At 36.9% G+C, this 109,067-nt stretch overlaps 2 protein-coding genes across 12 annotated transcripts; one reads left to right on the plus strand and one right to left on the minus strand.

Annotated features, from left to right (window-relative positions):
* Window positions 1-23,799: 23,799 nt before the first annotated feature.
* Window positions 23,800-88,660, minus strand: SGCE (sarcoglycan epsilon). Of its 11 annotated transcripts, XM_036894504.2 has the most exons (14): window positions 88,461-88,659; window positions 72,681-72,788; window positions 62,698-62,820; window positions 60,669-60,826; window positions 55,145-55,217; window positions 50,800-50,998; window positions 40,788-40,950; window positions 38,230-38,441; window positions 37,288-37,314; window positions 36,917-36,988; window positions 36,367-36,555; window positions 26,875-26,918; window positions 25,967-26,001; window positions 23,800-24,086 (listed from the first exon to the last, which is right to left on the minus strand). In XM_036894504.2, the coding sequence occupies exons 1-14, from the start codon at window positions 88,567-88,569 to the stop codon at window positions 24,036-24,038; spliced, it is 1,563 nt and encodes a 520-aa protein (XP_036750399.1). In that variant the 5' UTR covers window positions 88,570-88,659; the 3' UTR covers window positions 23,800-24,035. The 11 variants fall into 11 exon arrangements, with proteins under 11 accessions (XP_036750399.1, XP_057360508.1, XP_036750404.1 ...); XM_057504525.1 differs by lacking the exon at window positions 72,681-72,788; XM_036894509.2 differs by lacking the exon at window positions 36,917-36,988.
* A 161-nt stretch (window positions 88,661-88,821) lies between these two features.
* PEG10 (paternally expressed 10) lies at window positions 88,822-101,086 on the plus strand. Its single transcript, XM_036894527.2, is given in 3 exon segments — window positions 88,822-89,072; window positions 94,643-95,865; window positions 95,868-101,086. Coding segments are annotated over 3 exon segments (2,400 nt in total). The 5' UTR covers window positions 88,822-89,067; the 3' UTR covers window positions 97,040-101,086.
* Window positions 101,087-109,067: the final 7,981 nt, after the last annotated feature.

Raw genomic sequence — 109,067 nt, forward strand, 5'->3', positions numbered from 1 at the left:
TCACAGTAATAGCATTTATGTTTGGTATATATTCTAACATGTTTTCTACATTGACTAGGTACTGACTAGTTGCTTTACCTCAATTATACCATCCTTCAGAAAAAGATGTTTAACAAAATACTTAAATATGCTAAAATTAAGATAAAACCCCAGAGGTTCTCTAGTCTGATTTTCTGTAATACAAAACATTGAGAAACTTGTCATCTGGCCCCAAAAGCTACTTGCTTGACACAAATCTACCTCAATCCTTCCGTTTCCTTTGCCAAACCTTCTCATTTTAATGGGCAGCCAACATAGCATTAAAAATTCAAAGCCTTCATCTAAAACCATCCACGATACCTATGAGCTAAATCCTATTATTTGCTTTAGGTGTGGTATAAAATAGCATTTACACCCTACCATTCCATTGTAAGAAAAGTGGGCCAGTTGAAATTTTGAGGATGGTTGAATTTTTTTCTCTACAAATGTTTTATTATTTCAAATGTTAGCATAAGAACTTCTTTTAAGCTTGGTAAAATTAATGGCATGCATATCTATCTGTATGTGTTTATATTTAATTTTTTTTTACTAGATTATAAACCATTAAAGCTAAATAAATAAACCACAGGGCTAGGGCAGAACTTCATATAATAGACACTCAATAAAAGCCAGTTTGTCAAAGAATGTGCAATTCCTAGAAGAATATTGTTCTACCTTTAGATTGTCCCACCCCCTTTAGATATGGACTTACCAATCTTGTAAAACTTGGGAGAGCCAAGATGGAATTTTTATTTTGAACAGTAGTAAAATGCTAAGAGGTTATCATTTTTGACTTACAAAAACAGCAGTTTCACATGGATTAACCTAACAGCTTCCCTTGTTGGGAAAAAAAGTAACTTTGATAGTTACCTGCAAAATTGATCTTGACAACTATTTCAAAAATTCTAAATATTAAGTTTGGTTTTTTTGGGGGGAGGATTTTGAGGGTTAGTAAAAACTTGGGATATTCATATTTGAAAAGTACCTTTAAATCCATACTTGTCTTTTAATGAAATCCCTTCTAGTGTCTTGTATGATATTAATTAGAAATGTTATAAAGCTTCCTCAAATGTTAGATCTATAAAGAGGTGTAAATAAGAGACTGCATTCTAAAAGTAGAGTTGAGAATATTATGAACTATAAAATATCTAATAGATTAATTAGAAAAACATTTAAATCCTATTTGTTTTTTATAAAAATACTTTTTAAAACACTATTCTAGAGCATAAAATGGGATGTGTCATCATTTTGAAAGGAAATTTGTGGTTTCTTAGAAGTGTTTCTTGTGTAGGGCAAAATCTTCATGTTTAAAAGTAATTATTATAATATTTTCAAATTCACTAGTTGTATTAGCTTTTACTTCACTAATACCTAGTTCTTATTTCAAAGACAGAATTTTCTAATAATGAAAATCACTAAAAAGAATCACAAAACAACCAACAAGAGTTCACTTTTTTATTCTAGAGCTACCACAGATCAATTATTTAACTCTCTTAATACCCATTACCAAAATAATAAAGCCAGAACTCAGCTAACAGTAAAAACTCTCCACCTTTATCATTCATCTCCTCTTAATATGAATTCCATCCAGGCTAATAATGTTACTATTCCCCGAATATCATACTATTCTTTTCCTTTATACCCCCTCTTCTCATCAACCTAAATCCAACTTATTTTTCAAAGTAATATTTAAATTCACTTTCTCTATGAAACCAATACATTAATTATCTTCTTTTAAACTATTCTAACATTAATTACTTGGTCCCATTATTTTGTCATTTCTTCCATTCCTTCAGTAAGATTGCAGCCCCAGGATGAAAATGGTGTTTTGTATGGCTATTATGGTGCTATGCACAAAGTAGATATACAAAGGCTTGACCATCAGCTAAGAGATTCTGGCTTTATTTCTCCCATCTTAAAAACAAAATTCTTTATCTCTTCTGTTCCCAAAGCTACAGCCTCATTTATCTTCTCCCACAGACCTGAAATGCTCTTGTCAGGACCAGTGAGAACCTCTATATTGCTAAATCCAGTGATCAATTCTCAGTCTTCACCCTACTTGACCTATAAGCAGCATTTGACACAGTTGATTTACTGCCTCCCTTTTTAGCCATCTTTGCTACACTTCCAGGGCATCACCATTTCCTATTTTTTCCCTACCTCAGGAGTCATTTCTTCATTGTCTTGTTTCCTGGATCCTCTTCATACCCCCACCTCCAAAGTGCAGTTCCCCAAAACTCAGTCCTCAGACCTTTACCTACATTCTTCTTAAGTGCTAACATGTAGTCACATGAATTTAAATACTATCTATATTCTGATAACTACCAAATTTATATCTCTAGTCTAAATCTCATGCCAAAATTCATTCTTAGATACCCACCTGCCTCTTAACATCTCCATCTGAATAGCCAAAAGATATCTCAAACTTAACTAGTCTGTAGTAAAACTAAGCTTCCCCAGTACTGGCTACAAATGAACAAATTAAAACATCCACAGTCTCTCTTCTTAGTAAATGGCAACTACACATCCTTCAAGTGGCTCAGGTAAAATATTTTGACTCCTTTTTTCATACACCTTCATTTTTCTCCATTGTTCTGACATGCTTACACATTTTACTCTTCTATTTTTTTTCCATCTCCATTAGAATTTAGTCTGTCTGAGGACAGGAATATATTTCTATTTTATTCACTACAGTATCACCAACTCCTAGAATGAAACTTCTCTTGATGATTTGCCGAATGAGTTAATTTACTAATGCTGCAAAAATGGCATCAAGTACTAATCCCATTCAAAGCAGGTGGGCAGCCCTGCACATGGTAAGACATTTGGGAAAATTCTTTTTCCTTGGTAATTTGGACAAGAGGCTAAACAAATAAACACCTTATTTGGTTTTTAGGGTGTTGATTTGCATAAGGTTATAGAAAATATATAACCCACTTAGGCAGCCAAGTAAATAGTGACTCTGCAACAGGTTGAGGGGCTTTCTGTCCTGAATGCAGAGCTTTCGCTCACCGTGGGACCTACCATTCATTTTTCTTGCTTTATCCTGGGACCAAGTATCAATCACCATTTGTTATTGCACTTATACTTGTATTTCTATTATAGTACAGAGCTATTTCTTTGGTCTCATCTCTCTATCAAAAGAAGGAAAATAAACCAAGACAGCCAAGTATTTTAAAAAGAGAGGAGAACTTGGTGAAGGGGGGAACCTAGTAAACATAATGTTCTTTCTATAATTGTAGATTAATGATACCAAAATAAAAAAAATAAAAAAACAAAAGAAAAAGAAAAAAAAAAGAGAGGAGAGATTGTGCTTTTTGTGGAAGCCAAAAATATTTCTCAATTGAACAGGCAAAATGTGACGATGGCAAAGAATACTACTTTAAAAGCCATTATGAATAAATGGTACTAAAAGCCATTGCCAGTACCTGTGTATGTGTGTTTGAGTGCTGGTGTAAGTAAAATCAGATTAATACACTAAACAAAAGCCTGAAATTTCAACAGGAATTGATTTTAAATGATAATGCTGTGAAGTTCAGATACACACTAAGTGAAAAAAATTACATCAAAACATTTAACAGTAAGTTGTAAAAGTATTTCCATTGACTGTAGCAGAAATTACATGCTAAAAAGAAATACACTTCTGATAATAAAAAGGCTCTCTGAGAAAACTCTATGTCCTTCAGTATATTGAGATGTGGCTGACCACTTACAGAAAAAGTTTATGAAAATTGTAATTTGTGATGTTTTCTACTGCAGTTGAGAGCCCAGATATCAACACTACCACCCAGGTAATTACATTTATTTGTGCTTTCAGTGAAAATTCTAATGTAACCAAATGACTCAGAAACATACCTACGTCAAGTTCATTATAAGGAAATGGTTCAGAGATTGACTCGTTTGAGAAAATCTGAAAGTTTGATATAGGCTAGTATTAATAGTTAATAATTAGTAAGTATGATAACAGAAAATGCAACTGTGATGGTCTGTGGACTTACAGAAAGAAACTGAAATTAGTGATTTTTGCAAGGACATGGAACTTAATCCAATATTTCATTCCCTGGGAATGACTTTATGCTAAAAACTTAAAACTAGAATGCATTCTGGAGACAGTAAACTGGCTTTGTGGCTTACATTACAGACAGGTTGGTGTTTTGCTTGATAAATTGGATGTGCCACATGAGGGCCTGCTGTATGATAGGAGGTTAGATGGCAATGTACCTAGAAATTTTTGGAACTATTGAAAGAGGTTGAATTTTTCACATCATTCAAGAGAAAATGAATCTGTTAGCTTAATTGCAGACTGAAATAAAGATGGCCAATTTTGATTGGCAATTCAACCCATTTTACCAGTTTGAATATTTCTCTGCAAAGACATTCAAAAATGATTGCATACATAAAAAACTTAATTTGTTCATTCTTAGTATAATTGTGATTTGGGGAAACTTTTTTAGCAAGGTACATTCTAGTTCATTTTCTTAAGCTAGGTGTGATTTCCAGAGAGGTGTTAGTGGCAACTACATTCTCAAAAGTGTGAGGTTGAAGACTGAATTCTAGAAAAGTTTTTTCTGGGTTTTAATCTTACAAAAATTTTGTAACGATTTCTTTTACCTTTTTTGTATTAGTAGTGATAATAAAAATGAGGAGACACGTGGGAGTTATATAACTGCCATTCAGTTTGGCAAAAGAGCCTAAACACGACAAAGTTGGATTACCTAAATTCTACATATACATTAGGAATAGTTGCCTTAAAATACAAAAACTATTATGCAGGTATTTTTATCCATGTTCAAAATTAATAATTATGAAGAATTTGGGGGACTATGAAACTGAATCAAATCAAATTCCTGTTGTCTTTAAAGAATTCAAAGACAAAATTGTGCTGAACATCAGAGTGAAAAATCTGATGTTTTCTATCTTAGTGGGGAAAAAAAAGTGGTATCAAGATTCTTATTCAAAAATCAAGATAAACCAGGAATGAAAATTCACATTTTATTTTCTTTTTTAAATCAAATTTAAAATATCTCCAATATTATAAATGTGTATATAACTTTAAAGGCGTATGCCATCATACAGTAAAAATAAAGTTTCTATGTGTGACAGTTTGTTTTTTTATTTAATTCTTAGCTCTCTTCATTCTACTTTCTATCTAGTCACACTAAGTACTTACTTTTCACTATAACATTTTTAGAACTAGGTCACTATGTCTTTTTGTTTTGTGTGACAAATCATAGGGTCAAAATCCTACTAATTAAAGGAATAGACTCTGACTAGACTGGGTAGGTTGTGAAAGATAATGTTTGGGAGTGGCAAGGTGTGCTTTTCTAGATAATTCAGGAGACAAATAGCCATTTCTGGTATAGAGAGAGCAAACTAGAACTAAGCACTCACCGTTTCCTTGCCTTGCCTCTTTCCACCTCATCCTGACCCTCAGGAAACTCTCGCGGGGAAGAAAAAATGATGCAAGAGCATTTAGTTGGAAGTCTGAGGGGGTCCAGCACTTTGAAAACACAAACACACAAGGGACACAGAAATGGAACACTTTTTCAGAAGCTACAAAATTAGAAATGGAAATTATAAAGAAATAATGCGTGGGCAATAACATCCAAGAAAAACATTCTAATAGAGTAATTAGGGGTAAGACTTGTACAATTGGGTGTTTAACATTATTAAGTTACAGTTACATCAGTGTGGAATAAAAGATGCAAGAATATATAGATTAATGAAGAGAGTAAGGAGCAAAGGAACGTTTTCCTTGAGAAGATATTAGAATAAGGTAATAGTTTGATTTTACATTATCAGGGAAAGGTAGAAATATTCTTTAGATAGTTCCAAGACAATTGCTTAATTATCCCACTTCTAACTCTGTATACCAGTAGACATTTAAGATGATTAATGGGCTTAAAGATATATAAAATAAGAAATAGGAAATGTAGATGAATAACTCAAAATGAGAAAAGACATTAAGGGTAAAGCAAAAGGTAAAACCAGAACTGCTACATTGCATTACATAAAAATTTAAAACCAATTTGCCCAAAAGGCATAAATAGAGAAAATAAAAGCTGGAAAATTTTAGAACATGACTATTTGACAAAAACTATAAAGTTCTTAAAGTTTAGAAAAACCAAGGTATTTTCCACCTTTCAGTTGGTTCCTGAGTAATTCTATACAGAAGGTCACTTCATTCAGATACCTTCATATACATCACACAAATAACTTCACTTAGAAGAACATCAGGAAATCATAGTAATAAAGCTGGACTTTCTATGGATGCTTTCTGGGAGGTGGTGGCGGGCAGCAGGGGAGATATTTTAACAGCCACTATGTTTAGTTATGCTTTCCTACACATTTCCTGACTAATATTCATTAAACCTAGGTGATATTCAGCAGAAAATTGGAACCTAAATGGCCCATTTGTCTGTGTGAGAGTGCATATTCAGTTGTTTTTTTTTTTCCTAAAGAGAACCTTGGCCAAATATAGAGTACTCCCTCATAAACTACTGATTATTAGACTTAAATTTCCCCAAGAGAGGTCACTCCTATGCTAGCTCTATGTCCTATTAAGACTACTTTTTTTCTAGATCCTTAGAAGAGCTGAACTCCATGTATAGCACTAAACTCCCAGCTACCTAATATCTGTCAGCTAGGGGTTTGGCTGTAGCAAGCAGTATTTACAAAGAAACATTAAGGATTTGGTTTTTATCACTTCTGCAGATCCTTTAAATATCCGCTGGAGTTAAGTCAGGCAAGCACCTAGCAAGGACCACCTGTACGATACCTTCCAATGTACCCTTAAAATTTTTCTTTGGTCCCAAGCCTTTGGTCAGCATGGAAGGACACTAAAAAACCGTTACATGAAATTCATCCTGTCAACTGTAAGAATGCTGTTGATTTAGTTACACAATGCTCTCTTTATGTGGACTCTCCAGAGTTACTTCATTTTGGCCTTAGTATTGGAATATTTGTGTTTCTCCTGAATAGTTCACTTGCTACTATTTTATGGACACTGTGAACTGGCTTTACACATTTGCTGATAAAAAACTAAAGCTAAGTCTGTGCTCCATCCCAGAGAACAGAGCATTTTGGTCTTTGTTATTTCTATTAGCCTCCTTCTTGGCCCCTTTTTCTCTCTCATCTACTTCAAATGATGCTACCTGGCTCTGTTTTTCCTGTAAGCCATTTCACGTCCTGCTTTGCAGCAGGGCAGCGGGGCGGTCCTACGTGTTCCTGCAGACACCACCAGCCAGGGTGTGCCCTAGAGGCACACCTGAGACCCTCACACAACGCCCGGATAAATGGTCACAGTTCTCTGCAGCTCTTCATGAAGACAGGGCTGAGAGCTCTCCTCTGATTGGTCCCTCCATGTTGCTTCTTCCTTCTCAGCCGGTGCTGTTTCCTCTTTTTTAAAAAGTTTACCAAAACTTTTAGTGACACCTGTGCTAGTTCCCTCCCTAAGTGCCAATTCTGTTTCCCTTTTGGAGGTTACTGCTCTGAGGACCAGATGCCAGGCTACAGCCTCAGAATATTAGGACACATTTGCACTCAGGACAGGGCAGTGGCTTGTTCTGTGGATACTTGCTTTTTACTGCCACACTATCATGCTGCTGCTCTGCGGGCACCTGGCCCTGGCAAGTGGCTTCATTTCAGACCGTGAGTCAGATGCTCTCTTCCCTCTACAATATAGTCTCCAGTGCCCCCTTTTTCCTGTATGCCAGAAGATGGAGGATTCAGGAAAATTCTTCCGTTTCAGGCTTCAGTTTTCCTGGCCCTTCAGAAAAATTTGAGATGCTGTAACAACTTGATATGGTGGTGCTTAGAAAGAGAGTAAGGTCAATCCCCACTCTACTCATGGAGGCGTTGGGAGAAACAGTGGTATTACCACCGGGGACAAAGGTAATTAGCCCATGAATTCCCAAGTCTGTATTCTACAGCCAAGCGAGCAGTGACCCTTGGCAGAGAAGGGAGTGGAACGTAGCAGAGGTGTTGAGGAGACCACTCAAGATAGAGGTTATTGTACTTCCCTTCTCACTCCCTTGTCCACCGATCCTAAAGGAAGCCATGCTAAAGTGGCCTCCTCCATGCAAAGGTCAGACGGCATCTTGCTGAGGAGACAATATTTAAGCTCTGAAAACTCTCATACACAGCTAAGGGCAATGATGAAGAAATTTTTTGGTGGTTGGGCCAGGAGGTGAATCAAGTCATAATTTGTTATTTTCAGGCTTCAGTTTTGTTAATAAAATGCCTATTCATTTCCTATATTCATATTTAATTTACAGGCTCATCTTTTGCTTGGTAATCTGTAAGCATTATTGGTATCACAAGGATGACAACCCTCTGTCTATTTTAGCAAATACTTTCCCAGTTGCCACTTGTCTTCTATTTTGACTGATAATTTTTCACATAAAAATGGTCAAGCTTAAAATTTATTAGTCATTTTGATTACTCTCTTTCCCTCAAACCAGGATGCATTTGTCTCACCTGTGAAAGGAGAGAGGCAACGGATGGAAATTTGAGCTGCAGCATGCATGAAATGCTAAGGAAGTCTCAGCCAGGCTGTTGAGGGGCCCCAGAGCAAAGACTGCTCATTCAGAGGAGTCCAGCATCAGAGAGCAATCGCTTGGTGAACAGCCCCCCAGCACGCTCAACTGCTGGCTGGGAGCAGCCCAGGGAGGCTGAGACGTCGGCCTGAACAATGTGGCAGATGCAAAGCTGCAGTATCTGCAGACTGCCCTTCATACTGAGTTTTCAGGGAGTTCTCCAGAAGGGAACTGGGCACCTCCATGGGCCCCTTTTTCTGAAGAAAAATTTGGAAGAGAGAGATTAACAGGACAAACTATAGTTTCTGCCTCCACAGTTAGCCTTCGGGCCACAGCTGATGCCCAGATGTCCCTCCTCCACTATCAGTTCCACATCCCCTTTACCCTCAGCTATGCAGCTCCTAGTGGCTTACCTGGAGTTGTGATCCACACTCTGCTTTGGGAGGCATCTGAGCTCTTGGTAATTGCTCTTACTAGGCAGAGGTTGATGCACCTGTTCATCCACAGTTACCGTAGGACAGGGGAGTACCCAGGAGAACCCAGGAGGGGTGCGCTCGGCACACATTCGTGCCAGCTGCCATCCAGTAAAAGCAGCCCACTCCTGTCGCTGAGCAGGCTCATTTGCCCCTGTTCTCCCACGCTGGTCCTCACAGTGGGTTTTTGAAGGGAGATCTGGGCAGCATACTTCCTGCCACCACAAAAAAGAATGAGGGAAGTATTTGCCCTCGATAATAATAAAGAAACCCAAAAATATACAATTAAATTGATGTGCTACACCAAAGAGCCAGAAGAAAAAACTGGGAACAGTTTGTAAGAATTGATAATGCAGTGAACATAGGATTTTAAATAAGCAAGGAAAAGAGAGAAAAATACAATTTAACTTTTATCTCACCTCTGTTACAGAAAGAATAGCTTAGACATATAAACAAAAGAAGAATGCAAAATGCATATGGCTTTAAAACTTAGGAAAAAGGATTTCTCTTGGTCAAAAGAAATGTCATAAATGAACAGCAAATTGAAAACATATTTTAGAAACTAATAACCTACTATTATTACCCTTATATAAGGAACTCCTAAATTTTTTTTGTTTTTTAAACAAGGTTTTCTCCAATGGCTGGCTGCCTTATAGTTTACGATTCCCTAGAGGACATCGCTTACATTACATGATTTAGGGCTACATTACTTAAGAGTTTAACTTGGGGCCTGCATCAGGAGGCAACGCTGCTGGAAGCTGATCATTCTATGGGAGCTTTATTGAGCTTTTCCTTTTTTCTTTTTTTTTAATGTGCCGCCATGCACTTTTGATTACACCTTCCTTAAACATTTTACAGAATAAAATTATTGAGTCTGTGCTATATGGAGAAGAAATTTGGGTCATCCATGGCCCATTTGTCTGTGATTGAGAGCAAATTCCAAGTTATTTCCTGAGGAGCACCTTGGCCAGGTTTTTCCCACTCCCACAGTGCATCACGGTGTGGCAGCGATGGTTCTACTGGTTTTCAATATGCAGAGAAAATGTCTCTCTTAACCCTAAGCCCCCCGTCAGTTAATGTTGAAGTTCACACTCTTACTCAACCACACAGAATAGCCATATTCTATATAGTGCAGGCGTGAGGGGAGGAATTACGCTGTCATATTTATTCTGCTAACTTGATTTTTCATCTTAATCCTTCCATCTTATTTTACATTATTTTGATTATTACTCCTTATTGTTGTGATTTACTTTTCTCTTTCATCTCTATTGTAATTCTCCAGTTTTTGTTTCTTTTCTGCTGACTCGAGCCTTTTATAACCAGATTCTACCATGCAGTGGCTATCTTTATTCTTTACTCTAAGTTCTAATTTATCTGAGCAAGGACATACAAAAAGAAACAGCCATATTATTGGAACAAAAATTAAAATTGCCCATTGCTTCCCGCCTGAAGCATGCATACACTTCAATTTTGGCAAGATGCAAGCCTTGAAAATAGCCAGAGTGACCAGGGGGAGATCAGAAAGAAGACACCATATGGCGGCGAGCCTCTCTCAGCATTCTAGTCATCTCTGAAATACCAGGGGCGATACCAGATGAAGATAACAGCAACAAGAATGTATACTGGTGCCAGCCCATGTCCTCCAGCTTCCTCTGTCAAGGTCAACTTCCTCCATTATTTCTTTTTGTGTACTTATTTTTGAGTAGGGAATATATTTAGATGATTCAAAAATCAAAAAAATATTCAAGAGAGTGAAAAGTTCTGTTTTTCCTCCACAGTCCCTCATCTGTCTAATTCTCATGACTCCTAGTCCTCCAGTACATGTAGCCGGTTTTACTAGCTTTTACATATTCTTACAAAGTTCCTTCATGAATCATTCATCCTCACTTAACATAAAATATACCACATTTTATAGGCTTCTGTACTTTTTTTGTTCACTTAGCGATATTCTTTGGTGATCCTTCTCTGCAATGTATAGTTGCCCCATTTTTTGTTACTTTCATGGTATTCTGTGGCACAAGTGTTACATTATCCATCCACCATTCCCTCACTGATTCTATGCTGATCCATTTCCCTTATCAGTAAGAAAATCCATCATTGCCTCAATTATCAGTTCCAAACAATTGCTATTACAAATAATACTACAGTGAATAGCCTTATTTGTCATTTTCCATAAATATGAGCATATACTGTGTATGGTAAGTGTACTGTGTAAGCATATATGTGTAAAATAAGTTCCCAAATGTAGAATTGCTGGGTTATAGGGCATAGGCATTTTTAGTATTAGTGTTTACAGCAAGATTGCCCTCCTTAGGGACCCTAGCAATTTATACTCCCAACTAACAATGCATTAGTATTTGATTTAGTAGATCAGTTTAGCTGATTTCAGTTGTTAAGAATACAGACCCACACATGTAACAGTGTGTTATCAACATGCATCTTTTATTTAAAAAGCAATTAATATTTCTAATATTTCCTATTCTGTGAACAGTTTGCTTATAGCATTTGCCCACTTATCTGTTGTTGGTCCTTTTCTTATCAACCCCAAGAAATTCTTTAAATGTTTGGGAGATTACCTTTGTGTATGTGATATAAGATACAAATATGTTTCTCAGCCTGTCTTTTGCTTTGTTTAATGGTGTTTTGCTTTACAGAAGTATATCTGTATATACATATACACACATATATATATAAAACTATACATATGTAGAATTTACATAAATATATAAGTACATATATAAGATTTTGCCAATCTTTTCTTTTATGACTTCTAGATTTTGAATAGTTTTTGAATAGAGACTTCACCACTCCAAAGTGATAAATTTAATTTTTTTCTATACCTTATGATGTGAAGAAGGGATCCAACTTAACTTTGATTTAAATGACTACCTACTTGCCAATACTACTTATTAAAGGTCCATCTTTTCCATTATTGACTTTAGATGTGACCTATAACACATATTAAATTTATTCATGTGTATGGGACAATGTACGTACTTTTTACTCTGTGTCACTGGCTATTCATGCCACAGCCCACATAACCATGTTATATTATGTTATAATATGTTATAAAATAATATGGTTTCATGTCTAGCAAAGGTAACCCCTTTGCCATTTTTTCAATCAATGATTTCCTGGCTATTCTTGTTTCTCCAAAAGAAATTGAGAATCAGCTTGTCTATTTCCAAAACCTATTAATATCTGTATTGGAATCACATTAATTTAGGATAAATAATAGCCATTGGTTATATCCTTTGATTATCATGTTAGTCCAAAACTATGATCTCTCTCCATTTGCCCAAGGTGACATGTTAAAGTTTCTATTCACAAAAGACTTGGCACTCTTCCAGTTAAGTTCATTCTTCAATGTTTTCTTTTTCTGGTTGCTATTTTATGTGGGGTCCTTTGTATCACTATAGCTGCTAAGTAGTAATTGTATATGGAGACATTTCTGTATTAAATTTACACCCCTGTCTATCTTATGGAATTTTGTAAATCTCATTTGTATTAATTCAGTTGATTCTCTGTGGTTTCAGATATATAATCATATCTTCAAATATTGATAGTTTAACCTTCTCCTTTATTATTTTCTGACTAACACTATAACATAATTTATCATCTTATCATGACATTTTTTGTTGTCTTTATGTTTTCTTGTCATGGTGTTTCAAGTAAAATATTCCCAATTTCATCAAAATTCCTCTAGGTTCCCCACAGCTAACTGGTATGTCATATGAAGGAAGCAGCCATCTAATGTCCATTTTAGAGTGTTTGTTTTGGTCAAAATTGGAGTTGAAAATTTTGTTGAATGACTTTTCAGCTTCTTTGGAGATGATCATTTCATTTTTCTCCTTATATAAATTAAGATATTGACATAAAAATTATTAAGTACTTTATAATATTAAAGATGCATTTGCGTCTTTTTGTGTGCTTACTGGCCATTTGTGTATCTTTGGAGAAAGATCTGTTCAAGACCTTTGCCCACATTGAACTGTGTTGTTTGTTTTTGTGTTGTAAAGTTGTAGGAGTTCTTTACAAGTTCTGGGTATTAGTCCTTTATCACATATAATTTGCTATATTGTATCGCATTCTGTGGGTTGTCTTTCCATTCTCTAGATAGTGTCCTTTGATGCACAGTTATTTATTTTTGGTGTAGTCCAACTTATCTGTATTTCTAAAAGTTCATAATTTTAGATTTTATTTCATGTCTTTGATCCATTTTTAATTAACTTTTGTATATGTACAAATGAAGAGTTCAACTTCCTTCTTTTGCATGTGGACATCTAGTTTTCCCATCACTTTGTTGGGAAGACTGTCCTTTGCCCCACTGAATGATCTTAGCACCCTTGTTGAAAATCAGTTGATCGCATTCAACTTATTTGTGTCTTAAAATCTAAAATAAGTCTCTTGTAGACAGCATACAGCTGAATAATATTTTATTCATTCTGCCAATCTTTGACTTTTGACTGGAGACTTTAATCCGTCTAACATAGTTATTGATAAGAAAGAATTTATTTGCCCTTTTGTCCATTGTGTTAGGCATGTTGTACACTCCAGTCCTTTTTTCCCCTCTTCCCTCCATTACTGCCTTCCTTAGTGTTCAGTTGGTTTTTCATAGTAGTAAAACATTTTGATTCCCTTCTCATTTCCTTTGTATACATTCTGTCGATCTTTTCTTTGTGATTACCATGGGGCTCACATTTAACATCATAAATTTAAACTGATACCAACTTAACTGCATAGCATCTAAAAACTCTGCTTCTACACAGCTCTGTCCCCTTTTACTTTATTGATGTCATGAACTACATTTTCATATATTATGTGCCAAATAACAGATTTATAATTTGTTTTTATGCATTTGTTTTTAGATCATGTAGAAAATAAAAAGTGGAGTTATAAACCAAAATTATGGTAATACTTGCTTTTAAATTTGTCCATAAACTTATTTTTACTGGAGATCTTTATTTCTTTATATGGCTTTGAGTTACTGTTAAGAGTTCTTTCATTTCAACCTGAAGGACCCCCTTAAGTATTTTTATAGGGCATGTCTAATGGTGAAAAATCCCTCACCTTTTGTTTACCTGGGAATATCTTAATTACTCCCTCATTTTTAAAGAATAGGTTTACCAGATACAGAATTCTGTTGACAGGCTGGAAGAATTAGGATGAATATGTCAGAAAAAGTCTAAATTGCCTTGAACCGATTTTAGTAGAAATTTGGATTTTAAGGATGCTGCCAGTGAGGGCTCAAAAGAAAGTCAGGAGTAGGTTATTTGACATTGTAGGAAGAGAGAGTCTTGTTATGTAGTGGCAGAAAGCTTAGAGAAATTGTGTCCTACAGTAATGTGGAAAACAGAATTCACAAATAATGAATTTGCTGGTATATTTAGAGCTAAGGAGATTTCCAAACAACATGTTGAAGATATTCCCGGTTTGCTTACAGTTAAATATGAGAAGAAAGAGACAGAGGGAAGTACTATTAAACAAAAAGGAGTCAACACAGGATGACTTCTTAAATTCTAGCCTCTTTAGGTGGCAAGATAATCCTAGCATCAGAAATACTCAGAGTGTGACATAAAGAAAAGGCTGAGCGTATGACTCTACTGCCTTTTGCTAAAACCTTGAAACAATCTGAAGTCTCTGTCAATTGGCAACTCCTCTTACCCCCTTAGATGAAAAACTGAGCCAGTACTAATGACTCATCAGGGACTGAGCCTGGATTTGAACCCAGGGAACCAGGTTCTGGGGCCCACTGAAGGTGGTCATGCTGCCCATTTTACAGACCCACAGCCTGCCTCACAGAAGCTCACACAGCAGGGGAGGGGAGCAGGAATAAAAGTCAAAGTCACATATTAACTTTCAAGTCTCGTATACTTCTAACCATTATAACACTTCCCTTTGCTATTTTAAAAAGAAAAAGAAAAAAGTAAGTGTTTATTCATTTCACATAAATGGCCCTTGCAAGAGATTAAGCTGTGCCTCACAGATTTTCCCCATCAAACCAGAGGGCCTCTAGGAAGGATAAAGGTGCTGTCCCTCAGCCATCGTAAAAGAAGGCCAAGAAAGAGAAAGGATTATCTTTCAAAAATCTAGGGATATGGCTTTTGTCTACTGAAGCTGATCTTCATGAAATCCATGGAAGGCCCGTAAAGTTCTTGAGAAAATTATTCTAGCAGAAAACACTGCCAGCTTAAACTAAAAGAGACAGTAGGAGTACAAATTAAAGGCAACTTCAACATCTCTCCCCCCGCCCTAGAGTTCACTGTCAGGGAGCAGGTTGACAAAACTACTTTGGTGTAAATACATATTACCTTTCATAAAAAAGAAAGAATGACTCAGAGGACAGAATCAAGAGTCCCAAAGGATTATTCCCAGACCTTGAAATCTAATCTAGGAGGAAGCATTTGCCCAACTGTTTTTATCTATCACTTTCTCCTTTTGAATGAGAATGTTTATAAGTGTTATCTTATGCTTTTATGCTTCTCTCACCATTGTGTGTAGGGTGTGTTGAGGGCAAATAACTTGGCTCTTTAGTTTAGTTTCACGGGTTGAGAGGAATCATACTTCAAGAACTGCACTTAATAGATTACATCCAAGACCCTCATCTGCATCTGATTTAAATAATGTGGATAATGAGATTTTGGACTTTGAGCTGATAAGATGATGAAATTTAGATTTAGATGATGAGTTTTTTGTTTTTCTTTTTTACTTTGAGCAGGTGTCGTATTAGAATGAGACTCTTAGGAACACTGGGAAAAGGACAAATGTTTGGGATGGAAATGAATCTTTGGGGACCACCATGGGGATTGCGATAGGCAGAATTCTAAGATAACTCCCATTATTCACATTATGGTTCAATTATATCCTGCATAATCCCCATCATTGATTATAGAAGGGACTAATAAATATTGTGCAATTAAGTTACTAATTAGTTGACTTTGAGTTAATTAAAAAAGAGATTATCCTGCATGAGCCTGACCTAATCAAGTGAGTCCTTAAAAGAGCAACTGAGCCCTTCTTAAAGGGAGAGTTTCAAAGGAAAAGATTCTCCTGCTGACTTTGAAGCAGGAAATAACACATGGTAAACACCCATGTAGGCAAACTGCATAGCCAGGAACTGAGGACGACCTCTTGCACCTGAGAATGGTCCCCAGCCTACAGCCACCAGGACAGCAAGGACTTCAGTAATATTTTCTAGAATGTCTCTCAGTTTGGTATTGTCAGACATTTCTTCTTGTTTAGATTTCGTATATAAATTTTTGGCAGCATTTCACAGAAATGGTGGTTCTTTTTGGTGCATATAGGGAAGCACATGGTGTCAACTTGTCCCATTATTGGTGACGGTGACATTGATCATTTGATTAAAATAGTGTTTTCCAGGTTTCTTCACAGTAAAGTTGCTGTTTTTCCCTAAGCAATTCTAAGACAGGTTGATCAAAGCAGGATATCAAAGAAAGATTTACACATCCGTGTTCACTGCCCCATTATTTACAATAGCTAAGAGGTGGAAGCAACCCAAATATCCATTAACAGATGAGTGCATAAAGAAAGTGTGCCAAGACAAACATGAAATATTATGCCACCTTAAAAAAGGAAATCCTACAAAATGGATGAACCTCAAGGACATCATGCTAAGTGAAATGCAGTTATAAAAGGACAGATACTGTGTGATTTCCCTCATGTGAAAAAGCTAAAGTAGTCAAAATCAGAAACAGAAAGTAGAAAGGTAGTTGCCCAGGGCTGGGGAAAGTGGGGAGGAGGAACTGGTGTTTAATGGGTATACAGTTTCAATTTTGCAAGATGAAAAATTTCTAGAGATCCATTGCACAACAATGTGAATATACTTAACATTACTGAACTATATGCCTAAGAATAATTAAGATGGTAAATTTAATGTTTTGTGTGTGTTTTACCATAATACAAAGAAAAAGGAAAAAGAAGAGGCCAGAACACTATGAAAAACTGTTCATCCTCAGTGGTAATCAAAGAAATATTAATTAGAACCAGTGCCAGCAATGATTATCATTTTTGTCATTTTTTCCCATCCTATCTTTGCATAGATTAGGGTGTAAATTGGAATTACCTATGTGAAAGCATTTTAGCAATAAATACATTAAACGTGGGAGGTAAAAAGATATGTTGAAGTCCTAACTCCCAGGAACCTCAGAATGTGAACTTATTTGGAAATAGAGTTGTTGTAGATGTAGTTAAGAAGACATCATATGGGAATAGGATCAGCCCTTCATCCAATTTGACTGGTGTCCTTATAAAAAGAGGAGAAGACAGACACTGAAATGTAAGGGGAGAATGCAGTGTGATGACAGAGGCAGAGACTGAGGGCTGCCCCTGCAAGCCAAGGAGTGCCAAAGATGGCCAGCAAACCACCAGAAACTAGGAAGAGGCAGGTAAGGATGTGCCCCTAAGATTTTAGAGAGAGCATGGCTCTGCTGACAAGTTGATTTCAGACGGTTAGCATCCAGAACTGAGACAATAGATTCTGTTGTTATAAGCCATCCAAATTATGGTATTTTTTTTACAACCCTAGGAAACGAATACAGTTAAGTAATCATTACATTATAGAGAGATATTCTGAGGCTATGTAAATATCCTAAGTTATGTAATAACTTAATCACAAGTGGTAGAGGTTAGAACTAACATATAACTGGAATATACTGTTTTGACTATTTGCTTTAGTGTAAAAACAAAGAGCCATAAACAAATATTGTACTCTCAAAAATATTTGGTTTTTTACTGTGGTGTGAGTTCACAACTATAGAGATATAGAGGTTATGTGTGTAAATACATGCATCTCTATATTTTCTTAATCTGTCCATTGGGAGGACTTAGAAGTAATGACATCCTAGAATATTTACTTCCCAGATCTTGGTTTCCCATGTAATTATCTACTTATGATTCTGGTGTGAAAATTATTTTTGTGTTGGTTGCAAAATGGTGATTTTCTAATTCTACCCTATCTTCTCCATTGTTTGGCATTCTACTATAAGGAAGCATTTTCCATTCTCATTCATTCATTCATTCATTCATTTACTCATTTATATAAGTATAGACCCAGGGGCTCTTATATGATCTATATAGTTTGTAATCCATTACTATGTTAGTTTTGTTAACCAAATTGCCCCATATTTACCCAGCATAAGCCCCTTCTCACTGCCTCCTGAATTACTTTGATTAATCTCCATTATTCTTTGAGTGTTTTCCTATTTTCTGGCACAAGAAGATGTTCTCCACTCATCTAGTACTTTCCCTTCCCCAGTCCTGAGATCAGCCATTTCCTCAAGGAGACTTAGCTACTAGAAACCAAGATTTGGGTGCTATGTGTTATGGGGTATGATTGCTCTTAGAACCTCTCAGTGGATAGAACTAGAAAATATATTGACATATGGATGTACACACACATCTGTCCCTCTGTGTATTAAAAGCTATGGGCTCATACAGATACTTTTGATTCCATCGCAATACCAGAGTTCATTTTAGCCCTTCCCATTTCCAGTTTGAAACTCCGTTCTCCAAAGGGGAGAAACAGAGCTCCTGTTACCCACAAAAATCTTTACTTATTTACACAATCCTAGAAGATAAAATAGCTTTCATAATTGTGAACTCACACCACAGTAAAAAACCAAATATTTTTGAGAGTACGATATTTGTTTATGGTTCTTTGTTTTTACGCTAAAGTAAATAGTCAAAACAGTATATTCCAGTTATATGTTAGTTCTAACCCCTACCACTTGAGTGTGATTAAGTCATTCATTTTACAAACAGATCTATTTGTTTTTACTTTGGTCTTCCCACTATTGGGATAGTTGTTTGTTTGTTTTGAGTATGTGAAACCCAATATGGTTTTAAAAGTCAGAGCCATACTAACAAATATCCATAAAAGAGCCACTCTACCCCCACCCCTCCCTCACCCCGACTGTTAGCCGCCACTGCAGGCATCTAGGAAGTTCGTGAATTGCCTCTAATTGTTTCCACCAAATGCCCCAGAGAAAAGTTTTTTTCCTTATTGGGTGAGCTCTGAGTCTGGTCAAATAATGACAGCCTTGCATATGGCCATCAAGGGACCACCGGATAGGGAGCATAATGATGACAATTCTCCTGGAATGAGGTTTTAGAACTCCAACCTCATTTCTTTCTTCCGTGGTGACTCCCAGACTGCTGGTTTTCACCATGATTGAGGGCTATTTTCAAAGCTATCATGGAGCTGGAGAGGGGTGGATGAGAATAGGGAGGTTAAAATGCCATGAAGTTTGCTATTCTTACCTAGTTTCAACTGTTTTCTTGAATAAACCCTCCCCAATTGCAAGAAGCATTTGGTTAAGTCTCAGAGTTTTGAAAAAGTTAACTTTGACATTTTTGCCAGTTGTCTCATTTATGGAGGAGAGAATTATCAGCAGTCTTCACTTCATCATTATCGCTGACCCAGAGTGATTTTTAAATGTAAATTGGAGTATATTATTTTTATTTCCAACACTTAATTTCCAATGCTTTTAGAATTAAATCCAAACTATGATAAAATTCTGTAAGACTAACAGGATTCTGTTTACATCTCCAGAATCATCTTTCAAGTTTTTAAGCAATTTCTTTTGCATTTTCAATACTATTTTTTATTTTTATTGAAATATAATTACATATAATATTGTCTAAGTTTGAGGTGTAAACCATGCCAGATTCCATTCGTCTCTCTCAGCAGACTTGATAAAACTGAATTATATCTCACAGGCTCTACTGGGCCAGAGGTCTGAACCCTGTCCAGAGGGAGTCAGTGTTGATTTGCCAGACGTGGGTATGGAGTCAATTCAAGAGGAAGCACCTGTGTTGAAAGTCTGGCAGGGAATGATTGCCTAGAGAAAAAATACAGAAATTTTCTGGAAGAAAGGTAAATGGATGTTGGGCAGAAACTACCACCACTGTGCTCCATTCCATTGCCTTTGGGTTCAAATTCATGCTGTTTCATCTGATAAGATTGTTTAGCACAATTGCCACGTGACCATTCCAATTTTATCTTAAATGTTTTCTCTTTAGACCGATTTGATCATTTCACAAGGAGCTGCCTTCCCCATTCTCTGTAAGAACATTCCTTTAACCTTTATAGCCTTTACTCACTGACATTAGATTAATTCTCTCAACAAATACTTGGTTAGTACCAACAAGTGCCAGACTGTGTACTAGACTTTCTTTTTTGTCTTTCATAACACACTACATCTGTTTTATTTCCCAGGCATAATTCAGTATGTAGGACTTAATAGGTTTTAAGTAAATACACAATGAGTGAATGAATACAATGAGCCTGATACTCAGTCCAATAAGATATTCTGAGATGTTTTGGGGGGAAAAAAGGAACAGGGGAGTAGTATTCTGTTGCAGCAGTTTATCTCAATCTTTCCTCATTGTTTTTCCACTTAATTCATGTTATCCACACACATGGATCCCAAACTTTAGAAAAATCATACATAAATTAAAGATAATAGTTAAAAAATAATAGTCATTAAATACATATTACTGGAAACTGTTGGAACCAGGTCTATTTTAGTATTCCATTGTTTACAGATTTTATATGTAATGTAGTTGATATAAGGTACATTGCTCATTTTATGTAACATATTCCACAGGGGAAGGGCAATGCCCTGTAATAAAACATTATTTTCGTAGCAAAACATCACCAAGTAGGACTAAGAAACACAAAATAAGCATCCTCATTTTTGTTCCAGTCAGGTTCTACCATTAAATGGATTTGCTATGAATGTATTTAAAAAACTGAGATCTTTGGAATTGGGAATTGCAGGAAGGGCTTGTGAATTTATAATCATATATTTTTTTCTACAAGAATTCAAAGAAGCAGTATTTCTCTAGAATTTATCTAGCTCAATTATTATATCTGGGCAGTTTCTTTGTTGGTTTTCTTTCCACTGAATTAAAAGTTTTAACTCACAATTTAGGTCATTGGGGATGACAGAACTACTTATTCACATGATTTTGTCCTTCATTTTTATATACAACTAATTAGTCCATAATCACTGAATATATGTTTTGTCCAGTCCATATTTATGGCAAAGACAATGCTCATGTTTTCCACACCATCTCTTCTTGAGAACCCAGGAAGACTACATTTCCCAGTGTTCATAGCAGTTACATTTGGGTAACATGACATTACCAGCCAATAGAGTGTAGATGAAAGTGACAGAAGCTATTTCAAAACCTAGCTCCTAAAAACATCTCACATGACCCTTTGGCTCTCATTTCCTTTTCCACAGAAATGCTGGATACCATGTGTTACAGATTATATAGCAAACAAGATAGAGGAAGCCTGACCTAATTGCATTGGACTATGATATGAGTGAGCAGTAAATTTTTATCATATTAAGCCACTTTAATTTCAGGGTTCTATGTATCATATCAACACAGCTCAAAAAATAATTTTTCCCTGAATGGAAGAAAATCAGTCCTCTCATGGCATGTTTTTTCAGTGCAGCAGAGTGAAAAACTCATCAAATTCTCCTTTATATATAAATGTTATGTATATCACAATTATATGCTAGGTACCAGTGATTTCATCTAACTACAAATTGATAGTCAACTAGCAAGTTCAAGTGACAGTAATTGCCTTTTCTCCTTGTATGTCAATAACATGATGCAAAATTCAGCAGTGTCCCTTGATCAAGACATTTTGCTAACTCTTGATCAGTTTCTTTCTGAACTTCTTGCAAGTGTCCATGGCATCTCCCAGCTTCTCTGTCCCAGGGTTTTCTCTAGAGCACTAGGATCTTGCTCAGCCTACTCCCAGCCAAAGTCCAGAAGAGTAGGGAGCTAATGCCTCATGGAATGACTTTCCACTGTAGGATAGTGAGTCAGTGAATCAAAGTCTAAATCTGTTACTTGGAGGGAAAATTCTGCAGTGTAGTCTACACACTTCATTAGGGCATCCCCACTAGGGCTGAGTTCTGCTTTCCAGAACAATAGCCAGATCAGTGACATGCCTTTGTTGGCTTTCCTTCAAAGTCTCGTCCCCTCCTCACTCTTTCTGCTTCCACATGCTGACTCCCTGGACCACCTGTGTGAGGGGAACCAAGTGAATTCAATACTTCTGTTGTATTACTGCTTTTTGTGAATGTATAAGAACAATTTCATTCTCAACTGGCACATGAGAAAGGAATTGCATATTATTTGAAAATGGTGCAAAACAGACAAGAGATTAGTTACTGAGGTTGTACTAATGAACAGATTTCTGGCCTAATTGAATCTACTTCTAAGATCAGCACTTTTCTGTTTTAGCTTCTCATATGTAAAATCCTCACACAGCGTCATGCATTCTATTACATGGAAACTTATATTCTGGATTTGTGATCTAGCTCTAATGTTTCCCTATTACTATTCTGAATTACAGTAGGCATAGTCCCCACACCCTGCACAAAATAACCAATGCATAATCAGAATTTGCCCCTTTCTCTTCCATAACACCATTTCCAAAGTATTAATTTACCAGCTCCTAAATAGCTCGAATCTGTCCATTTCAATCTCTCTTCCTCCACTATCTTAATCAAAGTTACTATTTCTCCAATCATGTCTACAGAAGCCTCCTAACTAATCTATTCGTACCTATTCTACCCACCTACCCTGTTATAGCTGGATTGACTCTATAAAAATGTTAAATATGACCACATCTTTCATTCTTAAAATCCTTCAGACTTTACTTTTCTGCCTTTACAGTCATGCATGGTTTGGGCCTATCTATCTCTTGAGTCTCAACTTCCTCCATGCTTTCCAACATCCTTTCCCTATGCTCCATACTCTGGCTGTACTGGACTTCTTTCTGACAGAATTCTACAACCTCAAGATGTAATAGTCCTGAATAACAGCAAGTGGCAATGCCCTTGCTGTCTTGGAAAGAAATAGGTTACAAGATAAATCTTCAAAAAAATCAAAGAACATACATCTTGTTTAGTCCCAGAAAGGAGTAAGGAAGGAAAGGGTTTCCAGTGTCAGGAACATGATAGAATATTCTCCCTAAGTGGAAGACAAGTTGTTGCACACTATACTCACAGGGAATTTTCTAGATTTTGGAATAGATTTGAGTAGCACTGATGTGTCCTCTGACCAAACAACAGGTAACACAGAAATCTGCCTAGAGCAGAGTAAGAGAAAGTTTTCTAGCTGGTCTCGTCTTCAGCAAAAGCAGCCCTTCTAGCTGGCATGATGGTGACAATGACCCAAGAGTGTCCATAATGTGTGAAGTGGACCAACATGCTATGAGGAAACTCTGCTAACCCTCGAAAGTAGTGTTGTCCCAGGGGTGCCTGTGGTTCTGGGCTAATGCACGTCACTGTGCACAGGTAACTCTTCTCTTTTTGAATAGTGACTCCTGGCTTACTCCTAAAACCAAGTATCTGACTATGGAGTCAGGTAATTATGCGGCAGCTTAGGCTGCCCTTCATGGTGGGCATCACCAGATCCATATCCATAAAACTAGGTTCACCCTGAAACACTCCATGAGGTGGTAAGTAAAAGAACAGACTGTATAGGCCACAGAGACAAAAATCCCATTTAAATAGGTTGCTCACTTGGTACACAGAACATTTTATGTATTTATATAAATAAATATAAACAAATAAATATGTATTTATAGGAATAGGAAGTGCTTAATAAAGTCCTGTCAAATGAAGAATGAACACATGAACCTGTTCATAGCAACAAAAGACTCCAACTATATAGAAGGCAATCAAACACTTTTGTGAAGTAAATTTCACCAGACATTAGGCTTCATTAATAATTTTTTATTTTAAAGATCACTTTTTATTGTAACAAATATAAAGTCATCAATGTTTTACAAATTGTCAAAAATGCTTTAAGTACAAAAAAAATACCTTAGTAAAATTAAAGTTATACGTATTATTTGGTATATACTAAATACTGTTGACATGCACACCATATCCCAGAAAAGCTCATGCATTATTGGAAGAGGGAAGAAGTAAGATATAACTGCTGTGTTGCCTGATTACAAGTTCATTGCTTCAGTAAGTTTCCTTTCTTCAGGAATACCATTTACCTGCAATGCATAAGAACAAATATGGGCATGGGTTAGTCAGTACAGGGACACTTGTAGATTTTGAGTAAAACCTGACAAAGAGTACATTTCTATCTTCTTAACATAATTTAAAGTGATTAGGTTGCATTATTTCTCTGCATTTGGTTTTTAAAAAAGAAAAAAAAGGAAAAATTCTAAATTAGCTCTCACCCTCTTGAGCCAAAGCTACGTTTTGTATTTCTCAAAAGATATGGTCTAAAAATTCCTTCCATAATAAGCAAAAATGAGGTTGACTGCGGGATGTATGACTGTACATTTCAATCGTGGCTTTTTAGAAAATATCATATGGGTTGGAAGGGCAAAGGAAATGAGGAAATCCTGAAGGGGCACCAAACCCACTAGCTTGGGCCCACTGCAAAGGCAGTGCTATTGTCATCTTTTAAATGCCCTATTATCCCAGCTAGTGCTCAAGTCCAGGCTTACAACACCAGCAGCCAGTTTGATTATTTCAAAGAAAACAACTAACTAAATAAAACCAACTTCAACATTCACTCTCCCCTGACAAATTTCATATAAATGGCTACAAATAGAATTCTTTGGTATTCAAGAGACAAACTCTGTGCTTAAATTACCTTCATAAAAACAACTGTGACACTAGCATAATGCTCTGAGGTACTTGGAAAAAGCAAATTGTTATTTTATGATAGTCATGCACTAATGTTGTTGCCTCTTTGTGGTACGAGGATAACCAGGAACAGAAAAGCTGTTGTACCCATGAAAGTACATAAACACCCCTGAATCCACGCAAGTGCAGACAAAACAGTAACTTAGAAATGGAGAAACAGATTTCATTTATTCATTCAAATGAATAGAATGGGAATAAAGAATGCAGCCTGCCCGTTTAGCTCTTCTCTCCAGGAGACATAACCCTATTTGTTTTTACATTTACCAGAGGCAGAAACACAACAATCTATCATCATTATAAAAAAATGCTAGGGTGGCCTTTCTCCCTTTAGCACTTAGATACTTTGGGGACTCACTGAAAATGACAAGAAAAAGAAAACAACCAAGAGGTGATAGTGCACTTCAGGCAACAATATGCTCCCAATTACAGAAAAATGTAAGAACACCAGAAGGTAACAGGGAACAGTGTTATCTAAAAAGATCAAAGCTTTCTTGACTCAAGCATAATGCTTGCTCCCCAAAACCTGTTTTAGGAAAACAACTTAGGAAATCAGGTTGAATGTAAAATCTAGGCCCTTAGGGAAATTCTTCAGCTCTTATCACACTTGCTCAAGCATAAATTGTCCTTGTATTTGGAAATGCTGCCTATTACTAAAATGTAGCACACTAACAAGTCTACTTACTAAAAATCTATACAACTATCCAGTAAATCTCCCATCATCTACTTAGGTTTCCTTATTTCTCCTCATAAAGGGAATAAGTAAAATCTGGATTTTTAAAACATGCAAGAGAACCATTTACTATTTTGCTGACCTTGTGTCCCTTTGACTCTCCTTGCCTGAAACAATTAAGAATCAGAGGGAAGAGTTCTCAGGAGAGATGGATGTCAATGAGGTTAACGAAGAAAAAAGTTCTAGCATTTCCACTGTGCAGATATTCTTTAAAGAGTTTTCCTCTTTAAATAAAAAAGCCACGATATCAGTGGTAGCAGGGATTCATTTGTTTCTTTGCTCTTCAGGTACCACATATTTATAACAAAGTTTGTTCCTTCATCCATCTCCTGGGTACTTACAGGAGCACCACCACATCCATATATCGAACAGTCTTGTTGAAACATGTTAGCACTTAATTAAAACAAGTCATCAAAACTGTGGGGAAAAATTCTGGTAAACGTTATCTTATAATTAAAATCTGACGAACAAGTTCATTATACTTGCCTCAAATCTTTGAAAAGTTGTCAAACGGAAATCTCCTTAAATTCCCGAAAGCAGTAATAGAGAAGATAATTTTTGAATGAAGACATCCAGTAAATTTCTATATGTGCCTCAAGTTTTTAAGAAACTTACTTAATAGCTTCCCTACCACTATACCACTATTCATACTCAGAACTCCACAACCAACTTACAGTTTTAAAGACTTTTCTTGGCTTTCCAAGAGCTACAAAGGCATTACTGGTTGCCTGGCAATTAGGACTAGGAATCAACCACTAATTAGAAGACAATCATGAATAAGTTATCTACTCAGTACCGAGATGAATGAAGTAATTAGCTGTGGAAATTTTTTAGAGGCACTTGAAAGAAATAAACTTAAAGAAAGCAAGTCTGAGGGAAATAGAATAGTCCAGGTGGAATTGTCCACCATCTTGTTGTCTCTGGTCATGTTATAACAGCTTTTTAAAGTGGCATTAAAGCCAGGCCAACCATTTCTCATTTATCTCCCTGGAGCCTCAGTGATTAGTCACAATGGTTTCCTTTTGTAAGAGTCAGTTTCAAGCTGCTCACTTACTGAGACAAATCCTGGATGCATCCAAGCTAAGAATCTTCCATTCCAAGGGGAAGAATAGGGAGCTTGGCTAAAGGAAGGGGATTTTATTCAGTCTTCCTTAATTAGACAGGACCTCCATGGATGCTTTTGCTCTAAGATCATTTTACCTTGTGTTTATCACTCTGAAGCCAATCTATGCAATAATCTAAGCTATTGTTCTGAGGTTCTAACTGATTAAGGAATGACAACTGTTTTGCCTTCCTAGGTAAAACTAAATCTTCATAAATTTTACAGTACTATAATTATCTTTTAATCTATTAGCTTCACCCACGAACAGCAATTTAATATTTTAGGTACTCACCTGTAGTCTGCTGTTGGGGAATCTGAGTCTGATGTGGCAAGTTCCTAGAAATGATTAACATTTCTGAGTAAAACGGTGTTTGTTTACACACATGGAAACAGTGAGCAGACATATTAGAATGAATAACTTTATAGCTAAAAAGAACCCCAGAAATAATCTAATCCAGCATTATGCCTCCCCATCCTTCATGAATCTATGTATGAGAAAGGAAGATAAATAATAGCAATATTTGACAACATTCATGAAGTTCCTACTACATACTATACGTTGTAACAACCCTAGGATGTAAGTATTGTTTTTCCCAATTTATAGAAGAGGAAATAGGCTTAGAGGTCAGAAGTGCACAGTTAGGACGTGGTGGATAAAGACGTGAACATAGGGATTCCAGGGCTTGTGTTTGTAACCTGTGTACTTTCCAGGTCTGGAATACGTATATACACTCATATATTCTCATAGAACATTTGTAGCCATCTTCATTCACTATGCCAAACCTGTGCTCCTCTATCCCCTCCCCAGGAATGACAAGACCATCTACCCATCTTCATTTGTCAAAATGTAGCAGTGATCACTGACCCTCCCTCTTCTTCAGTCTCCATATCCAATCACTTGGAAACTCAACGATTCTCCTCAATCTCCTCTGACAGGGTCCCCATCTTTACCCCGTCTCCATTCCTAACTTGGCTGAAGTTATCATCATTTCCCACTTGGATCTTTGCAACTGATCTGAATTACTTCCTCATTCCCCTTCTTGTTCCCTTTTAATCCACTGTGCATATGGCTGTCAGATGATCTAAGACACAAATCTGATCAACACATACTTCATTATTTCCTTATATCTACCTGCAAATCCAGTTTCAAGTTTCTTGGTGTGGCCTAGAAGGCCATCAGTATCTCTGGTCCCTCCATGGAGCCCACCCTGTGAGGACTGCTTGGAACAGAACCAACGTAACCATGGCCTCTACCATCTCTCGCACCCAAACAGTTCCCATTTGTCCTTGCAAACTCAGCTTGCGAAAATGCCTACAGTAGACACGTATTACTCTTATATTTAAAATACCCCATGGGAATGTTCAGTAAAAATTTTAACTTATTCTTTTTAAGTAAAAAAAAACGTATCTCAAGTACCACTTGTTCTAGGCCTCCCCACTCTCTCAGTGCCCTCCCCCACCATTAGGCTACTGCTGAGTATGCTTTCCTGCACATGCTGATCTTCATTGCATTTCTCCTCACGTAATGTTTATTTACCCCACAGCGTCTTAACAGTCAAGAGCCAACCTATTTTGTGTAGTGTCCCCGGCAGTAAGCATGCAATAATTTTTGAATGAATACATGCAAAAATGAAGATACAAAGATTCACATATACACATGTTTATTGACATTCACATGTAGCCATTTCATTTCAAATCTTGGTATTAAAATTAGTTTACAAAAATGTATAATTTAGATTCTCTCTGGAAGAAATTCTAGGAGTCAACACCTTGATGTAGAGGAGGGCTTGATCCAAGCCAGGGATTCTCAAAGTCTTTTTTGTTTCTCTTTAGTAGTGGAATAACTTTTAATTGAAATCCTAAGCAGAACTCTTGATGTACAAAAGCAATAAATGTGAGGTTGCCTGGGTTGAAGAGGGGAGCCAGGAATCCCGCCTGCTTTGTTTCCTTTGCCCCACATGCCGGCCCCTAAGGCATTTCTAAGAAACTTCCAAGAAACAGTTTGAAAACCATTGATCTGAATCATTTCAGCCAGGCAAATATTATGTTCCAAATACAACAATCTAAAGCAGAAAACAGTATGTGCTTGCCAAATACTGTTTAAACTCTTAATTTAATCTATAGGAATGTGAATGACTTGCAGTGTTTTAGTAAAAAATTTCAGTTCCATTTTAAGTATATTGTTAAGGAAACAACAAAATCAATTCTAATTTAATTTAAGGAAGTTACTTAATAATTTATCCCAATAATTTCATTCCCTTTTGCTATTACCTTTCAGTCCTACTTATTTATCCTTGTGTGGTCTCAGGAACTTTTTTTTTTTTTGGGTTTGTTTACTCATTCAGCATTTCACACAGTGTTTTTATAGTGGTTTTGATCATAAAAGTAAAAGATTAATTTATAAACCACAAAGAGGAAATAAGTTCTAGATTTAAAGATGAGAAAAAAGAACATCTTCACTACATAAGTCAAAATACAAATTTGTGGGCATTTTGGATGGGGATTTGAGTTTTAATTTCTCAGGTACAACTAATTTGGGTCTATTTCACATTAGAGATCAATACACCACACCTTACACACACACACACACACACACACACACACACACGCATGCATGTACTTCATTTCCTATCATCGCTACCCAGCCTATAAACGTATTAAATAAATGCATTTTGACAAAACAACACCAAAGAGGATGAAGAAAGCCCTTCAAAAGCCTAAGATCAAAGATGCCCAAATACAAATCAGTATTTGGATGAAGTAGCTGGAAGCTTCTCTCCTGTTAGCCAGCCCAGCTTACCCTTCCGACTGGAACACAGCTAAAAAACCACTGATCAAAGTCAATCTACTCCCTGTAATTTCTTCTCTAACCTCTTTTATTGCCTCTTCTGCTACACTGCTAAACTTTCCAATAGCAATGGGCTTGGCTATGGTTGAAGGGAAATGGCTGGTTGAGTAAAGGCCACACACAAACTAGCAAGAAATATGATGATGTCTAAGAGAGCAGTTGTGTCTGTAACCCACATTGGTTTAGGGGTTTAGTATCTGATGCTTGCCCCAACTGATCCAGTTCGAATGATGCACATGCCTTCCTTGCATCTTCTACTGAAACTTGTACGAGTTATACGAAAGTGCTTATGTGGGCAAAAGGGTGATCAACAAAGCATACATGGAGACTCATCTTCCCCAGAGTCTTCCAGGTGTGCACACATAGGTCTGTCTGGGGGTTGCCCAAACTTGTGACTATGTGTGAGCCTTTGTTAGAGTGTTAATGTATCTATGATGAGTGTATTTGAAGGGTGTATTCCATTCAAGAGTTGAACGGAGGTATCTTATAAGAACACTGCTTCAGGCATACTGGAAAAATGCCTACAACTAACTTGGCTATATTTAAGCAGAGAATGCAATATAAAAATGGAAGCATTTTCCTCTATGCTAAAGGTAATTATACAGGAGAGTGGGGGTTGACTTCAAATAGAAGTCCTTTAAATCCTTCAAAGAAAGGTCCTTTATAAACCATAAAATTATTTAGAATAATTAAATTAATGGACTAACGGAAAGATTATTATGTATAAACTATATTAGGTAGAACAAACATTTAAGAAAACTGTAATTTTCTAAATTATTAGCATTAATTATTTTCTAATTTTACTACCGTTAATCACATGCATTTAAATAGAAAATTATGTAAATTAGCCATTGCACAAACTTCATTCTTTAAAAAAGCAAAGGTAATAACTAGCAAATTAATAAATAAGTGATTCGGGGGGAGTGCACAATTATTTATTATGTGTATAATCAGTTTAAGGTAATTTGGCATTCTTGGATATCCTGTAGAGTAATTCTGTGAGTAAGGTTGGTGATTATCAACCCGGTATATTCTTGCCTGCTTGAAGACTCAAAAGCAAAGAAACGTTAAGTGACCTGCGTAAAGCCACAGAATCTGTGCCAGAGTTGAAAATAAACGACATCAGCTATGTAGAATATCCAACAGTTCTTCTGAATTAGTATGGGGTCATTTAACAATAAGAAATAGTAATGTATTTTTGGAATTTCCCAGTTAATTTCAGCAAAATTGGTATTGCCAAACCTTGAATTTTCTACAAAATTTTTTCTTTAAAAAAAAAAAAGCTGATTTGAATCCTTATAAGTACTTTACTATGGAAGCAGGACATTATTTGGATTAAGGGAGGAAGGAGGGACACAAAAATATTGAAAACATAATTTTTAGTTTCAAAACCTAATTTTAATTAAAATCTATGTAGCACATACATGGAATATAAAGCAGAAAGGAGACATCTGTTTATGTCTTATTTTTCTCCCTGTTTGTGTTAAAACCAAAAGCAAGCCTACCAAGTTTTAAACAGCACAAACCTACAGAACCAAAATCATCAAAGAGCTATTTCACCTGTCGTTTTTAAGGTGTACTTGGTAAATTAAAAAAAAAAAAAAGTCAATGGCTCTGAAATACCCTTGCCTGCTTGACACTTCTTAGCAACAGGAAATCATTCTCTTGTTCCCCTGAAACATCTCTTCAACTGGTATTAACCTTCATTGAAATCTAATTTTTTATTTATGGAATTTTACCATGAAGTTAGTTCTCATAATCAAAGGGAAAACAGATGGAAAAATACTTTACATAAAAGCTAAAATGGTTAGTTATTACATATCTTTAATTAGACTTAATTCTTCTTTTATACTTATTAATTTGCAAAAGAGTTTAATAAGCACATCCTACCTCCTGTTTTGAGGGACTCCCCATTACCCTGGATTAGGCATTATATTTAGTATAATGGAGAAGGAAAATTTTTGGACAGACAGTTAAAATCTTCCTTGAAAATGTTTGGGCACTTTCCCCTATTATGAATTACATAAAATCCTTTAGGACAATGCCTTCTACTAAGGAAAAATTGATTGATATTGATGTTGGTGCAAGAAGAGAATAATGGGGAGGCAGATCTACCACTAAAAGACCACATAATACATTACAAATTTAAGAATAAATTATTTTTTAGAAAATTTGAACATTTGGCAATCTCAGATCAATGGCTCCCATAAAATTACAAAATGAGTATAATTTCCCAGTGGTCTTTAGCTTTTCAAGGTTCAGCATTTCTCTGTCCCATTCACACATTGTTTTCTAATCAGCATTCATCTCTCACTTGGCCACACCATTCCTCTGGCATCTTCAGGAGGTGTGAAAAGTCTAGAGGTTGATAAGTATAAACCCACAACAGCCAAAAAACCCTCCAGCTAATGCCTAGAGACTGCCGCTTTCACACTGCTCTTTTGCACATACCCCTTTGGGGGAGTTAGGAGAAACTGTTCCCTTTTTAAAGACTACAAGGAGCAGTGTGAATAACAACCACTTCCTCACCTCCATCCCCAACAGATACCGGAAATACCAATCTGGCTTTTTCCAAATCCTGAAGCCTAGGTCCTTTAAGTATTTAAGTCAGCGTTTCTCAACCTTTTTTTCCCTGCTCCTCCAAAACACACATATCCTCAAGATTTCTAATCCCCAGAAGAAAGCGCTGGGATCTGTATTGTGAAAGCTCCACAGCCGAGTTTGACTTGCAACTTGGTTTGGGAACAACCAGGCCAGACTCTCTCTCAACATTCCTTTTAGGACCTACAATTCTGTGACTTGGAATTCGGTTTTCTTAATTTAAATCATTACAAAGGTTTATCCTGGAAGTACACCAGTAATATCTGTAATATATTTCTGACGTTAAGTCTTTGGTCAAAAACACAACCCCAAATTACAGTTTTTGGGCAAAGCAAAGTTACCTTTAAGGATTCCTTTATAATGTGATTTCCAGCAATGAACTGAAATGAGTAAGGGGACTGCCTATAGAGGAAAAAATTCTTCTTGATATTTATGGTAACATTTATTCACTGGGCTACAAAGAAAACTGATTAAGTATATATATAGAAACCTGACTATTAGAGGTAGGGAACATTCTACAGAATACATGGCTAGCGCTTCTCAAGACTGTTAAGGTCAGGGAAACACAGAAGGTTTAAAAGATTGCTCAGACCAGAGGAGACTAAAGGGACAGGCCAATTCTTGTGTCCTAGACAGAATCCTGGAACAGAAAAGGAGCCTTAGAGGAAAAACTAGTGAAATTCAGGAGGAAAAACAAAGTCTGAAGTCTGGTTAATGTCAAAGCACCGATGCTGGTTTCTTAGCTGTGACAAACATACTATGGCACTGTGAGATGTTAAAAATGGGAGAAACCGGGTAAGGGATATCTGGGAACACCAGGTATTAACTTTGCAACTTTTCTGTACCTCAAAAATCATTCCAAAATAAAAAGGTTATTATATTAAATAATAAATATATTAGCAAAGATCAAATTAAATTTACCTTACATTTCTATACTATGTGATCACTAACAGCCTGTTTATATTATATTGTCTCTGTAATCTCACATGTGGAAGGAACACTGGACCTAATGAAATCCTCTTTTCTGAGCATGTGTTCCATCTCCTGGTCCCACTCCAGTTCCTCTATCCACTATCTGTTCAATCATCTTACTTGTAACCTGGATCCAAGATCCTTCTGAGGTCAATGACCACATTATCTATCCCTAACTTAATAATGATATAGGTAAATAATCTAATCTCAGTTTTGACCTAATTTAGCTTTGTCTCTTATTCATGTCTCATTTTTATCATCTGGAAATGATTAAACAATTTTTTTACTGTCTAATTTATGATACCAGTCTGCAATCCTGTGAAGCATTCTACCAAAAATAAAATATTACTGTGTAATTGACAAATAACTGTGGCAGTTTTTTATCCTAAAACTGCTATGAGTTTTCCTACTTCACACCTCACACTATTATGAGGTTCTCTAGGCCTCACGGATTCACTTATTTTAAAAAACCAAACAGGTTTCTATGGACCTTTTCAGGAAAGCTTTGAATGTTCTTGAGTCTTGCTTAGAAGTCAACAGACTTCCAGTCATATCTTTATGCCTAATACTTCCGGTGTTGAGTCCAAAGAATAAACACAAAAGCCTGTAGCTAGCCAAATTAGTGATGAATGATAAGATCAGCATAGCTAGTATGAAGATGTAAAGATGAAACACATGCCCTTCTAGGAAAGGTTAATTAACAAATACCAGGCAGCATTATCCAAGCATATACCTGGTTGTCAAGTAGCGTAACACCTTATCAAATGCCTCATTTTAATGTTGAGAATTCAGTTTGATCCAAATGATGACAATATTTATATATGTGTGTACTTGATGCTGAAATACAACTTTAAAAACAGGGCCATGCTTTTAAGGTAAGGGGTAAGAGATGAATTTGCATAAAGGACAGCTGTGACAAACCTGATACAATAAATTCCCTATTAACTGGCATGGTTGGAAAATGAGGTTAATCACATATTCTGGCTTATAGGGAGTTACCATAGAGACCATGCACATATTATCCATTTCCAGGAATAAAAAAAAAAGATAATATACACTCAACACTGAAACTACACCAAATGTAATTTAATTTTCCTCTGATGAGTCAGACGCACTTGATGATCTCGCAGTGCCTCAGAATAATCATTGTGAGCATCATCAATTACCTATGTACCCTATTTATATAGAAGTGCTAGTTAATGGAGTTTTTCCATTAGCAGAAATCTGAATAATATGAAGGTTTTCTGGACTTAAAAATACATATATGGTCAAATTGTTGCAAGTTCAATAAAGCAACCTATTGCATTTGCAAACAGATATGATCAACATAATGACCATCTTAATGGGGTTATGAAAGGAGGATGCATTTGGTTGTAAACTAGATAGAAAATTTTATTTTGCCTGTATATTAGCAGCAACATTGCGAAATCCTAGCCACGGGGAAACAAAATAATTTTTAAGGGGCTATTCTTATTCTCAATGTATGGTCAGAAAGAGTATCTAAAAAATGACACAGTCTTTTTCCTCCCTTAAACTTCACCAGCAACAAATTTTACTGATATGCAAATGTATTCAAGTTCCCCTACTCATTATATTGAATATTTCTTCATTCTAAAATTGATAGCATTGTTATTTTGTCGCCAGAAGTATTTCTCTGTGTTCCTTAAAGTTACCGTTTCTGACACTTTCTCATGGTTTCACAAAGCTTACCAATGCACTCCCTGAAGGCTCTGAGAACTCTTGTTTAAAAACAAAAACCTGTTTTTCAAGTGTATTTTGACCATTTCATTTTGAGAATACATATCAGCATTTGAAGAATATATATCAATGTTTCACCAGCACTCTTGGGTACATAATATAAGAAATGGTAGTCTTAAAGAATTCGTTAATTCTTTTCATCTTGAAAAAAATTCACTTTGACAAGGCTGTTCATAATTTTCATCTAAAAAAGGTAGGAGAGCTACTACAATATTCTTGAAACTTTACTAATTTTTCTCATCAGTACCTAACCAGGGAAGTGTGGATTTAGATGATGACTCACTGACCATCAGAGAACATAGAAATCCATCCCTTCCATTCAGTAGAACTAAATTTTGTATTTATAACCCTGATAGAATATTGTTTCCAAAACTCAAAACTTAAAATGTATGCAATTTTCTCCTCTGTTAATAGGACTTGAATCAGTTACTCATACATAATACACACATACACACATACATAAATACATTCCTTGTTCTGTTCAACATGAAATGATGTTAGAGAAGTTCAGGAAAATACTCTTAACACTTTTATATTTCCAAAATATGTTAGATAAATTTACTGAGTCTGACTCTCTATAGTCTCATATTAATTACTTTTTAGTCTTCAAATTAGCACATGCATTTTACATGGTTATAAAATAAGCAACCCTAATGGGCAAATGTTTGCACTCAGTATGGTTCCCAGATAAATCTTTAATCAGAAAGAAGTTACTTTTATATCATATCCTAAAGTTTATGTGTATGTTGTGGAGGGGGACAGATTTTCCTGTATGTTCATTCTATTTACAAAAATAAAGTGAAAAAGAGGAGGATCTCAAAAGCAAACTTTTGGCTTCCTTGGGGAAATTGAATTTAACCCACTTCAACATATGGTTAAAAAAGGGGAAAAAGCCTTGTTCTTAAAAATAAATGATAGTTTTACCTACAGTTCCCTTAATTCAAAATTGAGCTTCTAGGCATGTAACATAGGTTTCTCAAAGAGCAACTGGGCAATTTCCTTAACCTCCCTCTCCCATACCTACCTCTTACGGAGGCCTCTTGCAGGCTTTCTGACCACGGTTCTGGCACTACACTGAAGGTCTGCACTAATAGTGTTTAAAGCCAGAATTAGAACTACTCATTCTGATATACAAGCAGATCACAAAAAGCAACCTAAAAACCTTTTATCTGAGGCAAAAAATTTAGATTAAATAAATCTGTGGTAGTAACATTAAAAAAAAAAAGTTAACACAATCAAATAATTCTAACAATCACTCTAAAAAATAATCAGTTTGTCATGTTTTAGGATATACTTCTCTTTTACAGTGAACTCATCTTTGCGCAAACACAGGTTCATTTATTAGCACTGTCAGTTTCCTAAATATTAAGGTGAATGTCATCTTGTCTGGATTAGTGAAGGAAAAAAGAGCATTTCCCGAAAGTAATCTTATTTATTTGGGTCAGCACGCTGGGGATGGGCTCTACACTATCAATGTCCTTCTGGTATTTTCTCTTCTAATTATAAAAAAGCAAAAGCAACAATACGGAAAAGGTCTGCTCTTTATAGACATTAAGTAGATATATTCATGCATATTAGTAATTATAGTTCCAAGTGGATACTTACTGCTGCGTTTGCATCAATGGCATACTAGTGCTCTCATAATTGTCTGCATGTAGGGGAGGCATGATTTCCCCAGTTACAGGGTGAAACACAGGAAGCGTTGACAGGGGCCAGGCTATCTCTCTATTCTTGGACATGTCACGAAGTTCTTTGGTAGATTTTTGAATAGCACTATGATGGACCAGTTGGATACTAGGTCAAAAAGAAACAAAACAACATATATTTTAAAAATGCATACTAGCCTGATAGGTCATTAACTAGTAAGTTAGGAAATATTGTTTTTCTGTTTAAAATAAGACATTATTGCACTTTAGGCATTTTATAAGTTACCTCAGAAAGAGATACAGTTCATTTACTTTTGACATAGCAAAATTGAAAATTAAAAATTAATTTTTAAATAAATGTGTCTTTCATTAAACTAAGCTACAAAGCATTGTGTTAATATTAGAGCCCTAAGTAACAAACTAGCATTCTATTTAATGTCTATGATTAAAATAAAACTACCATAGCTTTTATATTGTTGCTTCTGATGGGGCATTTAATAAATACTCACAGAAGTTTCATTTTATGGTAGGTTATTACTGTAGATTCAGGAAAACGTGTATGAAAGTTCTTTTCATCTGTTCTGTGGTTTATAGAAATGTAGATCAGGAAATCACATAATATGAATGGCAAGTTAATATTCTGAATCTGAAATATTTTAGATTTAATTTTTAACTATATATTCTTAGTTTTCAAACCCTTTTTATTTTTAGTTCCTACCCCTCCTAAATATCTCTATTTAGAAAGCAGCTTTCACATTTATGAAATCAACTATGAAGATGACAAATGAAAAAAAAGCATGGCACACATGTATGGAGCATGGTGAGCAACTGAGAAGTGAAAACAAATGATAAAGAAAATAACAGGAAAGAAGACACTTACTCTGGTGTTTGCATGTTTCTCTTTTCCCTAGAAACAAAACAAAATTTATGAATTAAATAATAGCATTGATATTTGGAACATTAAGACTATATGCTCATGGGATCTTGCATGAGGTGGACATGGCTGACATTGTTACTATTAAATGCAACCAGGAAGCATTTGCCACCAGGTTTATGACATTACTTGGATGAGTACACATACAGAGATGGAATACTGATGAGAAACAGAGAGAAAGGAAAAAGGATGGAGATCAAGATTCAAGCTCTTGGAAATAAATTCTATGACATAATGAAATCAGGCTACATGTTAAAATGGAAGAATTTGTTACTTGCTGCTTTATTAATTTTTATCCTTTGCTTTGTTACCCTGACTTCCAGGATAATCTTGGGAAATCATTTTAATTGACACAGATGTCCTGAAAGTACTATTCATGAAGACTCATTATTTAAATTATACTTATTTTCATTAATTTGCTCCTAAGTTTTTATATTCATACATTTTTTTAAGCATTTAGATTGTGTCACCTGTTTGACAGCAGAACAATTGCAAGAATTCTGACCATCACTTCTGATCAAACTAAGATAATTTATTGATTTAAAGTGCAATTACCATGTCAATAGATTCTGTGATCTCTGCTTACAGAAGATGGCTCGGGTAACTGAAACTAGCCTCAATTATTCTTGGGACTGTTTTGCCAGGATGCATTTATATCTAGCCTAAATAATTTTTGAGTAAAGTAATTATATCCCCTCATTTGATTTATTAGACTCAAAACTATTTTAATTCATTTTAAAGGAATAAAGTATTGTATTAGACTTGAACACAATTTCAACTCATTTATAAAAGTGTTTTATGAACTAAATGAAACTTGGTTTTTAATGGAATCTCACATGTTATCTTAGTCGGCTCTATAATTTTTTATTAGTGTTTTAAAGTACTCACACTCCTTCCCGTCGGCAGCACATGATATAAGCAAGTATTAGAAAAAGAACCAATGCTACTGCCGAGGGCACAGCCAGTGTAATTAGGAAATCCGTGTAATAGTCTCTGCTTTTCAAAGAATCGGAAGGGGGTTTGTATTCTCCACCATCAGGTAAAATCCCCTCTCCACGAATCACTTCCTGATAGGTGGACACTTGCTTTGTTTTATCAACCTGATACAGAAGAAGACAATTACACATCAAATTAATAGCTACAAACATTATGAGAGCTTAAGATCTAAATATATCAAAACATGCTTTGACAAATTTCTAAAAAAGCAATCTTTCCCAATTACTTAATCAACTTGAATTTGCAATTATTTATGGGCAGTAGGAAAATATATGTGCATGCACATGTGTGCATCTGTGTGTGCGTGTGTGTGTGTGTGTGTGTGTGTGGTTCCTGTTCTTTCCCAGTTTCCTTTCTCTAAAGCACAAGTCTTTTACACTACTATGTGAATTTCTTGTTTCCTAGTGACAAACCTTTAGTGTAGATGTTAACAACCCACTAAGTGCTGAAAACCAGGTACAAGACTACGGTTTCAAAGGTTAGTCAAAGAGAAAAGAAAAAAAATGAGAAACAATTCCAAAATGATCACAACTTTAATCTTTCCACCATCCAGCTGACAGAGGTAGTTTGTAGGAAAGATAGTCTAAGGGATATGTAACCCATTCAATGCTACAGTTTTACCAAATTCTATCCCAGGATCAAAAAATGCACATTTGCACTATATTACCTCCACATTAATTGAACTGCTTTCCTTAAGTTGCATTTACTTATGCTAAGAGCTTTTTTTTTGAAGGACACTACAAAAATAGCCATGCAAAATTTGTCAGTTACATTTGCATTCCCACCAGACGCCCCCAAAAAAGTTGGGGAGAATTATTGTTGCATTTCTCAGTATCCTCCCCCAAAAAACTCCACTTGAAGGATTTTGTTAACAGAAGAGTGCAAGTGAAACTTCATTTTCTGCCAAAGAATTGATGTTCTGCCTTCTTTAAGAATGAGAACTAATAACTGATGAATTTCCTCTTAATCCTGGGCATTGGGAGGCTTGTTATCAAACTTGACTTCAGGTTTATTTTTTTGTAAAGTTTAGGTCCTGATTTTCCATTTCTTTTCTATTCTATTTATTGTGTTCATAGTTTGACTCTTTCATTTAAGCTTCCCTATAGTAAGATGTGACCTCTCAATAAATACATGTAAAATAAAAATGAAAATCTCAACCTTTCCATTTATGAAGTCTTAACACAGAAACTAAAATCTTCAAAGCTTAAGTCATTTTAAACCTTCAAAAATTAGATAGTATTTCTAAGCGTAAACATGTCACACACGAGCACAAGACAAATGGCATCGTTAGGGCCTGCCATCTACTGACTGACTGGTCATAATGAAATCAGTCATCTGATTTCATCATTTCATAAAGAGATGAAATAAAGGCATCTCTTTTAAGTTAGGATTGCCGCAACTCGATCTTTCCCCACTTGTATAATTAACACCATGACTGAAATACTGAGTTTGCAAATTCAGTATTTACCTATAATCCATATAAACCACAGCATCTTAATAATTTTACTTGATTTAAAAAGGCAAAGAAATATTTATTTATTTATTTTCTGAAAAGACACAGCAACATGAAAAGAGCAGTCCAGGGCCAAGGGCCACAGGGTGCTGAGTGTTACAACGTGAATAATATGTTCTCCCACACTGGAGCCAGGAAAGGTGCCTGCAGTTGGTTCTCCTAGACACCAAGTGACAGTTGTGTTTATGTGTCAATAACTTTGTTCAAATGTCAACTTTAAACTTAGATCTAATTCATTTACCACCCAAAAAGAGTTGACAGAAGTTAAATCTAAAATCCACTTAAGAAATAAAATAACTTTCTTTTCTTCCAGAAAGCAGGACCAACAAACATAAATTATATATATCTTACATATAGATGAAACCTTATCTACATTTTCTTAAGTCTTTGAGCATGCTAAATACAAGGTGGTTCAGAAAGAAAAATTTAATATACGGACTACAGGTAACATTCTAACTTTCCTCACTTGGAATTATTTCTTATACCTTGAACTTTTCCTACAGTTTGAGTTTCTAGGACACTGAAACATAGCACTAGCTTGCTTTATTTCAAATCTGTGATTGTACTCCCATCTCTCCTTTCAAAATGGGGTAGTGGCAGCATATTTGAGACTATCTGGATGTTACAATGACTTCACAATTTAACCTGATTTAGCAGCAACTTGGATGTTAAGGGGGATCAACTGGACCACCTGCCAAGCTAATCCAGTCCCAGCAACTAATCAAGGGTAGATTGAGTACAAGAGTGGAGATACTCTTTCCCAAATGGATGCACTGTCAATGAGCTTGCCAAATCCTTGAAGTCAAGAAGTCCACTGCAGTTCACAAAGTAAACCCAGGATTTGTTCCTAAAAGCAATTCAGGTTTTGGTCAAATGTTATCTCCTGCCACATCACTTTTAATTACATTTATAAAAACAAAATAAAATAAAAACTCACCAAAGAAATTTTGCACCAGTCTATGTAGAATTGAGTACGAAACTTTTTGTCACATGTTATTACAGGCTCCATCTCTTGGCTGCATCTCAATTGATTCTGTGGATTTTCAACCTCTCGTAAACAAGAAGAAAACGGGACATCGGCACCAACCATGACATAAACACTGCAAAAATGTGAAGCTCTCAGATTATTCTTTAAGAAAATTGGAAACACTGAAAAACAATCTACCCTGAAAGCAGGATTTATCCTTTTGAATTGAAGGATTATCTAGAATCATCCCCAAAGTAGGGTCCTAGGCTTTAAAAGCAGTGATTCATATAGAAGCTTCCTTTCATTTTTTTTTACTCAACAAATATTTACAGAGTGCTGTGGTGCACAAAAACTCTCTGTTCTGGTAATTTCTAAACATGTTTTTCATCCTATTTATTTTAATTCAAAATAAGTAATTCTCATTACTGCTTGGTAGATTACTTACACTTAAAAAGTTTTCTTAAAACAGACTGTCTAGAAAATAACACTACTGCTAAAGTAATAAATAATTATTAGTAATAAATCATCACTTGATTTCAGTTTATAGGATTGTGAAATTATACCCCTGGAGGTTTGGTGCTTTAGGCTGACTGAGCTATTCTACCCGAGTTCTGTCAGTATTTCTTCTCTACAAACCCCTGCTGTTAGGTTTCTCATTCCAAGGTCTTGCAATCTTTTATCTAAGAAGCTAATATTAGAGCAAAACTATTGTTTGGTAAACACAAAGTAGGCAAACAAAATTAATTTTCTTGGAGTGTATCTTGGCACTTAGGGGGAAAGAATTCTACTTAATTGGCCAATGAGTTTCACAATAAAAAGTGAATACAGCACAGTGATAACAGCATACAATCTTGGAGCAGGTTGAGAATAAGGCAATCTCATTGGTCTTCCAAAAGAAAAGAAATAAAAACAGGAAATTACTCTAAATAAATATTATTTCTTTGCTTAATGACAATGCTATGACTACATATAAAGTGATCTAAACCTATCTAAATTCCAGCTGTTTTCTTTGCAGAAACTGATCAGCGGTCCTAAAATTTGTATGGAAATACAATGGAAAAAGAAAAACAAAGTTGGGAGACTCACAACTACAAATTTCAAAACTTACTGCAAAGCAATAGTGATCAGAATAATGTGGTACTAGCATAAAGACACGTAGATCAATGAAATAGATTTCAGAGTTTATTCAGAAATAAACTCTTACATTTAGTAAATTGATTTTTGTCACAGATGCCAAGACAATTAATTCACTGGGGAAAGAAGTGTCTTTTCAACAAATGGTACCAGGATAACTGGATATCCACACGCAAAATAATGAAGTTGTACTCCTACTCACACCACATAAAAAATGAACTCAAAATAAATCAAAGACTTAAATGTAAGAGGTAAAACTATTAAAACTGAGGAGAAAATGAATAAGTTGTTGTGACCTTGGATTAGGCAATGATTTATTAGGTATGACTCCAAAAGTTCTGACAGTAACAGAAAAAAAGTAGAAAAACTGGATTTTAACAAAATTTAAAAATCTGTGCTTCGAGGGCCAACATCAAGAAAGTGAAAGGCAGCCCATGGAATGGGAGAAAATATTTGCGAATCATACACCTAAGGGACTTGTATCTACAATACAGAAAGGACACAACTCAGTAACAAAAAGACAAGTAATACAGCTTAAAAATGGTAACAGATGGCAGAGGATCTAAAAAGACATTTTTCCAAAGAATATAGATGGTAAAAAGGCACATGAAAAGATGTTCAAGATCACTAGTTTTCAGGGAAATGCAAATAAAAACCACAAAGAAGTATTACCTTACAGCTGTCAGAATAGCTATTATCAAAAAGACAAGAAATAACAAGTGTTGGATAGCGTGGAGAAAAAGGAGTCCTGTGTACTGTTGGTGGGAATGCAAAATGGTGAAGCCAATATATAAAATAATATTGAGTTTCCTCAAAAATTTAAAAATAGAAATACCATATGATACAGCTATTCTTATATGTATTTATCCAAAGAAAGTGAAAACATTAATTTGAAAAAATACATGCATCCCTTTGTTCACTGCAGCATTGTTTGCAATAGCCAATATATGGAAACAGCCTAAGTGTCCATCAACGTATGAAGGAATAAAGATGACATATACAATAGAATGCTACTTGGCTGCACAAACAAGGAATCTTGCCATTTGTGATAACATGGTTGGACCTTGAGGGTATTATGCTAAGTGAAATAATTCAGACAAAGACAAATATTATATGATTTCACTTATGTGTGTGGAATCTAAAAAACAAAACAAATTAACAAACAAACTCAATAGAGAACAGCTTGGTGGTTATCAGAGGGGAAGGAATTTGGGGAGTGGGCAAAAATGGTGAAGGGAGCCAATTGTGTAGAAATGGATGGTAACTAGACTTATTGTGGTGATCACTTTGTATTACATGCATATTGAATTATTATGTTGTTCATCTGAAACTAATAAACTGTTATATACTACTTTTACCTCTATTAAAAAAACAAAGAAACTTGCCAAAAAAAAAAATGGTAACAGATCTAAACACAGTTCTTGGGAGGAGATACATAAATGTCTGATAAGCACATGAAAAAATGCTCAACATCATTAGTGGCAAAAGAGAAAAACCACAACATGATACTACTTCATATCCACTGGAATAGTTATAGTTAAAAAGGCAGATAACGGGAAGCGCTGGCAATGGTGTGGAGAAATTAGAACTCTCCTGCTCTGCTGGTGGGAATGTAAAATGGTGCAGCTTCTTTGGAAAATAGTCTGGCAGTTCCTCAAAAGATTAAATACAGAGTTATCACCTGATCCAGCGATTTTACTCCTAAGTATATAACCTAAGAGAAATGAATATGTATGTCTTCCCTACAAAAACTTGTACATGAATGTTCATAGTAACATTATTCATAGTAGTCATAAAGTGGGAACAATCCAAATGCTTATCAACTGATGAATGGATAAAAGGTAGAAAATCTATATGATAGTCAGTCATAAAAAAGGAACATGGATGAACCTTGAAAGTAATTATGCTACATGAAAGAAGTCACTCACAAAAGATCACATATTGTATGATTCTATTCATATGAAATGTCCAGAAAAGGCAAATGATTTATGGAGACAGTAAGTAAAAGTGGTTGCTTGCCCAAAGCTGGAGGTGGTGGTAGGAAGCGATGGCTAATGGTACGGGGATGGGTGGGATGATAAAAAATGTTCTAAAATGATTGTGCAATGATTGTACAACTTGCATCAAGTAAAACCCATTGAGTTTATACTTTAAAATAAGTGAATTGTATGTTAGGTGAATATCTCAATAAAGCAGTTATTTATTAAAATGAAATAAAAATGTGGCACAAAAATTCAAAGCTATGTCAATGTAAGCATGAAGTCACACCCTGAGTGGAAAAATGTGTCCCAGAGTACAATTACACACTCATTGGGTTGCTTTGTGTCAAATGTATATTTGGACTCAAGATTCATTTGAAAGAACATTAAAAAAAAAGAGAAAACTATGGTGCCTTTGGGGGACAGATGGTATATAATGTATTGAAAATAAAGATAAAATTAAAAACTAGAAATTCAGAACAAAAGTGGATATAAAAAGCTTTTAGATGATCAGTGTATACACATATTTTATTTAAAACAAGTTGTTACCTTTAAGCTTCACATAAAGCCAATTTCTATCCCTTTATTAACTGTCTAGCTATTTTTCTTTGATAACTTTTAAACGTATTTGTACATATAGAAATAAAGTATTTCTTATGACTGCTAACAATCCTCTTGCTTTAGCATGACATAGATTTGCATTTATAATTAGTAAGATTTCAATTCATTCACTTCAAGGTAATGTAAATAGACATAAACATAAGAGTTTTTTGGTGCTTGGAAATATCTTTTTTTCTCAAATTATAAAAGCAACATGAAAACATTTCATAAAACTTGGGATATGAAAACAGAATTAATTTATATGACCAATATAACTATTTTCATTGTCCAATGTACCTTATATTTTTCAAATACATACATTTTAACCTAATTGCAGTCATCTGTAAAACACTTTTTTGTATTTTTTTACTTAATGTGTCATAAGCATTTTCCATATTGTACAGTCTTCATAATTATAGATTTATGGAAATATAATTTTTAAGTGTACATGATTTATTCAGTAATTATTTCAGAGCTGCTTCCAATTTTTTGATGTTATAAATAATATTGCAGAGACTATCTCTGTGTGTATTCTTTAATGTTGCTATCTTAAAAGAGATGCCTAGAGTGGAAACATTTTTATGGCAGTTGACACATACTGCCAAATTACTTTCATCTCTGCTTGGATGATCCATAAGCTTCACAAACTTACCCTGTTCCTAACTGAGCTCATCACCCCACCCCACCTCCACCTGTTCCCGTTCTATCTTCTTCTCTCTCAGTGATCGGCATGGCCAGATGCTCAAGCACCATCAACTCTGACTCCTATCCATCTCCCCACATACTCAATCCATCATCAGTCTCTCACATTTACCCTGACAGAACTTCAATACACACCTGTCCACTTTGTCTCATCTCACTACAACCCTACTTCTAGTCACCATCACTTTTCCCAGGAGGTGGCGCAACAAGCCTCTTAGAGGTTCTCCTTGAACCCAGTACTCCTCTGTCCTCAGGGAGCCTATCTGCAGAATGAATGAGTGAAGAGCATGTATACCCATTCAAAAACAGAACCAACTGTGTATGTGAAAGCTGCTGAGGGTAGATCTTAAAAGACCTCATAACAAGAAAAAAAATTGTAACTGGGAGGTAATGGATGTTAAATTTACCGTGGTGATCAATTTACAATATACACATACATCAAATAATTATGTTGTACCTTAAACTTATACAATATTATGTGTCAATTATATCAATAAAACTGGGAAAATAAAAATGTGTATATATATATATATTTTAAGTTAAAACATACTGGCTTTTTAAAAAAAATAATTTTGCATGAGGCAATGTATAATAATAATACCTCTATGCTATTCATTCTAAAATTACATTTTTCGTGACCTGTTGTTTTTCTTTAGCTAGCTTTTTGATATGCAGAAATTTGAATGTTTTATGAAGTGAAATGAAGATGAGCTTTACCTTTATGACCTTAGCCACATATTTTCAAACTTTCAAATGCATGTAAACAGATGAAATAGGAGCCTATTGCCAAGTACAATGTTCTCAAGCAATCTTAAAACATAGTACTTCAAAATCTTAGGATTTGGTGTACACTAGATAGAATTTGTTCCTCATGAAGGATCTTTTTTTTCAATTTGAACAACGCAGTTTCTTTCAATTTGGACAACTCAATTGAGGCAAAACACATTCACTGTGGCCTTTGTACATACATTGTGGAGAACCAAGTAACAGGTAAAAAATTTAAGTCAAAACCGACTTCTTCAGCAATAGCCAGGTAAATGGATCCAATGACTGTATTTTTCACCTAATTGTCTAAGCAATGAATTAATTTTATTCTTTATTTTGTATATAGGGGGTAAAAGACAGCTTAGAGAAGAATTTGTCCACACATGTTACATGTTGCCTGGGAACTCTTGAGCTCTTAAAAGACAATATACCATGATTCTTGCCTCTGTCCCCACTCCACTTTGTTCTGTGCATATCTGCAATCAGGTAATCAAGCAATCAGTCAAAAAACAGGATGAGAAAATAAAAGAATGAAGAACAAATAAAACTAAACAAAGGATCTAATACAGAATAAAAATCAAGAATAAAGGACACCTCTAGTCTCTAGGTCTATTGTTTGCTTACTCCTCCTCAGTTGGAGAAGGAATCGTCTTACCGGAGGAGGGGAAGAGGGAACTGAAACACAAGGCTCAGACCCTTTTTGTTTGTTATTGTGGGTTGGATGTGGGGGTGGGCCCTGCTGGCAGGAAGGAGGCTTTGGGTTGGGTCTACTCTTCAACCATGTGGTAGGCTTAGCAGGTCCACCTGCTAAAATGAAAACTTTAATATGAACCATTTTCTGCAAAACTCTCTAATGCTTCTGGATAAAAACCCAAACAATTTTTCTTGGTGTACAAGGCATAACATGGTTGAGTCTTTGCCTCCTTTATAACTATTACTTCCGGATTCCTGTCCCCCATTGCACAAGAAGTAGATTTCCAAATCTACCAGGCTTTCTCTTATCTAAGGGCTTCTGCCTAAACTGTTCCCTCTGGCTAAAATTCCCCTTCTCATTTTTTGAGCAGGCTAACTTGTACTTAAATTTTAAACTCAGATTAGGTTTTACCTCCTCTGTGAATCCTTTCCAGCATGGACATGAAGTGGAGGAGGGGGACTCTGTGAATACCTCTACTGTGATATGCACAACATTGTTTTTTAATTATCTTATTACTTGCCTGTTCCCTAACAGATTATGAGCATAGATTGTGTTTTTTAATCACTGTAGATCCTAGAGACTAATACATACAATATTCCTCCCTCAAGAAGTTCTTAATAAATGCTAAGCTATGGAAGAAAAACTGAATCTCTGCCTAGAGCCTGAAATAATAGGTAGTAGTTGCACTGATTTCATTTATTCATTTTCATACTTATAAAAATGGATTTATATGGGCTTCCAATTTTTACTTTATTAAAGGCTTTTTCCAGAATATCCTACCTCATATTACTATCATTCCATAAAAGAAAGGATAGTTGCACCAAAAGTATGGGAGGCACATTATTTAAGAATAAAGGACACTCTTGTAAATCACCCAACCTGGGGACTTAATCAGCAGAGCATTAGGGACCGGCCCAGGATCGTGGCCTTGCATTAGAGCAGCATTTGGCAGTCACTGACTTACATTCTCTTCTTCAAGTGTAACTCCTCACTGAAGCCCTTACAGGGCAAACACCAGGCAATTAATTAGAGGGCGCACTTTGAGCTTGTCTGAGGAATAAAGTAGGGTTCTCTGTTGAGGCTAGATCCACCTGCTTTGGTAACTAGGGGAAAGAGTGGTAGGTCCCACAGTCTCTTATGAAAACTGAGTATATTCTTTAATCCTCACACCCCATCACTCCCTTCGTAGCCACCATTTACACTACATCACTCACCCTGGGTTGGCAGCTAAGCTATGACTAGAATGAAGTATGAACCTACTCCTCTTTCCAGCAGCTTTACCCCAGGTTAAATGCATCCACGAGCCTTCAGCCGCTGGCACAGGGTCAGGAGCCAGAGCAGCCCCAAGACCACACCCAGAGAGCAAGCACAGTTGCCCTGGGGTTATGGGTCTGACTAGGGAAAGGGAATCTTTCCAGGATGCCCTGCCTTCCTTTGCGGGAGCTTACTCTGAAGTAAATCTTTGTAATTGTTTTCTGTTAGATTTAGCAGAAGTTTGAAAGCTGTCAGCAAGTTCTGCCGCGATTAAAAAAACGCAGAGGGGGGCCTGGGATGCTGTGGAGTGGGTTCCCGTCTGACTGACACGCGGTAGTGCTCTGCACTGTGGAAGGACAAGGAGATTTACTCTGATGGTCTACAGTGAGAGCTGCTCTTAGTCATCTGCTGCGCATTTGACTACATACATCAATATGGGGAGAAGGTAGAATATGGCTGCCATAGGCAATAGGAATTAGCTTCATGGAAATTTTTTTGTTTGTTTTAATCAGAGACTAAGATTTATGGTAAGTATTAAGCAGGACACATTTATCAGGTGCTTAATTCTTCTGAAGTATATGAATATTTTTAAACACAATTTTAGAAAAGAGATGCAATTTCTTTGCTATGTCTGACCCTACCTCTTGATCTTTTCCAAATTTCATTTTTAAAGGGTTTTATAGTCCATGATATTTTCAAAAGAAAGTACAGGGGCAAAATGTTTATTAAGTGAATGAAGAATCATGAAGGCACAAGAGTTAAACACTGGATTTATTTCTAAGTTTAGGACAATAGAGTAAGAAAAATTATTTTTGTTATCATGACATTGTATCACAACTAAAGAAAATATGCAAAATCATTCCAGGGACAAATTTTCCTTCTGAAATTTTACTCAAGCCAGATCATATTTCATCAGTGCTCATATAGGGACACTGGAGTAATAGAGTTAGCTTTGGGTACAATTTATAGAAATGTTATTTTAAAAGACTTATCATGTGAATACTCTGTAAAGGTTACGGCTTAACATTCAATTAAAACTCTTGGAAAGGATTTCAGGTTGGGAAGGGATCTGAGACAACAAGGTCCAAATAAATGCCAGAGGACTGACTTCCTCAAATGTCTGACAGCACATGCCACCCTCTAGCAGGTGTTGGGTCAGTCACCTAATGACTGAATTCTCTTAACAAGCACTTGTAGGACAAAAATTCTGTTCTTAATTTAGTGTCACATGCTCAGACCCAGCCCTAGACTAAAAGATTCAGAATCTCTAGGGGGAATCAGAGGCCAGGAACCTATCTGTATTTCTAATAAGCTCTACTGACAATTCTCAGGCTAGTTGGTAAACACTGTTTTAGGTCAGAGTTTGGTTCAGAGAGTTATTTAGTTCTAAATAGTTACCTGTAGAAGTGTCTGGGCGGGGCTTGCACTATTGCTTAGAGAAGGAGTGAGCCAGAAGGAAGCAGTTATGGAAAACTCTACCAACACTTGATGCTCATGTTGCTTCCCACACCATCTTTCGCCATTGTTTTAACAATCATCATGGTGAACATTACTTTAAGAAACTGTTGAAAAAGACTGTGTATTTGAAGAATGCTTTCAGTTCACCTTGTTCACCTCTTTTCATGGTTCTACTTTAATTCCATGGTGGGACAGAGAACCATGCTGTAACTCCAAAGTAAAAATTTAAGCTCTAGAATTATGTTTTCATGTAGGAAGTCAACCAACAGATAGACAAGGATAAAGCAACTATTTTCCTCAAAGCACTTCTATGTGTGCTTCACTAACTTCAAAATCCATTACTGTAACATACAAGGCACGATTTAATTCTGAAATTTGTCAGTTGACTTTGCAGCTCACTGATCATCCCTTATCCCTCCTTCTGCCTACTCCCTCATACTTCATCTACGTCTATTTGTGATCTTTCCCTTATATCCAGCAAAGTTCTCGTTTAAAGCTGCCATTAAACTTAATTCTTATTAATCCAGGCACTCTAGTTAATTCCAGATGTCATCTGTATAAAATGATACCTGGAATATGAATAAAGGAGGGGTTGGGGGAGATACGTTGTGTAAAATATGATTTATTTCATATACGTTTATAAGATAGGACTTTTTTGTTTTTTAAAGGTAGATCTATCTCAATCTACAGATTAGAAATTAAAGATCAAAGTTTGGTTCCACCCGGGCACTTGATCCTTTAGCTTTATCCAGGTTTAAGGAGTGTTTTTAATATCTACAGGGATACAAGTTGTACCTTGGATTTGTATGGCTTGAAAAGAGACAAATCCCTTTCAAATGCATTGTCTCCTGTAATCACATAACCCTGAGAAGAGTATAGTGCCCACTGGAGTAAATGAGAAGCCGAGGCACAGAAGAGTCCGGCGTGTGAGTGACAAGGCCAGGCTTCAGCCGTGGGCTTCAGATCCACTCCAGTCATAAGTCACTGACACACAGTGGAAAGAATGTTAAAGGCAAAGAAATAGTTTCCTAGAATAAAGTTACAGCAGTCTGTGCCTCCTTCTGCAGTTGATAACTGGGGCATCAATTTCCTCTGAGATTCAGGGCCCTAAATAATCAGTTTCTCTATGGAAGGTACAAAAGATTTAGTGCTGTAATTTATGATGCTGATTCTGATCTACAATAGATTTCACAGGACCTAGAACATCAGATATAAAGAACCATTAATGTAACGTCTTTGTCAATATAGAAAATTGCTAGTATTGTCATATCTTTAACAATACCAACTTCATATTAAAAAGAAAAATGCAATAGGCCATCTTCCACCTATAATAAGATTGATAAGATCACCATATTTAAAACCCATATTTAAGACAATGAGATACAGGTCTACTTACCCCTCCTTCATGTCATTAATGGGGAGCGGGACCCTGCCGCCCCTGTCTAGGGCCGACGTGATGTTTATGGCATTGAGACGCTCTGGCTGCCACACATTTTTCACTGCCCCGAGAAAGTCTCCAAGAACCTCACTGGCCAACATTTCTTCTACATTCATATTTTTAATGAAGAATTCTGCTTGATATGGTAACGGGAAGTCTAATTTTGGTGAAAAAGGGTATGCATATCTTTAATGAAGTCTTTTGAAAGAGAAACAAAAGAACATTTGAGATTTGTTGATTTCTGTCATAATCCTGGCTTTAGGAAATTATTAATACTGACTTTAAGGGTTTTCTGTATAACAGAAATGTTAACGTGCATCTGACACAGAATTTTTATCTACAATGTAATCAAATCCAAGGGACAGCCAGGCAATTTATAATTCTAGAATTTGGACAAAAAAAATGCCATATCTGCCTCCACTTGCCAACAATCTGGCAACCACCTCCCCCTGCCAATGTACCCAGAGCATTTCCAGAACTCTACATGGGTAAGAATATTTTGTATTTGTAGTATTTTTCAAATACATCATCTCATTTAATCATTACAACCCTAGGTAATGCTATGCCCATTTAACAGAGGAGGAAGTTAAGGCACAGAGCAACATCCTTTCCATGTAGAGAAGACATAACAAAATATCTGTGGGTTGTTTATATATGATTTGGAATACCGTTATTTGTAATTTGTGGTATTACTGATCTTTTCGGAGCATGCTAAAATGTTACTTTTTACTAAAATAAACACTGATTACATTTCCAAAAAGAATTCTGAAATCATAGCAATTTTGCTCTTTTGTTCACTCCATAATTAAATATTCTAAAGAAATTATATTTTAAATTTCTCATGAACTTGCATATCTCACATTCTTAGAGATTTAGTTAGTTATCTTCCTCTGAAGGTCTCATCAATATTTCCTCTAAAGATTTCAAAATGAGTATTTTGAACCAACCCAATGTATAATTTATTTCAGTTTCTCAAATGTTGCTCTTGAATTACAAACCATTATTTCCTATATTCTGATTGTTCTATTAAGATAAAGACTAGCTTCTTTTCATCTGATAATATTTCTGTAACAATAAAGGCTACCTTTTTTGAATACTTACTATAAGGCAGGCTCAAGCTAAGGGACTGATGTAAATTATCATAATACTTACAACCAGAGGGAAAGTTGATCTTTAGAAAAGTCCAGGAATTTACCACTATTTGAGCTTCATATAATTTTTACTTAAGCTAAAGGAGACTATATATAAAATGCTCAACCAAACTCCCAGCATAGAGTAAGAACTTACAAAATATTAAATTTTACCAATTACTATAATAATATGAACGGTTGATGACCTGAATTCTTCCCTTAAAAGAAAAAAGAAAATGTTTCTGGACTATGCACAGATTTAGAGTCCTCAATAGTAATTATGCTATGTATATCCTCTGATTTATTTCATTAAAATTCATGTATATATAAAAATCCCACATCTTTTAAATAATTAAAAAAATAAAAATTATACAATAAATAACTGAAATCTTGATGACCTCATTTCTTATGAAGTTTCTGTATTATTAAAGGATATTTGATGCCAGAGGTGATGTCAGAGAAGATATTCTGGCTTTAGATTTTTCAAGAGCATTTTCTGGAGTATAGTGTCTCTTCCTAAAGATTGAGTTTTTCCAGGCCCTACTCACAGATTCTTTACTCATCTCTTACACTGTCACTTATATTGCTTATGATTTTGTTACATTTGTTTGCTGTATGGGACACCTGCAATCTTCTAAAATATGATAAATTTATTCTCTTATGTAGATACGTTCCTTGTTTTATAAAGATAGATTTCCTGTTTTGTACAGATAAACAGTAGCTTAGTCATGTTACATTTTTCCCCATACTGAAAAATAGTCATGCAGTAAAATGTCACGAAGGACAGTTTCTTGGCAATAAATAGTATTTACAAATAATACCAAAGATAGTTTTTGAGTATGCTAGAAGTCAATCAGCTATTGTAATCTCATTCAGTGTCTTTATATCCACTTTTCTAAAAAAGCACGCAATACCTTTTCCTTATTATGAATGCTACTTCTTGGAGAACTGTTCCGTGGTTTTTCCTGATCCACGAGACCTGCTTTAGGGCTCCTTTCCGCCCCTCAGAGGCTCTGGGCTGTGCAGCTGCCTGCTGTCTACCCGGCCAAGTGCTGCTGCCAGGACTCCCAGAGATGAGTCACAGTCGCTTTCTAACTTTGGGGAAATCCCGTGCCTACTATATTTGGACGTCACAGAGGCCAAGGGAACAGTAGGCCAAAAGACTGGTGGCAGGCCTCTGAGATACTAAACCCAATTTAGAGAATCACTCCATGTACTCACCTTGAGAGTGAATCCATGCTGTGATTCCACGTGACTAATTTCCCATTAGGTCTCTCAGAGTTGGAGACATCTGGGCAGAGAGCCAGACTGAGCATGATTATCCTGATATTTGACCCTTGTTATTTCATTTCCTAACTTAATCTGGGCAAAATGGCATATGTGTAGACCATGCTCAAAGACGAACATCCTAATGCCCATATACAGCCTAGACCAACAAGGATAAATACTTGCCATTTGGTTCACTGGTTTTCATTGTTTGGGGCCACCAACCCCTACAATAAAAGGCAGAAAGGCAGCTCTGCCAGAAGTAGAAGTGGAGGCTTCTACTTTAAAACACTTTCAAAGTCCCTGATTTAGATAGAGAGCCCCTAAAACCAACTGTGAATCCTGCAGTGGGCTAGCAGTCTTTCATTAGTATCTGCTTGAACGTGGGTGCCCCAGACATCAACATCTATGGGATGCCTGTGTGCTCTGTATCTACATGACTGAGACCAGACTTGGGAAGGAGAACATTAAAACTGCAGACCAGGCTATTATTCAGTATGTAGGGACTTCTGTTCCTGACAAAGGGTTGTGAGTCCCTCTGAGAGCGTAATTGTGAGGTTAGGGGTCAAAGCCCACTGCCATGTAACTATATAAATATATGGATGAATTCTCAAGGGGAAGGAAACTGCAATTATTCTGCTCATTAAAGGTATTCCAGTTCTACAGGGACAACGTAGCCTGGATGCAAGCATCTAATTACAGTTGGAGTCAAAGACAAAAGTGTCCCTGATCCAAACATGAATACACACCAAAAGCCCTTGAGAAGTGGACAAGTGGACAGGGAATCCTCTGTCTAGGCCCACAGAATTGGCAGCTGGACTTGCTTTTCATATATGAAGGTCATGTTACATTTTAAATGAGAGCATTTGTTGCCTGCAGTCAATGCTGCTAAAACATTTGGTGAACGACTCATGTAAAGTGGTTCAAAGTCTTCAAGCAATCTCCCCAGTTAAGTACCATATTATCAAATTTTCAGAAATTACTCTCAAATAATTTACAGGCAATTTTTAACCTGGCTTTTACTGAATTATCATGAATTGCAAATTAGTAGTCTTTGATAAAATATTTTATGTTTGCTCATTTGTTTTTAAATGAACTCATAAAGAAAAAGAATTCCCCTATGGAGGATGCACAACTGTTCTCTTGTTTTCAGTGGAAAAAAATGCTTTAGCAGTCCTTCCGTTACCCCCATAAATGATCTCTGGTATAAAGAGGAATTATCTCATGGTTTATTAGTGGTAGGTATTTTTCCCAATCAAATGCCAAAATAGAGTCAGAATATTTGAGAGTGTAATTCCTGGAATATCTCCTGTGACCCTAACCTTTCAAGTCCTTGGCAATCTCTTACAAACTGAGCATATGGAACTCAACTACTGATGGACTTCAGCAATTACTGATGCATGACTACTGTTTGGGAAGGATTGTTACTCAAATCCCAGTTTATTTTTGTTCATCAACAACTCTTTATCTTCACATGCAAATGGACTACTACCTATGATAAGGTTTAAAGTAAAGTAATAAAATTAGCTAACACTGATGTTGCACTCTGTTCTCTGCCCCTAAATGAGCATATTTCAAGCCTTACTCATGGAATCCTTACCCCAGACTGAGGAGGGAAATTGTATTCTTGTTCTCATTATACAGATGATGAAACCAAGACCTCAAGCATTAAGTGGCCTGTTTGGCTTCCTGTCCTGAGCTTTTCAGCACCGTAACACATCATGATATTTTATGACCCATTATATATTGCTTAGTTTTTCTGTTTTCTACATGTTGCTATTTCATTAGTTATATTAGGTGAGTGGTATTTTAAAATCCTAAACTATATATGTTACATAGACATAAAACATAATGAAATACTTCTGGAAAATAAGAGAACAGTCAGTAATAAATTTTTTCATACCTACCTTCTGCTGACATTATATTAATTATCAAATTATGCCTTGCAGTCTCAAAGGTACGCCTATTGTAGGCAGTTATCTATTAGACAAAGAAAATCATATTAAACAAGTGAAATTTTATTTGAAAAACAAAATTCATTAGGGACAAAAGAAAACGAATTGTTCTTTCCACTTTCATTATTTGTTTATGTACTTACGAAACGTTCCTTTTCTGGGCAATAAAAACTCAGAGCTTTTAGCAATATTTTGGGAAAATAAATAATTACTCAGGTCTGTTTAATGTGCTGAAACAAAATATTAAAATCCAAGACTTTTACAGATGACTGTTAAGTGCTAGCAATGCAGATGCATCATTAGTAAATGGATTAACCATTATGAATTACTTACCAGTACAGTTCTAAGACTTCCAAAAACCAACACAATATATTTTTGTACTTTTAAATGGAGCTTAAGGATTATACTGCAAAGTACACTTTCAAAAAGCTCATCTCTGTGTTGTTTGCATTCAGTCCTAACCACACACCAACCAGCCAAAAAATGTCATGAATGACCCTTTGGAAATCATACCTCATTTAAGATGGGAGTAAAACATAAGGATCACAGTCTATAAAGCTTATGGCACATGCTCAAAAACACAACGCAATCCCTTTCCAGAGTCAAATATTAGTAAACATTTGCAGAGCCAATGAACTTACATCAAAGTCAACTCAGAAACAGTCACTGCAAACAACAAACACAGCAAAGGCCAACAACAGGATATGGCTTCAAAAATCAAGGAATAATTAACTTTATAACAGATATTAGATCATTTAGACACAGCTGCAGTACCTCAAAAAAAACCCAAATGATTGTATAAAAGTCCCAGCACTAGCCTTCTGGCAGGGATTGCAGCTGGAGTTGACACTGAGACAGAAGAGTCGGACAAAACTGACTCAAACTAGAAAGAAATATCCTGCACATTTAAAAACAAATATCCAAGATTGTTAGAGCAGCACCTGTGGGCTTCAAAAGAAAGAAATAACACTCAGTAAAAATACTGAGAAAACAGTAAAAATCAGAACTTTGGAATAAATAACTCTAGACCTTTAACAATATTTAAAGTGCGTATTATGAAAAGTAAATATTCTACAAAATTAAAAGAACTTCTTGCTCTACAATTTGTCAAATTTCATCAGATTTAATGACTTCGTTGCTGCTACCTGTTGGAACACATGATCAACTCGGTTCACAGTGAACACTAAAATTAAGACTAGTCACTAAAATAAACTAGGAACTACTGTTTATAAAGAGGCAAGTGGAAAAAAATGCACAGAAGATTTCACTTGGGAATCTTGATGATTTTAAAAGTTTACTTTGCAAAAAATGTAATCAGCCACTGGAAAAAACAGTATTAATCTTTTACTATTTGTTACAGTATCTCAAAGCTAAAGCTCAGAAAGGAAGGTTAGGGATTTTCAAATTAGTGGCAGTATTTTTATAACTAGCCTTCTCAAAGTTATCACAAATTTCATTATTGTAAATTTCATAAATTCTAATAAGTTTTTTTAAAATCACAGGCTACTGAAGAGTGAAGAACCTTTCATAAATCAGAAGGAAGAATTTTATTATCTGAATTTATATTTAAAGTTTAATTTTAATAGCTGAAACAGAATGTGTTCCTTCTATCACTTTTAATGAGATATTAAATACTGTAATATCCTCAATCAAATTTTACTTATCATGATGATATGAAGCCTTTCATAGCAAAGAGGTGTATGTGTGTGTGTGCTTTTTTGATCTCCTATTTCTAGGACAGTGGCTAATCTACTTTAGATTCTTAATAAATATATACTGAATAAATCAGTGGATTTATATGATTAAATATTATTTTGATATGCATTACTTTTGACTCTATTAGAATATTTAAAAATACTATAAATGTGCTGTTACATTTGGATGTAGAAATGAGTTATTTATAAACAAATCACTGCTTATGTTAAATGAAAGATATGCTAAATTTTCATCATCACCTTTTTTAATGTATTGTTTGATACTTATTTATAACGTGTTAGTTGTAAGGTATAAGAGCATAATAAACACCTGTGAATTCTGGCTCAATACAGGTGTTTCTTTTCTATCTTAGCCCCTTGTCTCTCTCCAACCAAAAGTAGTAGTCATTTTGAATTTTGTGTCTATCATCCCATTCATTTTAAATATAGTTTTATTATAAATGTATGTATGCTTAAAATATATTGTTTACTTGTTTTGAGCTCTACAAAAACATAAGCTGTATGCAGTCTTCTGAGACTTGTTTTTTAATTCAAAATTATGTTTGAAATATTCAATCCATGTTGCTGAGCAAGCTTAAGTACACAGCTGCTGTAAATACATACTGTGTGACTGTTCCACAATTAATTTATCCATTGTTTTGCTGAAAGACTTTTCTCTCTGTTTGAGTGCTGGTGGACTTTTGGGTCTCCACTGCTCTGAGTTTTGTTTGGCTATGCCAACATTGCTCAGTGAGCATGACTGACACCTCTTCAGGTAGACATCTGTAAGTGCTTCTTTTGGGTATATACCTAGAATGGAACTGCTGGATTTTAGAGTACAGTGATTCTCAGTTATGTGAAATATTCTGTACTGTTTACCAAAGTGGTTATGACAATTCCCATATCTACTCACAAATTTTCCTGAGGGCAAAATTCTCATGTGATCTTAATTTGAATATTCCTCATTACTGATAAGAGTAAGCTTCTTTACTTAATTGATATTTACATATTTTTTTAGTGAAATGTCTGTTCACATCTTTTTCTTATTGAATTGTAGGAATCCTTTCTTATGTTTTAGATGCTCATCATTAGTCAGCTGTACATATTTAAAATATCTTCCTCCAGTTTGTGGATGTTTTTTAATGGTTTCTTTTGATAAATAGTTCACAAGTTTAATATAGTAAAATTTATCACCCTTTTCTCTTAAAAATATTTAGGCATTAAGAAATTCTTCTCTGCCTCAAATTCAGAAAGATATTCTTCCACATTTTCAGGTTATAGTTTAAAATTTTGCTTTTCATATTTAAATCCTGAATCTATCTAGACGAGTTTTGTATTTCCTGTGAAGAATCTAATTTAATATTTGCCATATGGCTCACCAATTGTCTGAGTACCATTCAATAAAAAGACATCCTTTTCTTCAATGATCTGTGGCACTCTCTCTTTAGACACGTGACATTGCTCCTTTGTAGATGAATCGGTTTCTGGGCTTTCTCTTCATTGGTTCATTTGCCTATCCCTGTTACCAGTGCAACCTTGTGATAATTACTATGGATTTATAATAAATCTCGATATCTGGAAGGGAGAGAAAACTCTTCTTTTTTTCTTCTTTAAGAATGTCTTCACCATCTTTGGCCATTATCTTCTTTAAAAATTTCACAATTAGTTGCTAAGTTCCAAGAAAAAAGTCTATTGCAGTTTTTATTGGAAGTGCCCTGAATGGACTATCTTTTAATTTATATGGGTATTCTTTAAAGCAATAAGTTTTTGTAACTTTTCCCATACAGATCTTGCATAATTTCTGTTATATTTATTCCAGTACCTTACTATTTTTGTTACTGTTAAAAATTATTGTCATTTTAAAACATATTTTCTCAGTACTTATTATTCATGTACAGAAATGTAACCTTATTTTTTATATTGATCCTACAGCTTACTGCTAGGCTTTCTTAAGACTTTAATAGTCTACAGACTCTTTATATCATAGACTATTTTATTTCTTCCTTACAAATACAGATTTAATTTCTTTTTCTTTCTCTTTTGCACTGGCTAGGACTTCTAATACACTCTATACCAGATGTGGTGGAAGGGGTCATTATTTTGTTACTGAATTTAAATGGAATTCCTCAGGGTTTTCCCATTAATAAATGATGTTTGCTATTATTTTTGGTAAATAACTTATCAGGTTAAGGAAGTTCACTTCTATCCCTAGTTTGCTAAGAGGTCTTTTTTAATCAGGAACAGACATTGGATTCATTATTAAGTGCTTTTTCTGCATCTATCAAAGTGATTATGCTGTTTTTGCCTTTAATCCAGTACTGTGGTGAATTACATTTATATATTTTTTACGATTTTGCTAAATAGTTTAAAAAATTAGTTTGACAATAGCTCAAAGTAACTTTCTTATATCTACATGTATTTCTATCTTATATCTCCATTGCCTTAAGGAAGCAAATATATAGAGAAATCATTGAAAAGTCATATTCAAATAAAGAAATGCTTTCTTCTCTTGGCCAACATGGAAACTCATATTCACAGTCCAAGTCTGATTAAAACTTTGGAGAAAAACTCAAAGCATGTAATCCCCTCAGAGTGTGTAGTAGGTAGAAAACATGCCACTGAGGACCTACATCTCCTGGCAAGTCCAGCAGCAGTTCCTGCACTGCTGCCCTGATCACTGCCAGTAAATTCTTATGCAATTGAACAGTTAAATTAGAATCTAAGATCCTGGAGGCATCAAGGCTTAACACTATAGTAGGACATTCCTGACATTTACTGCCATTATAATTCTAAATTTGCTGGATTTTGTAAACAGGGAAGCACTTCCAGTTTTTTTATATCCATATATTTTTTAAATGCATCAATTCCCATTAAAGGTTCAATGATATTGTTTTTGTTATTATTTTAATTTCTAGTATCTTCTCAGTTTAATGGTAGGTACTGATAAAAATCTGTTGAATTTTAACATCACCATCACTTCTGAAATAAAGGCCAAACATATCAGCATGGCTTACAGAGCCCTCAAAGATCTGTTCCCTAATAAAGAAACAAAATCTGCCCCTACCAACACTAACACCTCTATTCCCATCATTTGCCCTTTGGGGTGCAGCTAGCCCTCTAGTTACACATGTAGTTCTAAGAGACCATGTGGCTTTGTTTATACTGCCAACATTTTGATGCGCTGTTTCTTCTACCTATGACAACCTTCCTTCTGAATTCCTGTTTACCCTCTTACAAGTCTGCATGAAACAGCACCTTCTTATTTTTAACGGTTCTGTCAGTTTGGCTAAATACAGATTTCCATGCTAGTGCTTCATGCCCTGGACTGTTAAGACATGGCAGGACTCACCTGTTACTCACCTTTCTATCACTATCATCTATTGTATTGTTAGCACATTGCAGGGTTCATAAAATGTCTGCTTAATGACTGTATTTCAATGAATATGAAATTTGAAATTAAAATATGGAGCAAATAAGTGTTTTGAGTTTGTATTATTTTCTTAAGTAGAATTCATATTATAGTAATCTATTTCTTTTAAATGTCTTAACTGTTTTTCATTAATTTAGACTTCCCTATATATATATACACACATAAGCTTTTATATATATGTAAAAGCTGGAAAAAAAAACTCTGTAGATGAACAGAACGGAATGATACATTTCCAAATATTTTCTAGTGTGTTTCCATGCATAAAATGCTGAAAACCACTGCCATGTAATTTAATTTCAACATTTAAAACTCAGATTACAAAAGAAAATATAATTTGCTCTAAGTAAATTACCTCAATGATTGTTGGTTTCCCCACATTTTCAGCTGTTGGAGATCCATATAGGACTCCATCACTATATGGTGTCCTTTGGATATATCGAAGCCATCCAGGTCGGTCTGGATAACCCATTAAATTTGTATTAAATGTTATGGGATCATTACTGATCTCACCTAGATAAGAAACACAGAATTAAGACAGTTATTTTCATACATGTTGCTTTGGCAGTTTCAATCAAAATATTAGTCTACAACTTTTTTCTTACACTTATAGAAATACACACCAAAAAAAAAAAAATTCATCTCAGAATTTAGAGTAAAGCCTCATGTAAGAAAAAACCCTTTTAGTTGTTTAGTTTGTCCAGAAATCTGATGCAACAAAGAAAGCAGAGTCATACAGTGTTCTTGGAAACTTTCTTTTCTTCTCTTCTGGGATCACATAGGAATGGAAAGTTCTGCCAATGAGAAAACTATCTTTTAGAAAAAAAACCCTAATCATGTTGATGTATTATTGTTTTGAGAAGCCTTTCTTTCATTAAATGCTGGATACCATCAAACTAATCTTAAGGGATATCTCAAAATCATAAAAGTATCATCAAACCAAAAATAATGTAATTTTAAAACATGAGAGGATAAGATGAAAAAGATGTTCCAAATCCAAAAGAACTGTAATGATGACATTTATTCATAACAAACAATAATAATAGCAACATTTATTAATATGTGTCTGGGCCTGTTGTGCCTGATCTCAACAGGCACTATTTCATCTGATTTCAAACATACCTATACAAGTAGTACTATTATTATCCCTAATTTTATTGATGGAATGTGTAATTTCATGTTGAGCAACTTCTTCCCAGTCATATTAAGTGGTAAGACTAGAATTTAATCTTGCCTAACTCAGGAAGCTATGCTTTTAACTACATGTTTTCTTCTCAAATGTTAGAGCTGCTGTCAAAAGGTGTACTTATATAGTTTTGCAAACACAAAATGCCCTATAAGAAAACATTTTTTAAAGGGGGAGAGGTTGAGGCAGGCAAGGAGGAAGGGTGAGGGGGATAGACGGACACACTAATTCACAATCACAATATACGCTGGTCATGGGGACAGTAGTACAGCATGAAGAATATAGTCAATGATTCCGTTAACATCTATGTGTAGTAACCGCACTAGAGGGGGTAAGGATTTAATAACATGGATAACTGTTGAGCCAACGTGTTATATACTTGAAACCAACAAAAGATTGTATATCAATGATATTCAATAAAAAATAATAATAATAGTAATTGATGAAAAGACTACCTTTTCTTGAATGCTGGTTGAGAACATGGTTAACTATATTTTATGAGTGTTTTCAGGTATGTTATTCATCATATAATCTACAAAAATAATATTTATATTAAATCTAATCTTACACTTTTCAGATGATTCATTTTTATTTGTTACTAAAATAAGAGTTGTAATAACAATATATTTTCTCTTGCTATTCTTTCTGTATCTTCATTAATTTGATGGCACTTGTGACAATCCAACATAACATAATTTAAACCAATAGTGAATTAAATAAGACTTTGTATTACTTTGAAAGAAAAAGTAATCTCCATTATATTATTATGAAATTATATAAAATTATCTCATATAAAAGCTTTTTTGGGAACTCTTAAAATCATATTTCATTTTCTTCTACAACAAATGCACATTTTCCAAAAATCAATATACTATGTAAGAATCTAAGTCTTAATATGGAAAATCATAATTGTACAGCTATAATTATTTTTATGTGAATATAGGTAGATCATTTGTCAGAAGCACAAAACTCAGGACTGAGAAACCAGAAATACGCTTTCTCTAAAATTTGAAAATGAATTCTCTCCTTCTATAATTAAATTTTTAATCTTAAAATGGGAAATATCCAACAACCAATTTATCATATATCCAGACCATTTCATATGTTAATAATATTTGATATTTCATATAGATTATGCACATTGAACAAAAAGAAACATTAAGTAAATTAACCACTTTTTTTCTCACCAAGAACATACCAGGTTTTGGGTAAGGTGGAAACTCCCCCTTAAAACACTCTCTTTCCAAAACATGAACAAAGAGGACACCCGCAGATGGGTACACATCCCAATCAGAACGCACCTTTGAGAAAACAGTGTACACTGAAAACAGAGGAAACATAAGAGAAGGATGAATAATGAGATATGCTTTTGATGATTCACTTACATTGTAAAGAAGGGTTTCACTATGTAGAATTTTCTGGGATTGAAGCAACATGCAAGATATTGTTAGGAAATTTGTTTTAAAGGGAAGGGATTTTAGGACAAAACATGGAACAACTATTTCAGTTTGATGTGTTTAGAGACTTCAAATACTATGTACATAAAATATGGCACATGTAATATTTTTAATTAAGTAATGAAGACATCCATAATATCTGGTTAGCAATTTCATTTTATTGAAAATATCACCAACAAAATACATCATGAGAAAATGATCAACTACAGTTTCTTTTTCCTTTTTTCAAAGCAAAATATAATGAGTAATTTTTAAATGGTAAGAGTCTATACTGTGTTAACTGTTTGCTAGAAAAAGCACATCAGACTATATAATACCACTGATATATGTAAGGTGACTTTTGTATATACTTCCAAAACTGCACTGAATACTTTTTCTATGAGTATTATTCCTCGTTTTTCCTAGACACGATTTATTCCATTTTACCTGATCTTGACATTTAACAATTCACAGAATATAATCTATTCTGTTATGCTCCCTGCTAAATGAGCAGTAAGAATTACATAATAAAATTCAGTGCAAATAATTTCTTTAGGTGAAATCGACAGATTTCATGATTTACTGGTTACACAAGATATATGATATGAGTACATTAAAATGGCCAAATTGGTTTGATTAGTTTCCACCTATTGTTTTTCCTTGGTATCATTTCCACCAACACATTACCTCCATTACCCTTGTCACCTCTACAGTCTCTTTTGATTTTCTATCTTCCTGATTGGCTAGAGGCTACAATTATTAAACAGATAAACCCTATCAGGCCTGTTCTTTCTCTTAGCACTGATGGATTTGTAAATGTAGTAATTAACCTTAAGAACCCCAAGGCTGCTCTCTCTAGGCTCATAACTGACTAAAAGCCCTGGATAGCAAGATCACCGACAGTAAATTTTTCAGTATAAAAACAAGAACTCCGACAAAATGTTTCTTTATCTGTGAAAACTTGTCCCTGCGGCTTTGTGGACGGTTGCCAAAAATGTGGAATTAAACTAAAGTATTTGGCTTGTAGCTTCACGTATCCATAGCTTTATGACTAAAGACAATTTCAAAGGTTTTATAGGAGAGGGAAGGAAGCTGTAAGTCAGGTTTAAAATAGGTATGTAGAAAGACTCATTCTTTCCTGATTCGTTTTGTATTGTACATTTAGAGTACCCAACTTCTACCCAAGAACAATTTACTCACCTGTGGAAATGGTCCCATTCCAAAAAATGAGAATGAATGAATCACAGAAAATTGTAAGGATGAGAATTTGAGATTTTTTACCAGTTGGATTCCACAACGTGCCCTGACTGCCAGGTGCTGTGAAGAATATGGAGATGAAGGAGACTAAGTCCCTGCCTTTCACGAGCTCACCATTTGGTTTGTGAGACCAATGCCTACCAAAATAGGTATGGTCCCAGAGGTATAAAGTGCTCTGGCCAATACCTGGAAACATGGTGATGAACAATGGAGGCAGAAAAGATCTGCAAAAATTTATATAGGAAGTGCAATTCCATATGGCTCTTAAAGTACTACAAGATTCTTAAACTCAGAAATGGGGAATTCAGGCATATTAGTGGTCAAAACGAAACGTGCAAGACACAATCATAGGATACTAAAGGTCCTTTCAAGGAAGGGAATTAAGTCAGTGATTCTAGGTCCTGGGGTATATTAGGTAAGAGGCAAAAAACTGGGAAGAAGGGTCAACATATGGATAATTATGAATTCCTGCTTAGAATTTATCCTACTTCACATGTAAAGGTATTTAAATTCTAGGTCATGCTCCTGTAACCAAAGCATAGGAATATTTTGAATAATGTGAAGGAATTTCTTCAGCGCTTATCTAATTTATTCCTTCTAAAGATTAAAAACACCTTGATGTCCAGCACTGCATTTCATTTACCTTTGTCATTTTCTTGGCACCTGGAAGGCATGTGGCACAGCTCAGGAATTTTATCAAAGCCTATTGAATGGATGAATACATTTGAATATAAAGCTCTGTAAAGGGAAACCCAGACCTCATGTTTGTGGGCTAAATGTATACAATACTCAATTTAAATTTCAGTTTTTTAACTTAAATTCACTCTCACATGGGTATAGCAGTTTATGGGTTACAACATCCTCTATTTACACTACAAACTACTAACCGATCTGTCTTAGTTTTTACTGCCAGTAGATGGTAAAAGCTGGCTTATCAAGCAAAAAGAAATGTTGTTCCTATTAAATAATATTGAAATGATTCTATTTTCTACATAGCCCTTGGCTATGCCTTAAGTGGAACCATACAAGGAGACTGCCACTGCCTATCACCTCAAGGACTAATCCAGAACATCTCAGTTTCTGCTTTCATAAAACAACATTTCTGTGATCTACAGAGCCAAACCACAATAAACCATGGCCCTCCGGGGTTTGGAGATGGCATGCCCATCTCTTTATTTGTGCGTACTCAATTGCCTTTCTACAATCTGCTCAACTGCGTACTTGCTGGTCAGTTACCGTGGCAACTGCACAGAACAAGCCTGCTTCACTTTAAGTATAGCAGGCCATTCCCTTTGAGAAAAGCATGATACAGATGTATGACACGTTCATCACCTAGAAATGGATAAGGACTAAGCCAGTATGTTTTGTTTGTGAAATAATACTTCCTTTCTGCAGCATCAGTTTAAATTATGGGCATCGACACAACATTTTAGAGAACTCTTTCACCTTTACCTTTCCATTCGTTACTTACAAAACAAAGAGCCCTGGGACACAGACTATTTGGGCAGTATTTACACCTAGCTTCCTTTTGAAAACAACAAGTTACACAGAGAACTGGAAGTTACAGCCTCTTGTTCTAAACTTGAGCTGTGTAAACAATGCTGATAGGGTCTGCACATCACAAACAAAGGTTGTTACTAAATTGACACATGTTGCATTTCACCATAAGTCTAGGTAGTGCTCCCTAAGAGTGAACTTGAAGCATATTGTTTTCCTTAAAAGCACATCATGAAAATAAAATTTAAACACTGTCCTCAAATCTAATAATCTCTGAAATATACATGTTTGTAGTACCATGCTGATCTTGCTGAGGTCACAGGGACTGGCCTCTCTGTGTATTGAATAACTTTGCAATCCTCTAGGGCTGCAAATCCATTACCACAGCAAACACATGCCACTGGATACAAATGAAACTAGAACCCAGGTGGCTAAATCCCTGCAAATCTGATTGGGGGTGGGGGTGGGGTCAAAGACATCATCTTCAAACCAGCAAGTATAGTTAGATTTGCAAAGATTAGAAACTGAAGACAGGTAGTCACAAGTAACAGAGTTTTTGTTTTGCTTTAGGAAAAAAATACATACCTGAGTTAAGAAAGGCAAAAGGGTATACAGGCAGGTGGCCACAGTAATTATTTCACCCTATATAAATGTAGCTTCAATGTCCCTATTATCAGGCTCCAAAATCTTTTCAAAAAATTGTTCTCTGTATATTTTGGTCAAAAGGTATAGTAACTACAGACCATCCTGACAATGTGTATTATGTGACAGCAGAGAGCCAAGAACCAAGTAACAGACAGTGATGGTGGGAGCAATAAAGTAGGACCTCATGCTAGCTAAGTAACATTCTGTCTTCTTTATTAATAATCCATTTGAAATTTTCTCCCTACGGAGGCAGCATCATGATGAAAATACCAGGGTGTGCATTTGTGTGCTTATTTACAATTACTTAAAAACAAAAGCAAATTTGGATGTATTTAGTAAACATTAAATTTTGAAAGGATTATGGTGGTACATTGCTAATGAATCTACAGCATATAACTTCACAATTATTACAATGATTATTCTTAATGATATATACATATGCACAGGCACATATGAAGTCCCTTCTCTATGGAAAAGTTCAGAGAACATTTACCAGTCTTTTTCTGCATCACCAAGGACAAGTGCATGGCTATAAAGATAACCTAGCTGAGTGTGAGACTCTTCAAGGCCTAGCTAGATTTAAGTCTTAAAGATATCTTTCCTCTGAAATCTGAGGAAGTCGTAAAGTATTGTCACATCCAGATGACCTTTGTTATGTACCTTTTACATGTATCTCTCGTAGATGCTTTATTAGCAAATTAATTACTTTAAAAGGTCCACTTACATGATCATTTTCTAATTTTTAAGGTTTAGGAGAATATAGTAAAATCTCAGTTTACCAGGAACCCCAAGGAAGGAATCATTTCAGAGGGCTGGGTTTTCTATAAAGTAGCCAGCGGTCGATCCTTTTTCACAATAGTATAAGATCATCATCTGGCATATCAATTATTGCATTTTGCTCTATTATACAGTGATGCCCTTCTGTTTGGTTGCTTTGTCATTTACTGATCACATTAACACTAGCTGGTCCCAGTCTGTTAATGCTTTTTAATGTTGTGTGTTTTATAGATTTTCTGTTTTCTTCTCTGTAGAGAAATAGTCAGTTGTCATTTCTCATCGCTATCAGTATGTTTCCCATAGCAGCTTCTTTGTCCCTTCTAATTTGCTGTTATTAATCCGCTGCAGGTTTAGAAACCAGACTACCAAATGAGGTGGGATTGCATGTTAAAGGGAGAACAAATATGTATTGTCTTTGCTCTCAGGGCTCAGCTAGAGGTAAAACACAGGAACCTGCATTTGTAGCATCTACTTTGGTTACCCAAAGACCCTTTTGTGGCATATTTCCTGGTTCTTAGTTGATGCAGTATACTTCTGAATAGACGATCTTCCTCTAATTGGGATATAGCCATTACTTGAGGAGATGGCAGCATAAATTCCATGTATTAAATGCATTCAAAAATAAGTAAGTGTACTATGGAAAGTCTTAATTCAACCCATATGTTATATAAACAAAAACTGTCAAATCGAAATGAATGGATTTACTGTGTTGTATAAAATAATTTCTTACATATTTGACATATGGGAGATACACTGCATAATTTAAACAAAGAGATCTATTCATTACAAGATCTACTACCTCTAACAATAGCTAAATCAACCGAAGACTATTATAACACACTATAATTAATAAGTAATTTATTAACAAGATATTAAAGTCTATTTCTAAAGCATTTCAATTTGGTAAATTTGCCTCTAATGATAAGAGAATTTTAAGCTATCCATTGGGAAGCATGACCAAGGTGATTTAACTGAGTGCAAATTACTTAAACAAGATAGAACATACTTCCCAACTCTTCTTAGTATTGCCATAATAGTAGTATCATCTGGGAAAAAATATCTGGGGATTAGAATGATGAAGATTTTAAAATATGTTTAGGAAGTAAAGATAATACTGAGTAGCCACTTCTCTTATATAGCTTTTAAAATAAACTTTGGCCTAAGCACCCAGATATTTTAATTCCTCAAATGCTATTTACAGAAGAGACACCATCCCATTAAAGATAAGAACTGGAATATTATTTAAGAAGAAGGTTACACAAAATATACAATTGCTAAACCTATTTCACTAAATTATCATCCCTGATGGTAACTAAAAATCGTTAAGTATTGACAGGAAAAATAAAACTTGTATTTTACAGTTTCACAGCTAACAGGTCTTTATGAGGCTCAGAGTGCCTGAATACATGGCTCTCCAAGAAGCTGCTACCAATTAATCAGGACAATTAATAGGAGATAAATCCCACTTGCTATCAGCATCAAGAGAACTCATTTCAGGGTTTTCAGAGCCTGATATATTTATGGTTTCCTTCCTAATTTATTTTTTTAATATGTTATTTTTATAGTAAAATTGCACTTTAATTACTAATCCAGATAATTGTTGTAGAACAGTATTTTGAAAGCCACCAGTTTCTGACCAGGTACCCGACCTGTTTTGTTTTGTTTTTCCTAAGATTTACCTTATGTTTCATCAATCCAGCTTTATAAATCTTGGCTTGGAATCAAAAGCTTTTCTCAGCAGTCTGCCCCTTCACCTTTGACTTTATGCAACATCAAAGCACTAGAGGCCATTCATTTAGCATGGTCAGCTCATGCCTTTCCTTCAGTCACAGAGAGTCCATGCCTAGGCTGTAAGTTCATCACATGGAAGGCATTAACTTACATTCCTCTAAGCGATGTGGGCACTTTTCTTTACATGAGGTAGAAGAGAAACCACTACTTTTGTCTTTTTCTACAAAATTGAGAAGGGTTTCTTTGTGAGATCTTTTTTTTCCCCCAATAGATACCACTTAATGAATTATTTTATAAATTGGAGTTAAGTATCTCAATTTTCCATACAATGATCACATGTGTTTGTTTTGTTGGGTTTTTTTTAGGTGTCAGTTAAAAAGTGGTTGTGAACCATTATTTATTAGTGATCAATATACTCAGACCCATAGACCACTGCAATTGAAAAGGACTTTAGATGTCACCATCATCCTGACAAATATCTTTCGCTATTTAGACAGATCATAGCATTACTTCCTACTTGGATATGACCTCAGCATTCTAAACCCAGGATTCCTGATAAATACTACCAATCAGAATTGGCATGCATTTGCTCTCCTGTAAATTTTTGATTAACATTTACATTGAGAATAATTAGGAAATAAGGACATGATCATTTTAACTCTGTTTTTTAAGGGAAAAAAAACCTAGTTTATCTGTCGTCTTGCCAATGGGTTTCAGTCCCAGGCAAGTTCACTATGGATTCAATGTGACCAGAGAAATTGGCAGCAAAACGTTCTTTGGGGTGAAAGGGTTTATTACCCGGTTTGCTCTCCCAGCATTAGGTCAAGCACTAGCATCTCTGCCTCCGCCTGGAGCACTGGGCCAAGCTCTCTATATAGCGCAATTATAGCTTATTGTCTAAAGGTGTGGAAGCGGTAGCCTAGCAGCAGGCCAGTTACATCATCAGGTGGTTTAAGTTCAGTGAGGATCCTGGCCATAGGAACCTCAACTTGCCCACATCTGTAAAACTAAGGCTAAACCATTTTAGGAAGTAAGTTGTCCTAAGTAAGTAAGGAGAATTTTTCAGATTTTTATTTAAGTATATAAGTGAGTAAAGTGAAGCCTTATTTTGTTTTTATTCAAATTATTCCAAGGGTAAATTTTAAGTTCCTCTATCCCCACCCCAGGAAAAAGAGAAAAGAATCCAATGATTTTATGATTTTCGTAATGACTTCATGTGTCTCGAGGTAGAATGACATCAAATGTGTTGGTCTGAGACATTCCAAATTCTTCGAAATCTTATTTACAGAAGAGGTACCATCCTATTGTAAAAGTTAAGAGTTGGAACATTATTCAAAAGCAAGTCACGAAAAAATACAATTGCTAAACTTACATCACAACATTAATGATCTTACAATCTTTTGTGCTCTCTCACGAAACTGTCACAAAGAGATGACTGGGTTTCATGGTCAAGAGCATCCCACTGCTAAAGTTAAGAACTAGAACATTATTTAAAAAAGAAAGTCACACAAAAAAATACAATTGCTAAACTTATTTCACAACATAAATGCTCTTTAAATGCTCTTATAATCTTTTGTGCTCTTGTTTGAAATTGTCACAAAGAGATGACTGGGATTCATGGTCAAGAACATCCCAAAAGAACATTTGATATCTGAGATAGCATTTAAAATGGCCTTGCTAGAAAAGCTACTTGAAACGATTCTCATCATACAACTGATGAAACGTATTAGTCTCTGTGTAAGACATTTTGATAATACAGAACTATAAATGGTAGGATTTAAATTGTACAAGGAGACCAGGAAGGGAGAAGAAGGTAAAGGATGAGTTCAAGAGAAACTGAGTAAATAGGAGAATGTGGTAACTTGAGCTGGTTACCTCAGTCGATTCAAGACTATTGGTCATTTCTATTGTGAGAACTCCACTTATTGCTCAGGTTCTAAGAAGAAAAATCAGTTTGAGGTACGTTGAGCATGAAGTTTGAAATAGGGACAAACACCTCTTGGAGATTCTTGAAAATGCTATATGTAAAGGTCTTCAAATAGCGCCTTTCATTAAGTACAGCACCAGAGTAGATGTCTCAGCTGGGTTTCCAGCTGGTTAGAGGGGACCTTTTTGGCAAAGCAACAGGAAATGGAGGGACATGGTCAAAGAGGATAGAAGTTCAAAGGATAAAAGCCAAAGAGAAGAAGCTGAAGAAAGGGGAAAGGATGACTGTATTTTAGTGCAAGTGTGAGGTGGAGAGGAAGAGTTTTTGGTGATCTCATGTGGGGACCTGGAATCAAAGCAGGTCCCAAGACCCTGGGATATGATGGACAGAAGTCCACTGCAAATGGCCGTCCAGGGCCCACAGCTGGAAAGATCAGAGAACAGGAAGAATGGGTTTGCCAAAAAAGCTGAAGGCTGGCAGCCTGATAAAGGAACCAGCCAGGTAAGGGTAGTCAGAGGGATTTCCTTCAAGGAAGCAGGGAGAATCCCTTGAGAATATCTAAGTGTGGGGAAAGGACTACTGGACAATGGGCTTAGGTCTTGGAACAGTGCATCTAGTGCTTTTTAAAACAAATGTTTGTGATCTTTTCAGGGGAACTTAGTGTTATAAAACTCCATTATTTTCTTACAGATATTAGCAATGAAATTTCAGAAAACGCCTAGGTGTTTGTGGGTTTGTTTCAAAAGACAGCAGAGTATAAAGCATGTTGGGAGAGTAGTTGGTTGGCCCTGAAAAGGGCCTTTGGGAAAAAAAAGATATTGGGAGCCTCTGTCCTACTGTGAAATAGATCTGGACGTAGATGATCCCAACTAAGGAATAATTTGGTGTAGCTAGAAGTTAATGACCCCCAACTTCAGGGATATATGAAGAATATGTGGTAAGCCAGAAATTACTCCTACAGGGTATTCAGGAGGCTTTATCTGGCATTAGGCCATTTTATTTCATAAAATTACTGTTGTTTTACAAATATTTTTAAATTGTTATTTTATAGACACTTCAGTTTCCGCAGAGTTATGGAAACCAAGCTACAATTCTGCTACTGTTCATGACCATCTATGCCCCAAATTGAGTGTGTGTGTTCATGCGATGGTTGTTGGGGCAGAAGTAAGAGGGACTGTCAAGACAAATAATGAAGAAGAATTAGGTGAAGGGTCATGATGATAATTGAAATTTTGAAAACAGCTAATTTTTTCGTGACCAAGTCCTGCCCCTTTTTTTTCTCCCTGATGAAATGCATTATTTCAAAGGTCCTGCCATATTGCTAACGGACACATTTATAGATAAGGAAGGAAAATTTTGCATGAACAAGCAATCATTCAAGGGGCAGATCATCTTTTCAATAGAAAACAAGTGTCATCTAATTATTTAATAGCAAAAGCAAAACATATCAATTTGGTTTGGCAAAAAATAATAATTCAAAAAGTCACCTGCAATTAGCCAAATATTTATGACCATTTTTGTAAGGTTATGTAAATGGTGTTTAATTTTAAATATTTTAGGTTAAGTGTACTTCTTCTTTTCAACATTATAAATTGTTACAATAACCACACCGCGACAGTTTTTGTAAGTGGCAAGCCAATGACCAAGTAAGGGGTAGCAACAGGTTAAAAACAAGAATATTTTTAGTTAAAAAAAATTGCAAAACTATAGCAAAGGGAAAAAAAACTTGAAAAATAATGGATTAAGAACACAGAGGATCAGAAGTTTTTAGAAGATTAGAAAAACAAAATTTGATTTTTTTCAGACTGACTTACCAAAAAAATTCACACGAGTGAAAAAGCAAAAGGAATATTGGAAGCAGACATTTAATTGACTCCCCAAAAGGGATTTAGATTTACAACCTAAACTCACCATCTTTCTTCCCAGGAGTCATTTTTCTGCTGATAATAAAATTGCTGGCCTGTTTGGTCTTCCAGTTAACTGTTCCATTTATGCCATCAGCACAGCTTAATAAAAAAGCTTTTCAGAATAAAACAAATGCACAAAAAAATGAAATTAATGTTAAATTAAAATGACTACTACAAATCACCTACTATTAACTGGATTCAGATTCCTTCCAGCCCAGCTAGCTGCTTAATTCCGTTCAATAAATATTTGCTGCATGTCAGTACACGGAATATATGGGGATACAAGGTAAAGAAGACACAATACCTGCCCCGCAATGAGCTTACAATCTATAGGGATTGATAACTCATGTACAGAAATATGTAATACATAATATTATGTGTATATATATATGTATAGTATATATATTATATATATATAATTGTGTGTGTATATAGATTTATAAAATTACACATACACACACAATCATAGAAAGCATAAGTGCTACGAAAACACTGAGGGGGGAAGCAATTATTCCTGGCTAGGAATGTTGTGATAAATTAAGAGTGACTTAAATTCACAGTTCAGTTTTGGAAACATTACACTGGCAGCAATGAATACAATGGGATTAGGGGATACTAAATGGGCAGGTATCTCTGGAGTATAGGGTAGTTGTCAACCCAAAAATCAACAGTTGAAGCTAAAGTAAAGTAAAGGTGGGACCGTTTACAACACATAATGGAGATAATACTGACAGTACATTTCAAATTGCTGGATGTGGATTAGTTAAAAGGAAAATTAAAAAGGGCTTTGAATTTTTGATCCAGAATGACACAGAACAGTTGATATATTAGGAACCCAAAAAAGAGGTCTGTTTGAGGAGGAAGAGAACAAACTAAATTGGGGATATGTGAAACTGGGTTACTAGTTGGATATTCAGGTGAAACCACTTAAGAGGAAGATGGAAAGAGAGCTCTGGCTCCTAAGAGAATCTAATGGCGCTTCAGATGTAGATTTGAAGTTTATCCCCAGAGAAATGATTGTTGAAGCCAAACCCCTAGCACAATTCCTTAAAGAAATCACGCTCCCTAGTAACATTCGTCGGTCCCTCATGAACACAGTGATCTGAAGAAGATACACACTCACATTCTTGACCCATTTGTCTACCCTATTTCCCATCATCCAAACTACCAATCTTACTGCTTCCTCACCCATATTTTATCCTTACCTTTCAGACTTGGACTTTGCCGCCATTCTCCTAACTACAATATTGGGTCTCCATGCCATTCTCCCTTCTCTAGCCATCCAGGCATATTCCCTCTGGAATCAGCTCAGTTCAGGAATCCCCCAGGATGTACTCCACGGTTTTGTCCTAGCTTCTAGAGTTGAAATGCAGCAAGAAGGAATGAGGAATGCACAAAAAGTGGGAGAGACTGCAAAGGCAGAAGACGTGTTAATAAATATATTTGCACAGCAAAAGCAGAGGATGATTCAGCAAAGAAGAGATGAGGCAGTCAGAGAGGCTACACAACTAAGCCTGAAATGTCCCATATGTCGACAGAAGAGATATCAACAAGGAGAGGGTGAGCAATATCCTCACATCCTGCAAAAAGGTCAAAGAGGATGAGAATATAGGAAAGAATGCTAGATGTGAAAGTGAGAAGTTACTGGTGACTCTTAGAAACTGGAGTTAAAATAAAGTGGTGCAAGTAGAAGCCAAACTGCAAGAGATGAAGATGTAGATGCAGCACAGTTAGTCTTTCAAGAACACTGGCCAGAATAGGAAGCAAAGAGATAAAATGGTGTGACAGACTGAGGAGTAGCAAGGTGGAAAGAAGGGCTGGTTATCTGAGTGTGGGGAAACAGATTTTGTTCATAAGCTGGGATAAAAAGAGAGAAAGAGACTAAGGAGAAAGAAAAGGAGCAGAACTGATGAGACACAATCCAAGAAAAAACAGAATGGGTGGGACCACGCATGAATCGGAGGTAAAGACAGTGAAGACAGCAACATTTGTTGGGGTACAGGAAGCTTAATGCTAAAACTCCTCACCTTAGAGATGAAATGTGTGTCTTCTTTTGAAACTGAATTTTGAGTAAAATTATGAACTTAAACTAAATTCTGAGAAATACCAACTTCCCTTCAAAATAAAAAAACGATTACAATTCAGAACCAAGTTACTGAAAATAAACTAAGCAAACAAAACCTTAGGTGATCACTTCAGTGATACATGGGGGTAGAAATCAAAGACCCTGCTACCAAAGCAAATAAATGACTTGGTATTCAATTTTTAAAATATATAAACTTAAGGGTGCTAACTTTATATCTACTGAAAGACCAATCTTATGGATGACTCACCTAATAAATGGTTGATTCACTTAATAAGTGAAACTACGTCCTTTTAAATCTATATGAAAAACACAGTAGTCGTTTCCTAAATAATTTAAGCTAAAATAGGATCAGAAATGTTCCAATCTCTTGTGGCAAAATATGTACCCCCCAAGGGCTCTCCTGATCACTGGGTTCCAAAGGCAACATGATAGTTACATGAGAAGCACAGAATAGCTTTCTAAAAACACATAATCGCATGCACCCAAAAACATACATTCATGACTCCACAATGGATAATCTAGGCAAGTGGGTTACACAATTTCATTAGGTGATTCTTATACACAAATAATATACTCTAGAAGACCAACAGGGGCCCTACAAAACCCAAGGTTATATAGGATATTCAACTGAGTCACACACATCATATGTGTCAAAAGTAGGGCTGACCTTAGAACTAAAAACTTCACCCACTTCTGCCTTCAGCTGGCCCACAGACGAAGCCAGTTTGCAAGAACATGTAAGTCACTGCTGAACAGTGGGAAGGCCCGACCTAGAAAGACAGAAAGCAGGTGGCCAAATTCTTCTCTACAACTTTCCAAAGTGAAAGTCGAAGATGAACAACGTACATCTGTGGCCCTGACAAGCAACATTAAGATTTATATCCATCACATCACCTGGTCCTGAGCAAGGTGCTTTTATGTTTATTGTCTAGTTCAATCCTTACAAAACCAAACGAATCTATTAACATATCTGAAGATTATAAAGGCTAGATCTTAAAACAGAATGGAGTAAATCCTGCAGGCAAGTAGGCAGTCTTTAGAATTCTCCACTTCTCCATGGACTGGAAAGCTACCATAAAGAATGGCTTGCGTGTCCAGACAGTACCCTTTTTGTGCCTTCCTTTGTTCGAGCCCAGTGGTTCCCAGACTATGTTGTGCATGAGAATTATTGTTCCAAGTTATATACATATACATATATACAAAATGTATATATCATACATACAAAACTATACATATTGTACTTTATAGGCAATTGAAAGGATTTACAAGGATAACTTAAATCTATGGGATTTCTGGTTTTACATTCTGGGTTTTAGAACTTGACCAACCCAGCATAAGATTTAACACCACAGCACTTCCTTGCCAGGTGAGCCAGCATATCAATGCTCCTAATTCCCTGGTCCTACACAAGGGCACTCAAGTTGGCTTTTATAGGATTCAAAAGACAGGCTTGATAGGTGCCTAAATTATTAAAAAATACAGGTAGGATAAAATAGTTTAAACACACCCCACCAGTATCTCTCTATTTTAAGGCCAGCACTGCTTTAAGCATATTCATGTTTTCAAAGCTCATGTTGATTCATCTAAAGTCCTACTTTGACCACAGAAGACCAAAGTCTCATAAATCTAAGTAAAAAGACAACTTTTTATGGCTCTACTTGCCAGGCAACATCACTACAGGCAAGACACAATGCCACACAGTGTGCTGCTTAAATATTCCAGTCCTACACCTTGAGGGAGAAATCTCAGTAACATGGATATAAGTTATTTGCTTTTAATTGTATGTCCAAGATCATGGATACACTCGACTAACTTCTTGTATAGAAAATTATTGTAATCTGTACACTGACAAATGTGAACTATTCTCTGAAAAAAAGCTTGTATTTTAATGTTTGGTTTTCACCAGAAAAGGATGAAAGCATTTTTTATTTTCTGTGAGAACAAATTTCCTCAGGAAAATATGACTCAATTTAAAAAATATTTATTTTATACATCACTTTTCATGATTAAATCAAATACGTGAAAAAACGTCAACCTGCACAGACTGGTTTTGGACTCTTTCCAAAGATAATGGACCATCCTCAGAAATCTTGAAAGGAACTCCACTGTGCTCACTGGGTTCAGGGTAATCTATGCTACAAATACACCGGGATGTGAGTTTTGCTCTAATTCGTAAATACAAAAGCAAAGAATAACGTGCATACTGTGTTTACACAGCCCAAACTAAGAAGACATTCACAGAATCAGCCAGCATATCGCGGTATACAATTTAACCAATTCCTCAATCCTCCCTCTTGAAAATCATCAAAGCCTGCACTAATCCAAAGGTGGCTGGCATGCCCTTAAATTCCCTAGAAACCATAGAGTACTTAAAATTTCTCTTAAGATTCCATGATTCATTCTGAGCCTTCATGGCTACATTTCATCTGGCCTGGGGCAAGCACTCTCGGAAGAGACATTACTCTTTCCCAAACCAGAATAATTTGCTGACTGGGGGAAGAGGGTTTTGCTGTTTAATAAAAGCAGTTGAAGAGCTGTGAATAGTGACTGATTGCTGATGAGCTAATCAGGATGTCAAGGGATAGAACTAATAAATAATAACTTACTCTAACATCACTGTCCAAGTAAACAGAAGGATATGCCAAATGAAATTTAATCTGATTAACACACTCATCTTAGAATCAAACTGTCAAGTCTTTCTCTGTCCACTATTTCATCTGTCTCTTTTCATTTTACTTGAGGGAGTCAGACTTTATTTTCCTAAATTGGATACATACCTCAGGTTCCCTCCATCTCTTCCCTTCTCTCTCAATTCCCCATGTCACCGTGTCTCTCTCCTGCCTTCTACACCTTCTCTTCTATTCCTTTATGCAACTATCCTTAATGCTTTTTAATTTATCTTTTATATTAAAATATTGTTTTAATATTTTTCTCTCTGGAAAATGTTAGTTGACATTATCATTAGCTACCATGTTTTGAGTGCTAAGTGTAAGGCACTATACTAAGGGTTTTATACATATTAGCTAATTCATCCTTTCATCACCAACTAAGTGAAGTAGGTAGTATCAGTACCATTTTGCAATGAAGATAATAAGTCATAGGAAACGATGTAACCTACCCCAGGTCACATGTCCAGTAAATGGCAGAGTTGGATTTTGGACCCATTTTTTGGCTGACTGCAAAGTTCGTGTAATCTACTGGTCAATACCACCCCCAAATGGTTAAATAAGAAAGCAATTTGTAAACTATATATTTTTTATGTAATTTGAGATATTATTTTTATTAGCAGGTCATCTTCAACATATTTTTCTTTGTAGAAAAAAATATGAGCTTCCCTTGGCTGCTGGATTTAAAATAGCTAGCAGTAAGACAATGCCTATGGAAATTAATCGTGTGTGTGTGTGTGTGTATGTGCATGCATAAAAAGTTAGTTTGAACCTATGGAGAAAAAAGACTTGGCTGAGGCAGACTGTTCACCTCAACCTCTGAAGGGAGTTAGGAAAAGGTATTCCTAACAGAAAAGTGACAGCAAATCTGTAAGCCAAGAATGCCAGAATAAGGAGCCTCCACACTTTGTTAAAACAGAAGAGCCTGGCAGGGCAGAACAGTAAGTAATTATTTTTTGATAGAATTCAAAATTATTAGAATTTTAGAATTTTAACAGTACCTAGGGAAGATACTTGATTTTAGAGCAAAATATAACTACAGTACAAAAGGTAGTGCTTAGTATCAGAGTCTCTGGAGACAGAGTGTCCAGGTTCAAATCTCAGTTTTTGTCCATTAAACAACTTATTCGGTGTATCTGTATCTCAGTTTCCTCCTTGGGTAAAGACAGAATGCGGCCTGCTTTGTAGAGATACTGTGAGTTTTAAATGAGATAATACATTTATTGCCTCAAAGGAGTGTTTTGCACATAGTGATGTCATCAAAAAAGGTAAGCTAATACTACATTTAATCTTCAACTAATATGAAGGAAATTTTAAATTTCTTTAAATGTGACTTTTTAAAAACATGTTCAAATGAAAAAAAAATCGTCACTACAGTCAGCATCATAGAATATAGCATTCTCTTTTATTTTTCTCACACATGAAAAGTCCAGTTTCTATGGCAGAGTGGCATAAATGCTGGAGGTTACTCATGAGCAGAGACAATGGGGGTTCCAAGCATCCCAAACCCCACATGGCCTCCTGGAGGGCTAAGAAGATGGCATCTTAGCAAGTCTGCCTTTCCAGCAGTAGCCAAAGCATACTGGTTGAGAGCTGCAATTTAACTCTTTTGAGCAGAACCAGATGTAATAAGAAGCAATTATACTGATGTTTGCACCTTCTGACTCCTGTAAACTCTTAAGGTATTATTCTAAGGAAACAATGTAACAAAAGCAAAACCTGCGTGGGCAAAGATTCAGCTTTACATTACACATACCAAAATTGGGGGAAAGAATAAGAGACCAACAAAAGAAGTGTTGTTTTGATAAAACAGTTAATAGAGAAGGGAGGGTTATCCAGTCCTCTTGCCAGTTTTACTCTTTGCTCCAAGAGCCCAACAAAAGCATATACTGGATTTCCACTGTCTGGCAAAAGTACTATCTGTGTTCTATCTCAGAAATACTAGATGAATAAGGAGCACTGGTGGGACCCTTTACAAAAAGGATACATAAAATATGCAGTAGTTACATGCACGTTACAATTTAATGTCCTCATCTGCAAAATACTGGACTGTTTTGAAGTTAATAAAATTAGTGAAAGGCAGAATACAAAATAGTATGTAGACTATGTGAAATCTAGTGTAATAGTGCAATCTAGTGGAAAAGGATTAAAAGGCAAAGTGTAAGAGCTACTGGATTAGGGAAGTAAAACTGTAGGAAAACATCCTGTTCAAAAATAAAATATTAATAATGCTCAGAAGATTATCCAGTTAAGAAACCTCTGAAAGAGAAATACTCTCATATTGGGTGTTTACTTGGAACTGCCATTAATTTTTATTACAGAAGCTGTATGTTCTCATTGTAATACATTCAAATAGTATAACCAGGAGGGTATAAAATATAAAGTTCCCTCTTGCATGCCTATGGTTATGCCTCCAACACCACTGCTTTGGATATCCATCCACTCTTCATGCCTTTGCATCTTTCCATAGTCTATGTCATATGCAGACATATGTTTGTGATATATACACAGAGACACAGACATATCAAGCTCTTTTTTACATAATGTGGTCACACTTTTTTTCCACACAGCATGTATCTTAAGCATATTTACATGATACCACATTTTAAGGTTGCAAAGCTTTATGTTCTGCGAATCAACTGTAATTTATTTATCATCATCTGGTACTCAACCTGCCCAAACTAGGACTCCTGACCTTTCCCTTCAGGTCTGGTCCTCTTCCAGAATTCCTCATTCTGTGAATGGAGGCACCATTCATCCTCTTGAATATGACACAAAATCTAGAAATCATCCTTGACACCCCCTCCTGTCAATCTGCACCAAAATTCAATCCTTGACCCACTACTGTTGATATTTACTCTTCAAAAGATCCCTCCTATCTTTATCTCCCCATCACCACCCTAGCCCAGGAGGGCATCCTCTCTAACCTGGATTATTGTAGTGGCCTTTGAACTGGTATGCCGCAATCTATTCTGACCCCTCAAACCCTTTCTTCACAAAGTAGCCAAAGTGCTCTTTTTGAAATGCAAATCTGATCTTGGCCTGCTTAAATCCCTCTCCAAAGACTTCCCATAGGTTTTAGGATAAAGATTACACTCTTTAAGGAGGTCTAACAGGTCCTGGGAAATTTGCTCCCTGACCTCCTATCTAGCTTGCTTTTATATTGGACTCCTCCTTCTCTCTCGGCTGCAACCTCACTGGAATACTTCCAGCACCTTCTGTTTGTCATGTCAACTCCCCCAGGGCCTCTACATAGCTCTCCCATTTAGTTCAAATATGCCTTTCCTCTTCACCTCACTAACATTTACTCATCCTTAGGATCTGAGTACTTCCTCAGAGAAGCCTTCCTTAATTCCCCTGCCTGGTCAAATACTCCACTTAGAAATTCTAGAATGTTTGCAACACTTGACATAGTTCTAAGGGCATATTTATATGTGGGATTACTTGATTAATCTTTGTCATCCCCACTAATGTAAAAGTTCTGTAGTGCCTGAGACCACGTATTCCCCAGCATCTACTACAGTCTCAGAACCAGTCGACACCCAAAAAATAAATCAAAGAATTACTAGTTGGTAAACTACCAGTGAGATTTCCTGGTTTTTCACTCTTACTATCAATACTACAATAAGCCTCCTTATACTTTCATCTTTGAGCACTTGCATGCATACAGCTGTCAGCTAAACTCCAGGAAGTAAAAGGGCTGGACGAAAACTAACGGTACACACAGCAACCTGTTCCGCTTCCACTTCTGCAGCACTGCTCCTGGATTAGAATTAACTCCCTAACCAAAGAAAATGAAAGATGTTAAAGGTGCTACGCTGATTAACTATCTTGCAGGAGAGAGAAGCCAGGGTCATTTTACCGCACAGAAACACCAATTTGCTACGGAGAAAAACAAAACAAAACAAAACAACAAAAGCCTTGGGACCAATTTTTCCTTTCCTCTGTATTGCAAGGTAAAAGATCAATTTTACTTCTGTCCCTACTGCTGAAGAAATCGGGACTAAAATATTTCACTTTTAAACTGCTATAGGAAAATTAACTCTGATCTCTTCTTTCGAATTCGCGGTGAGCGCCAAATCTCCATAATAATCGAAGTGGTGACCAGATGAATGAATGAAAAGCTGAAGAATGGGAAAGCATTTTACTCCAGAGCTGCTTCACTCCTAAACATTTTTGCAATGAGCAGCTTCACTTGCCAGAAAAGAAAAAGTCTGCCTTCCATGTCACAACAGATGCCGTTGCGATTCCCGTAGCACGTACAGAATGTTGAAGATCTATTCTAAAAGTCTGATTAATCCAAGCCAATTAAGTAGAAAGTGAGATATGCCGAAGATGAGTGCTTTTTAAGTAATAAAACACATTTAAATGGCTATTGCATAAATATTGCACACAAAAAATAAAAATCCTACCGAAAGACCCAAGAAGAAAACAGCATTTTAGCTTTACTTACATATTAATTTTTTCAAGAATGTAACATTAATAATCATGCCAGCAATTTATGTGTTGAGGCTATTTATTTCCTGAGATAATTTCTTGAAGGTTTAAAATGTAAACATTGGGGATTATTTACTTTCCAAGCCCAGGAGCAAACACTGCATTCAAGGAAATGCAAGTAGCCGCCTACGGATCAGGTGAGTGGGAGTTGACAAGCCAGAAGCTCATCTTTAAGCATTTCTCTCTCCGAAATATGAGCTCTGCCCAGGAATGCCTGTGGCATCTTCAACTCCTGGGAAGCGAGCCATCACGTTGCCCTGTGCATTATTACGATCCCACTAAAGTGCCTGGCACTTCTACAAAAGAGGAAAAAAAGGAGAGGAGAAACTTGTTTGACATTAAATATGTATTTCACGCAGTGAGAGTTAGGGTGACCATATTTCTGACCTAACAATCTGAGTGGAGGAGAAAGGTCTGGGTGAGGGAGAAAAAAGCAGCAGGAAAAAGTTGTTTTAATAAGATGACTGAAGAACTCTGTCTTTGCATTTCTCATCCAAGTCCCCCTTAGTTTTCAAGGCTCCAGGCCTTACAAATAGTTTCTGTGGAGTCAGATGCCACACAGGTTATCACTTCTCAGAAGTGGGGTCCTGTGTGAATACTCCACAGATTAATTTTGAGAAATCACATTTTCAAAGTTAGATATGGTGATCAAAATGAGTCAGTAGTCAGACACAAAGGGAAGAAAAATTACCCCAAGACATGTTTGAGACACTAAGAATGCGCCCCTTTCGCAGTCAGAAACTAGGCTAACCTGACGCAGTGAGAAGTTAGAAGAGCACAGGGTCAGAAGCCCCTTTGGACTGAAAGGTTTTATTTGCTACTGACAAGTTAAAAATCCTAATGGTTGGCATTGCAAGGACATATAAGAGGGAGGAAAAAACTGCAGAAGGGAGAAGAGTCCTACATTTCCGCAAGGGTAAGAGGCTCTGGCAGCTGAGGGCTGAGCTGTCCTGGACCAGCATCCAGCAGTGGCTGGACCCCCTTAACTCTGGGCACCCCCACATCCATGGCCACAAGCCTGCTCCCAGCCTAGCAAGAAACACCAGGAAAGGAATTACTGTAGGAAGCAAGTTAAGGCCAGGATACTTTACAGGAAAAAAAAAAAATCTTAATTTCTCTCCTCAGATTTTCATGTTTGAAATGGAATGAGAAGGGAGCAAGGAATGTGTTAAGTTCTCCTGTTGCAACTATTTCCAAGTTGTAAGAGATCAGCTTGCAACACAGAGGACTACTCTTCCTAGGCAGTTTATCAGAAAAAATAAAGTGTTTCCTTCACAAGTATCTTTGCTGTCTCACACCAAAATATTATCCTGGCTTTCAGATTAAATATTCATTGCAAGAAAGGTGAGTATTTCTGATATTTTAAAGAATAGACCAAGTAAAGGTATTAAGTTGATTCCCTTGCTGAGCTGCACTAACTGTTTGAAAGGTCTCAAGTTGAAATCCATCGCTACCTTTTACCCACTGTTATTTGTTCTATTTCCGGAAACAAGCAGAAGAGACTTTATGTCTACTTTGTCTTAAAACCAAACATTTCCAGACTCTTTGAGGATACCTCCTATGACAGGATTGTCAAACCCCTCACCATCCCCACAGACTGTTCTGGAAGTTGTCTAATTTGTCAATCAACGTCTCTCTTTAAATGTGACAGCCAGAAGTGGACACAATACTACAGATGTGGTTAATTAGAGTAAGGTACTATTAATTATTGTGACATATAGACACTATACTACTACCAGAATCTAAATTTGATTCTTTTATAGACACATCATGCCGCTGGTTCACATTAACCTTTTCCTTAAAAAATTGCCAGCATATAAATTCAACTTCTTCCTTACCCATCAATGATGATGCATTTACTGCTATAAAATATCTTTCTGCATAGCACTGCAGCCTATTTCAACTATGTTAACTCTAAATTCTGTTATCTCTTTGTAACAGTTATCCCTTTTCATGTTATCAATGGATCTTAAAAGCAAGCTCCTAGATCTTCATGAAAGTCTTTCATAAAAATGTTAGAGAAGAGAAGATCCAGGTCAAAGGCTTATGATCCTTCACCAGGGATTACTCCCGGACCCAAGCCCAGGAACTTACAGACCTGGGGGAGTGCTGGTTCAGCCTGCCTCACGCTCACAGAGAAATGCTGCTAGTTCTACACCCCATCTCACACACAAGAGCAGCCTACAGCCTTGACAGATGCTTCGCTGAAAGCCAGATTCACTTATCTTTCAAAACAAAGTGTAAAAAATCTACACATTATAATTAGTCATGTAAAAGATATATGCACACGGAACAAAGACTAGAACGAGGAAGGAGCATGGGTGGGAATGTTTGTTCTAGTCAAACTAGTTACATTGTTTAAAAAAATTGAAGATATGGGGATTTTTGCTGACAGACTTTTGCTTGGAAAGCTGTTCATGTGCAACAGCTTTGAGGGCATTGACACTCTATCTGATCCCACCAATCTGAAAACCCAATAGGAGAAATACTCATTTGAAAAGACTTGTTGATCCTTAGAAACACTAGTTTGTCTTTTTTTTCAATTTCTCATTCCTGTTTTGGCTTAAGTTTCTGGAAATCAGGTTTATAGCAGATGGGAGAATTGGATCCTGAAGTTTAGAAAAAGCCTGGATGTTCTGTGTATGTGTCTGTCCATGTCTGTCTGTCTATCAATCACATTTGTCTCTCTGTGTCTATGGAGAGGTTGGAAAGGATGGAAAAAAAAATCATCATATTAATATTTCTCTGAAGCTCTGGTCTAAAGCAATAATCTGGCCCAACAATCTCTAATGAACATATAAACCCACATCATGTCCTCACCTAGAGTCCTTTTTACACTAATAATAGTAAGAAATAAGATCAGCAACAGAATTTGCACTTTGGTGTTTAGAACTAAGAAAGGGTAAGTTTTAAGAACAGGGATCAGATATAGTAAGTGTGGACAGTTAATAAAAAAGAAAAAGAAAGAGCTGGTTATTTTGGAGAAAATGTGATCTCCAATATCTATCATATTTTTGTTTTTATTTTTAATATTTTATTGTTTTAGAAAAAATGTCTTATCAAAACTATTTATTGATGTTGGTTTTTTCCCTAGAAAATTCTATTTGTAAGCAAAATAAAAATCATTTCATATGTACAGGAATAAAAAAATGCAATGAAATAACCAAAATTTCTTAGAATATCATAAAACAGTGAGATCAGAGGACATCCTCAGTTATTAGAATCCCAAACAATCTGTGTATTTGAGAATTTAACATGTCAGGGTTTCTTCACTGCCTTCAGCATTTTCTTTAGAGAATGGTTTTCCTACGTAGAAAACCACTGTTAGAAACTGGATGCATGTTATCTTTATTTCTTTGAGGTTATCTCAGCAGTTTTCTCTGGTGCTGTCCCTTGCTATTTTCAACATCTGAGAGACAAGTGAAAATTTCACTTTGCTTAGAAATACAATTCGTCCACTGTATTAGAAGTTAAGCTAAATATATGAGGCAAACCAAGAGCTTTTAGATTTATGGCAAACTCTTATAATAAGTGGATAAAATGATCATATCCTAAGTTCAGTTAGTATTTGACAACTGAAAATTTTACCTAGCTTAGAAATAGATCTCCCTACCACACTATGAGTTAAGCCAATGCATGCAGTAAGTCAGCAGGTTCATTGATCCACACACAGCATACTGTCACTTAACATAGATAAAATGTCCAACTAGAAAGTCCAGTTATTATTGGACAAGTAAAAACCCCACTTTGTTTTGAAACAGTATTTTCCCTCTACACTAGAAGTTAAATACAGATAGTAAAACATCAGCTTCATAGAGCCACAGAAAATTTCTCAGAAAAATGTATTTAGATGTCCAAATACACTTCCCACTTATTGACAAAGTAAATAATGAACATTAGTACCTTAATAAATAATGTACGTCAACACCCCTTTTTGCTCTACAAGTAATCTTGTGCATAATAAGTAATAGTCAACACTGGGAACAAATAACTGAGAAAATCCAAAATTCACTTGTAATACTAAATGTCAAAAAGTGTTTAAAATTCTTACCTATAGTTTTAGAGGGAGTTGGTTTTTAATGTTGCTTTGTTGTTTGGGGTAATACAAAAATGTTATCTAAAGTATTTCTCTACTAACATTGTATTTTTGTTTTTATTTTTAATACTATTTTGTTGTCTTAGATTTAAAAAGTTTTATCAACACTGCTTATCTATTGGTCTTATTTCTAAACGAAATAAAAACTATTTCATATGTAGAGAAATAAAAAAATGCAAGGAAATACACCAAAATTTCTTAGAATATGTTAGAATAATGAGATTAGAGGATATCCTCAGTTCTCTGGTTTTAAATAATTATGTATTAATGTTGTTTCAACTTTCAATTAGAAAAGCAATTACTATTCTTTCTTTAAAAAAACTGCAAACTTGTTATTTGACAGTTAAGCCTCCTTGAAAAGAAATGGAGGAAAATTAATTTGATCCCATTTTTAATTTTTAGAAATTACACATATGCAACTCTATGAAATGCATATATGTATTTAGGCACATACATATGCAAAGAAAAAGTCAAAACAGTAGACTCTATAATGTTTACTAGTTAGCTCAGGATGAAGAGGTTGGTTACAGGTGATATTAATTTTCTTTTTGATTTTTTTCCAGTTTTCTGGAATGTTTTCCCTTGAATTTTGTACAATGAATAAAAATTACTTTTAGTATGATAAGAATAATATGAAAGTTTTTTTTTTTTACCAAAAATATCCTGGTTAACATTTTGAAATAAAGTATCAAATTGGTTGAATGTTGTTCAAACTTTGAAAGTCTTTGAGATAGATTTTTAAAATTGAATTTTCCCTGTATCTATACTGGTTTTTAAGTTAACCTTTTTAGAAAAAAAGGATGTGTCAACTAACAACGAGGTGAAGTAACTTTACTGGATAAAAAAAAAAATAATAAGAATTTGACAGTCTGGCGATTACCAAAACAGTACTCTAGCAAACACAAGAGATCCTGAAATTGGTCTATCTGCAGAAAACGGTGAACAGCCTAAAAATTAAATGGCACTTCAAGGAAGTATAATTGTGTTCACCGTAGTTCCTATCTTTCACTGTTTGAAATCTGCACTTCATTTATCTAATGGTTAATATTTTATTTCTGATAAAAAAGCAAAAATCTCAGTAAATGTGCCACCCTTTTGTTTGTTCTTAGAAAGGTTCGCTTTAAGTATGATCCCTACTACCCTGCCATCTACAACGGGTCAAATTCTTATTTATCCTCTAAAGTATAAAATAACCTGCAGCAGTGTTACTAAGGCTCAGTTTTAGCCTTCAAATACTAATGTGTCTCATCAGTGTTTCAGGAACCTCATTCAGCCGTAGACAATTTGGTTTTCCACTTAAACTTCTTTTACTAAAACTATCAACAGATTGTCCATTTTCTCAGAGCCTAACACTCCGAGGCACTTAAAAGGAAATCTGCGTTAAGGCTTTTTTTTTCCTACGGCATCCTTCCTCATCAGTATTTTGGAGTCTTATAACTCAGTGCAATTTTCTGTAATTTAAAATATGTATTTTTATGGGCGTAAGTAAACACAAATATTTATGGCCGACTATCAGCAACAGGCTTGAAAGGCTTAAACGCGCGGTTACCGTGAATAAAATGTATTCATTCACTCTACAAGGTTTAGAAAAATGTAACGTTGCAGGGAGAGCTAGGTCTCTGCGTAAACCACGTAATCACCACCGAAAGCCTAGAGCTGGAAGTCTCCGAAGCCCGCCAGGCACATTGAAGCCATCCACAGCTGCGTTTAATTGTTTTGGCTTTCTCGAAATAGTGCACTTGGTAGGGCAAACGGTACTGTTTGCAGCGTCTCTGGCCCCAAGCTGGGGTTACCGCTGACCTGAATGCCCCGTTTAGCCCTCAGCAATTCATAATCCCGCTTTCCTGCTCTGTAAAACCAAGAAAAATGAGATTTCCGCTGCCGAGAAGTGCACTTAGAAAAAAGGGAGAATTGGATGTTTTAAACGCGTATTTTTGTTCTCTCCCCATCGGATTAAAAAAAAAGAGAAAAACGTGTTTGTGTAGAAGTGGACGCAGCTTGACATCCATTTCCTATGGCTCTCCTCTGGGCCGCAGAGCCCCATTTGCGGGCAATGCCTGCCCCCCACCCCCAGAAAAATGGGCAGTGACCCCCAGCTCTTGCTGCGGGGATCGGGAAAGGTCCACCGCCCCAGCTGGGGAGGGCGGGTGTCGGGTGGGGGGAGGTTAGGAATGTAAATTGGAAATGGAATTTTTGCGCTCTCCATTCAGGGAGGGGCCCGCGGGGGCGCGGAGAAGAAAAGGCCAGGGGTCAAGCCTGGAATGGGACGCACAGGACCTTCGAAGTGGGGTGCTGAGTATCCTGGAGGGGTGGTGCAGGGGGAACGGGGGCAACAAGAGTTGATGCCCCGAAAATACACCCGGTACCCAAAACCCGGGCAGGGGGATGGGGAGGCGGCCTGTTGGCTCCAAGACTTCCAGTCGCGCGCGGGCCACTAACCTGTCAGCAAGAAGGTGCCAGTGGTCGCGGGGCTCATCCTGCGTGTCCCCCGACCCTCTCCCGTCCAAGCACAAGGGTTTCCCAGCTCCCACCACAGGGGCAATTGCATTCTTGGCCTGGCTAGGCCGTCCGTCCTCGATTCTCCCCTCCCCTCCCTTTCTTCTTTCCTTCCAGCTTGGCCAGTTCAGCATCAGCATCCTGCACCCCCTCCTTAATCCCGTACTCCCTCTAGCGGCGGGCCAGTGTAGCATGGCCATGGCCCCAGCCCCCACACCCCATCCCCCCGCCCGCCCCGCTCCCTTCCGCCCCCCTAACCCGCGGAGCACGCTGGGATTTGGCGCCCCCCTCCTCTGTTCAGCCTATATAAGGCTCCCAGTCGGCGCTCCGGGTACACGCGCTTCAACTTCGGTTGGTGTGTGTCGAAGAACCCTGGCTACGCCCTGGGGAGAACAGCAGAGAGGGTCCACCGAGCCTCGCGAAAGGTCCGCTGAGCGGGCTCGCGTCCGGAGCCACTCCGGGCTGCAGAGCACCCAGCGGAACCCACGCGTGGCACAGGTGTGGGATCCCGTTCTTCCTGTCTTCGCAGAGGAGTCCTCGCGTGGTGAGTATGCGGTGAGGATTTTTTTTTTTAAGATCACCTTCATTCCCTGTTTTTATCGGGAGCTGCGGGAGATGGAGTAGTGTCCCTGAGTGTCTCCACGCAAATCTTGTCACGCCTTCACTGGCTGTACCCCCAAAACAGGCTGGAAAACCAAGCCTTCAGGGCTTTGATTTCCAAGACCCAAGTCCAGATAAGGGCTGTAGACCATGAGCTGCAGATGGACCTGAGCTACAGACCAATTTGCAATTTGCTCTTCAAACGCGCTACAAAGTGATACGCACTAAAAACTAATTGGCTCTTTGATGCGCTACAAATTGATAAGCGCTTCAAATGCGCTACAGACTGATGGGTGCTTCAGTGGCGCTAGGAACTGATGAGCGTTTCAGTGCGTTATAAACAGCGATATATGATTCACGCTTTAAATGCGCTACGAAATCTGAGCTGCAGAAGATTAGCGCTATAACGGCGCTTCATTGCGCTACAAGGCACAAGAACTGCAGAGGTACATGAGCTGCAGAAAATTTACACCTTAAAAGCGCTACAAAGTAATAACAGCTGCAGAGGCACACAAGCTACACTTTTGCGCTACAAAAAAATCTAAAGGGAAACGAGCAGCAAAGATTACTCTCTTAGAGACCCCACCCTTTGTCTGTAGCACACCTTTTGGAATGGCTCCCACTCTGTTTTTCTGCAGGACGGTTCTCTGCATGATGGTGCTGTTAAAACAAAATGGAGCCCCAGGCAAATATTAGTGTTTAACATTCTGCGCACACCATTCCTGCTATAGAGTGGAGTGGAGGGGTGCTGAGTTACGTGTAAAAGGGAATCCTATGGTGGCGGCAGGGCAGGCTGCTTTGCCTAGTTGCATTTGATTGAAGTGGTGGTGTAGTTGTAGTGGCGGGAAGTGGTGTCCAGCAACAGTTTGTGAAAACTGTTGGTGCTCCTTAGTATTGGAGGGGGGATTGGATTTGGGGGTGGACTGCTCTTGTTGCATGAAATGAATCTGGCTATTGGAGGCTGGTGGGAGGGGTTTTGGGAGGGGGTGATCCTGGGAGAGGCATGCAGCCAGTCTCGGCCAGCCCCGCCCATTCTAGTGCGCCTTCTCTGCAGTATCTGCTCAAAGTGGACTTAGCGCCTCCCAGCGCCTACTCAGAGCGCGCCTCCTCTGCAGCGCGCCTTCCCAGAGCGCGCCTTCTAGACTTTGCCTCCCAGGCTCCGCCTCCCCCTGAGCCTGCCTCCTCTGAGGCGGTTCCCCTTGAGCCCGCCTCTTATGGGGCAGCTCCCCCAGGCCCCGCCTCTCCCAGAGCCTACCTCCCATGGGGTGGCTTGTCCAGACCCTGCCTCTCCAAAGCTTGGCCCCTCCCTGAGCCAGCCTCCTCTGAGATAGCATGTGGCCCCCGCCTCCCCAGAGCCCGCCTGCACCTGCGCAGTGCGAGACCCCAGCCCCTCCCTTTCATCCCACCTCTGCGCCTGCGTGCCTGCGCGCCTGCGCGCCTGCATTAACCGATCCTTGCTCTACAGCCCTGTTCTGTGGTTTCTCTGCTGAGCCGGCTTTGCTATTTATCCACTAGTGTCTAACAAATATAAGAATAATAAGTTAAAAGAATTAACAACAATAGTAATTATACATGGCGCTTATAAGCACTTTTAATAAGTGCTTTGCATATGTTAAATAACATAATACCCAATTTAAACTCCTGATAGTGGGTTATAAAGGGTGCTTCTAAACTGACACGGCTGGCACCTCTAAGGGCAGTACAGCTAAGAATTTTTACCAGAAATGAAAAATGTTTTAAATATTTGCACACTTAGTTTTGTTTTTTGTTTTTTTTTAAGACACTATGGACCTTTTTGGTAGGAACTACTTGGAGTCAGATTCGTTGATGGGCAAAATGAGCAACTTGGACTGTGTATCATAGGAGTTCTAAGTGGCTTACTGGCGCTGCTGGGTTGGCCTCTGAGAGAGGATAAGGTGTTTATCTGCATGCCTGTGAAACTGGAGTTTTCTTCTTGGAGCTCTAGGGGGTTAGCCCAGCCTACATATTTAGTAATTGTGCCTGGCCCATGGTAGACATTAGTTAAATGTGTTAAATAACCAGAGTAAGTTGGTTTATTCAGTGTCTTCCTTAGTGTTTTCTGGCTTCTTGCTCCTGGCTTTTTCCTATGGTGCTTTGCTGTGCTGGGTTGTCCAAAGTATTGCTTACCTTATCTCACATTTAACAGGATCTGTTTTAAAAATGCATTTTAAACTCCAATAATGTAAGCTGTAATTATAATACATAACAACTAATTTAATTTAAAATATTCAAAATAATTAGCTTTTTTAAAACTAAAAAGCAAAAACTAAGTTGGAGCAAGTAGATGATTTAATGGTGTGGAATTTTCATATTTAAAATTTGTGTAAAGTAACAAACTGGTCACATTACAAAATACAGATTGAGGACCTTAGCTGGCAATATTAAACAGCAATATGAAACATTTATACCTTACTGCCAGTTAGGTATAAATGGAATTTTTAAACCTGGTTCCACATATTATAAGCCAGGATTTTGTTGCAGGGGACTGTGCGAGCTTTGGCTCCCCAAAATCTCACACATCACCTCCCCACACCCCAACAAGTATATAATCTCCAGATGACATATGCTTATAATAATTACAGCTTTCATTAAGTTCCCACTCCCTTTTTACCCATCTTGACACCCTGACCCTCCTTGTCATTGGAAATTCTGTTTCTACATTTTAAAGAAGTTCAAAACAATGGCAAAAATGTGCACATTAATATAATTTGCAATTCACATATAGTGCATGGTAAGAAAATAGGACATTTGGAAATGTAAACAAGAGTTGCTTAATGAAGTGTCATTTTCTAATGGGATATTTAATGTGTGTCAGTTTTTGGCTACTATTGCTCTTTGGTGTGTTTGAGGGATAGAAATTTTAAGTCATTATGAAGAGTCAAAGATTAATCAAATGTATTTAATTCCAAATGACTAACACTGAACTCTCTTTACACTCTCATGTGTAAAGATGGCATCTGTCCTAAGTGGCATAGCTTTATGCCATGGGTCCTTCCTGGTTTTAGGAATGGGGCCTTTTGACCCTGCCTCCCCAATCTAGTCCCTACTAAGGGAGGTGTCTAAGGAGCCAGAATTCTGTAATTCAAATCACAATGCTCCTATTCCCGTGTTAACTGATGCTCCAGTTGGGGTTAAAACATTTTTAAACTTTACACAACACTGACTGTTAACCTGCCTGCCCACTACCCTATCTCTTTTAATGGTTAAACTACTCTGCTCTGAGCAGTTGTCTCTTTTAGGATCAAGAATCCCACCCCCAAATGAAAAATCCTGGGGATGGGGGCTGGAGAACTGACACTGGTAAAGGTCAGGGGGTCTCAAACTGGTGACCTTGCGGGCCAAGTAAGGCCCTGAATTTGTTTGAAGGGGTGAGGTGGGGGATGCATCCTGAATTAGAGTTGCAGCTCCTTATTGTCTTGACTCCAGTCTCTTCTCACTTTTATGTTCCTTTCTGTCCACCAAAAGCATTTGAATTTTAAAAACCTATTGATCTTGTTTCCCCAAACAACAGAGTGATTATTTGCTGATTTCCTAACGTACTATTATTTCTGTCCTATCATTATGTTTTTCAGATGTTAAAACCATCAGACTGCGGCCTCAGTAAAAGCTCATCCCAGTGACTGTAGTGACAGCATGTAGGTTGTTAACCTTCCTGACCTGGGTCAGGCTGTGCCAAGCCATGCTGTGAAGGCCTTTTTAGAAGTCTTGTCTCTAGGTTTTCAAAGTATTAATGTTTAAATGACAGAACTGGCACCTGAGTCACCTGACCTGTGCTTATTAGTTGTTTTTTTAGTGGGACATTAAAACTCTTAATAAATAAAAATTGCATTATTTTGTGACCTTATATTCTGAGTGTCACAAATACAATTGTCTTTAAGGCATTGGGAAAGAAAATAACATAGCCTGTGATGTGTTAATTGTATCTTCTGATTTTTCCTAAACTTTCAGAATATTTTAGAACATATAATCTGAATGTCAGTTATGTTTTGTAGCCTAAATTATTAAAGTAGTAACTCTTAAAATGGCACAGTAAGTTCTGTCCCTTAAGGACTCTGCTTGCTGTATAGCCACTCTTTTAGAGAGGCCATACCAATAGCACAGGGCATAGTGAAAATGACTGTGGGTGGCAGGGGTGGGGCAGGGAAAGGGCCTACAGAATTAAGAGGAGTCTTAAAATTGAGTGAATAGGCATTTTGCCTTTTTTATGTAGAGTTTTTAAACTTGAACACTTCCCTAAAGTTTTCCAAATACGAGAATTTGATTCTCATTTAAAAATCAATGAAAAGTTAAAATAATTAATTAACTCTAAATGCATTCAGGTATTACATAGGCACTGTGAAATGATTTATTGTATGTGTGAATTATTATCACCATACCCATCATTAGAATATTTAATCTTCCCCCGCCCCCAAACACATGTCTACTCACCCCTAGGAGCACAGCCCAGTCATGCTCTAAATTATGAACTTTTGGGTGGAGCTGTGCTGACAATCTTATTTAAAAACTAGAATTGAAAACTGATAACTGATAACAGTATTAAAATAAAAAAAAAGGATGCTCTGGATTTGAGCAACACAGTATTTAAAAAAAAAAATCTGTAGGTGGGAAATGTATGCTGGGGTTGTCACAGTTACAGTCCCTCCCTCTTCTTAATCCCAGTCTCTTCACACAGAAAGTTATTAAATATGCATTATGTGCTTTACCTGCATTATTTAATTACATACTTATAAATTTGAGGTGTTTCTATTATTGGGCTTCTTTGAATGCCCCATTTCAATAGCCCAGCTCCTCTTAGGAGGCATCAATTGTTGATTGACTGCGTAAGGAAGGAAACTAGACACATGTTGCTGTTCAGTTGCATTTCTGTCCCATAGGGAATTCTCTTTGAGAAGCACATTAGGTCAGACAAGTAATTTAGAAAATCCTGTGGTTTTTGTGGCTTATAGTGGTTGTCTTGATAACCAGTCATTCTCTGCAGAGGTGAACCAGGGTCTTGACATTGGCCAGAGGGCCTCCTGCCCCCAGGGTTGATGAATAAGGCATTGCAATTTTAATTCCTTCCTTCTTTTGTATGGTTCACTATTGGCTAGAATATTTGCTGTTTTCAGATAACTTCTCATTTTGGCTTCCTTTATCCTGTGTAAATTTATTAGGTGTTTATCTTTGCCTTGTAAGTTTCTTGATGTATTCTCTCCATACAAAAGTACTTGTTGGGGAGTATCTCAGCATTCTTTTATAGTCAGTAAAGGTAGGCATGCTGTTAGCTATGTGTTGTTGAATTGTAAGGAGCTGGTGATTTTTGAGGTGGAAAGGTCATTTGGCATCAAAAAGTGGAGTATTTTTTGTTACCTATTCTAATTTACTTCTTTGTCTCTTTGCAAGGTTTTTATTTATTAACTCTTAAGCAAGTAGAACAAAGAGGTAGATACCTTAAATGTGAAAATCTTTGTGTTGTGCTGTTTTGAATGCCTATGTTGAATGTGTGCTTTTATCCTCATTTACAGAAACAAAAAGCTTTTGAAAACAAAAAGAAGGAAGGGTGGAAGAGGAGGCCAGGATCCAGGCCTCCTTCCCCACAGGAGTGAAGCTACCCCTGGGAGGTCTCCTCCCGGCCCAACTCTCACCCTGGGGCCCGACTGCCCACCTCCTCCTCCTCCTCCTCCCCCCAACGGCCCCTCCTCTGCTTCGTCATCCTCCTCCTCTGCTTCATCCTCCTCCTCCTCCTCCTCCTCTTCCTCCTCCTTACGCCCAGGCCAAAGGGGCCAGTACATCCCCAACCTGGCAGAACGCAGGCGGGACGATCTCTCTGAAGAGATCAACAACCTCAGAGAGAAGGTCATGAAGCAGTCGGAGGAGAACAACAACCTGCAGAACCAGGTGCAGAAGCTCACAGAGGAGAACACCACCCTGCGTGAGCAAGTGGAGCCTGCCACTCAAGATGAGGAGGATGACATCGAGCTCCGAGGTGCTGCAGCAGCGGCTGCCCCACCTACTCCATTAGAGGAAGAGTGCCCAGATGACCTTCCTGAGAAGTTTGATGGCAACCCAGACATGCTGGTTCCTTTCATGGCTCAGTGCCAGCTCTTCATGGAAAAGAGCACCAGAGATTTCTCAGTTGATCGCGTCCGTGTCTGCTTCGTGACAAGCATGATGACCGGCCGTGCTGCCCGCTGGGCCTCTGCAAAGCTGGAGCGATCCCACTACCTAATGCACAACTACCCAGCCTTCATGACCGAAATGAAGCACGTCTTTGAAGACCCCCAGAGGCGGGAGGCTGCCAAACGCAAGATCAGACGTCTGCGCCAAGGCATGGGGTCAGTCATCGACTATTCCAGCGCTTTCCAGATGATTGCCCAAGACCTGGATTGGAATGAACCTGCACTGATTGACCAGTACCATGAGGGCCTCAGTGACCACATTCAGGTGGAGCTGTCACGCCTTGAAGTTGCCAAGTCACTGTCTGCACTGATCGGCCAGTGCATCCACATCGAGAGAAGGCTGGCCAGGGCCGCTGCAGCTCGCAAGCCACGCTCCCCACCGCGTGCTCTCGTGTTGCCTCATATCACAAGCCACCACCAGGTGGATCCAACAGAGCCTGTGGGAGGTGCCCGCATGCGTCTGACCCAGGAAGAAAAAGAAAGACGCAGAAAGCTGAACCTCTGCCTCTACTGTGGAAATGGAGGTCACTACGCCGACAACTGTCCTGCCAAGGCCTCAAAAGCTTCACCGGCGGGAAACTCCCCGGCCCCGCTGTAGAGGGACCTTCAGCGACCGGGCCAGAAATAATAAGGTCCCCACAAGATGATGCTTCATCTCCACACTTGCAAGTGATGCTTCAGATTCATCTTCCGGGCAGACACACCCTGTTTGTCCGAGCCATGATCGATTCTGGTGCTTCTGGCAACTTTATTGATCATGAATACGTTGCTCAAAATGGCATTCCTCTGAGAGTCAAGGACTGGCCAATACTTGTTGAAGCAATTGATGGACGTCCCATAGCATCAGGCCCAGTTGTCCACGAAACCCATGACCTGATAGTCGACCTGGGAGATCACCGTGAGGTGCTGTCATTTGATGTGACTCAGTCTCCATTCTTCCCCGTTGTCCTAGGGGTGCGCTGGCTGAGTACACATGATCCCAACATCACATGGAGCACCCGGTCTATCGTCTTTGATTCTGAATATTGTCGATACCACTGCCGGATGTATTCGCCAATTCCACCGTCGCTCCCACCACCAGCACAGCCATCATTTTACTACCCAGCAGACGGGTACAGAGTTTACCAACCAGTGAGGTATTACTATGTCCAGAATGTGTACACTCCAGTAGATGAAAATGTCTACCCAGACCACCGCCTGGTTGACCCTGCCATAGAAATGATACCTGGAGCACACAGCATTCCCAGTGGACACGTGTACTCACTGTCTGAACCTGAAATGGCGGCTCTGCGAGATTTTGTGGCCAGAAATGTGAAAGATGGGCTGATTACTCCGACAGTCGCGCCTAACGGGGCCCAAGTTCTCCAAGTGAAAAGGGGGTGGAAACTACAAGTTTCTTACGATTGCCGAGCTCCCAACAGTTTCACCATCCAGAATCAGTATCCTCGACTCTCTATTCCAAATTTAGAAGACCAAGCTCACCTGGCTACGTATACTGAATACGTGCCTCAAGTACCTGGATATCCAACATACCCCACCTATGCCACCTACCCTACCTACCCAGTAGGGTTCGCCTGGTACCCAGTGGGACGAGATGGACATGGACGCTCGCTCTATGTCCCTGTGATGATCACCTGGAATCCGCATTGGTACCGCCAGCCGCCAGTACCCCAGTATCCGCCACCGCAGCCACCGCCGCCGCCTCCACCGCCGCCGCCACCACCGTCCTACAGCACCATGTAAATACCGGTTATGCCCTTCAGGATCTGTACCCTCAAAATGTGTCCCTGTCCAGTTTCTCAATCAGTGACTGTGTGCTAATTTGGGCTACTGCATCTTCAGGCCAACTGAGGCACAGTCCTCTCTGAAACAGCTGGGGAAGATCAGGGCCACACTGGACCAGCACACATCCTAAAGCACCTGAAGAAGACTTCCACCATTTTTGGGGGGCAACAGAATATTTACCAACAAATTATCTCTCTACTGCCAATATAACTAAAATTTGTAGTAAGTTTACTTGCCAGCATATCCTGGAAGCCTGGGTTTTACCTACTGAAAGCTCTGTCACCATCTAAAGTATAGGCTGCCAGATTCTTCATTTATCATTTGCAGAGAAGCTGCTGATGCAAACACAGGAAATGTGTTTTCTTTATGGACGGGGAGACGAGGAGGAGGGTATGACTGTTCTCACAGTTGCAGTACTCTATGTCATTGGAAGACCAACGCCTTATTAAGGAAGCGAAATTGTTGGTGCAGTGAAGAATGGCTTCTGTGATCTTTTGCTGCACCCTTACAAACTTCACCATCTTCAAATTCTGCCTTCATGGTTCTGTTAATTCTCAAGGAGCAGCAACTTGATGGTTTCCCCCAGGAGTAGGCAAAACCCCTGCAACAGAAACACCTCCGGCCTGAGACGGAAGCTCCCTCTCAGATGGACTTCTGCGTGTGCCTTTACATCCTGGTGCACATCACATGTACCCAAGGACTCTGGCTTTCTCTCAACACCTTACCATCATCATGCTAGCACTGGCTTCCACATGTTAAACCTGGTAACCAGAGACTATTGGTGGCTCCAGGTGTGTTAGGTATTTGTGAATTGTGACCACCTCTCAATCATGTATGAAGGTTAATGAGTGCAAATCAAAAGGACTCTTAATCTGTACCCAACTCTTGAGAGACCCTAAACTAATGTTACCACCTTGTCCTCGTACTTCAGAAAGAATTTTCAGAAATGTTGTTAATTATCTGGAAGAGCACCAGCTGAAGTTTTGGAAGCATCTATCCATATCTGTCTCCATATGCATTTGGGCATTTCATCTTCAACCTCCTCATTAGACTGTAGCATTAGGATGCTTAGAGAGGGGAAGTGATTTTAGCACCCAAACCCACACTCTTATGCCTGGGAGGGATGTCTTTGAAGAGAGGAATTAGGGCATTTGTCTTGAAGATAGATATGGACTTCAAATCCTGCCGGGTGACCTGATGGATCAGAGATCACAGAATGAAAAGGGATCCCCTCCAGGGGATGAAGCCACCTCAGAAAGCAATTCAGAGGACTCAAAGCAACAGACAACAAGCGTTGTCAATCCAGTGACATCATCTGGTGTCTCCTGGACGCTTTGGGCTGACCTGGGACAGCCTGACTTCCTTTAGCCTAGTCCCTTGCTACTACCTTGAACTGTTTGTCTAACCTCTCTTTCTGTTTGATTCTTCACTACTGCCATTAACCCTGCAGGATTTGTATCATCCTTCCTGCCTGATGGCTGAGACTCCATTTTGCTGCCATGCACGGAGAAAGAGAGGCAGGCTTCAAGGAGTATGTGTTTCAACACACTCTCTAGTTGCCAAAACAGTTTGAGCAGTAGAAAACAACATGGTATATATTTCAAATTGCCTGTCATGGAGAGGAGTCTAACAGTGAAGTTCCATTTTTCATCAACATCATCTTTCACATGTTCATTGCATCCACCCCTATTCTTGCATGTTTAAATCCCTAACAGTTTTAGCTGTAGGTTACTAGTGTCCTTTAACAGTGTTTTAGAGTGGTGACTGCTTTCAAAAATTATTTCCATTGAACTACAAAGTACTATCCGATTCTTATTGTTAGAGTTAAACTAATTAAAATTGGTAAGTAATGTAGTGTAAAAAATATGTCTTTACTGTGAACTTCTGTTACAACACTGTGAATGAGAGGCTCCTTAGAACTGGAGTATTTGTATAATAGTTCATACTGTTCATCTTCAATCTTCTTTTTTAACATAATACAAAAATTCAATTTTATCAATTGGGACTTTTAAAATGACACAAATTCAAAGAAGAAACCCCATTGGCTACTTAATCCAAAACAGTACTTCCTTTTTTTTTTTCCAGTGGAACAGAAAGCTTGTCAGTCACTCATGTGTTTTAATTAGAGTATTTACTTTTGAAACGGTGCATTTGTGCTTCTGGACTATTTTGAAGCATCACTTCAGTTTACCTCAGATATCAGTCCATCTCCATACCTTTGAATTCAAGTTGTTTCATGTCAAATGTACAGTTGTTAATTGATCTTCATGCTGCAGAGGGCCTAGAAATGAGCCAGCATCTGCAGCCCTGGCATGTGCACATGGACATTTGCCATCACTGCAAGCAAAAGTCTAGAGATGTTGGTGAACAACAACAATAGTCAGGGAGAGCGTGGTGGTGGTGTGGATTGACCACTAATGGATGAAGTCCCTGGCACACATTTGGCTGTTTAGTAAAGCTTATGAAAAGCTTTTGGCAGTGTGTACTATGCTCTATTGCTCAATATACTATCTATAGATGTAGGTGTTAAGGATAAGTAATCTCAAATTCTGTAGGATTAGAATTTATTAAGTTTCCTTTCACTCAATTGCTTTATCTTGTTGCTGTTGATCAAGTTTATGTTAATTGGAGGCTTTAATTTTGGGAAGGCATTTTCAAACAAAAATGACTCTATTCATAAAAGGAAAGAGCAAAGGAATTAAGTACCTAAAGAAGTTAGTAGATAAGGGAGCAAAGTGAAGAAGATAAATCAAAACATCAGAATTAGTGAGCAGAGCCAATAGGTGACCTGTGGAAACAAATTGGCAAAATTGACTTTTGGCCCAAATTTACAGTGCTAATTTAAAAATCAAGAAGCTCCCATTTGTCAGGCAAACCTGGAGAGAACTAGTGAAGATATCATCCTAAGATACTGTAATGGGGTAAGTTTACATACATTTCTGCAAGATCAATTTAGTTTGAACAATGAGGTATTTGTATTAGATGCTGGAAAATGGAGGGTTAGTTTGATTACATCGTGTGAGATAGCATAGTGAACTTGGCAGGTACACACAATAAGAAGAGCACATCTACAAAGTGCAGTCTGGATTTCTCTTTAAGTTTGCAGGTACCTCTTGGACTCCTGAATTGATCCAGTTGTCATCCACCACAGACAGCTAGCATCAGATATGATTCCAAGATTGGCAACAGAGAACACTGTTGGAAAGACCTGGGCAGAAATGAAGGACCACCTGCAGAGATGAAGAGCCCCTTGGGAATTACTGTACATTTTCAATGCACATCTGGTGGGACTGAAAGTTCTTTGTTGTTTCAGACTGTAGAATGATATCGAATTGGTCTGTGGGAAATTGCATTGTTTTTCTTACATTGTGTAATCAGTTTAAGTAATAGAGCTAAATGTGATCATAAGTATTTTAGGGTGGGAGGGACTATTAAGTAATCTTAAGTGGGTGGGATTAGTTTAAAAGCATGATACTATGTTTTAGATTTCTCTATAAGTGGACATGTGTACTTAGTTGTGATCCTTTACCCTGTGATTGCTACCTGTGAAGATTTCAAGTAAACTCGGAGGGAACTGCAGGAAGATCAACCTATTTAGGGTGAATTGGACATGGATAAAACCCTAGTGGGAGAAGTTATAAAGTTGATTGGATAAATAACTTAATAAAGGCTCTGCCCTGGGTGTTAACTCCAGGGATTGTGATTGTGATCAAAGCCTTTAGAGAGTTACAGGATGGATGGATAAAATTGTTGCTGGAAAGAAGTTCATAGTGATGGATGGTAAATATTGATGGGAGTTACAAGTGGTAAGAAAAAAACCCTTGCTTATGCCCCTGTCAGTTTCCCCTTGCCTCTTCTCCCCTACGCCTATGCACCCCTGGCCTACCTCCTTCCCCTTCCCCATCTTATTGCTGTATTCTCTTTACTCTGTATTTCTATTTACTAATGCTGTATTGATGTTATAATAAAAATTCAGTTAATAAAGATTTAGTGGTTAAGTGTAAACTGTCTTGATCATTTCAGCGTCAACTGGGATCAAGGGGTGGGGTGGAGTATGACAGGACAGTGGGCCAAGGAAGAGTGGTCAAAGGTGGAGGATTGGGGAGGGGAGAGAGGCAGTGGGGGGTGGGTCAATGGTGAGGGGAGGGGGATCTGGAAAATAGGGGAAGGGATGGTGGGAGTAAGTGGAAGTGGGCAGGTGGTATAGAGAACACATCAATCAAGCAACCCTATATCAATTAGATTATTCCACCTTCAAAACTTAACATAAAGCCACCCAATTAATACTCTTATTGACATAAAAACTTTTTAAAGATGCAAAACTTTAACATAAAAAAGCCACACAATAGTGAATCTATTGACATAAACCTTTATTTTTAATATAAATTTTACTTGGAATTCTTGAGATTTATTAATAGGAAATTATAAAGACAATGAAGACCTAAGGGAAGACATACCAAATAAAATTAGGTAGTGATTTCTGGGCCATCAACATGCAGGTTTTTAAAATACCAACTAACTAAAAATCATCACACGGTGATTATGAAAGACATCTAAAAAGTGACAAATGAGGTTCATAAGGCATTCAGATTTCAAAACACGATGGCATTAGAGTTGTAGAATAATAGGCTGCATGTAGAAAACCTGGAAAGGGGACTCTTAATGTGCCAAGAGTTGCTGGGTTCATATGATATGGTGGTCACATAAATACATGGTTTATTGGGAAGGATACATGGAAGATGGTGATTAAATGGAAAGATCTGTGGCTAATGATGAAAACACAAAAATTGTCTCTTGTAGGTCGCAGGATGCCCTAAATAGTTGTCCATTCAGCCCAGAATTCATAGGCTTCCATAGTGTGCAGGGTGGTGGGTGGAACTGGGGAAATTGGGAATGGGGGCACTATCAGATGCCTGCTTGGAGTGTTACACCAAATATGGTGTAAAAAGCTATCAACCAAAGCATTTTGAAAAGAAATTGAAATAGGCCATTCATTCTGTTTTGTTATACCTAGACTCTTCCCAATCCTGAGCCCCACCTCTCTCCACAGACGATATGATTAAACAAACCCTAAGGGAAACAAAAATGCTGAGCCTCAATATTGTATTAAATTATACAACTGGTTCACAAGGCTAGTCCAGAACATTAAACTTAAGCAATAATGGCAATATTTGTTGAAACCCATAGCAGTTTTATGAAAGAAGTGGCTTCCCAGAGAGATATTGAGATCTATTTTGTAGCTGTAGAAATTATGTAAGGAATCCCCTTTATCTAGTGTAATTGAGGCCAGTAATTAATCAAAACAATTTAAAATGAGAACCACACTATTTTAATTTAAACACATAAATGTACTTTCACTGGCCAATCTTGATAGAGGCCTATGTTTCACTGAGTGAAACTCTGAGTTAACTTTCTTGCATAAATTATGTAAGTAACAAAAAGTAAGTGACACAACAGTGATAAAACACAACTTTTTAAAAGCATATACAAGTAATTAAATGTGAATGTGGAGAAGCATCCCTTTAGATCCATACCTTAAAAAATACAGTAATGAATTCTAGATAAATCATTAAGAAACGAGAAGGGCTTAATCATAGGGGAAAGTAAATGAAATTATTCATGGAAGAAGAAGAATAAAAAGTAAGATGAATGGTTTTGTGTTCATAAATAATATGCACAACAAAATGAAAAAATAGTTGGTACACACCTATGTAATATGTGATAACTAAGTTACTTACCGAGAACTTGATATTCTCCTGGAGAAATTAAGTAAATACCAAGCTCCCCTACCCCTTGCCCTTAACTCCTTTTCTGGCTGCTTTGAATATAGGTAGAAAGGAATCTGAATGGATATTAATTAACTAAAAAATTGAATATGTCTGTGTGTGGTTTATGTGTGTATTTACTGATTTCTTTCAACGTGCTGGACATAAGGCTGAAGTTTTGGGGACAAAATGCTGGACACAGACTTTGGACTAATATAATGGAAGGACTCTCCAGCCCAGGTACCCCAAAAGCTCTTAGGCACCATAATTGCCCAAGTCATTTGTGAGCAGGCACTATTTAACCACCGTTTTGTGCAGACAATGGGTCTTTCTTAATTTTTGGCACTTTGAGTTTTTTCTACAACACACTTTAAAAATTTTATTTTATCAGTGTTTCACTGATAATTAGAAAGGATCAAGAAGAAAAAGGGAGGCTAGGTGGCACTTTCCTCATGCAATCAAACTCCCTAATTCTATGCCTAGATAATCCTTAGAGTTGACACATGCACATCTAGAATCGCACTTCCTGGTAACCCAGGATAATTTACAGAAAAATATTTTGACCCAAGACAAGCTTAAAGGGAGAGCAAGTGAACCTCTGGAAGATAACTGATTACTGTTTTATATCTGGCTTTTTACATAAGAAAATACTGAACTAAAATTATCACTTTATATTATTGGCTAGTGCTTCTCGAGCAGTACACATCATAAAGCAAGAAAAAAAGTTGGTGGACATTATACCCAGAGCCCCTCATGAAAATTCATTATAGATGAAATTCTTTTAAAAATTAAAACACATAAAATAAATAAAAATATCTCAAAACACCTTTTTTCTATTCTATTTCTAAGAAGTTTCAACATTATTTGAATCTCATTTACATCAACCTGATGTTAGGATAAGTCTAGTAAAATTTAGTACAACATCCTACTTTCTAGGCCTAAATTGACTTCATGACTATGTATCACTCATTTTTATAACTTTGAATCATCTCAGTATCACCCCAAGTTTCATCACTGCCTGTAGTTCTTAAGATTAATCATAGTAGATGATAGCATTTTACTAGCATTAGGACCACAAAATTGGCATATCAATTTACCCTGTCAGTCCAACACTGAAATAATGCCCAATTCTGAGGACTAGGGTTAAACCTTGTTACTAGGTGTTAACTCTCACTGGAATCTATTGTTGGGACTGGGAGAGTGTGCAATAATCACTTCTCTTCTCTTGAAACTCCTTCAGAATGAACACAGAAGTTAGATGTGGACTTAAATGTATTTTTTCCTTTATTATTATTTTTTATTAAGATATAACTGACATATGACATTGGTTTCAGGTGTACAAGATAATGATATGTGTATATATTGTGAAATAATCACCATAATAAGTAGCTAACACTCATCCCATATACAGCTACACATTTTTTTTCTTGTGATGAGACCTTTTGAGATTGACTATCTTACTTTCAAATATACAATGCAGTATAAATAACTATGGACACCATGCTGTATATTATATCCTCAGGATTTATTTATTTTATACCTGAAAGTTTGTATCCTTTGGCTATTTTCACCCATTTTTCCCACCCTCTCATCCCCTACCTCTAGTAACTACCAATTTCTCTTTCATTTCTATGAGCTTTATTTTGTTACAGATTCCACATGTCACTGAGATCATAAAGTATTTATCTATTTTTGTCTAGTTTATTTCACTTAACATAATGCCCTTAAGGTCCATCCATATTATGACAAATGGCAGGATTTCCCTATTTTTCGTGGCTGAGTAATATTCCATTGTATATATGTACCACCATTTCTTTATCTGTTTATTCATTGATGGATACTTAGGTTGTTTCCGTGTCTTGGCTATTCCAAATAATGCTACAGTGAATGTACAGGTGAAAATACATTGTTCTGAGTTAATGTCTTTATTTTCTTTGGATAAATACCCTGAAATGGAATTGCTGAATCATATGGTAATTTTATTTTTAAATTTTTGAGGAAACTCCATACTGTTTTCCATAGTGGCCACACCAATTTACATTCCCACCAGCAGTGCACAAGGGTCCCTTTTCTCTACAACCTCACCAACATTTGTTATTTTTTTGTCTTTCATGATAGCCATTCAAATAGGTAAAGTGATACCTCATTGTCATTTTGATTTGCATTTCCATGATGATTACTGACATTGAGCATCTTTTCACATACCTGTTGGCCATCTGTATGTCTTCTTTAGAAAAATGTATATTCAGATCCTCTGCCCATTCTTTAATCAGATTTTATATTTTGCTATTGAGGTGTAAGAGGTTTTCATATGTTTTGGGTATTAATCCCTTTTCAGATATATGGTTTGCAATTATTTTCTCTCATTTAATAGATTACCTTTTCATTTTGTTCATTGTTTCCTATGATGTGTAGCTTTATTGTTTGATGTAGTCACACTTATTTATTTTTGTCTTTGCTTTTGGTGCCAAATCCAAAAAAAAGTCATTGCCAAAACCAAGGTCAAGGAGCTTACCACCTGTTTTTTTCTAGGAGTTTTATGGTTTCAGCCCTTACACCCAAGTCTTTAGTTCATTTGGAGTTGATTTTAGTCCATGGTGAAAGATAGTGGTCAAGTTTCATTCTTTTGCATTTGGCTGTCCAGTTTTTCCAGCACCATTTATTGATGAGAACTTCCTTTCCTACTGTGCATTATTGGCTCCTTTAGTGTAAAAATTAATTGGCCATATAGGCATGGGTTAATTTCTGAGCTTTCATTTCCATTCCACTGATCTATCTGCCTGAGCTGGGGACAATACCACATTGTATTCATAACTACAGCTTTGTAACATCAAGGAGTATGATGCCTCTAAGCATTGTTCTTCTTTCTCAATATTGCTTTGGCTATTTGGGGATTCTGTGGTTTCATACAAATTTCAGGATTTTTTAAATTATAGTTTCATTGGTATACACTCTTATGAAGGTTTCACATGAAAAATATTGTGGTTACAATAGTCACCCACATTATCAAGTCCCCTGCATACCCCATTTAAGTCACTGTCCATCAGTGTAGTAAGATGCCACAGAGTCGCTACTTGTCTTCTCTGTGCTACACTGTTTTCCCTGTGACCCCCAGACACACCATGTGTACCAATCATAATACCCCTCAATCCTCTTCTCCATCCCTCCCCACCCATCTTCTCAAACCCTCACCTTTGGTAACCCCTAGTCCCATCTTGGAGTCTGTGAGTCTGCTGTGTTTTGTTCCTTCAATTTTGCTTTGCTGTTACACTCTTCAAATGAGGGAAATCATTTGAAACATGTCTTTCTCCACCTGATTTATTTCACCAAGCATAATACCTTCTACCTCCATCCATGTTGTTGTAAATGGTAGGATTTGTTTTTCTTCTCATGGCTGAATAATATTCCATTGTGTTTATGTAGATTGCTTCTATTTCTTGTATATAGATATGTAGGTTGCTTCTATTTCTTGGCTATTGTAAATAGTGCTGTGATAAACATAGGGGTGCATATGTCTTTTTCAAACTGGGCTCCTGCATTCTTAGGGTAAATTCCTAGGAGTGGAATTCCTGGGTCAAATGGTATTTCTATTTTTAGTTTTTGAGGAACCTCCATATCGCTTTCCACAATGGTTGAACTAATTTACATTCCCACCAGCAGTGTAGGAGGGTTGCCCTTTCTCTGCATCCTCACCAGCATTTGTTGTTCCTAGTCTTTTTGATCTTGGCCATCCTAACTGGTATGAGGTGATATCTCATTGTGGTTTTAATTTACATTTCCCTGATAATTAGTGATGTGGAGCATCTTTGCATGTGCCTGTTGGCCATCTGAATTTCTTTCATGGAGAAGTGCCTGTTCATATCCTCCACCCATTTTTTTAATTGGACTATTTACTTTTTGTGTTGAGGCATGTGAGTTATTTATATATTTTAGATGTTAACGCCTTGTCAGATATGTTGTTTACAAATATATTCTCCCATAATGTAGGATGCCTTTTTGTTCTACTGATGGTGTCTTTTGCTATACAGAAGCTTTTTAGTTTGATGTATTCCCATTTGTTCATTTTTGCTTTTGTTTCCCTTGCCCAAGGAGATGTGTTCAGGAAAAAGTTGCTTGTGTTTATATTCAAGAGATTTTTGCCAATGTTTCTTCTAAGAGTTTTATGATTTCATGACTTACATTCAGGTCTTTGATCCATTTTGAGTTTACTTTTGTGTATGAAGTTAGACAGTAATCCAGTTTCATTCTCTTACATGTAGCTGTCCAGTTTTGCCAACAACATTTCAAAAGAGGCTGTTATTTCCCCATTGTATATCCACGGCTCTTTTATAGTATATTAATTGCCATATATGTGTGGGTTAATATCTGGGCTCTCTATTCTGTTCCACTGATCTATGGGTCTGTTCTTGTGCTAGTACCAATTTGTCTTGATTACAGTGGCTTTGTAGTAGAACTTGAAGTCAGGGAGCATAATCCCCCCAGCTTTATTCTTCCTTTCCAGGATTGTTTTGGCTATTCTAGGGTCTTTGGTGCTTCCATATGAATTTTAGAACTACTTGCTATAGTTCATTGAAGAATGCCATTGGTATTTTCATAGGGATTGTATTGAATCTGTAGATTGCTTTGGGCATGATGGCCATTTTGACAATATTAATTTTTCCTATCCATGAGCATGGGATGCGTTTCTATTTATTGGTGTCTTCTTTAATTTCTCTCATGAGTGTCTTGTAGTTTTCACAGTATAGGTCTTTCACTTCCTTGGTTAGGTTTATTCCTAGGTATTTTATTCTTTCTGATGCAATTGAGAATGGAATTGTTTTCCTGATTTCTCTTCTGCTAGTTCATCATTACTATATAGGAATGCAGCAGATTTCTGTATATTGATTTTGTGTCCTGCAAATTTGCTGAATTCAATTATTAGTTCTAGTAGTTTTGGAGTGGATTCTTTAGGGTTTTTTTATGTACTATATCATGTCATCTGCAAACAGTGACAGTTTAACTTCTTCCTTACCAATCTGGATGCCTTTTGTTTCTTTGTGTTGTCTGATTGCTGTGGCAAGGACCTCCAAAACTATGTTGAATAAAAGTGGGGAGAGTGGGCCTCCTTGTCTTGCTGACGATCTTAAAGGAATAGCTTTCAGCTTCTCACTGTTAAGTATTATGCTGGCTGTGGGTTTGTCATGTTATTTTTTATGTTGACGTACTTTATTATGTCCAGGTACTTGCCCTCTCTACCCATTTTGTTCAGAGTTTTTAACATGAATGGATGTTAATTTTATCCAATGCTTTTTCAGCATCTATGGATATGATCATGTGGTTTTTGTTCTTCTTTTTATTGATGTGGTGTTTGATGTTGATGGATTTTCAAATATTGTACCATCCTTGCATCCCTGGATAAATCCTAGTTGATGATGTATTTTTTAATTCAATTTGCTAATATTTTATTGAGTATTATTGCATCTATGTTCATCAGGGACATTGGTATATAATTTTCTTTTTTGTGGTGTCTTTGTCTGTTTTTGTTATTTGAGTGTTGCTGGTTTCATAGAATGAGTTTGGAAGTATTCCTTCCTCTTCTACTTTTTGGAAAACTTTAAGAGGGATGGGTATTAGGTCTTCACTCAATGTTTCATAAAATTCAGCAGTGAAGCCATCTGGTTAAGGCATTTTGTTCTTCAGTAGTTTTTTTTATTACCAATTCAATTCCATTACTTGTAATTGGTCTGTTCAGATTTTCTGTTTCTTCTTGGGTCAGTCTTGGAAGTTTGTATTTTTCTAGAAAGTTGTCCACTTCCTCTAGGTTATCCAGTTTGTTAGCATATAATTTTTCATAGTATTCTCTCATAATTCTTTGTATTTCTGTGGTGTCCATAGTGATTTTTCCCTTTCTCATTTCTGATTCTGTCCATGTGTGTAGACTCTCTTTTTTTCTTGATAAGTCTGGCAAAGGGTTTATCTATTTTGTTTATTTTCTTGAGGAACTAGCCCCTGCTTTCATTGATTCTGTTGTTTTATTCTTCTTGATTTTATTTATTTATGCTCTAATCTTTATTATGTCTCTCCTTCTACTGACTTTGGGCCTTATTTGTTCTTCTTTTTCTAGTTTTGTTAATTATGAGTTTGGACTGTTCATATGGGATTGTTCTTCTTTCCTATGATTGGCCTGTATTGCAATGTACTTCCCTCTCTGCACAGCCTTCACTGCATCCCACAGATTTTTG

Source organism: Manis pentadactyla, chromosome 7 (assembly GCF_030020395.1).
Source record: "Manis pentadactyla isolate mManPen7 chromosome 7, mManPen7.hap1, whole genome shotgun sequence".
Taxonomy (NCBI): Eukaryota; Metazoa; Chordata; class Mammalia; order Pholidota; family Manidae; genus Manis; species Manis pentadactyla.

Coding starts and splice junctions, on each gene's coding strand:
- SGCE (XM_036894504.2), bottom strand. CDS start 88,569: ATGCAATTGCCCCTGTGGTGGGAGCTGGGAAACCCTTGTGCTTGGACG. Junction 37,315..38,229: donor TGCTGCCGACGGGAAGGAGT/GTGAGTACTTTA, acceptor TTTTGTTTCTAG/GGAAAAGAGAAACATGCAAA. Junction 26,919..36,366: donor CCATTGATGCAAACGCAGCA/GTAAGTATCCAC, acceptor AATCATTTCTAG/GAACTTGCCACATCAGACTC.